Consider the following 143,738-nt stretch of genomic DNA (forward strand, 5'->3'; position numbering starts at 1 on the left):
CAAAAATTGTCACCACCATAATATGTGAGGAACAAGTGAAAAAAGCCTTTTGTCTCCCAGTAGTGGAAGGGATTCTCAGTATGGTGTTGATTATGCAGACTTAGGACATACATGTCATAAGGAACAGGGGCAAAATGACCATACAGCCAACACTGAAACCTATAAATTCAACCTCATAGATATCACTGCGCCATATTCACAAAAGAAATGGTTGATTGCATTGGGTCTGCGGAAAGTAAATTGCAACAAGAAGAGAGAGACAATGGAGAGAGAAATCCACTGATCCATGAACAAGCTGCAAGTTTGTAAGAAAATCTGTCACTCATAAAGACTGCATAATGCAATGGTTTACATATGGCTAAATACCAATCATAAGACATCACGGATAAAAGACAACATTCTGTAACTAACAAGGTACCAAAGAAAAAGAATTGGAGGAAGCAGCCAGAGAATGAGATGGTTTTGTCTCCCGTGAGGAATCTGGCTAGTATCCTGGGCAGGAGGGGGCAGGAATAGCAGGTCTCCAAGCAAGGCAAATTCCCAAGAAAGAAGTACATGGGGGGTGTGCAGATGCTGAACAGCTATGATGAGCGCAATGATGATGGTGTTCCCAACCATAGTTGCAATGTAGAGTATGAGGAACAGGAGGAAGAGAAGTATTTGCAACTGTGGAAGAATTTGAAATCCCAGGAGGATAAATTCAGTGATGGAAGCTTGATTTTCTCCTCCTGCATCTGCCATGGCACCAGAGAAATTTCATACATCTCTGCAAAATTATCTGAAACAAACAGACACCTTTGAATCCCATGAAATAAATCCATCTCAAGAGAGTAGACTAATCTTGCCTGAAACTTGCAGGAATGTGGTAGCCCCTTCTGAGGGCATAAAGCCTGCTAAGTTTCAAGGAGATAGGTCCAGGGGTCTGGGGGAAACTGCACCCCAAATTGTTGAAAGCAAAACTCATGTCATAGATGTTAGATGGTAGGGTTGGAAGGGACCTCAACAGATCATTGAGTCCAACCCCCTAATGTGTATGTGTTAAGCCACAGTGAGGTCAAAAGTTTCTTATCAAAGCAGACTGGTTCTTTAAGTTATGGGTGCCAAATTGGTGAGGAGGGGGACTCAGTCAGGCCAGTGATTGATATGTCTTCCAGATACTGAGGAATGCTGAGGACATCTGAGAAGCTTTTGGCATGGTCATACCGGCCACAGACATATTAATAGGGAACTTCCACATTCTTAAGAAGACAATGAAGTCCCTCATTGCCACCTCCAAGAGGTAGATGGACAGCATCGAGGCCATGCTCTGGCTTCTCCACCTGGCCCTTTACACCACAAGGAGAAGCCTACATAGCAGTGGTGCAACTGTCCTTTCCCCAAACTATGGCTTCTTACTCTGGTCCCAGGAGACCTCCCTAAAGCAACAAGAAGTCAAGCAGCTCTTCCTGCTCCTGTCCACCAGCCACAGCCTCCTGTCCTGTACCTAAATCCTTGCCCTGCTGGCTCAACCTCACCAAAAGCAGCATGCATGGCTTATTACTTGGTCACAGTCCCCTCCCACCTGCCCTTTTCCAGCCTACCTGACCAGCTCCACACACATGAATCAGGATCTGACATCTGAGCCCCATCATCAGCAGAGGACAACAGCATTCTCCAAAAACTCAGGGAGTCTCCTTGACTTGACAGGCTCTTGGGCATTTCCCTTCTAGGGAAAAGCAACACAGTATGGGGCTCCAGCTCCCTTAACCCTCTGCTCAACCAAATAGCTTACTAGGCCAAGAGTCAATCACTAAGGACCTCCTTTCTCTCCTGCAGGACCCCACAGCCTGTAATGGCAATGTTGGGTGCACACTCTGTTGAAGCACACAGACACACACACCTTCCCCTTTCCTCCTGCCTGAGTTACATAGCTCTCATATGCTATCCATCATTTGCATAGCACTTTGGTTGTTCTAAAAGGACTGAAAACAACATTAACTTAGGATTGTGGTCCCAGCTGGGAGTGTCTTCATGTTTGTCTCACAGAGGTTGTGAGTGATTGTGATCATCCAGGACACTCCTTCAATGCTCACCACCCTGCTTAGAAGAGTCCAATGTGTCACTTCTGTTCATAGAGCAGCTGTTCAGGTTATCATTGAATTGCTCCAGGTGTCTGCCATAAAGCTTCATGAGCCAGGGGAGAAGCACACATGTTGGGTACCCAAGAAACAGACATTTTAGGTTGGGAAACATTCATTCTTTCCACTTCTACTCTGGTACCAGCATGTGCAAACACTTTCTGTATTAGAAAAAGCGCCAACCTGGTATACCTGAAAACCTTAGTGTAACGAACCCTGCCTGAATACTATGTGGTTGCCTGGCTGAACTGTCTCCAAGGGTCCCTAGGCCCTGCAGCAGGGTGGGAATTTAATGCTTGAAGCTGATGTACTCTGAACTACAGTTCTCTGGGAACAGGATGGGAGGGTGAGTGACAGTGATGGCTCTACTTCAGATTTCCTGGAAGAAAAACAGTGCCAGACCCTTCTGACTGACATAACTCACCTCCCAGATGGCTGATCTGGGCATGGTCTTCCCTACACTTTGGTGACAGATGAGAGTCTATCAGGGATTTATCAGCAAACTTATGTTGGGGGCATGGTTTTAGTGTGATGGGACTAGCTCAGTGCAGATCTCCATGTAGGTTACCTTAATCAAGCTGAAGTTCTGGCACCACTGTCCATCACCCTAGGCCACTAGGACTATCCACTGCCACTATTGGCTCTGGATTTAGGATTCAGATACCTTGTTCTGAGGTGGGGGCACCTCCAGACCAACCACAGCCTCTCCTTTTGATAATAGGCAAATTTATTGATACACAGTGATAACAGAAAAGAAACAATATAGACTTGCTTGAATATTTGTATCTACAAAATCCTAAGGCAGTCATCAGAGTCAAAGTACATCTGGCCAGGATGCAGTTTTCACTCTGAGGCTCCATCTTAGGTGTCAGATGTCAACACGTTAGCATGGTGGAGGTAGGATACTGAGACCTACACCTTCCCTCCAGTGGAGTGGATGAGATGGGTTGGTGGTATGCCCTCTGTCCATGGTGGCCTTGGGGACACTTCCCGTTGGATGGGGATGGGGACTTCTCTTGGGGAGAAGGATGAGGAGGGAGGGATGAAGAGGAGGGATGGTGAGGAAGGACAAGGTGGGATGAGGGAGGGGAAGGAACCCTTTGTTACTCTCAAGTCTCTGCTTTTGTATTCTTCTTCCCACCTGATAACCTTTGATGACTCTTCATCCATGTCTATCACTGGTTGATTTCTTTGTGTGGTTGTCATGGTCCACTTACTGTTTTGTCAACACATTGCAAGCCCATCACATGCATACTTACTAATTTAGTCTTTCTGGGCCTTCTCTTAATTTGATATTGTCCCCCAAAACCAGGACAATCTGGCAACATGCTGAGGTGATAACTGCATCGTAATCAGGGACACTATAGCAGTTCTAATGAGAGTACAAGGTTTTTCTTATTCCTTTTCCTTGTGATTCATTTTATCCCAATATTTCATGCTACCATCTCTCTCATTCTCCCTCTCCCTCCCCCACCTTCTTTTTTTTTTGTTTTACTTGGATCTCAATATCATGGCTTTGTCTGCACAGTAATGATAAGTCATGCCCATCAGCAGAAGTGCCTGGAGCATTATCACCTTCTCACAGACGGAATAAATAACGGTTCCAGGGAGATGCAGATATTTTGTAATGCCTATTAGGTACAAATGGACAAAAACTTAGGTGTAGATCAGTAACATCAATCTGGGAATAGGCAGGTCTCTCAACTGGGAAAAACGCTGTATCTGAAATGCATCAGGATAGAGGAATGAAGGTGGGAGGGACCACAATAGATTTTCCTTAACCGTTGTAAGATAAAGCAACATTTCTCTCTGTATTTCTTCCGACAATATGCTATCAAATTTAGGGTGGGTCAGTGAGGAGGTAGGTAAATAGGTAGATAGAAAAATAGAATTAATTCATCCACTCATGAATGGAAACGCTATAATCAAACATGTTCCATAGAAATAATATTCTGAATAGCTCTTTGTGCTACAGCAGCATAGGATTTTGGTTCAATATACCACAATATAATCAATATTAAAATTTCACATAGGCATGTTTATATACATTACTTAACATATTGGAAAAGATAACTTTTTTTTTTTATATCTGGCCCATATTCCCAGACTCAGAGAAGATGGATGCACAGTGTAATTCACCTGAATATTTCAATATGAATATAGATTACTACATTCAGAAAAACTAAGGTATTTTGTGAGAGGCATTATATGAAAGTATTCATCCTTCATATTTTATTTTCTTGAAGCCTGTTTCCTAGTTTCAGAATATTTTATTCATTCATTAACTATAAAGTTAAATAATTCTTATACAGGCGTGACATTTATTAAGTTTAGAGGAATGTAAAGATAAATATGTAATCCCAAATGGTAAAAGAAATATAATTACATGATACCATTTTAAGTGTTTAGAGGAAGAAATATGACATCAAAATTTGAGTTAAGAAAACAGCAACTCAGAACAAAACCAGTCTCATGATAAAGTTAGAATAATCCTAATGATCTCCTGTTGGGCATGATGTGAGTCCCAATATTAAATTATGTCTTCTTAGGGCATCTTCAGTCCCTTAAGGTTTAGATATGTCAGACTTACAGGATTGATGATAATAGTACAAATAATTTTGATAGGTTGAATTTTGAAAAGAGCTGGCCAAAACAGCTTCTGTTTGAGCAGATTTTAAGAGAAAATAGCCTTCATAAAATTACCACTTAATTGATTTGGGCTTGTGACAGAAACACAGGATTGGAAAAGACCTCAAAAGGTGTTTGGTCCAACTGCCTTTACAAAAGCAAGAATACTACTCAAAATGTCCTACCTCTCTCTCCAAAACACACATATTAGCATTTACCCTGAAACCAAATGTACAGGTCTTGATATAACATATATTGCAGTCAATGGAAAGATTTCTGATCATTTGATTAGAGCTTGAATAGTCGTAACATTTTTAGAGTCTCTTTTGAATCCCCCTACAAGACAGGGAAAATGGGGTCAAGTGACCAGGTAAAAAGTTTGTCATTGATTCCCAAGAGGATGCTGGGCAATCAGGCACAGTCTCATAATGGGCAAAATTTGTTAAGTGGCTTTCCCTTGTACAGATACACAGGAAAGCTAAAGGAGCAATCCCATCCCAGGTGTTCCCTGAAGGATTAACTTCACTTGTGAGCTTCTGTGACAGATGATGGTGCTGCTGATATTATTTCTAGGTTAGGTGTCTTTATGCTACTATAATTACCAATCAAATCCTAGTATTCGGACCTCTTTCACCCCATCTCCAATGGAACTGCTGCCCCTGTTTCACTCTGTAACCTTCACTAATCCCCATCTACTATTTCTCTAATTTGAGAAATGGACACACAGGGAACTAGGAAACAGCAGAATGTCCCTCTAATGATATTGCAATCAATTGTAGAGACATCTTGTGACTGAGCTGGGAAGAATGCCCATAATTCTGTGGTCCCCTACTCCTGTCTTAACTCGAAACAGTTATCACTTTGCAATCATGGGGTGTTGGGATTCCTCCTGAAAGCTGGGACTTTAGAAGGCCTCAAATTAGGCAGACCTAAAATGTTCAATAGGATTTGAGAACAAAACTTAATACAGTTTGGTTAAAATCCAGCTATAAGTTTATTAGGCAAGGATACAAAATGTAAGGAAATATCACAGAGGAGATTCACCATACCTGCCAACAACCTCTTACCTATTTATAATGGATTGTTAGGCATACCACTTTTCTTATGAGGATCTCATTGCAACATGAGATAAGTCAGCTGCCTAATTTTTCCTGTTTATTCAGGAACAGCTGAAAAACCTATTACAATCGTAATATAAATACAAATGCATTTCTCAATGAACTCCCTGGGAATAAAAGCAGTACAATGACCATTAAAAGCAAAATTCAAAATGATCCACCAGGCCCCACCCCACCCAAGATCCTTTCCAACAATTATACCACCCAGCCATTTATAACCCGACTTGTATCAGTGCTTTTGATTATTCTCCCCTAGGTGCAGCAACTTGCATTTCTTTCCTTGGACTTCATCCTGTTCTTTCAAGTCCAGCTCTCCAATCTATCCAGATTCATTTGAATTCTGTTTCTATCCTCTAAAGTATTTGCACTTTCTTCCAGTTTCACATCATCTGGATACTTACCTTTATATTCTGTGATCTGAATAATTGATTACACCAATTAGCAAACATAAGCCTTCAATTCTCCATCATCTTGCAATTGATGGGATTTATTTTAGATGGCACAGACAGTAAAATTGATGCACGAAACATTACTTTCCTGCCTCAACAATGTTAACACAAAATGACCAAAGTCAAGTGTTATTGTTCTTACAAAGCTATAGAATTTACCCCCCACCTTCATTTTTTGTAAATAGGTTGCACACTAAAACAGTAGTTTTTTGAGTTAATTCTAAAATAAATGTAAGTAAAGCAAAGTCATAAAACAAAGATGTGCATATTGTTTTTGGAGAGGATCAGCCTGTGGAGCAGTTGCTTGAGGGCAGCTTGGATCTCCCTGTTCCTCATGCTGTAGATGACTGGATTAATCAACGGAGGCACCACACAATACAGAACAGTTGCCAAGAGATCCAGAAGTGATGGGGAGTCAGAGATGGGTTTTATATAGGCAATGACGGCAGTGGAAAGAAACAGGGAGACCACGATAAGGTGAGGAATGCAGGTGAAGAAGGCTTTTTGCTGGCCCTGCTCCGAGGGGATGCTCCACACTGTGGTGAAGATCTGAACATACGACACAATGATGAAAGCAAAACAGCCTAAAGATAAAAACACACTGAATACAAGAGTGGCCAGCTCCCTGTGGTATGTGTCAGAGCTGGAGAGCTTGAGCAGCTGGGGTATTTCACAGAAGAACTGGTTGATGGTATTTGAGTGGCAGAAGGGGAGACTAAAGGTGTTCCCAGTGTGCAGTGCAGAGTACATGGCACCAGCAGCCCAAGCACCGGCAGCCATCTGGACGCAAGCTCTCCTGTTCATTACTACCTCATAATGCAGTGGTTTGCAGATGGCAATGTACCGGTCATATGCCATGATAGTTAGGACTGCAAAATCAGCTGAATAAAAAAGGAAGAAGAAAAAGACCTGGAACATACATCCAGCATAGGAAATTGTCCTGGTATTTAAGAGAGAATTGGCCATGGATTTGGGGACAATGATGGAGATGGATCCAAGGTCAAGGATGGACAAATTTGCCAAAAAGTAGCACATGGGGCTGTGGAGGTGGTGGTCCGTAGTAACAACAGTGATGACAAGGAGGTTCCCCACCAGAGCTGCCAGGTACGCTAAGAGGAAGATGACAAAGTGCAAGATCTGCAGCTCCCGAGTGTCTGAGAAGCCCAGGAGGAGGAACTCGGTAACAGTGGTGCAGTTGGGCATCTTCTCTCCCAGGGCACCGTGCAAGTCCTGGGTATAATAGAAGAAGGGCAGTGGTAAGGAAGAGAGTAATAAACTCAGTGGCTTTGTTATTCCCATCAATAATGTGTCTAAATTTCATACTAAGAATGAAAATATTCCATTTTTTGCCTCATGGAAAATTTGATTTTAATAAATTATTTATCCCTGGCAATAAATACCCTACATAAAATAAAATATATTGATATTCCATTTAGAAAGTGAAGAAAATGTTATCCCTGCCACAACTCCGGATTTTAATTATTTTATTTTTATTTATTTAATTCCCAAAGTCTATAATTTATCCATCTCACCTAGAAAATGTATGCTGGAAACAAATACATACAAAATAAAAGATTTATAAAATTTGACTTCCTTAGAGGTCCTATTCCCACCCCACCTTCCACCCCACTCCCAATAAGCTGTATAACTTTATCTGAATTAACAGCAAAAACATTGAATATGTCTTCATTCACTCTTGTAGCTTTGAATCTATTATATATAAAATACAGTATGATTTGTGTAGCCAGGTTTTCCAACTTTAATGTTTTTAATTGTCCTCTGCATCTTACTAAGACAGGACACTTCACTGATGCAGAAAACTTACTGGAATTGTTTTTGTGGAAATGTCCTGATCTTCTGTCACATTCAGGCTTCCCCTGACGAGATCCTTTGCTCTTGTCCAGTTGATCTCTCAGCTCTCCTCTGCACCAACCACTAGTCTAGATCTGCAAAAGCACAGCTAACTTAAAGGTCTTTCTCTGCTCCTTATGTCACTGAACGACTGGAGTGAATCCAATCAGGTTTCTGAGTGTGCAGCTGACCTCAACCCTGCCTTGTAGAAAATGGATGAAGCAATACAGCAATTTTGCAGTTCTTTTCTTCCAAAGGCTCCTGGGACTCGTTCCTTGGAGTCCTGCACAGCTCAGAAGGAAAAGCCCAGATGTAAACAGTCCGAGCTGTACAGATGTTAGCAGAACAGCACAGCTGTGCTCTTTTTTAATCTCCCTCACAACACAAGTCATGGGATTGCCGAGAAGGCCCTGAGCTTCTCTATCTTGCTCAGTTGTCCCTGTTAGCCAGACTGGGCACCTTAGGCTGTAGGGAGGCAAGAGATTGCAATTGGGTTCGTTGCTATGCAGTTTTGCATGAGAACATAACATGAGAATAAAAGTCAGGTTGTAAGGTGCAAAAAACAAATAATTCCCCTTTGTAATGCTCCATAGCAAGGCATCATGGTGACAAAATATTAGCTCAGTAATCATTAATAGGGTCCTGGTTCTGAATCTACTGTCATGAGAGGGCCCAGAGAAGAGCCACGTGTATGATCAGAGGTCATGGAAGCAGACCCTGCGATGACAGGCTGAGAGCTATGGGGCTCTTTAGCCTGGAAAAGCGCAGGCTGAGGGGTGATCTGATGGCTACCTATAGGTTTATCAGGGGTGACCACCATGATCTGGGGAAACGATTGTTCACCAGAGCGCCCCCAGGAATGACAAAGGCAACCGGTTATAAACTACTGCAAGACAGTTTCAGGCTGGACATAAGGAAGAATTTCTTTACTGTCCAAGCCCCCAAGGTCTGGAATAGCCTGCCATCGGAGGTGGTTCAAGCACCTACATTTCATAGATTTCATAGACATTAGGGTTGGAAGGGACTCGGAAGATCATCGACTCCAGCCCCCTGCCCAAAGGGCAGGAAGTCAGCTGGGGTCATAGGATCCCAGCAAGATAAACAACCAGTTTGCTCTTGAAGGTGTTCAATGAAGGCGCTTGAACCACTGCCGGTGGCAGGCTGTTGCAGACCTTGGGGGCTCGGACAGTAAAGAAATTCTTCCTTGTGTCCAGCCTGAAACGATCTTGAAGTAGTTTGTGACCATTCGACCTAGTCGTCATCCCTAGGGGCGCTCTGGTGAACAAACCTTCCCCCAGATACTGGTGGTCACCCCTGATAAACTTGTAGGTGGCCATCAGATCACCCCTGAGCCTGCGCTTTTCCAGGCTAAAGAGCCCCAGGGCTCTCAGCCTGTCATCGTAGGGTCTGCTTCCCTGAGCTCTGATCATGCGCGTGGCTCTTCTCTGGACTCTCTTGAGCTTCTCCACATCCTTTTTGAATTGTGGAGCCCAAAACTGGACGCAGTACTCCAGCTGCGGCCTCACTAAGGCCGAGTACAGGGGGAGAATGACGTCCCGGGATTTGCTTGAGAAGCATCTATGGATGCAAGCCAGCGTTTTGGTCGCTTTACTAGCCGCAGCATCGCATTGCAGGCTCATGTTCATCTTGTGGTCAATGATGACCCCCAAGTCTCTTTCTTCCTTAGTGCTAGCCAGCGTAGCACTGCCTAGCCTATAAGGATGCTGTGGGTTTTTCTTCCCAAGGTGGAGAACCTTGCATTTATCGGCGTTGAACACAATCAGATTCTCATCTGCCCACTTGCTGAGCCTGTCCAGGTCAGCCTGGATCACCCGCCTGTCTTCTGGTGTGGATGCTTTGCCCCAAAGTTTGGTGTCATCGGCGAACTTGACCAGTCCACTTCTGACTCCAGTGTCCACATCATTAATGAAGATGTTGAACAGTATGGGTCCAAGGACAGAGCCCTGGGGGACCCCACTGGTCACAGGACACCACGATGAGTGACTTCCATCAATTACTACCCTCTGGGTCCGACCCCAGAGCCAATTTTCCAGCCAGTGGATCGTGGGGGACCCAAGGTGACAATTGGCCAGTTTCTCCAAGAGGTGATCATGGGAAACGAGATCGAAGGCTTTTTTGAAGTCAAGATATATGACATCAATCTCTTCTCCCTTGTCCAGGTGATAGATCACCTGGTCGTAGAAGGAAATGAGATTGGTCAAGAAAGACCTACCCGCAACAAACCCGTGCTGGCTATCCCTTAAGATGTTGACGTCGGCCAGTCCATTAAGGATGGCCTCTTTAATAAACTTTTCTAAGATCTTCCCCGGGATAGATGTCAGGCTGATGGGCCTATAGTTAGCCGGATCCACTTTCCTCCCTTTCTTGAAGATAGGCACCACATTGGCCTTCTTCCAGTCTTCGGGCACTACACCAGAGCGCCAAGAGTTTTCAAAGATCCGTGGTAGAGGCTGGGCTATGATGCTGTCCAGCTCCTTGAGTACCCTGTGGTGAAGATTGTCAGGGCCGGTTGACTTGAAGGTATCCAGCTTCTCAAGATGTTCCTTCACAAAGTCAGCATTAATGGAGTCATAAGTATCTGGCTCGTTGGTCTAGGGGCATGATTCCCACTTAGGGTGTGGGAGGTCCTGGGTTCCACTCCCAGACGAGCCCTGCTTAGCACTGTCCCTGCACCACCTGTCCTTGAAGCTTGGTGTGCTGAGCAGCCCCTTTTATGTAGCTCCAGAGGCAGGTGAGGCCATTTTCCCGGTGCAGCTGGTGCATGGCCCAGAGCAGGGAGATTTAGACACCTCCTTGCTCCACCCAAACCCATAGTGTTGGATGACGGTGGCCATCGAGGCATCAAGTTGAGCCGTGGGGGTTTTCAGAAGGCAGTGCCTGGCACCGGGACAGGTGAGTACTTTTGTGTGGGTGAGGGAGCTGTCGTTAGGGAAAAATGTCCTTGAGCAAAGCGTCTTCAGGGCACAGTTCGGTTGGTGCAGAACCTGTGGTGTGGAGATGTGGAAGGCGGTACCTGTGCCAGGGGCTGGAGCTCAGTTGGAGGGGCCATGTGCAAGCTCCACCACGCGGTGAAGCCGATAGAAATGCTTGGCTGCTACCATTTTCACTTGCTCGCTGGCCTGCTTGATGGCCTTGAGCCGAGAGGGATGCTCTTTCTTTCCTAGAAGCGGTGTCACTGACCTGGTGGAGCATTGACTGCCCAGTTTGAAGTTCCCTGGTTGAGGTCGTTCTTGTGGCAAGGTGTGTGGCCTTGTTACCTGGTGCGGTGTGTGAAGAGGAGAAGAGGGAAGGAGAAGAGGAGAAGCTTGTGAGTTGGGCAAGGAGGCAGGAGGTCACAGCTTCTGCAGCCTGGCTCCCTGCTGCTGCCTGCCTGCTGTGGGCTTGGGCACGGGAGGCTGGTTCTCCGTTGCTGAATGCACGCCCAGGGGGCAGGGGGAACCCGTGCCCGCCAGATCTGAGCGCAGGGCAGGTTGTGTCCTTGGGCGGGGGGGGTGGCAGCTCTCTGGCTCTGCACGCACTCCCCGGGAGGCAGGGGGGACCTGCACACCCCAGATCTATTCACATTGTGGGCACAGCCTGCGGGCTCAGGCTCCCACCCTGCTCCCCTATCCTGGGACCGCCGCAGCCCAGTGGGCACGACCCAGCATGGCAGGGAACAGTGGGGCAGCCCCAGCCCCTGCCTTCCCCAACTACCCCTATCTCCCCTTCCCTCCCTATGGGGGCTCAATACCGCCCCTTCCTACACCCCCCATCAGGACCTGCTTTCTGGGCTGCCTGCGGCCATGTGCATGTACCGCCCTCCTCCAGCTCCCTGCCAGCTCCTGGCAAATATGAACTGTGCCAGTCTGCAGGGAGCTCATGGCAAAACTGCAAAATTTACGGGCTTCCCTGGTAAAATGAGAAATCCACATTTGCCTCTGGTAAAAGGTAAAATCCACGGTTTACTCCATTTAGGTTGGTCTAATAAAAGATATCAAATTCACCCAAGGAACCTTGTCTGCCTATATCCTTAGACCAACACGGCTACAACCTAAACCCCTGCAACACAGTTTACTCCATTTTTTTCCGAGGGAAATGGAAAACCCTGATCGTCAGGCTCCTGTAGGGACACAAATAAACTAAGCTGATGTCCTGACATAAACCCTGAATGACACTGCTGAAATTCCCATGATTTTGACCCAGAAACAGGAGGCCCTGTGACTTAGTTGGCTAAAGCACCTGTCTAATAATGTAAACAGGAGGTCCTGGGTTCAAATCCCAGCAGGGCCTATGTCTCGCACTTGGCATGGTTTTGTAGCTCAGGGTGTAGAGGCCTGGGCTTTGGAGTTCAAATCTCACTATTTCCTTGCTTTAAGACAGTTACTGGGATAAATTTTGGAACTCTGGACTCTAAAACCACTCATTATTCAAACCTCGTCAGATTATTGAATTCAGTCACAAGTCGTCCCTCGGAAGTCACAGGGGCTGCCTACACATGCAGTTAATGCTATTTGAGTTTACTGCTCAGTGATGTCCTGTGCAATGAGCCAGCCCTGGGATGTTGTCTACACATGCATCCATTTGGAAGAGATTTCCTCCTTATGGGAGCAGCCTGCTCCAGGCCTCCTCTGGCCCTGCTCTGCCTCCCTGCCGTAGCTAGCAGGAGGTGGAGGCTCCAGCCACAGCTGCGTGCGTGCTAGGATCACTCTTTAAAAGGTAGTCCCACATGATGCTCCCTGGCCACCTGCTTTCCTGCTCCACAGCAGTCTGCAGCATGCTGGTGCAGCCCTCTATGACTCTGTCTGCAGATCCTGTGCCCACTGTGGGAGGGCTGCTCCACCCCCAAACCCCAGCAGTGAGGGTGGCTGCTGCTCCACCTGCACTGTCTGCTCCCCCTTCTGCAGCATGAGGCCAAGGCCAGCAGGGCCTGCCTGTGGTGCAGCTGCTGCTCAAGGGTCACATGGACTCTTGCAGGGTAAAGGTAAGCAATGATAGGTATGTGACTTGTTGGTCTAGGGGCATGATTCCTACTTAGGATGTGAGAGATCCTGGGTTTAACTCCCAGATGAGCCCTGGTTGGTGCTGTGCCTGGGCAGCCTGGCCCTGGAGCTTGGTGTGCTGAGCATCCCCTTCTATCCAGCTCCAGAGGCAGCTGGCGCCATTTCCCTGGTGCAGCCGGTGCATGTCCCAGAGCAGGGAGGTTTAGGCACCTCCTTGCCCCTGTCTCCTTGGTCCCCCAAGCCAAGGATCCTTTTCACCCTTGCTCTGTTCTCTTCTAACCGTGGCCTGCCACAGCTATCGCCTTGTCTCCGCTGCCTTTTCTCCTGACCTCTGCTACTGCTATCACCTGATTGCCACTGCCTTTTCTCCTGATCTCTGCCACTGCTATCGCCTTGTCTCCGCTGCCTTTTCTCCTGACCTCTGCTACTGCTATCACCTGATTGCCACTGCCTTTTCTCCTGATCTCTGCCACTGCTATCGCCTTGTCTCCACTGCCTTTTCTCCTGACCTCTGCCACAGCTAAAGCCTGATCTCCACTGCCTTTTCCCCTGATCTCTGCCACTGCTATCGCCTTGTCTCCACTGCCTTTTACCCTGACTTCTGCCACTGCTATCGCCTTGTCTCCACTGCCTTTTCCCCTGACCTCTGCCACCGCTATCGCCTTGTCTCCACTGCCCTTTCCCCTGACCTCTGGCACTGCTTTTACCTTGTCTCCACTGCCTTGTCTCCTGATAAGGTGATAGCTGTGGCAGAGATCAGGAGACAAGGCAGTGGAGACAAGGCGATAGCAGTGGCAGAGGTCTGGGGAAAGGCAGGGGGAACAAGGAAATAACAGTGCTTGTGGTCACCGTTCATGGTGCCGCCTGAGCAGTTCTGTCCAGAGTCCTGGGCCCTCGTGCTGTGCTGCTGGCTGCCCCGGATGTCAGTGCCAAGCCAGCATGTGTGCCCTCTCCCTTTTCCATGGACAGAGGACGGATTGGCAGCAGATTCGGGTATGGGTGAAAGACGGGGAGAAGTTGCGGCCCACAAACTTTTCTTCCCATCTGGTGAGCGAATGCAGGGCCTGTCTGCGCTGGGAGGAGAAGCAGGATCATGACACACAAGCAGGAGTCGGCTGAGGAGGCCCAAAAACCGTGTCAGCCCAGAAAGGTCAAGGAGTTTTGTCAGGGTAACATTTGGGGTGGTGCGGTTCCATTGTCAAACTAGATCTCGGGATCAGTTGTCAAGCTGTAGACCCCAGAAGGCTGGCCTGTTGGCACCTCCTTATAAGCAAGTTCATGCCTTAGCGCCTGATGTTGTCGTGCATGGGTCAGGTTTAGGTGGAGTCCTGAGGGTCCTGCAAGCCAGAGGGATGTCCTGTCCCCCTTCTTCTTCCAAGGCAGCGAGCTCTTTAGGACAGCGGGCATTTGTGAGCCTCCTGTCGCTTGGGGAAGAGCCTGGCTCCCCCACGTGCTGCTGTTATCCGGGGTTTCATTACATGCCCCACTTGAAGGACCAAGCAAAGGTTGAAGACACCCGCGCTCGAGAGGTTTGAGTTCCTTGCCAGGAAAGTGGTAGTTTCTGCCTGTTGTCCTCCAGGTGTGGGGCGGCTCGCTTTCTTGAACCGCGCCACCTGAGCAACCCTTGTGAGGCTGGCTTTCTGCCACGGAAGCCGGTGCTTGAGAGGGGCACCATCCTGTCAGTAGGATCCCAGGTGCCATCTATTGTGCCATGATACGAGTTGGGCCTGTAGGCTTGTGGCCCATGGCTTGCCATGTCCAACTGCCCCAGTCCTGGGAAGCTGAACAAGGAGAGGGCATGCTCGCCCCTCTGCTGAACAGAAGACTGGTCCTTCCCTGCAAGCCCTGGTGATCTAACAGAGTGTTAGAAATTTCTGTCTCGGTCCCTGGCTCCGTGCCTCACAGCCAGACTGTCTCCCCATATTTTTCCACGGGTGGGTTGTTATTTCTCTTCTTTTTCCTTCTTGCAGCTGCCAGAAGGACATGCGGCGGGCAAACCACGAGAGGCCAAAAGCCAGCAAAGCGGGACGCAAAGGAAAGGGACTCTGGACGGAACGGCCTGCCTGACTTTAGGACTCCATCATGTATTGGCCAAATTTTGGGCGCGTGAGCTTTTGGGCGAACTCCTTATAACCCGGAATGGGTCTCTGCCCTCGATGGTGTTGCACTCGTGCAGCAGTCAGGTGGCAGATGGTCAGCCCTGTAAGCAAGGCGTGTGCTGCTGCCACCTCGTTCGTAAAGCCGTAGATCTGGTTGGCAGTCTTGCGCAGCGCAGCTGCCCTGCAGTTGGGGTCCAGGCCAGCTGCCAGATGCGGCTGCCGACGGCGCAGGCTCCCGTAAGCAGGGTGTGTGGTGCCCGCTATCACAGGAGAAGGATGGGGGGTTTGGACATGCGTAGCGCTGGACGTCCCGTAACTGGGAGGCCAGGTCCGCTGCCATAGCCCGCCAGTCGGAGAGGTGCCCCTGTGAGCAGGGTGGACATAGCCTCCTTGCGCTGGCGTGAGCGAGCCGGAGCAGTCTGCAGCGCGGTGCCGCAGGGCGGCCTTGCAGACAGGAGCCGAGTCTCGTGGGGTGATGGCAAACTCCTTAGACCCCAGAGCTGGATGACCCTCCCGTGGCTGGGTTGAAGTCTGTGGCCTCCTCTCCGATCCCTGTGTCCAGGCACCTGTCCTCCTTCCTGCATCTATGCCTGGCACTCCGCATCCGGACGGCTGGGCCGCCCTGTAATGAGGGTGCGAGTCCCGTGCCCCTGGTGGAGGGCTGGGGTCTGCAGAGCTGTGGACCACCCTGTGAGCAGGGTCCAGGTCTCACTGTGCCTCTGCGGACACCTCTGTCCTTTGGCTGGCTATCGACTCTCCCTGTAAGCAGGCTCTGGGCATTTCCCTTTTGCCCCCCATGGGCAGTGTGACTAGTCAGGCGGGCCGGGCCCTGTAAGGAGGGTGCTGGTCTCTGCCTTCTCGCTCCCTGGGAGCGGAGGAGGATTTTCCCGCGGAAGGCTGGAGGTGAAGCGGTTTGCAGCATGGAGCTCCTTTCCAGCCTGGGAGCAGTCTTTTTACCTGTGTGAGAGTGTGGATGGCGAGAGAGAGGAGTGCCTGGGTGTGAAAGTGTTTGTTATTTTCTTTTTGTTCTTAAAGTCGCTGCAGCGTACTTTGTTTTCTTCCCAGTGCTGGAAAAGGGGCGAGATGCGTCCTCGTAGCCTTCTCCTCCCAGCTCCTCACCTAGGGGGTTAAGCACTGCTTTAATTCTTGTGCCTTCTGGCTTGGGGGTGCATTAGGCCACCCCTAATCATTTTGGAAAAAAGACCTCAGCATATTTCAGGGTAGGGGCCCCCTTTTGTTGGGTGGTTAGCATGTTCTTGTGGTCACTCGGTAGCTCGCATGAAGGGTTACTGCCGTCGTTTTTGAGAGCAGGCTATGTACTCCATCCCCAAGTCCTTGGCGAGATGAGTGCCCTGGCACTTGTCCGGACGTTTTTCGGCACCCCCACGCCTGGCCTGCAGCCTGTAAGCAGGGTGCAGGTCCCCTTGATTCTCTGCTTCTCGTTCCACTTGGACAGGCCGGCCAGAGATGATACCCATGGACTGCAGGGAAGGGTGCAGGCTTCTGGAAGATACTGAGTGTGTTGGGACCCCGAGGCTTCCTGACCTTCCTGTAACTCGGATCCAGGTCTCTGCTCCTCTGATCTGCTGCACCTGGCGCTATTGAGAAGGCCTCCCCCGGCGCCCTGTAAGCAGGGCTGCGCCCCCACCCCTTCTGGCTGTGGGGGGAAGAGACGTTGTTTAGACCTTTGGGCTCTGTTGGTTCTGTGACAGGAGCCTGAAGTTGTGGCCCTCTTATGCTCTGGACACACGGAGCAGCTTTGACCCCGATCAAGACCTCCCGATGCAGCTGTCAGCTGGCATTCGGGGCTTTGCAGGTTGTCTCCGGGCTTCATGCCCCAGCAGCCAGCTGTGTGGAGGGAGCACCGTCCTCTAAGCAGGGTTGCTGGTGCTTGTGGTCACCGTTCATGGTGCCGCCCTAGCAGTCTTCTCCAGAGTCCTCCCCCATCGCACTCTGCTCCTGGCTGGATGTCAGAGGCCGAACCTGCAGATGTCTGCTCTTCCCACTTTGCACGGACTGACGATGGGGTGGCAGCAGGTCCATTTACAGGTAAGAGAAGAAGATAAGTTGGGGCCTGTAATCTCATCCTCTGACGTGCTGACTTAGAAAACAGACAGGCATTGGATTTAAGGCCCCAGAAGGAGAAGCAGGGAAATGACAGACGAGCAGGAGTTAGCCACCAAGGAGGGAGGAGACCCACGCCAGCCCACCCCGAGGGAAGGTAAAGGAGTTTGGACACGGTGTCTGTCCTCTCTGCAAGTGGCATCCCCAAGTTGTCGACCTTGTGATGAACATGTCGTGGAAGGTTTGGAGCAGTGGGACCGCCTTATACAGAGGATTCGTGCCTGAGGTCCTCCTGTTGTCATACACGGGTGAGTGCTAGCGGGGTACTTCTCATTTAGGAAACCGGACGTATGTCACACCCCCCTTGTTTTGAAAGGACACCAAGCTTGAGAGTACAGTAGGCAGCGTGAGCTACGTTATTTTATATGCTATGGGGGGGGTGCAATTCATTGCCAGTCAGCTGGACTTCTGTCTTGTGTACTATTGCAGGTCCCTGAAGGGCGGCTGGACAAGAGCGAACGGAAGCAGGAAAAGAAGCTGGGGAACAAATAGTGTGGGTTGGGGTGGGCGGGAGGGAGGGGAATTGTTAACGCATGCTTAGACGAGTCCTGATGGAGACGGTGTGCATCTCTCCACTTTCAAACACCCATTAGGAGCAAGCAGCCCCACGCTTCAAGTTGTGCCGTGCATTCGGTCTTGGGTTGGCCTCGATTGTGCGTGACGAGGTTGAGGCATTGTGCCGGTTGTGCGTACTGATATGCGGCAGTCGAGCGTTTTCCGGGTTGTTTGGCGTTGCTAGTTAAGTGGTTGATCCAAATAGATGCGACTGAAGGCAGCGTGTAGGTTTTTCTTGTTGAGCGGGTCTCGGTGGTAGCGTAGAAATGCAGGTTTGTGCTCGGTTCTGTTCGTGGCTTGGCTGTAGCTGCTTCGGCTGGAGGTTGCGGGGCCAATTTGAGGCTGTTTGTGGTGCAGTTTGTTTGCGTCTGGAAGTGAAGGCTCCATGGGTGTTTGAAAGTGTTAATCTCTAGCTCCAATTGGGACGAAGATCTTGTCCTGTGTCCAAACGATCATAAAGTTAATTGACATCATTGTCTAACCGGTAGGAATAAGTGGGCCTAAGATTTACACAGTTGAATACTCAATGGTATAAAAAACTTTTCACCTTGTGGCTGGTGCTTGTCTACATTGAGAAGATTCAGCCATTATCCTTCCTACTGAGGCTGGCTGAAGGAATAAACTTTTTCATTCTATCTACTGATCCAGTCCATGGTCTTACTTGTTTAATGCAAATGTTTCCTGTTGTGACTTACAAGTGGTAAAAGACTGTAACAGATGGCTCCTAGTCATCAGTTCACAATTGCTAATGCACTGTAGGAAATCAGTCCCGATTCTGAGAGGAACTGAAAATAAGGTACAGTGAAGTTGTGATGCTTTGGTATGATCTGTGGAAGTCCAGCCGATCCTTGTCTAAAAAGAGAAACTGGTCCCAATAAAAGTAAAATACTTAACTAACTTCCCAGCTTCTTGGTGTTTTTTAGTTCCAGTGTTTCAGACCGTAGTCTCTGAATGGCTCTGGTACGAGTCTTGCTGCTTCTACTAGCACGGTGGGTGCTCTTTCTGTACCGGGCTGGGTCACGGCAGGGGGAAGATGCGCTTGTCCCCTTGCGAGAAGGACAATGCCTGTGTCGATCCCCAGTCGCCTCCAGGTTTTCCCGAGTCCCTGAAATCCAGCCGTGGTTTCCGCCCCTCCACATGCCTGTTCAATGTAATGTCCATGGGCTTTCAGCCATGTCTCCCGATTTTCATCCCTGAGGGGCCACTGACTTGGGAGGGAGCCAGACACATTTTCTCACTGCCATTATTTTTTTAAAATATATAATTTTTTAATTCATTTCGAATTTATTTTCAGCCATATTATTTTAATTATTGGGGAAATGGTGAGTCAGTGATGGTCAGCACATTTCCCAGCACATTTGGCTGGAGGCAGGGAATGAATATTTTTCCCCGCAGGGGAAGCTGGGGAAAGCCAACTGTGCTCAGGGCAGGGCTGAGCTGGGAGCTGCGGAGGTGGCGGGCCCGGCCTGCGGGACGTGGTGTTTGCAGGGCCGGAGAAGAGGTGCGGGGCAGAGTGAGCCGGTGCTGCTCCATGGGGGCGGTGGGGCTGGCTGGGGGATAGGCTTATATTCTGAATGCTGACGAGTTTAGTGGAGTTGGGCGCCTGGCTGCTGATCGGGTAAGATTGGGAAACTTTTCGGCCTTCACTGAGACGCAGTGGGGAAGCCTTAAGGTCCGAGATAGAGGAGGCCCTGATGTCTGGTCACCTCCAGGGTTGGGCAGCAGCTGAGTCAGGGTTTTCGAGTAACAGTATTGGATTCAGGCTCCCGGCTTGCAACCGAAGCCCCACTTTACCTGCCCAAGGTCCTTTTTTGTTGTGGCTCTGCCCTGAGTCTCAATCTGCACCCCTCTTCCACGCACTCCATGTAACAGGTCCCCGCTTCACGCGGGTGCAGTGATGATGACCCCTTGGTTAAGTAAAGCAAGGGAAGTTTGAGAGGAGTCTGAGATGGTCCTAGGGTTTGCATTAATACAGGAACACAACCCTGTATTTAACCAGCTCCCGGGGAGGGCCGGGGCGCAAGGCCTGTGGCGCACCCTTGGTCTCTCCAGCTGTCTCCCTCCTGTGTCACAGAGAGAGAGAGAGCGCAATATAGAGATAAAAAACCCTGCACTATTTCTCTCTCTCCACCTGATTTGGCTGCACTTGCACCTCTGCCCGAGCCCTAGCACTGAGAGTACTGCCGCGCGGCCAGCTTGCTGTCCCTTTAATTGCTGGGGCCGGAGGCACAGGGTCAAGAGGTGCAGCCGAGAGCATGTTTGCTAGGAGAAGTTGCTAGCCTGGTGGGGAGAATGCTACCTTAAAGGCTTGGTGTCATGGGTTCAAATCCTACCCTGGTATGGATAAGCTGGTCTCTGGGACCAGTTCTTTACTACTGGGGCCCAGACTCTTTCATTGCTGTGGCCAGAGGCACCGAGTCAAGAGGCACAGCCGAGGAGCTCTTGGGAAGGAGAGTTTGCTGGCTGTGCGGTTAAGGCACTAGTGCACCAATTTGGTGTTATGGGTTTGAATCCCACCCTGTCCCTGTGGGTGAGTAACCTTAGTAAGCTCATCTGTGGGGCCACCCCTTTACTCCCAGGGCCCCCGACTCTGTCATTGCTGCGGCCAGAGGCGCCGAGTCAAGAGGCGCACCCGACACATGTCCAGGAAGGAGAGCTTGCTGGCCTTGTGGGGAGAGTGCTGGCTTGGAGGCTGGGAGTCATGGGTTCGATTCCCACCCTGGTATGATGAGTAAGTATCCTTTGTAAGTTGGTGTCTGGGGCAAGTTCTTTATTCCTGGGGCCCCTGACTCTTTCATTGCTGCGGCCAGAGGCGCCGAGTCAAGAGGCTCAGCCGACAGGTTTCTGGGAAGGAGAGCTTGCTGGCCTTGTGGTTGAGGCACTGCCTTGAGACCCTGCTGGCGTGGGTTCTAGTCCTGTGTGTGTCTGGGCCTGGTGAGTGATCCTGAAAGAGCCAAAGACCCATGGCCTGGGTGCCCCCCTAGCTGTGCTGTTTGAGCGCACAGCAGCTGGGGTTGAGCTCCATGCTGCTTCTCAGCATGACTTAGGCTGCTGGTTACTGTTGTTACAGGACCTTTCGGAGGTCGCTGGGGGGTGGTCTGGTTTTGGCACTCCGGTGTACATGTCCAGTGTACAGTCATCCACTTCCACGTTACTGATTACGTATATGCCTTTTAATCTCAAAAAACCAGGAGTCTCAAAACCAGACTAGTAGTACTTCTACAGTCACATGGACTACTGTACACTGGACATGTACACCGGGAGTGCCAAAAATGGACGCCCCCAGACCCAGGCGACCACTCCGTGACCTCCAAAAGGTCCTGCAACAACAGTAACCAGCAGCCTAAGTCATGCTGAGAAGCAGCATGGAGCCAACCCCAGCTGCTGTGCGCTCAAACAGCACAGCTAGGGGGCACCCAGGCCATGAGTCTTGGGCTCACTGAGGATCACTCACCAGCCCAGACACACACAGGACTAGAACCCATGCCTCCAGTATCTCAAGACAGTGCCTCACCCACAAGGCCAACAAGCTCTCCTTCCTGGAAACCTGTCAGCTGCGCCTCTTGACTCGGTGCTTCTGGCCACAGCAATGAAAGAGTCGGGGGCCCCGGGAGTAAAGAAATGGCTCTACAGTCTAGCTTATGCAAGCCAGGGTGGGATTTGAACCTATGACACCAAGTCTCTAAACAAGCACTCTGCCCACCAAGCCAGGAAGGTCTGCTAAATGTGAAGTTGTTGGGTGCGCCTTTTGACCCAGTGCCTCCGGCCCCAGCAATGAAAGAGTCAGGGGCCCTGGGAGTAAAGAAATGACTCCAGAGTCCAGCTTACCCAAGCCAGGGTGGGATTTAAACTCATGACTCTAACTCTCTAGACAAGCACTCTGCCCACCAAGCTCTGCTGAAGGAAAGGATGTCGGCTGCGCCTCTTGACCCAGTGCCTCCGGCCCCAGCAATGAAAGAGTGAGGAGGCCACAACAGCAGAGAAGTCACCCAGGAAACCACCTTACCCACCAGGCTGGGATTCAAACCCATGACACTGATGTTCTAAACCAGTGCTCTCCCCACCAGGCTAGCAAGCACCTTTAGACACAGAGCTCTGCGCTGCGCCCCTTGACTAGGTGCCTCTGAGGTGGAACGAGAGCATTAAAGACAGGGGAGGTTTGGTGTCTTTGAACGGGGTCCTGTGTTAGTCGAGATGAACAGTCGCACTGCTCACACCCAAAGACCCACCTTTCCCGTATCAGGACTTGACCTCCAGTCTCGCTGATGGAGCAGCGTGGGACTTAGCCCCGAAAACACGCTGCCCCCCCAGGCTCCTGGAAACGCTGGCTAATATGTGTCTTTTGTTGAGCACGTTCCTCCTTGTAGGCACTAAGTACCCCCAGCTGAGAGCCTCAGAAAGCACAGTGGTGACAGCCCCAGCCTGACTGTTGGTTTTAGTCCTGGGTCTGAACCTCCATGTTTCACTTCCCGTCAGGGGAATAGGTCCAGCTAGGTGAGAGCAGGCAGGAGCATCTCACCCAGGAGCCCAGCAGCATGGCAGACAGGTCGGCTGCTGAAACTTAGACTGACCTAACCTGGAGCAGAGCCGCGATCCCAGGTCTCCAGTCTATCGGGTGTACATCTACCCTGACTTTGGGGAGACGTGGTGAAGTGCTACGCCCAGGTCAGGCAGCCTGGGAGGCGAGCCAGGCTCCGGTCTGGGCACAGGCACTGCCTGCCCTCGGCCTCTTGCATGAGCCCACCTCAGGCAGCTTCTGCAAGCTGCAGCCATCGCCTAGTTTACTCCCAGCACTGCCTCCCTGGCTGTGCCCAGTCTCTCTGTGCCCGTCTTACCTGGAGCACGGCAGGGCCTGTGGATGCACACGGGCACATCCATCTGCGGGGCTGTGCCTGGAGGTACGGTGCAAGGAGGCTGCAGAGGCTGCGGGTCCCGGCTGCCAGCGCCCCAGCTGTGGCACTTGGGGGGCCAGGGCCAGCTGCACTGCGTGGTCAGGAGTGCTCGCCGCGCTCACGCCAGATGTTGCATGTGAGTGCCAAGTTATGCTCCGCTCGGTTACCTTCCACCTATATTAGATGATATATGGGACGGCAGGGGCAGGGGCAGTGGCCAGGGACTTGCACCAAAGCTGCAGGGAGCTGGGAGCCGCGGGTCCCTGGGGGAGCGGTGGGACAGGTGCTGATCATGGGCAGTCCCGCCTGATGGGCGCTCGCGAGGCTCCTTCCCAGGACAAGTCACCTGTGGCTCAAGCAGCCCCTGGGTAGGGCAGGCGGCGGGGGGACTGCTGGGCCAGCCGCTCACGCTTGGGACCCAGCAGGGACTCAGAGCCGCTGCACCTCTAGAATACATTTTTATTTATATATATATGCTTATATCTGTACATTTATATCTATATATTTATGTTTATATCTCTATATATTTATATTTATACGTGTGTGTGGGTGCATGTAAGAAATTACGGTACCTCTATGGGCCCTTCCACACTTTACATTGTTAACCAGAGCTTGGGAAAACAGAACAAGGATCACTTCAGTTCATCGAGGGCACTCGGAGTAGCCAGGGTAGATCTGCACCCATGAGTATATCATCACAGCCCCCTGCCACACATTACATATCGTACACAATTTACTGGTGAAACGCACAATAAATGTAGACTGGGCACATGTGCAGAGTCAGACCGGAGACACTTGCAAACTAATTATCACTATGAATTTGTCATTCATCCAATAAACTCACGTCGGCCACCCGTGCAAAGTAATTCTAATGCCACGAAAACACGCTGCCCCCCCAGGCTCCTGGAAACGCTGGCTAATATGCTCCACCATGCCATTTATTCACACCAGCCGCACATATAAAGAAATGACCGCAATAGGAAAATAGCCGTCCAGTTACAAAAGATTTAGCGAGCTACAACGTTGGTGCTTGAAACAACTCTATAGCTGGTTTCTAGCCATCTTTCATGGGAAAGGCAAGCTGCTTGATTACTCATTGCATAGCGTACAGCTGCAACTCACGTCATTCACTGCTCAGGCATGTGCTGGCTTGGCTGCCTGTGTGGTCAGTCACTGGCCACGTCTGCAGCCTCCAGCATCTCTGTCCAAGGTGGGCTATCGCAGCTGCACGGCTTCGATGGAGATCAGGTCTGGGTTGGGGGAGAGGCCATCAGGGAGTGATGTCTCCTACTCAGCCACCCATCCGTCTGTCCAATCGTCTCATCCACGCATCCACCGATCTAATCTATCAGTCTTATCCATCCATTATCCATTGATCCAATCCATTGACCTCATCCATCCATCCATTAGTCTAATTCATTGACCTCATCCATCCATCCATCCATCCATCCATCCATTGATCTAATCCATCCATTCATCCACTGGTTTAATTCATTGATCTAATTCATCCATCCACTGATCTCATCCATCCATACACCTATCCATCCATCCTTCCCTCTAGCTACTGATCATATGCATCCATCCGTCCATCCATTGATTTAATCCACTGAATTTATGTATTCCTCATCCACCCACTGATGTAATCCACCCATTTTATCCAGCCACCCTTCCCTCCACCGTATCCATCCATTATCCATCAATCTAATCCAGGGGTGGGCAATTACTCGGGCTGCGGGAACACTTAACGAGTTTTCGTGAGCTGTTGAGGGCTGCACACACAAACGTGCCCCCCCCACCTGAAGCCAGCACCCGTTGGCTGCATCCGCAACTGGGGAAGCAGGGGCTGGAGGCTGGCCGCAGGCCTCCGCACTGTCCCACCTGCCACCAGGGCTGCTGGTACACATGCACCTCCTCCACCTTGCAGCTCCCATCCATCCCCCGACTGGCCATTTCCATCCTCCCCCACTTCCTCCCTACCCTCTTAGCCCCTTCCCCCGTCCCTGCTCTGGTCCATCCGCACCCCTGCCCGACACCCCCATGTTTCCCAGCCTCCCAGCCAGCTGACCGGGGGGGTGGGCAGAACCCCGCTGCTGTCCCTGCACCAGCCCATGCCCCGTCTTACCATGGGCCTGCCGCAGCGTCGACTCCAGGTCCTTCTTGTTGATGAGAGCCATGATGTCGGCAGCCACCTGCAAGGCGTAGGGCTCCACGAAGTGGCCACGCAGCACCCGGACGATGTCCAGCGTGTCGGCGCTCTCCAGCTCGCTCCACAGCACCGGCTGGAAGCCTCCCTGGGGCTTATACTTGTTCAGTTTGACCTTGAACTCCTTCAGCTCTGCCTTGCCCAGGTGCTTCAGGCTGGACTCCAGGTCTGCGCACCTCCTGTCCATGCTGTGGGGGAGGAGATGGGGTGAGAGGCTGCGAGGCACGGGGCCTCCTCTGCCCAACACCGCCCTCCCCTGCCCCAGCAGCTCTTGCCTGCCTTGCGCCCCGCACACCCCTGCCGGCTCCATGGGCCTAAGATGCTGGGCAGAAGCGCACTTTGACCAGGGTGGTTTGCGCAATGGCTTCACAAGCCGGGAAAAGAACAAGCTGCATCCTGTGCTGAGCTGCAAGAGGAAGTTTCGGCCCCGGGGGCCTTGCCCAGGACCAGCGGACCTGAGCACCCAGGCCCCCGCGCACCCAGGGCCTATGGGACCCTGATCTCTCACCTAGGGACCCCCAGTCACCGGGACCTCATGAATATGGAATAGCAATGGGGCCTGCCTGGGCAGCTGCCTTGTGTCCATTAATAGCTTCATGGTGGTGCAGCTCATGAATATTCATTAGATCAGGGAGCCTTTTCCATGTGCCCCCCCACCCATAGACTTAATGGTCTCTCCCACATGGCCCCTGCAATAGACCTAATGGTCTCTCCCATATTCCCTTCCAATGGTCTCTCCCATTGGTCCCCCGGCACTGGGGTAATGGTCTCTCCCAAGCCCCCCTCCCCATAGAACTAATGGTCTCAACTGCGTGCCCATCCCCCCGCACTGGAGAATGGTGTCTCCCATATCCCCTACATTTAATAGTCTCTCCCAAGTTCCCCCCGTAAAAGTCTCAACCGGATGCCCATGCCACCCCTCTAACTGTCCTTCCCATGTGCCCCCCCTGCACTGACGAATGGTCTTTCCCAAGCCCCACCACCCCATAGAACTAGCGGTCTCAATCGTGTCCTCCTCTTCCCCCATAGAGGTAATGGTCTCTCCCGCGTGCTCCCAGGGCCCCGGCACTCCGCCCCGCTCCTCTTAGGCTGCAGAGACCCCGCCCCTCCCGTGGGGCAGGGGGCAGTGCCGAGAACCCAGTTCTGCACTGCGCATGTGCACCCTCGGGCTCTTAGGGCGGGACCTGGGGGGGCGGGGCAGCTGCTCTCAGCGAGGATTGACTGAGAGGAAAGCCGGCGGGTCGAGCCTATTGGACTGATGAACCCCCTCCCCTTCCACTGAGCCCTTAAACACGCAGCGACCCTCACCAACCTCATCACCAGCAGCAAGCTTCCTGCGGCACAAAGCACGCCGACCGGATCCCGACCGCGCCGGGGCAACACACATAAAACTGTCTAGGTCCGCCTGTATCTGCACCCTGTCTTCAAGCGTGACCGCGCTCCCCCATAACTCGGTGTCGTCCGTGAACGTGGCCAGTGATCTCTTCAGCCCCACGTCCAAATCGTTAATAAAGATGTAGAAAAGCACTGGACCAAGCACCGACCCCTGCGGGACACCGCTGCCCACTTCTCACCAGGACGACACACATCTGTTCGCTGCGACGCTCTGGGTCCTGCCCCGCAGCCCGTTTCTCACCCCCGACTGTCTCGGATTGGCCGCAATCCTCCGATGCTGTCGCGAGGACGTGGTGGGATACCACAGCAAAGGCCTTTTGGCAGTCGAGGGACACAATGCCAGCCTGCTCTCTCGTGTCCAGGTGGCGAGTTACCTGGTCGCAGAAGGAGGTGAGGCTGGTAAGGCAAGACCTGCCCATGGTGAAGCCACGCTGGCTGTCGTTCTGGATCCAGCCTTGTGCAAGCTGATCGCAGACAGACTGCTTGATGGACTTTTCTAGGATTTTCCCCACACGGCCACGTCCTGGGGATGCTGCCGCAGCAGCACGGCGCTCCGGACCGCTGGGGAGAGAGAAAGGCGTGATCATGCAGGAGAGACGGCCCGCCGGGCACGGGGAGAGGGGCAGCGCAGGAGGAGCCACCCCATGAGAGGAGCTGCCTGGGCTGCAGAACCGCTCCGCCCAGGTCCGGCCTAGCGGTGCAATAGCACGGGAGGAGGGCACTTCCCCCAAGGATTTCACTCCTGCTCACTTGTGCAGACGGCGCCCAGGAGCAGGAGGAAGCAGCCCCTGTCCATCTCCGCCCCGGCCCCCGGCCCGCAGGTCCTCACTCAGTCTCTGGCCCGAGGCCCTTCCCCCGCACGAGCTGCCCGGCACTGGCGCGTCCTGGCTCACCCGGGCCGCGTGCACCGACATGAACCGCGGCGGGGCTGAGTGCGCTGTGGGCTGCGGGGACCCGGTGCTGCGCGGCTCTGCTCGGCCCGGGGGAGGCGGGTCCCAACCCTACATGGGGCTGTGGAGGTGGTGGTCCGTAGCTACAGCAGTGATAACAAGGAGGTTCCCCACCAGAGCTGCCAGGTACGCTGCCAGAAAGATGACAAAGTGCAAGATCTGCAGCTCCCGAGTGTCCGAGAAGCCCAGGAGGAGGAACTTGGTTACAGTGGTCCAGTTGGACATCTTCCTTCCCAGGGCGCCGTGCAAGTCCTGGGTATAATAGAAGAAGGGCAGTGGTAAGGAGGAGAGTAATAAACTCAGTGGCTTTGAGATTCCCATCAATAATGTGTCTAAATTTCATACTAAGAATGAAAATATTCCATTTTTTGCCTCATGGAAAATTTGATTTTAAGAAATTATTTTTCCCTGGCAATACCCTACATAAAATAAAATATATTGATATTCCATTTAGAAAGTGAAGAAAATGTTAGCCCAGCCACAACTCCGGATTTTAATTTTTTAATTTTTATTTATTTAAATCCCAAAGTCTATAATTTATCCATCTCACCTAGAAAATGTATACGGGAAACAAATACATACAAAATAAAAGATATATAAAATTTGACTTCCTTGTCCTATTCCCACCCCACCTTCCACCCCACTCCCAATAAGCTGTATAGCTTTATCTGAATTAACAGCAAAAACATTGAATGTCTTCATTCACTCTTGTAGCTTTAAATCTATTATACATAAAATGCAGTATGATTTCCGTAGCCAGGTTTTCCAACTTTTAATGTTTTATAATCTCTGCATCTTACTTCACTGATGCATCAAACTTACTGAAATTGTTTTTGTGGAAGTTTCCTCATCTCTTGTGTCACATTCAGGCTTCCCCTGCTGAGATCCTTTGCTCTTGTCCAGTTGATCTCTCAGCTCTCCTCTGCACCAACCACTAGTCTAGGTCCCCAGAAGCACAGCTAACTCAGAGGTCTTTCTCTGCTCCCTCTGTCACTGAACGGCTGGAGTGAATCCAACCAGGTTTCTGAGTGTGCAGCTGACCTCAACCCTGCCTTGTAGAAAAGGACTAAAGCAAGACGGCAATTCTGCAGTTGTTTTCTTCCAAAGGCTCCTGGGACTCGTTCCCTGTAGTCCTGCACAGCTCAGAAGGAAAAGCCCAGATGTAAACAGTCCGAGCTGTACAGATGTTAGCAGAACAGCACAGCTGTGCGCTGGTTTAATCTCCCTCACAACACAAGTCATGGGATCTCTGAGAAGGCCCTGAGCTTCTTTATCTGGCTCTGCTGTCCCAGTTAGCTAGACTGGGCACCTTAAGATGCAGGGAGGCACCAAGTTGCAATTTGGTTAGTTCCTACGTAGTGTTGCATGAGAACATAACATGAGAATAAAAGTCAGATTTGTAAGGTGCAAAATTTTTTTTTTCAATATAATGAATATATTCCATAACTCAGACAAACAAGCTCCATTGCAAGGCATCACATTGACAACACATCCTACCCACAAGAGGTCACTGGGGGTGCGTATAGCGTGTGGCATTGGCAATGCATAGGGGGTGTACGTGGGAGCATGTGCACCCCCTGAGATTGGTGGTGCCCCCCCCCGAAAGAAGCACCGCCGGTGCCTGTGGGCAGTTGCCACTTCCCAGTGCCCCCTTCCCCACCGCCCTGAATGCCAATACTGTTGACAGTATCTGCGGACAGTCACTGATTGCCTCTGGCCACTGCCAACGTCGCTGGTGGTGTCTGCGGGTGGTCGACGACCACCAGTCACCACTTGCCACTCCCCCCGCCCCCACCGCTGACACTACCACAGCTACCTGCAGGAGCTCCCCATTCGCTGCCACCACCACCACCTGCAGGCAGTTGCTGTTCCCCCCCAGCTTCCAGGGGGCACGTGGCATTCATGGCATGTGACATTTTCACCAGGCTAGGTGTGTCTATACAAGATGCTAGGTTGCTGTAGCAATGAGCTACAGCTATGTCGTTCATCTCTGTGGCAATGTAGCATTGGTGGGCACAAACCATGATGCCACCACTACTGTAGAGTAGCAATGACCTCCTGAGCATTACTTCGTTGCTACTGTGCAGTAGGGTTTGAACTGTCCCATGCACCTTCGGCACGGCACAGTCCTGGTGGGTACTGCGCATTCATTTAGTTCTTGTTAAAGCAAGTACTAAATGACTTCACAGTAAAAACTGCTCAGTGGGGCGGATGTGTAGCTGACTGCGCACACTGCATCCTGCATGCAGGGTGGGTCAATGTGCCCAATCCAGGCAATCCCCCAGTCTAGTACACAGGGCTCACCTGGCACAGGTGCCACATGAAGCATACATCCCCGTGCAGCCTCATGCCATGTAGAGCCCATGCCAGGCAGGCTCCACAAGGAGCATCAAGAGATCAGAGACTCATTCATGGACGAACATATTGTATGTTCTAGCTGCTGGACTCCAACAAACCTCTGTCGCAAGTGGGAGATGCCACTACAGTAAGTTAGCATGGAGGCTGAAGAAAAGAGACACATATTGTCAGATCAGGCTCTGGCATCTGTCAGGTTCAGATCATGAACCAGTCTCTGATCTCAAGTCATGAATCAGACTCGCAGCCCTCCCTTCTGCATCCCTTACCCCAGGGGCACTGTACTGCCTGTCCAAAGTGGGAAGCAAAATTTTCTGCCCCCATTGCGGGCAGGGGACATGCAGCTGGTGCAGGCCTCGGGGGGAAAGGCAGATGACTGGAGAGGTCTGAGCCCACAGTGAGCAGTCTGCATCTACCCCATGCACACATATGGGGGTGCATTTGCCCCCTCATGCCTCCCTTCAGGGGTGCGCACAGCACTAGGGAGCCACCTCCTCCCTTCACCTATGCACCCTGGATGAGCCACCCACAGCTCTGTCCCACTCTTCACCCTGGCCCTGGGTCCCATGCACCACCCTGACTGGGCAGCATCCCCTGCTCAATCCCCTGCCACTGCCCCACTCCCTTCTTCACCATAGGGGTCTCGATCTGCCCCCCCCCCCCTCGCCCCCTCCCAACACTTCTTCCCATCCACAGACTTACGTGAAGGGAGCTGCTCTCCAGGCTGCCCAGCTGTTTTCCTGGCTACGTGCATGTAGCTATAGGCCCCCTGCATTTTGCTGCTGGCAGTCCCGGGTAGGGTCCCTTGCAGGCTAGCATGCTGCCTGCCTAAAAGGTGAAACCTATCATTTCCTGAGGAAGCCCAGGCATGCAGGGACCCCTGGGCCCATGCCCCATGGGCTCATGTGTTAATCTGCCTCTGGAGCTGGGTCCTGCCCCATCACCTCCATATGGCAAAACTGGGACCAGTCCATGCCCCCTTCCTAACTATGTGACTAGATCAGGGCCAGGCCACCTCCCCTTCCCCTGTGGGGCACAGTCAGGGCTTTGCCTCTTCCTGATGCCCTCATATGGCTGCATCAGGTCCTGCCTTACACCCCATGTGCTTTATCAGCATTTCAGGCTGGATCTGCACTGCAGATGGACTGAACATTACCCATCCGTCCCCGGGTGAAAAAAGCTGGGAGCCAGCACTCTAGATGATGAGTGCCTGGGTCCTAGGACCTCTAGCTTCCCATAGGAGTGCACTGGTTGTTGAGCTTTGAGGGCAAAAACATGCTTTCACTCTTCAGACTAAGTTTCGCAGTTGTGGGGCTAACCAATTTTCAGTAGGTGTGGATGGGTAAAAGGACTTAAATGGACTCTTGTGCCATTCCAACCAACGTGCAAAGTTTATTGATTAATTGGAAAAGCAAGATTAATAGCTGAGAAAAAGCACAAGCAGATGGGATGGGTCTCAACTACCATGAAGCAAAGTTGGCCAGGCTCACGTTCTCCAAAGCAGGGGGTCCTCCAAACAGTCCTGCTGGCAAACAGCTCACAGGGTGTCATATAGAAGTTTCCAAATTTTCCCCTAGCCTACAACTGCTATTGATAGATGGCTGATAATCCTAATCTTAATATTCTAGTAAATGACCCCTCACTGGTTATATTGAGATATCTTTGTTTCACTGAAACTTTCCAAACTAGATTAAACAAGATCTCTTGTGGACCAGAAAATTGTCAATTCATTAAAGTTTATATCCTTGAGAAAGCAAAAAGGACCAAAAGGGAAACTTCCTTATTTCTATTTCTATAGTGTTCCCAGCTTTTAAAGATGTTAACTTAGTGTCTGCTGCTCACTTTGAAATATAAATGTATCTCCCTGCTTTCTCATGTCACAACAACCTGTTTAGCAGTGTGGTGCCCTCCCTTTCTACAGGTCTGTCAGGAGCCCCAGGCAGTTAAGGACTCACACATGTGATGACTGTGTTAGGTCTTTGGCAACATGGTTTCGGCCAACTGTTTGCAGGTGTCTTAAGCCTACTACATATATACAAGGAGGGTGTGTACGTGTCGGCAGCTAGTGATCATGCTCAACCATGTGGGTATAGTTAAGGTGCATAGCTATCCACATGGACTGGGGTACACTCTCAACAACAAGATTCTCTGGAGAAAGTGCCAAAAATGCTGTATACCTGGCCACAAAATGAACACACAGAGAACTAGGAAACAGCAGAATTTCACCCTATTTATTTTGGGATGAACTCTAGAGCAAGCTTGTTTGTGAGCTAAGAAGAATATACATAATCCTGTGGTCTCCTATTCTTCCTTAATGCAAAACAGTTCTTGCTTTCAAATCACAGGGTGTTGGGATCCTCCTTGAAAGCTGGAAGTTTTGAAAACCTCTATACTAGTAATTCTGTCATTCTTGTACCAGACCACAGTATAAATCTACACAGGGTCAGGTGTGAGTTAAGTGAAACACATTTCCAAATGAACTCTTTGTCTATGAGATAGAGATGGAGTAAAGCTCTTCTTGGCTGTGTTCATGTCATTTCTGACATTCTTCTGAGCAAATTAATTAGGTTTTTGGGGTTAGGGTTTAACCCCAAGACCAATTAGTAGAAGAGGCTAGGTTTTTACTACATTAGCCACTGCTCAATAACAGCTTGTGCACATGGGGAACACATCTACGTGTAGGAAGCCTGTGCTTGAAGAATATGTGGGTGTACTAGCTAGAGGCACGTAGGCGTCATCCTGCAAAATCCATTCACTCTTCTCATCTGGGACAATTTAAAAATGAATACTGTGGTGTCAGGACACTCCCGGCCTTAGAACAGGAATTGAAGTGTATCGTATCACTATAAAGATTCTCTTTCTTTTAAAATTCCCCAAAACAGCTGGGCCAGGAGCCATTCATTTTCCACACCTCTGATTCCTGTTATTTTGATTTTGCTTGGACCTGCAACTAGAGTTTAGAAATGGTTGTATTTTTTCCGGGCTCTGAAAACACAGACAGCTTTCTTTACAGCCTCCTTGACTTCCTTGTTTTGCAGGCTGTAAATAAAAGGGTTGGCCAATGGAGTCAGCACAGTGTAGAGAAGAGAGAATATTTTGTTCAAGGCTCTAAGAGTGTTGGTTCTTGAGAACAGGTAGACCATAGTTATAGATCCATAGAAAATTGTCACCATTGTAATATGTGAAGAACAAGTGGAAAAAGCCTTTTGTCTTCCAGTAGTGGAAGGGATTCTCACTATGGTGGTGATAATGTAGATGTAGGACATGAGAATCAAAAGGGATGGGGGAAAAAAGCACTGTACAACCCAGAATGAAAACTACAAGTTCAACCTCAAAGATGTTGCTGCAGGAGAGTTTAATCAGTGGTAAGTAGTCACAAAAGAAATGGTCAACTTGATTGGGGCCACAGAACCTTAATTGTAACAAGAAGAGATTATACAGTTGAGACAACTAGAAATCCACTCTTCCATGCGCCAGCAGCAAGATTGAAACAATCTCTCACTCATTAGGGCTGTGTAATGCAGTGGTTTACATATGGCTAAGTACCGATCATAAGACATCACGGATAAGAGACAACACACCGAAGAAAAATAATTCCATGAAGCAGCCAGAGAATGAAATGGTTCCGTCTCCAGCGAGGAAGCTGGCCAGCATCTTGGGCAGGAGGGTGCAGGTATAGCAGGTCTCCAAGCAGGAGAAGTTCCCCAGGAAGAAGTACATGGGGATGTGCAGATTCTGAACTGCTATAATAAGTGTAATGATGAGGATGTTCCCAGCCGTGGTTGCAAGGTAGAAACAGCAGGAAGAGAAGCACCCGCAATTCTGGAAGAATTTCAAAGCCCAGGAGGATAAATTCAGTGACATAAGTTTGATTTCTGACTTCTGCATCTGCCATGGCATCAGAGAGTTTCCATACAGCTCTGCAAAATAAAATGAAAAAACCAGAAAAAAAAAAAACTCTGAATGCCAAGGAATCAGTCCACCTCCTGAGTTTAAGAGACTAATCTTGCCTGAAAATGATCTATCCAAGTAGGATTTGCCCCATTCCACCTAGGACCTGAATAATCTACAAACGAGTATCCTGGACTACCTTCCACGAAGCCATTGTCCCACCTACGTCATTTTGAGAAAAGTAAGACAAAATTCTCTTTGATAGACATAGAAGAGCTGTTCTACAGGCTGTCCGAACACTTTACCATGTAGCCTTCGTCCTCACCTCCTAGACCTATAGGGCAGAACTATGGTTCTAACCAGGGCAACTTCCGTGCATAAATTAGGAAGGCTATGTTTTCATTAACACAACTGACAACATGAATACCATTCACACTCATCTTTGTGTATGAATTATTGTTATGCTGGAGAAGCTCTTTGTCCTCTAAAAGCTGGTTCTAAGAAAGGTACTCAAAGGTTAAATCGGGTTTTCAGTTTATAGTTCAGAAGCTCCAGATAACAATTCTGATTAATCCTTGCATTATTAAATGAAAGTGTATCCATTCCTGTGAGAATTAATCCTATGACCAGAGGCCTCTAAGTGTCCTGCAATCTTTCTGACTCAAGAATTGGTGCACCACGAAGAGAAGTTTCTTTGGGTCAATCTGATATCTTTAATTAGACCAACTAAAAAAAATTTGGAAAAAAATTCTTCATTGAAAGCTTTTGGGTATAAATACTTCATACAACAAAATCCATTGAGTGTCTGTGCTTTGTCAAACTGAGGAACTATCTGTAGGTGGCATGTGCTGATGTTAATGAGAGGTCTGCTGGTTTAGAAGAGAAATGAATATAGCTGGTAAAAAGGTACCTCTCCACTATTTACCAACTACATTGATTCCCCTTTCCTCCGTCTCCACCCCCCACAGACTCCCTCTCATTAACTGACTCAATTTACATTTTCACCAACTGGTTTTCTTGCATGCGTAACAGCCGCTGGCTTCTTTACTATTCATTCCATCCAGGAAGAGCACATGCCAACTGCAGATGCTTGCCTGAGGAAGGGTGTTTATATCTGAAAGCTTGCAAAGAAGAATTTTTCCAACTATTTGAGTTGGTCTAATAAAATATATCCGATTTACCCAAAGAACCTTGGGTGTCTGTGTCCTTAGACCAACATGGCTAAAGCCTATACCCCTACACCATGAAGAGAAATGAATAGATTGTAAATCAGAATTAATCCCCAGTCCCTATCCATAGGCAGATGGATGGCATGATTGTCTCCTATGCCGATTGTTAGGATGCTGAGCTATGGCACTAGAAACTGCTGCCAATCACAAGTCTCGGGAAAACTTTTGTCAGGCTCCAAAAACTATGACTTCGGGTTAACTGAAAAGGCATTTTCTGTGACAAAAGAAATAACATTTTTTCTTCTCCACAAACACATTTAAAAAAAAAATATATAAATATCTTAAATGCAAAATGTGTACACGTGTGTCACTACTGACATTCACCCCTGATACTTAGCAACAATTCTGAGAAGGGAGTGCAGAAGTTTCATTACATTGGTTCAGCACACCAGGGTGAAAAAACAGAGATGCAACTGGAAGGTTGAGCATCCTGAATGACAAAAGCCACACAAAGTGTGTTGCTTCAGTTGAGGGTTTACTGAAAGTGGGGTCCACTGCTCAGGAGAGAGGCAATTGCCCCAAAAGAACAAAAACATATGATATACGGATGGCATTGACTTGTACTAAATTACTTTTCTTTGGATTTGCTATGTAAAGATTACCTTGAAACACAGCTATTTGGTTGGACCAAAGAAGTTGGCAATGCCAGCCAAGACAACCCCTTAGCACGCATGGATAACGACCTGGTCAGGGTAATTCCCAGGGTGGTGGGACAAGAATTCCCACCACGGGTGTACAACCCACCACTGCAGAGCACCCAAAGCTGGAGGACAGAAAGAAGGGTAGATGAATTAGATATGTAACCATGGTCATCTGAAAGGTCATTTTGATTCTTTTAAAACCAGGATAATCCTTGAAATCTGAAATGGTTTTTCCATGAGGCAAACCCTCTGGGCCCCGGGGAAAGAAAACAAGCTGAGACTGCTGGGGAGCTACCTCTTACATCAGAGAGAGAAAAAATGGTTCTTTACCTTAAAATGGTGAAGAAAAGGTGGATTCTCTGACATGATTCCTCTCTTCTGTCTGGAGACCAAAGAATTGCTTCTATAGTCAATCTGCTATGCTGATGCATTTCAGATACAACATTTCTCCCAGCTGAGAGACCTGCATATTCAGAGAAAGATGCCACGGTTCTTCACCCATGCTTTTGTCCTTTCGTATGTTAGAGGCTTTACACCATGTCAGGCTCTCCCTGGAATCATTATTTATCCAGTCCTTGACCAAGTGATAAGACTCCAGACATTTCTATGGATGGCCATGTCAAATAATTTATTGTAGAGGCTAAGCCACGATAGAAATAGAAACATGTGCACAACCTGGGGGAGGGACCCCCCCCCCCCGAGATAGGGACAGATGAAAACCAACCTCTACTTGCATTAGGACCAGCATTGTGTCACTGACTATGAAGTAATTATTACCTCCACAACTTACGATCGTTTCCAGACCCAGTCAAACATCCCTTAAGGGCAGAAATCTCAAATGGGCTACTTTTAGAATTTGAGGCTTGCTCAGGAAGGACAGTGGGAGAACTAACAAGGCAAGGAATAAATATATTTTAAATATGAAAACATGCTGCATTTAGTTAAATCTGAGACATTCACTGCATTGGAAAAAACATCACAAATAATCAAGAAATAATGTTGGGTACGGACAACTGTACACATGAATCACTTTAGATCCTCCTTTAAAATGAAGTGCTTTTGTACCAAACAGTCCTGTCCTGACTGAAGTGCTTTTCCTTGTTCCAGAGGGAATACTTCTGAGGTGCTGCACAGATAGGGGTCCAAGAAGTAAATTTTCAAGCTTGCTTCAAAGCCTCTTGACCACTATTCCTCCAGAGGCTTTTAAGAACAGCTGAGTGGCAACATCAGAGCCTGTTGAATATGTGACCCCACGAGGCCCCTGCATAGTGGCCCCTGTCCTAGGATGGCATGAATAGGGATTTAAGCTTAGGCATGGCAAGTGGTGAGAGAGGACATGGCTAGACACCTGGGGTGATGGGTGGCAGTAGAAGAATTTTAACTTTATTTGGGTAACCTGTATGGAGATCTGTAGTGAGCTAGACCTATCACTTTAGAACCATGCCCCCCCAGTATAAGGATGCTGATGACACCCCAATAGATTGTCATCTGTCACCAAAGGGTGGGGTAGGCCATGACCAGCTCAGCCACTCAGGTGGTGAGTTATGTCATTCCAAAGGTGATGGCACTGCATTCCCCCCCGGGGATCATACTTGGGATTCTTCAAACGTATTTTCTGGCATAAATAGAAGCCATCAATAGCACTCGCCCTCCCATCCTGCACCCAGAGAACTGTAGCTCAGAGTACATCAGCTTCAAGCATTAATTCTCCATCCTGTCACAGGCCATTATGGACCTTTGGAAACAATTCACTAAGGCAACCTGTGACAGGGGGCCTCCTCGGGGCCAAACTCCTCGTGGCCCGCCCGCCTGTCTCTGGGCAACTGCCTGCCTATCTCACCCGCCACACTTTTGATGATAATTGATTCATATATCGATGTCAATTAAGCAGGAGGCTGCCCATTGTAATGCCCCGATGCCAGGGGGTGCTCTGCGGCTCCAACCTTCCCTAATACCACAGCCCAAGCCTCACAGATGGCATCTTGGTGTCCACATAGTTACCGGCCCCACACTGGGCCCCAGAATCATCCATACAGGACCCCTCCATGATCCTCTCCTATCCGGCGGCCTCTCCACTGTCATCCGGGCTACCTAGCCCCCCCCCGAAGCCATGTTCCCCTCTCAGGTGTGGTCCCCCCGGGACCTTCGGCCACTTGCCCTGGCCCACCTCCAGGCCAGTCGGGACCCCAGGCCCCCAGCTCTTGGGCGTCCCCCACGGTGGGCCCCTGGACCTTTTGACTACCGTAGTCCCGGCCCCAGCTTGAGCCAGTCGAGGGTACTCTCTCCTTTGGGCTGGGTCTCTCTAGCCACTCGCTGTCTCCTCAGGCCTCACCGTGCCACTACTCCCCGTCCTCTCGGGGGCAACCGCAGCACCACGCCCACATCACTCCCACTCTCAGGGTCCGCCCTCTCTGGGCCCCTCACAACACTGGCCCATCTGGGCCCCCCAACAAACACATGGGTAACCCACCCAGTGGTGGTGGAAGCTAGGGGTTAAGGCACCCCAACCTGCCTTTCACCAGGGTGGTAACTGGCCTGGCACTTCCTGGGGGCTCCCGCACCACTGAGAGCCCCACCAGACCACCCACTCCCGGCAGGGTGCAGTTTCAGGTCATGCCCAGGACCAGGAGCCTCCTTACCAACCCCTTGCAGCTTCCCCCCTTACCTCCAGGATGTTCTCAGCAGCCCTCCAGCCAGGCAATGTTACTGCCTGTCCTCCTGTAGCTGTACTGCCTTGTTTATATAGGCAGCCTAGGCCTCCAAATGGCCGCCCTCGTCAGGCACCTGGAGGCTGCCCGCTCCAGGCCCTTAAAGTGGCAGACACAGCCTGTGCTCTGCCACAACCATACAGTGTTGAGGAATGGTTCATAACACTATGGTCTTTGAGTACACCAGGTTGATCAGGGTGGGAAAATATGGCCCATGGGTCAAATGCAGCCCACCCGGTGACTGGATCTGGCCTGTGGCTGCCCCTGCAGCACTCTACATGGGGCCATGCCCTGCCCTGGTGGCAGCTGCACTGGGCACAGTTCATTCGAAGCTGTTCCTGCTCCTGCCCATGCTGCACCGTGCTGTGCCACATCACACCATTCCTCATGGGCAGGCTAGCAGCTTCAGCTGGGTGGCTTCTGTCCCAGCACCTGGGCTCCAGCTTCAGCTCCTGGAACACACCCACAAGCTTGGGGTAGTCACTGCTACCACACAGGCTCTGGTCTCTATTAGGCCTCTGTGCAGCCTGGGGTGCACAGACCCTGCACACCTTGGGCGTGTTTAGCCCCACCGTGGTATTTGGAGGTGCTTCATTTAGCTTGAAGCATTCAAAAGTAGCCTCCTGTACCAGAGCAAAGTAAAGAGCGAAGCCCACCTTGGCTAGCTGAGCAAAGGGAGTTATAAAGGCTGTCTGACCACTCTCCCCATGGGCAACTGATACCTCCTAATACTAGGGGTGGGGTACCAGCAGCTAATTGCCAGCTGGGGGTAGACGGGGGCATCCCCCAGCAGCCAATCACCAAAATGTTGGTGGCAAGACCAGAAGTGCTGGTGGCAAACCTAGAAGTGCTTCTTTCAAGGGGGCGCAGCCAATCTCAGGGGGTGCATGTGCATCTGCGTGCACCCCTATGCATTGCCAATGCCTCTCCCCTCAGGAATCCATGGCCAGCACGGTGCATGCATGTAGCTTTAAATTGTTCAGAGAGAGAGAGAGAGAGTGGGGTAAGAGGAAAACAAAAGGGGTTTCAGAGAAAACACCTTGAGCAATATAGAATACATTGAGTCTCATTCAATATTGAATTACATTATTCTTTTAACGCATGGCAAAAGTTCACTGGATGTATGACTGTACACTGTATGTGTACACTGGGAGTGCCAAAACCGGACACCCCCCAGACCCGGGCGACCTCTCCGTGACCTCCAAAAGGTCCTGCGACAACAGTACCCAGTGCACAGCATCCTAAGAAGAAGCATGGAGCCAACCCCAGCTGCTGTGCACTCAAACAGCACAGCTAGGGGGGCACCCAGGCCATGGGTCTTTGGCTCACTCACCAGGCCCAGACACACACAGGACTAGAACCCATACCCCCAAAGTCTCAAGGAAGCACCTCACCCACAAGGCCAACAAGCTCTCCTTCCTAGAAACCTGTCGGCTGAGCCTCTTGACCTGGCGCCTCTGGCCGCAGCAATGAAAGAGTCAGGGGCCCCGGGGGTAAAGAACTCGCCCCAGACACCAACTTGTTCAAGCCAAGGTGGGAATTTGAACCCATAACACCAAGAATCTATGCTAGCACTCGTCCCACAAGGCTAGCAACCTCTCCTGATTGAAATACTGTTGGCTGTGCCTCTTGACTTGGTGCCACTGGCCACAGCAATGAAAGAGTCAGGGGCCCTGGGAGTAAAGAACTGGTCCCAGAGACCAGCTTACAAAGAGCACTTGCTTATAGTACCTGGGTGGGATTTGAACCTATAACACCAACTCTCTAGATAAGCACTCTGCCCACCAGACCAGCAAGACTTGCTGAAAGACATGGTGTCAGCTGAGCCTGTTGACCTGGTGCCACCCGCCCCAGCAATGAAAGAAGGAGGAGGCCACAAGAGCAAAGAAGTAACCCAGAAAATCACCCTACCAGCCAGGCCAGGATTCAAACCCACAACACTGAGGCACCAAGAAAGCACTCTGCCCTCCAGGATAGCAAGCACCTCTAGATATAAAGGTCTGCGCTGCGCCCCTTGACTCGGTGCCTCTGAGGTGGAACAAGAGCATTAAAGATGGGGGGCTTTGGTGTCTTTGAATGGGGCCCCATGTTAGTCGAGATGAAGTCGCACTGCTTGCACCCAAACACCCACTGTTCCCGTATCAGGACTTGACCTCCAGTCTCGCTGACAGAGCAGCGTGGGACTTAGCTCCGAAAACACGCTGCCCCCCCCAGGCTCCTGAAAACGCTGGCTAATATGTGTCTTCTGTTGAGCACGCTCCTCCTTGTAGGCAGTAAGTGCCCCCGGCTGAGAGCCTCAAAAAAAGCACAGTGGTGACAGCCCCAGCCTGACTGTTGGTTTTAGTCCTGGGTCTGAACCTCCAAGTTTCACTTTACGTCAGGGGAATGGGTCCAGTTAGGTGAGAGCAGGCAGGAGCATCTCACCCAGGAGCCCAGCAGCATGGCAGACAGGTCGGCTGCTGAAACTTAGACTGACCTGACCTGGAGCAGAGCCGCGATCCCAGGTCTCCAGTCTATCGGGCGTATATCTACCCTGACTTTGGGGAGACGTGGTGAAGTGCTACGCCCAGGTCAGGCAGCCTGGGAGGCAAGCCAGGCTCCGGGGTGGGAACACGCACTGCTTGCCTCCCGCTTATATTAGATGATACGTGGGGCAACAGGGGCAGGGGCAGCGGCCAGGGACTTGCACCAAAGCTGCAGGGAGCTGGGAGCCACGGGTCCCTAGGGGAGCGGTAGGACAGGTGCTGATCATGGGAAGTCACGCCTGATGGGTGCTTGCGAGGCTCCTTCCCAGGACAAGCCACGTGTCACAGAGCTGGGAGCTGAGCCCGAGCCAGCCCCGGTTCCCTGTCTCAGCTTGGGCTGGGGTCTGACACCTCAGAGGCAAGGGCGCCCCTCCGAGGGCTCAGGCCTCTGCCTCCCCTTCCAGCCAGCCCTGTGGCTGGGCACGGCCAGGAGCTCTGACTTGGACTCATGTGCCCCGGCTGCGCAGAGCCAGGACTGCTACAAAATGGGCTGCAGAGAAAGAGCAATGGCCTCTCACAGGGTCTGGGGCTTGCACAGCAAACACAATGAGAAATAGAGATAGAAATACACCTCTATAGAAATGGAGATAGAAATATATAGTGATAGACAGAGAGATAGCTCTATGTATATGCCTACACAGAGATATACAGAGCTTTATATATATACAGAGACAGAGATAGATAGATATATAGGCACACTGCTTAAGAAACGTGGGTGACAGCATGCCTGGGCTCGTGTTGCTGCTGTAAAAGAAAAGAGAGCTGCAGTCTCACGTGACAGTCATCCTGCTACTCCGACCTACAGCCAGCACGTAGTGCAGTAGAGGTGGGACGTACCTTGCAGGAGCAGGGTGGACTCCGCTGGGTGACAAGGAGTAATGGTCACACGCTGGCAGAGGGTAGATTCAGGCTAGACATCAGGAGGCGCTACTTCACTGGCAGGGCGGCTAGGATCTGGAACCAGCTTCCAAGAGAAGTGGTGCTGGCTCCTACCCTGGGGGTCTTTAAGAGGAGGTTAGACGAACACCTAGCCGGGGTCGTTTGACCCCAGTACTCTTTCCTGCCGTGGTAGGGGGTTGGACTTGATGATCTGCTCAGGTCCCTTCTGACCCGACCAACTATGAAACTATGAAACCTTGTCTGCAAACTGAATTGGCACTTGCTTCTCCATACTCGAAGACAGACCCCCATTACTGGCTAAGTCCTCAACATGCAGCAGACCTGCCTGCGCTCACGTCTGATCCTCCACCACCGTCGTGTATCCAAAACCCACAATGTTACACAGGGATCTGCCTCTTGTAGGAATGTCCCTTCTCAACTGTGGAGATGATGCCCCACCCAGGAACCAAACCATCTGTCCTGCCAAAACCATCCCTCGCGGCACACCCTGCCCCTGGCAGTGGGGTCAAACCCTGGAGCTCAGCTCCAAAGGCATGAGCTGCTCTTGCCTTTGACAAAGTACGGCTCACTTCAAATCTGCATGGACGCCAAAGGCTCTTGGTGACTTTTATTGCCTCGGTGGAAGCAGAGAGGTGCATTGGCATGGGGTGTTCTGGGTGGGAGCATGGGGATGGGCTTCACGATGCCGGCTACCCCGATGCCAGCAGCAATCAGTGCCGACTGCTGTTTGTGTGATGGGGCCGGGGGAGCGGGCATGCAAAACTTTTGTTGAGCTTGAGTGCATCACAGGACCCCCTTATTAATCCTAAAACGCCTTTATCAGAGGGGAACGGCACACTCAGGCCTCCGCACTGGCCGAGGGTTTCACTCTCCAGACAAACACCTGTGGGCCAGATCAGCAGCAGCAGGGGAAATCAGCAGAGCTCCTGGCTGCATTCATTACAGAGAGGGTTCATTAGGGCTTATTTGTATCACCAGGCCACTGAAGGGATGGGCTCTCATTTTGGGCTGACCACTCTGCCCACATGCACCAGAGATGGTCCCTGCCCTGAAGAACTGACAGTCCAAATAGACTAGATGCTCAGCTAGGATCACTTCTCCAGGCTGTGCACCACTGGGCCAGCCTAGGTAGAGACTGGATATGAATCACGCTGCGATTTGCAGAGAGATTTCCATTAATGAAACTGCTCCCAGCCACCGCAGTGCATGGTCGAGTACTGTAGAAATGAAAGCCTTATTTATGTGTAAGATATATCTGCAGAGGGAGCCATAAACTGCAAAGCAAAGTATGAAGGTTTGCAGCAAATGTTGTAAAGTTTTATATTCCTGAAAACTAGGAATAAAAGATATAACCATTTAAAACAAAATGGATAAAAGAGGTTTCCATAGGACTGTAAAATAGCCTTATAATAGTTAATTGCTAGTTTCTTGTTACAGCAGAGAGAAATTCAAACAACAAAAAAGAACCCTTTTAAACCACCGACGGAGGGTATGAGAGAGAGCAGCAAGGAGAGGGAGCAAGACAAGGACAGAGTGAACTAGGATGCAAATCCTTTGTTTCACAATCCTGTATTGCGGGAGCAAGCAGGATCTTTTGTTCCCAGGGGAGAGGAATCCAGTGCAAGAGGTGGGACTCTGCAGGTAACACCAGAAGCCCAGCACTGCTCGAGCAAAGAGGCCAAAATGTTCACTTTTATAAACTAGACGTTGCAGTTTCACACCTGCCTTGCGCTGGAATCAGGCCTTGACTGCGGAGAAAGTTTGTGAGCCAGCAAAGATACCACAAGTTCAGGCCACCAGAGGTTTTGAGGCAAAGGAAGCCTTTTGGATAGCCACAGAGGTGTATCCACCTCTGGACCTCTGGGTCCGATTCTCGGTTACTGCTTGTGTTTTAGGTGCAGGAACAAGGCAGGGAAGAAGGGGAAGGGAGGGCAAAGCTGGCTTTAAACTCCAGAGCTATCTCAGGGGCTGGCCTCCATGAAAGCACAGGACCATCCAACCTTGCCAGCTTTCCCTCAATGCCTGGCAAGTTTTCATGACTTTGGTTTCTCCAATGTAGCCTATGGAAACATGCCCGAGCCGGCACCGCTGAGCACATCAGCGGCATAAATACCAACAGAGATTATTTAAAATGATTTAAAACCTTCCCCTTGTGCCCACCCTGCTGTCCCAGGGGCAGGACTAGAGAAAAACACAAGGACGGTGGTAGTTATCACACAACTGGGGACACGCAGATACCACGGAGATCGGTGCAGCGTAGGAGCCTCTAGAGAATTGCAGGGGATTTGTGCTGATCAGACTCTGGGACATGCAGACTGGTCTGTCTGGCCCCCGACGCGGGCAGAGCCATCTCAGGGGTTTGGAAGCAGAAATTAGCCATGGTGCCACATTTTCCCACCATTCCCCTGACCCCCAACTTGCCCACAGCCTGCCTCGGATGCACCAATTGCATTGGCAGCTGGGAGAAGAACGGATGAAGGACCCTCGTTACCTCTGTACTGGGTGAGGAGGGCCTGTGGGTATTCTCCTGGACATAAGTATGCACAGCCAAAGCGGCAGCAAGATCCCTTCATGCAACTGAGAGTAAAAGCAATAGAATAAAGGCTTCTGGTGATTTTTTTCCCCAAGAACAATTCCCTTCCCAACTGGTGCATGCACAAACCTGTTCTCCTCTTTGCAAGGTGCCTTCAAGCAGCAGCAGAATTGTCCTTGCCGCTCAGCTTCAGCTCCCTGCAGGGGGTTACAATGAGGATGGAGCTGGGCTGTTCCCAGTGGGGCAGATGACAGAACAAGGAGCAGTGGAGTTTCACATGAGCCTTTGCTGCCTCTTCGTGGCCAGAAAAGAGAAAGCACGATGAGAACTCAATAGGACGTGGCAGATTTTCCCCTCCACCTGCAAAGGGACATGCTGTGCTATCCCGGTCCAACTGGGAGTATTCAGCCATCTACCTATAGAGAGTGCCACAAGCCTGAAATGAGCCGAGATGGGAGCACTTGATTACTAAAGTGGGCCCATCCATCAGCACCTAAAATAAACCAGCCTGCAGTCTTGCCTGGAGATTGGAGTAACACCAGCCCCACAGCCAAATGGTCTTCTCTGTCCAAAAGGCTCTGTCCAAAATGGTCTTCTCTGTCCAAAATGGTCTTCTCTGCCAAAGGCTTTTGAGGACAAAGGCCCTTGGTGCTTAAAGTGCTTGCAAGCGATCCAAACTGCAAGCCTCTGGCTGCTTTACTGCTTCTTCCAGGAAGAGCACAGACCATCTGCAGACACTTCCTCAGCCCGACAAAGGGTATTATTTGTACCTGAAAGCTTGCAAAGAAGAGTTTTTCCAACTATTTGGGTTGGTCTAATAAAAAATATCAGACTTACCCCAAAAACCTTGTCTGCCTGTGTCCTTAGACTAACGTGGCTACAACCTACACCCCTAATGACAACAAAAGCATCTCGGTGCCTTCCCCAGTCTGGGAGGCTCAGGTCCCCAATACAATGCTGGTGACAGGCACAGGGCCATGTCTCAGGATGCTCTTGGTGTGTCTGTATTTCCCCCAGATATCAGGGCATGCAGCTATCGACCCCTCAGAGGACTTTGCAGGATGTGTTACCTGTCCCAAGATCTTTGTTTGGGCCCCACAGCCCCCTTCCCTCCTGATCCAAAACCAAATGGGATTTAAAAGAAGGCGGCCAGCCTCCTGCACTTCTGCACAGTCACATAAGCAAGGGCATTCACCAGTCTCTGCTGCAGCTGAGCTCAGGTCTCGCATCCCTGTAAGCTTTAAACAAATACAGGCTGCAAGGCTGGGTGTGGAGAGGGAAGCCAAGGGGAAACAAATGCATCGTACGTGCGTGTAAGTTCCAGATTTCTCTGCAGAGCTATTTACATGGCAGGGTATGATCCAAATTCAATCCAGAACATGTTAGTGCTGGAGATGATGGTAGCAGAGATAAGCCTGATAACGTTTGATTGCAAAGCTTCTCCATAAGCACCGTATTAAAAAATCAAATGCCCTCCGTCTGTTATTGTGAAGGAAATGAGCTGTTATTTCTAATGCTGTTTACATAGCTGTGAGACGGCAAATGGGAGCCCTAGCAAATCACGTTGTATTGTTTTGTTACTATCAATTACCACAAACCCAGAGACACGTAATGTAATCCAAGGGATTGTCATTAATTACAGTAATTTGTAAGGGGGATTGCATGGCTCAGGGGTGCAGTAATGGGATTAGAGTAGCTTGCGTTATGGAAAAACTAAACCTGAACACAAAATATAGGCTCACTTAAAAGCATATACTGGGGTACTGGTCAGGAATGGAAATGGGCTGAGTGCAGGGGAAAGGGACAGGTGAAACTACTAAGACCTACTAATTGGAAATGCTGAGACGACGTGTGTTTGTGCTCTGGATCCATGCTCTCCTCCTTGCAGAGGAAGAGAGATGGGAAAAGGCACAGCTCCGGAGAGGATGGCACAGCTCCATCCTGTGTTCTTGCCAGACGGAGCCAACTAACAAATGTGCAGGGAAAAAATTGATGTAGAGGTGGCGAGATGGATCAGGTCTCCTCTTGGGCAGCCCATGGGGGATCAGGGCAGAATTATATCCAGAAGTTGATTTCCTTGGTTCACCAGAGGGTAAACAGTAGAACATGGTCTGGTTAAGATTTACAAGCCCCTCACCCATGTCCTGGGGAACTACCTTCCCCTTAGGTACCTTTGGACATGAACCTGGGGATCTGGGCCGATGCTGGGTGAGGATGTCGCTCCTCTCCACAGCTGTATGAACAGCCAGCTGCAGGGAGCACGTCCTGAGCCCCGCAAGGGTCACACCTCTGGCAAGGGCAGGATGGGGACCAGCACGCCTAAATGTGTGCGCAGCCTCTTGCTCTGCATGTGCTGGAGGCTGGCAGTAACCAGGGCCTGGATCAAACGCAGAGGTGTAGCAAGTGCTGGTCCCAGGGCCAGTGGTGACACTCAGCCATTGCCCAGTCTCACTTTCTTTGGGCAGTCCCCCTTCACTTTCCTGCCACACCTTGATGGTACTACCTTTTAGAAAAAACAGAGGCTGTCCCAGGGCTTCCCAAGCCTGGTCTTACTTTTGTGACCACAGGTGTCCATGGTCATTGCCTTAAGGGCTAATTGATGTGGCTCAACTGCCCCTCACACCACGCCCATGCCTCGTAGGTGGTATCAACCATGTCCTTCATCAGCCCCTTTGGTCCATGACCTCAGTCCCTGTGACCAGGCCTCCCTCAGCTACTCTGAGGTGTGATTTCCACACTTGCCTGCTTTTCCCAGGCACTTCACCTCTCATGGCTACTCCTGAGCACAGGCACTTTGCCTATGCGGGCTATTCCTGGGCACTGTATCCTACCCTCTCAGACTCAGATCTCCAGGCTCCTTTGCCATGATCATTGGGCTTCTTGGGATCAACAGCCGTGGGGAGTCTCTCCGGCTCTTCTCACACATCAGATGAAGCACCCGAACGCCGCAGTGAGGCATTAAGAGAGCTTTTGTGCTGCTGATGTTGATCTGTGTATGAACTTGCTCTCTCTCCTTGCTGCTCTCATGTCCATGATGGAGAATTTGGCCAAGGGTCAGAAGTCCCTTGCTGTGCATATACATATACATATACATATACATATACATATACATATACATATACATATACATATACATATGCTGTGATGCTGCAGAGGGGGCAGCTAACGGAATGGCCTTGAGCCATTAACTATTCACATCACTCTGTGACTGCTGCAACCCCAGGGTGCCCTCCCCCTTCGGCTCAAAGAGCAAGTGGGGATTGTTAACAGCCGGCTGCAGCCCTAAAGTGACCCTCTGAGGTATAGACAAGCTACAAGCAGCTTTTCAGTGTCAGGGGCACAAAGGGGTTAAAAGCCTGAGTGTAGATGGGATGATACAAGCCCCAAGAAGAGACTCAGGCAAGAATAGAGCAAAGCCAGGGAAGAGCCAGGGCAGAGCAAACCCATGGCTGCCTTCACGGGAGGGGAGGTCCACAAGGCAGAGTTCGAGCCCACGGCGTACCTGGAATACTTCAAGTTTGGAGGAGGCACCTTGGGGGATGAGTTCCTCACATTTGTCCTGAAACACTACTGCAAAACCTTCACTTTGGGTAGGTCCTTCCCAAAGCCCTGGGCACTCTTGTCTTCCCTTGGCCAGACAGGGGCACGACCAGCCAGGCACTCGGAGAGGAGATGGGGTGGGAGGTTGCACTGCTCGTGCAACGTGCTTGTGGTCTGCAGTTGCTAGAGACAAGTGTCTCAGTCGTGTGACAAACAGTTCTTGGGCAGTTCACCAAGTTTGTGTTGCTGCCCACAAGCTTTTGTGCAAGTGCTTTCCCAAGGGCTTTCCAGCTACAAAGCACAGCAAAAATGCCAAGTGTTCATGCTTAGCCTCTGAACAGGGCGCAGAGCATTGGAGAGCTTCTCCCACCCTCCCCTCTCATGCACTGCCTGCAAAGAGTTGGGCACTGGACTTTTCTTAGGAAAATGATGTCCCGTGTCCACACCACCACCCTCCTGTTGGACTCTAGAGCAGTTGTGTCAGCTCTCTGTGCCCCCTGCTCGTCCTCATCCCTTAAGCAAGGTGTGATGTTGTGAACTCCTGCCCTGCCTAAAGTGCCTGGAGATCCATGAGCAGAGAGGAGAGGCTATTCAGTGCCCTCGCTGTCCTGGAGCAGATTGTTATATAGCAGATTTCCCCTTCTCCTTAGACTGTCATGAAGCCATCCCTTGAACTAAAGGGTTTTGAAGGAATCGGATATGGGGAAGTAAGTGGGAAATGCCTGTGGGATTGCAAGTGCAGCTCTGCCCAGACACACACCACTGCTTTATTAATATCAGGTGAGGCAGGCAGGGTTAACCTAGAGATTGGCCTTTCTCATAGCATTTGCAAAGGGGGTTGCAAGAGTCAGGGTGCAGCAATGGGATTGGAGGCACTTGGTTTTATGAAATAATTAACGCTGAATAAAAATGCTCACCTAGGTGCAAAAGAAATCATGTTTTTGGGTATGGTTCATGAACGGAAAGAGGCTGAGTGCAGGGGGAGCAGGGAGGAGAAACTGCTAAAACTCAAGCACTGTGGTGCCTTGTTTTGGCTCTTTATCAGTTCATTTCTGCAGCGCCTGGAAAGGAAGGAGCACCCGTAAAGCAGAGCAAGAACCAGGAAAGGCTGCAGCTTTAGGGGGGCTGCTTGTCCCCTGCCTCTGCTGGAGGGCATGCAGCATGGGGAAGAGGTGATGATCATCTTGAACCATTCCTTAACCCCAACCAGGTGCTGTGACAGGCCACAACCGACTGATATTGGCAGTGGACCCACCATTTACCAGCTGCTTTCTGCCTGCGAGTCATTTAAGGAGATCATTGCTTCAGATTACATAGACCAAAATTGCCAGGAGCTGCTGAAGCGGCTGAAGAACGAGCCCGGAGCATTTGACTGGACTCCGGTGGTGCAGCACGTGTGTGAGCTGGAGGGAGACAGGTACCGAACTGCCATCGAAATCCCGTGGCTTTAAGCCTGCCCGTGAGAATCCACCCAAATTTCAGGGAGGGTGGGGCAAAATGGCTTTCAAAGCTCCCCCCTTTATTAAATCCTTCTCCAAGGGAATGGAAATCAGAGACACAAAACCCACGTGCCCATTTCTCAGATCTGTATCCCAGGGGAGGCATTTAAAACACACCAAAATAGATAACCTCTTGCTTTCCTCTCTCTCTTTCCTCTTCTCTCTTTAGGAACAAATGGGCTGAGAAAGAGGGGAATTTATGAGGAGCCATCAAATGCATCCTAAAATGTGATGTCCACAAAAGCAACCCCTTGGATCCCGTTGTCCTGCCTCCGGCCGACTGCCTGGTCTCATCGCTGTGCTTGGAAGCTGCCTGCAAAGACCAGAGATCCTACCGCGCCGCTCTGAGGAACATCAGCTCTCTGCTAAAGCCAGGGGGGCATTTGGTGCTGAGCGGAGATTTGGGCACCAGTTTCTACATGGTCGGTCCCAAAAAGTTCTTCTGTTTGGTTCTGACAGAGGAATTATTGAGGGGGGCCCTTAGTGCAACTGGCTTTGCCATCCAGGAGTTTGACGTCCTCTCCAGGGACAACAACACCATGCAGGAAATCTGCCATTTCTCTGGGATGTACTTCATTGTCGCCCACAAAGAGAAAGCGATTTAAGTCCCTTGGAGAATAAGTGGGACACAAAAGGATCCCTCTAAAATAGAAATTAAAATTAAATTAATTAAAAAGCTACATTATGCCCAGGATGATGCATATATTCCTGCTTAAAATGTGTTTCACCCTTTCCTGTGAAAATACAAACATCTCCTTAAACAATGAGAAATTACAGCATTTGCATGCGAGTGGAAGTCCCCACTAGGCAGGAGAGGAGCGCAGACTCTCAGGTGTGATGCTAGTGTCTTCTGACCCTGAACAACAGGAGCAACGTGAAAACTGCCTTGAGAGTGGCCAGGGTGTTGCTTCCACATGTACTAATTATGTATTGCTTTCTTTTCAGGCCCTGGGTTTCTCAAGCTCTTGACAAACCTTCCACCACGTCTGGAAGGGCACTGTATATGGGCACCCAAGATGTGCCCTCTGGTTTTTGGTCCAATGCCTGGTCTGTCTGATCCCAGTCTTTGATAATAGGAGGCACCAATGCAAGGAATGGGAGAGGAAGTGGGTTGTGAGTCGGATGGTATTTGTTGTTTCTTGTGGAGAGTGATTTGCCCTCTGGTCTGCATTGAAAACAATCAAATCATCAATTAGATCATCTTCTTAGAACTAATTACACCTGCCTGAAACACAATAGTCCACTTTAACTCTTGCATAGAAAATGCTCGTATCCAGTATAACATGCAAACTACTTCTGCATGGAGTTCTCATCTATAAATCAATAAAACAGAACTGGAAACTTTTGCCAGTTTGGAGGAGTTATTTTGCAACCCTCCCTCTGCTTTTTTTTGCTGCTTTCTAACTCATCTAATACCAAGAGCCCTTTTTGGCATGAAGCAAACCCAGAGAAAGCTGCCAGCCTTTAGGTGCCTCCAGCACAGTCTGTCTGGAGCCGAGCTATAGCGCTGTTTGCTGTCCCAGCGGGCAGTTCCCATGCCACTTCACCAATGCATCTCACCCACCCAATGCAACCCATCCCATCGCACAGGGCACAGTTTCTTCTCCATCCTGTTCTGAAGCCTGTGATACATCAAGAAAAATGCCGTCACATGTTAACTACCAAGTGCCTACTTCACAGGCATCCCTAGGCAGCTCAGAGACTTCTGGATCTCCCGCCTGGTTCAGTGAGTTGCACTCACACAGCCAAAATGAATCCCTCTCCTGCTGACTTTGCTTCACTTTGCTGCCATGAAAAGTTACTCATGAGGATGATAAAACACAGGGAGCGATGCCCACAGTTACTCACAAGGATGATAAAAGCAGGGAACGATGCCCTGTCCTACAGTCCTCTGCTGCGGTGCTGGAAGAGGGATGAGTTTTGACAAGTATTCAGCAATCCCACATGTCACTGCTTTCCTGACCCACACAGGCATCTGTAGGCCACTTCCATCCTCCAACACCCCCCAGCAATAGCTCGCAGCCCCAGCACGCTGTTATAGTAACACTCGTCCCATAGCCTCTGTATCCAGTCCTTAAGAAAGTTGCTGAAGCAGTTTTACAAGGGAATCACTTGTAAATACTGTGCCCAGTTTTGGGACTCCCACTGCAGAAAGGATGTGGACAAGTTGGAGAGAGTCCAGTGATGGGCAACAAAAATGGTTGGGGGGCTGAGGAACATGATTTGTGAGGAGAGGCTAAGGGTTATTTAGTCTGAAGAAGAGAAGACCAAGAGGGGATTTGATAGCAACCTTCAGCTCCCTGCTGGGGGGTTGCAAAGAGGATGGAGCTGAACTGTTCTCATTTGGGACATATGACAGGACAAGGAGCAATGGGCTCCAGTTGCAGCAAGGGAAGTTGAGGTTGGATATTAGGAAAAACTCTCTCACTAGGAGGGTGATGAAGCACTGGAGCAGTTTACCCAGAGAGGGGGTTGAGTATCCATCCTTGGATGTGTTAAAACCCAGCTTGACAAAGCTTTGGCTGGGATGATGTAGTTGGGGAGGGTCGTGCTTTGAGCAGGGGTTGGACTGGCTGTGACCTCCTGAGCTCCCTTCCAACCCTCGGTTTCTATGACTGTATAGCTCCAAAATACACTCAGTCCATTTTCCCCCTTAAGAAAGCCCAAACTTGGAGGCAATCTATCCAGTGGGTGTATCTAGGATTGTCAGAGCAGTCACCACATCTTCGAGGGCCAAAGAAAGCCTGAGACCTCCCCAGCGCGTGCCTGGCAGCTTCAGCTCTGGATTTATCACCTTTGGTCTCTGCAAGCCTCTCAGTCTGAGAGCTCCAGCATGAGAGCAGCAGGGCGAGGACTGCATTCTGGCAGCATAGGGAAGGGTTACAATAGTGGAAGCAGAAGTTAGCAGTACAGCTGACCCAGAGGGCTGGACCCGAAATTATTGCATGTGCAAGGTGGAGGCTCCATCTAGCTTCACAGAGGGAGGAGTTTATGAGATGGATTTCAACCCCGGGATCTACCTGGAAACATACTACAGCCTCGGTGCAAGTCACTGCAAAGGAAACAAGATCCTGACACACAACCTGAGAAGCTTGTGTGAGATGTTCGCTTGAAGTGAGTGTCACACAGCACACTGCATTGTGGTGGTTCATGTTCATTAATGCGCCTTAGATACTGTGCATTTATTTTAGTACTTCCTTAATAAAGTACTAACTAAATGCACTAAAGTTACAGTGCAGTAGCACTGGCACATAGTTATTTAGTGATGCTAACTGCACATTACCTGAATAAGACCGCGCAGTAGACTAATAACACGTTTTTTGCCATGACAAGCTACCGCACAGAGTTATTAGGCTAGTGTGCAATAAGTGTCTTGTGTAGACACATTTGGGAAGTGCAAAGGCATGTCTAGGGGCCTGGAAACACCCCCCCCCCCACCCCCCATATCTTGGTAGCAACAGCTGTGGGGCCAGGACAGCTCACCGTGCATCGCACTACCCGCTCCTCTCTGCAGCCATGGCCAGTATCTCAGTCTGTTAACCCCACATGTCACTACATTGCCAGCATACTGGCTACTTACCGGGCTTCACCCATGTCCACGTGGGAGGCAGTCTCCATTCAAGAGAGGTGGGGATGGATTAGCAGATGGTGCTGGCACCAGCAATTAAACCTTTCACTCTCCCACCACCCCACCCCACAGGAAGGTACAAGTAGCCTCGGCATCCTGTTCCTAAATGATTTTCCTTGCTCTTTCCCTTCCTAAGCTGAAAAATACAGCAGGCAGCTAAGTAGGTAAAGCCTGTCCTGCATCAGTCTGGACAAAGTCCCGTGCTGAACTGCTTTAGGATAGGTAAAGACTAACCCAACCGTGGTTAGAGGCCACGGTGGGTGCTGCGCAAACACCCAGGAAGCAATTGTCCTGACCCCAGGTCTGTACAGTCAGAATAGATGGGACAGGCTCCTTGTTCCTGCTGAGCATGCCTGAAACACCCGCATCTGGGGGCAAACAATCCCCAGCAGACCTCAGGCTTGGTGGCAACAATTAGACTTGTACCACGGCCGAAAGGGACCTAGGGGTAGTGCTAGATCATCGCACGAACATGAGCTGGCAGTGCGATGTTGCAGCCCGCAGGGCAAATACCACGCTGCCACTCATAGGATCAGGGACTTGCAAGACAAGCCATACGAGGAGAGGCCGAGGGACTTGGGCCTCTTCAGCCCACAGAAGAGCAGGCTGAGAGGGGACGTGGTAGCAGCTTACCACTACATCGGGGAGTACATCAAGGGCTCAGGAAACAGCTGTTCACCAGGGCACCCCTGGGGAAGACCAGGAGCAATGGGTACAAACTCCTGGAAGCCGCGTCAGGTGCAAGTCCAAGGAAAACTCCTCCACAGTCAGGGTGTCCAGACCGTGGAATAAACTCCCCCCAGGGGTGGTGCGGTCACCTACCTTGGACATCTTCAACAGGAGACTGGACGGTCACCTCCCTGGGGTCATTTTACCCCAGCTGTCTTTTCCTGCCTAGTGCAGGGGGCTGCACACAACGATCTACCAGGTCCCTTGCAGCCCCTGACAGTCTCTGAAAACCCTAGACAACCACACACTAGATATTTTTGCAGACAACGCAACCTTTCTGGGTGAGTTTCTGTACAATTCCAGCAGAGGGCTCGTGGGCCCTTCATTCTAGCTCAGCTCTCACCAGCCTCTGTCCCTGAAGGAGAAGGCGTCCGAACAGGACCTTTATCTCTGCCGCCTTGCAAAGGGCCCTGATGTGAATGAGGCAATGCAAATGGGAAAACAGCTGCAGCTGTAGCTACATGCAGCAACTCTAGCAGTTTCTCCTGATGTGATACAGCGGGTGCTGACCAACTCACGTAGCTTTAATCGAGTCTTTCTGGTCCTGGGGTTTCCACAGCTCAATGTTTCTCATGCTGGCATCTGAGCTCCCCAGAAGCAGCTTTGGGGGTGTCTGCACAGGATGCCCTTACTCCTCCAGTTTGCAGTGCATATGCACCCAATTCTCCCTCTGGGGACCCTGAGCTCAGAGTTAGGGGCCTTTCTCTGTCTGGGAACAAGTGCGGGTGCCTGGCCATGGCCTCAATGGCTTCTTGTGGCAGTAAGGTCTACAGCCTCCTTGTGTATAATGGGGGGTGAACATCCCCTCTTCAAGGCACTGCTTTTCAGTTTCATTGAACGCCCTCCATTTTCTATCCACACAAGCTTCTAGGCAGGCAGGTGACTGAGAGGTTTCATGCATTAGTGCCCCCTACCACCTTTGCAGGGGGCTGTGTCCTGCAGCATCGGTGGGTTTAGGGGAGGAGCCAGCTTCCAGAAACAAGAGCACTTTGCTAGTGACCTTCCCTTCATTATTAAAGAAAGGGAAGGGGAGGGAGGGAAGAGGGAGCCAGCTGTGCCTCAGAGCCCTGGTCCCAGGGTGCAGTGTCCCATCACTATGCTTGCCCCTTCCCGCCAGTCTCAGCCCTGCAGGTGCCTGCGCGGGGTGCGGAGCTGGAGCCCAGCCCTGGTCCCCCCGGGAGGTCCGTGCAAGCGCGGAGCCTCAGCCGCCAGGAGACATGCGGCGACTGGCTGGGAGGAATGCCGTTCTGTGGAGCAAGCTGCTGCACGCTTCAAGTTGCACCATGGACTCGGTCTTGGGTTGGCCCTATTTGTAGGCAGTGAGGTTGAGGCATTGTGCGTATTGGGTTGGCCCTGGTTTGTAGGCAGTGAGGTTGAGGTGTTGTGCTAGTTGTGCGTATTGATATGTGGCGGTCTAGGTTTTTTCAGGTGGTTTGGCTTTGCTAGTTCAGGAGTTGATCTTAATAGATGTGACTGAAGGTAGCATGTAGGGTTTTCTGGGTCGGGTTGTCAGTGTTGGTGTAGAAATGCAGGTTTGTGCTCAGTTCGGTTAGTGGCTTGGCTGTAGCTTGCTTTAGCCGTAGGTTGTGGGGCCAGTTTGAGGCTGTTTGTGGTCCAATTTGGTTGCGTCTGTAAGTTGAAGCTTCATGGGTGTTTGAAAGGGTTCATCTCCATCCCCATACATGAAGATCTGTGTCCAAATGATCCTAGCGGTAGTTGGCGTGCTCAGCGTCAAACCGGATGTGCACAGTCGAAGAATAAACAGTATAAAAAACCTTTTCACCTTGTACCTGGTGCTCTTCTACACTGAGAGGACTTGGCCATTACCCTTTCCTGTTGTGAGCTGGCTGGAGGAATAAACTTTTTCATTTTGTCTACTGATCTGATCTGTCTTGTTGAATAAAAATCTGTCGTGTTCTGATTTAAAAATGGTAAAATAATATGACAGGTGATGCCTAGTCACCAGTTGACAACTGTTAATGCACTCTAGGAAATCAGTCCTGATTTATTTGAGAAAATAAAAAATAATGTACGGTGAAGCTGTGGTGCTTGGCTACAATCTGTTGAAGTTCAGCTGTCCCTTGTCTCAAAAGAAAAAATGGTCCCAATAAAAAGAAAATGCTCAGAAAACTTTGTGAGCTTCTTGGTGTTTTTTTAGTCCAGTTGCTTCAGACCGTCTTGTCTGAATGCCTTGAGTACACGTCCTGCTCTTTCTAATGGCATGGTGTGGGTGCTTTTTAATACAAAACAAAAGAGGCCTGAGGATGCATCTTAAGGACCGAGGGCCAAGCTCTCCCTGAGCTACCAACTCACTGGCTGGGTTTGGATTATGCTGCCGTGGGATGCTAAGGCAGAGACGCAGCTGCCAGGCAGGCACTGGGGGTGTGTAGGGCTCAGCATCCTCCACAGCTATGACCTGCACTTGGGGCACGATCAGTGCTGGTTCTGAGGGATGGGGGTAGTGCAGTATCCCTTTTGGGATGTTTCCTTAAGGACAAGAAGGGACTGAGGCAAGGAGCAGTTCAGTGCTGTTACCTTCGAAAACTGCTTCTGCAACGTGCCCCAGGACTGGATGCACAGGGTATTGAAGGGGTTATAGTTTAACAGGGTGCTGTGCCCCCTTTTAGGACCACTGGAACTGAGGACAATTGGGGCAAGGAAGTGGCCTAGAGATGCCCGGGTCTCTGCCAGTGCAGAGTTCACGACTCCCCCAAGCTCAGCCCCTCCAACACCAAGGCTGTGGGCGGCTACTAGTCCCCTCCAGCTGGGCTCAGAAAGCCTCCTGCTCTTGTCGAGGGTGAGGGGTGCAGGGCCAGGCAGGGTGCCACAGGCCGGGAGCCCCAATCCCTGCTGCAAGCATTCAGCCCAGTGCAAACCATCAATGCTGGGTGCTCTACTGGTGCCATGGGCAGGGTGCTTCCATTTGGGGGCTCAGGCCAAGCTGCGACCCAGCAGTGACTAGGTGAGACATCGACACTAGAAAGGCTCCACGTTGGGATCAGTGCTGCTGAAGCTCTGTGCGAGCCCCCCAGAACCAGGCTCAGCAGCACCCTGACATCGAGGTGAGCTTTGCCCCCGAGTGAGTCCAATCCTGTGCGCTGAGCGGGAGAAGGGCTTGCAGCAATTGCTGCTGGTTTCATATGAGCTGCACAGTTGCAGTTTGGGTCTAGGGGATACCCAGTTGGAGGAAGGGAAATGCTAGGGGCACCCAAGAGCTGGTAGCTAACTGGGTTTGTATCCGGCCAAGCAGGACACTTGTGGTCAGAGCCAAAGAGGAACAGTGGCTCTTTCAGACGCTTGTAACCCTGCTGGTTGGATACAGCTGGCTCCGGTTAGGAGCAAGGGCTTTGAGGGGCTCTCCATTTGGGCTGATGCCCTTCCCTGCCTCTCCTTTGCTGAATTCATCAGTGAAGTTACCCTCTTCCTGCAAACCCACAACAGCTCCTCTGCTGGACCCAGCAACAGCACAGGAGGCAGGAAACAAGGTAAAAAATTGGGGGAACCATGAAATAAATCCTCACAAACTAGCCAATATTTCCAGTTCCATTTTATTTAGTGCTGGAGGATGCCACTCTCCTGGAGCAAATTCCACGTGATAGCAAATAAGAGTATTTTCTGGCCTGATGTGGAGCGAACCAGTGGAGTTCAAGCAGCTGCGAGTCGTTCTGGCCTCGTAGTATGAAAGATTGGGGTGAGAGATATTGGGGAAAGCGGAGAGCATCTTCCAGAGGGTGCATGTGGCCTCTTGCCTCAGCACCTCTGGCCACAGCAATGAAAGAGTCGGGGGGGGGGGGGGGGGGGCCCACGAGTAAAGAACTGGCCCCAGAGACCCGCTCACCATGCAAGGGTGGGATTTGAACCCATGACACCCAGCTGATCATGTGCAGACTGAAAGAAAATTAAATAGGAACCAAGGAAATACAACACTCTCCACACTGAGACTTATAAATGAGTTGAAGACAGAGGTGCATATTTAATTGTGGGTACAGTGGGCTGCATCCCCACTGATAATTGTGTCTCCTACAGATCTCCTTTGGAAACTAGATATCCACATGCATCCAACCTCTGAAAAGTAAATGTAAAGCTGATTAGGAAATGGAATAGACATCTCACTGTAAATTCCAATATTTCAAACTTTGTTTCCAGGTTGATGGGAGAGGTTAAAATACTAATGAGACTTACACTTCATTCAGAAAGGTAAGACAAAATGCCAATAGAAAAAGAACTACAGAAACCAGAACTCGTGGTTTCAAAATGAAACTTATTAGACCAACTGGAAAAGGGTAAGAAAATCGTCCTTTTCTGCAGGCTTTTGGGATCAAAGTCCCTTCATCAGGCTTTGGGAAACGTGTAGATGGTACAAGAAAATGGAAAAAAAAGAAAAAAAAAAACCTTTCATCTAAAGCAACATTTCTTTCACACTTCAATGTGCTCCAACCCCCCCCCCCCCCTTTTTCTTTAACTCCATCATTTGGACTGGCCCAAATAAGCAGTTTCATCATTATCAATAAGGGATGTCTATTTTTTTATTTTGCTTTTCTGTTGAATCAGATGAATGCAAGGCGCTTGGATTCTTGCAGTCCTTCCTAGCTACTGGATGAGCTTCAACAGGAGCGATGGACATCTCCCCAGGCCTGTCCAGTGCATCACCTGGTGCTTATGGGACTTCTCCAGGCACTTGGAGTCATGGGTTCGTCTGCCCCTTCCCTGGTGGAGTCTGGGGCCAGAAGGAAGGAAATAAAGACTCCTTTCTGGAGGCTCCCGCTCCCAGGGTAACACCCTGCTCTTCAGGCTGCTCTGTACATGGTTTCATGCTTTTCTCCAAGTTCACATCAAAGTGTTCCTGCAGTCTTGAGATACATGGACGTGTTCAGCTAGACACAGAGGTTTCAAATGACATTCAATCATACATGTGCAAGGAAATAAGTGGACAATCAGAGCAATATTTATCTACTTTTTTAAAGTCACAGAAGAGTTTCAACTTTTTAATCACATAACTAAGTAATCGCATCTACATAATTATAAAAAAAAAAATGCGTTTCATTTCCTTTCATTACTAATGGACCTCCAAGCAGTTGTATAAGACTTGTTAACATGTATAGAACCGATTTCTATGCAATACACAATAAATATGGTTTTTTACAGTATGCAGGACTCGCTCGGTGGAATCATCTAATCTTCGTTAAGCAGGGAGCTGATGGTCATGGTTGCCTTGAAACATTAAAATCTACGAACAAAAGATTTATCCTTCAATCCTACTATGAGATCTGCAAGTCAAGGCATCTGAATTTCTCTGGGGCCTCTAGACATGATTCCAGCTGCAGCATTGCTTTCCCTACGCGATGGAGACATCATGCATGTGCCCGGCTACGGGTGCATCAAGCAGGCTGTCAGGAGCACCGCTGGAAGAATTATCTGGCTAACATCTTGGGCACTATACTGGCTGCATAGCAAATTTCAAGAAAAGGTAGATTTCCAAGAAAAGAAGTGCATGGGGGTGAGAAGGCTCTGGTCAGCAAAAAATGTGAGCAGGAGAAGGGCGCTCCTAGCCAGGATGGCAAGATACAAGAGCAAAAGCAATGCAAAGAACAGGAGCGGTGTCTGAGTTACATTGTCAAGAAGCACCCCTTTGTTCCCTAAAATATCCACTTTAAAAATAACATGGCGGGGTTCAATTCTAAGAGACTGCAGTGTCCATACAGATTTCAGCGCTTTTTGAAGAGAATTGTGAGCATTCATATATGACTAAATAAATATTTAAAGACATTTGCTACTTTCTTTATTGGCAGGGGGAAGGGGGGATAGTTTGAGAAAGTTCCCACAAAATAAAATAGTTTTCCCTCTATTGCACAAGCTTGCTTCCAGAAATTATTTGTTAGATGCAAGTTCTTCTTGCACAAGCAAATCCATCCCCAACATCTTCTGTGTTTCCATATCTCAACATAACATAAAATCAACACGATCCCTCTGTCAACTTGCCCTCCTACATGGATAGACATTATCCTAGTTGAAGAGTTGTAACTCCTAAGCAAGCCACATGAAAGCCATGGAAGTAGATTCAGTTTTTCCATTCATGCAAGTGAACACAAAACTTAGGCAGATTGCCAAGTAAAATCCACACTGAAACCTTGTTCAGACATCCACATGTTCAAGGCTCGACATATAATCGCACTTGCACTCGTCGTCCCCCCCCCCCCCAGCACTCTTCCACCTTCTTGGTAACAGAAGCTAAAAATTACAAAGTGAAATGTAAAGGATGGGCTCCCATCCAGAGCTCCAGGTCCCATGTGTCTGGTATCCATCAGAAAGAAAAGAAAGGTCTCACTTTCCTTTGAACTGAATCAATTATATGAAAGAGCAAGATCTCCTTGAACGCAATGCATCAGGGACATTAGAATTAGTGATCTGGAGTTTGACAATAATAGTATTGTTTTGAAAAACTGAAAGAATTAGACCTTCAGGAGAGACTAACATCACCCTAAGTGTACCAACTGGGTTGCCTACATGGGCACCCAAGGCCAAAAATGCCACTTATGTGCAAGCTGGCATGCTGTACCTGGGGTGTGTGGACGACTATGCATGACTATATACTCACAAACTGAGCATATGAACCAGCAACAAAACGTGTTTAAGAGCCCCCATCTTTTCACTTAAATACTTGAGTGGCTAGGGCACTTACAAGGGCAGCCAGAGATCTTGGGTCCTCCACAAGAAGAGGGTGTTTGGATTTGGGCATCACTGACCCCCCACAACAGTAGTCCAACCACTACACCATAGGCCAGACACTGTCCAGCCCTTTCCCCAATACTCCTTTTCAAATATGGCCCCTTGGGCAGCCATAGAGGAAATACTTCAAGTCAGAAGAAAGAGCAAGCCAGAGCGCGTGATCTGGAGAGATGGCCACAAGCCTAAGTGGGGAAGACCCTGGATTATACCCTACAACCTTGCTCCCACTGAGGTGGAAGCTTTATCCCACAATGTGCCCGCCATCCATCTTTATCAATCACTGTATTAGCAGCTCATCTTGAAAAGTAGCATTGGGAATGGCTTTTATAATAGTTACAGTAGTGCAATGAGAGACTGGTGAAGCCAGGGTCCAAATCCCCCATGACCAAGGAAGGCCTAGAAACCAGGAACTCAAGCTGCCTGGATGAGTGCCAGAGCCTCTCCTCTACGGACTCAAAGACAGACAAGTGTCTGAAGCCGTTGTGCGTGCACAAGGGGTGTGCACATAGGCCTGAGCTACTCTTGCACCTGTCCAATCTGCACCACTATTTGGCCATGCATGGAGAGCTACACATCCACGAATAAATGCCAACCTGTGCTTGAGTGGCATTTTTTGCCCTTAAACAACCCCAACTGTCATGTACATCACCAAATCAGGTTGCCTACATACCAAGAAGGGAATAGAAGTTCACCCTCAGTGACTGTAGCTGAGCTAGTCTTTTGTGCACTCTTTTTTCTACTCATCATTATTTGTCATATTAAATCACAAAAATTCCAACATCGTATTCAATGTGATTACTCCATTCATTTCCTTCTTTGTTTTTTCCTTTCCTTTTTTCTCACCATCTTTTCTATATTAAAAACTCAGGAAATCAGGAAGCATGTATAGTTTTATTAGGGACACTTCATTTAACAACTGATCAGGCTTCCTGTTAGAAAGGGCTCCTAAAAAGGTTAGCTTTCTGCCAGAAAAAGGAGGAGAAAGGAAAGGGCAACCAAGGGGCAATTACACACATGTATTCACCTGCCACAATGACACTTGCATGGTTGTTGTATGATCTCTGGGAGGGGGTAGTACACATCTTAAGGGTGCCATTCCTTTTTCACTCCTAAATTCAGTTTAATTATTTGAAATGGTTTCAAGATAACCAATCTTGTACTCAGAAAAAAGGTCTGGCGGGGGGGGGGGGGGGGGGTGTTGCGGTTCCACAATTCGCTCCTCATGCGCAGTTCAAAGACTGAAACCCTGCTCCAAATACAAGGCTCAACTCCAAAATAATTATATTGTCATGTATGACACCTCTACAATGGCTTAGTGATTGGAGAAACAGCAATCATCAGGGGATGTTTTAAATTTCCTCAAAACCAATCAGGGCATACTTGAGAAAACAAGTATTAGCATTAGAGACCAACTAAAATATTTCACTTGGTTACACACAAAAATAACCAGTTAGGCAACCCAGAAACCTTAGGTTGGCCCCATAGTGGTACCATACACAGTGTAGACCTCCTGTTCAGTTTGAATCCTTTTATCCTGCATCACAGTCATTTTAGCAGGCCTTTAATGGTGTTAAGTTAGGTTGAGTTAGCATAAGGAAGACTAACTCAGCTAGCCTTTCCCAAAACGTTCTCTCACCTGTGATTCACAGTTTTCCATACTACTTCCCTTAGTGATACTATTTTAAGGCATCAGATGGGAAAATGAAATAGCAATGTTTGGAAAAAGTTTAACTTGTATCCAGTGACCTGGGTTGGAGATGTCAGAACATGTTAGATCAATCTAAAGTGGCTACATACTGGTCCTATTCAATTTTCTCTAACCTTCTTCTAAGGGCTATTGGTAAGTACCTTAGGAGGAAAGGCTCAAGAGAACAGTTCGCCACATCCTAGGGATGCTTTAACTTTCAAACACATGCCATCTGGGCTCCATAGGCAGCCATTATGTTCCAGCACCTTACGGATCAAGTATCTGTACGCCAGAGTCATATGGCAGTGTATATAGATGTGTGGCAAAGTGGGAGTGCCTAGCTAGCCACAGGGCTAGTTTCCCACCTGCCTCTGGGCATGCTGCCCACCTGTCTCACCCCTCATGCCTTGTTGCTAATTAATTAAATCCTTAATTAAGGTGGGAGGCTGCCCTGGCCTACCCTACATTGATGCTATATGGCCCACCTGAAGGTGAAGGCTGGGGCTTAGTCACGCCTACTCACCTCCCCAGTGAAAGGCAACAAGCCTGGTATCTCCTGGGGGCTCCCACACCACTCAGAGCCCCACCAGGCCACCCACTCCCAGCAGGGTGCAGTTTAAGATCACACCCAAGGCAAGGAGCCTCCAAACCATCCCCTACAGCTCCTGGAATTAGTGGACTTCATAGGATAGGCTGCTTGTTGGAAGGGATAATAGATTGAGGGACTGGCGGCTCAAAAGCCATTTTGACTTGACATAGTTAACTCACCTTCCAAAATCCCCAGGCTCACCTATCTACTGTTTCAGGTGGTGAAATAGAAGGACAACCTAAATCCAGCTTCACGACAGTCATGATTTGTATAGAAGCTCAAGTGAGTAGACACTTAGAAGAAATCATTTCCAACCCTTCAGCATGGTGTGGAAGACCATTAGCTCCCTTGCCAAACCTGTACAAGGAAATCATGATTAAGACTCCCAGCACCAGAGTGCTCACTGACACCTATCTAAAAACTATTATCACTCCCCTTTAAACATTCTCCGACCCTCCTTCCAGATCCCAGATAGGCGAACCTCAAGAAAATATTGTAACACAGAAAGGAGAAAGATTTCATGATATTCTCCAAGAAGCAGTTTTTTGAGATATAGAAGTTATGTACAAGGTGTTGCAACAGTGCAGTAACAAATGACATTATCAGCATCAAAGCTGAATTTCAGACACCAAGACAGTAGCTAGGGCTGAGCAGCATCTTAGAGACTAACTAGTTCAGGGAGACATAAGCTTAAATTAAATACAGAGCTTATTTTAAATAGTGTAGTGCTAAAGCAACAAAATGGGAATCAGTGAAATTAATTTGTATTAATAACACAGTTGGTTGTTTCTATAAAGATGTTAAGTGGAACCACAGTCACTGGAGAATAACTGACATCTTTGTCACAATAAACCACTTCCATCTCACCAGTTTCCACAGAGATGCTTTGCTGTCCTTGTTTCTCATGCTGTAGATGACCGGATTCATCATTGGTGGGATCATGGAATAGAGAACAGACACCATGAGGTCCCGAGCTGATGGGGACCTTCTTCGGGGTTTACCACAGTACTCTGCCTTCCACAGGGGCTTGCCACATCCGTCCTGGGGCTTCTCAGTAGTACCCCTTCTCTGGGGCTTACTACACCCACACTGGGGCTTCTCAGAAGTGCAGCCCCCCTTTCTGGGGCTCACTGTGCCCAATTTGGGCTACTAAATATGGTCCCTTCTCTGGGGCTCACCACGCCCACACCTGGGCTTCTCAAAAGTGCCCCTCTCTAGGGCTGGGGTCTGTACACCCCATATGCTGCGCCTTTCTGGGCGCCGGGGTCCTCACGCTCTGCTGTGAGGCCCCTTTAAGGATACTGCACCCTCACTGGTGCCTGGGTCCCCACGCCGCTGTGGGTCCCTCCTGAGTACACTGCACCCTCCCTGGCACTGGGGTTCCCCCACCGCTGGGGGTTCCCCCTGAGGCCTCCTCCAACCCCTTATAGCCTCACCCTAGCCACCAGTGTAATACGTAACAACACCAACTCGAGCCTCCTGGCTATAACTCAAACACACGCCCTCTGGCTATAACAACAGAAGTCACCTGGCTATAACTTAGCATCATTGCTCATGCCTCCAGAGCTATCATGAGCTGTACTTGCAATCAGGCTTCTTCCCACATCCTGGCTGAGAGAGCTCCTGGCTCTCTGGCTGCTGGCAGAGAAGTGGCAACCTGGCCTCAGCCCTGGGCTTTATGAGGACCAAGCACTGCCCCCTCCGGTCAGCTGACTTCCTGGTTGCCCCGGCAACCCGCAGCTGTGCTCATTATGTCCTGGCAGGGCTCTCTCCCTGGCAGTTTCCACTCTCTAGGAGCAGAGCACCGAGGTGCCCTGCGACAGAGCTCTTGGCATAGGCTGCTTGTTGGAAAGGTGAAAATATCCGCTACCGGTCCTGAAAGGATTTAGGGACTAGCAGCGTGAACGTCATTGGGGCTTGACTTACTTAAACCTGGGGATGTTGGCAGCTCTTTTAAGTACCTACAGCTTCCCTATAGTGGAATAAAGCAACAACTGGTATCCAGCATCACTGCAGTCATGACGTGCACAGGAGCTCTAGTGTGTACACACTTACAACAAATCATTTCCATCTCTTCAGGGTTGTGTGGAGGAAAACCCTCAGTGCTCTCTTACTCTCTTACTAGCAACCCTTTTTCTTGGAACAACATCCCAGGCTTGAAAAAGCCAAAGCCCTGCATGTAGGAAGGACCAATCCCATGCACCAATACAGACTGGGGACTGACTGGCTAAGCAGCAGCTCTGCAGAAAAGGACCCAGGGTTACAGTTGACAGGGAGATGAATATGAGCCACCAGCGTGCCCTTGCTGGCAAGACAACTAATAGCACAGTGTGCTGCATTAGTAGGAACGTAGCCAGCAGGCTGAGGGAAGTGATTACTCCCCTCAGTTCAGCACTGGCAAGGCCACATCTAGAGTACTGAGTCCAGTTTTGGGCCTCCCATTACAGACAGGTGAAATACAAGGACAACTTAAACCCAGCATCACTACAGTCATGACGTGTACAGAAGCACAGGTGTGCAGACACTGACAAGAAATCATTTCCATCCCTTCAGCATTGTATGAAGGAAAACGCTCAGCTCTACTGGAAAACCCATGGGAGGAAAGCATGACTGGAAGAACAAGCACCAAAGTAATCACTGACACCTCCTATCTCAAACCCATGATCACTCCGCTTTCAAACAGGTGGCTGTCCAAGGCTATGACCGTGATAACAAGGAGATTGCCAATCAGGGCTGCCAGGTATATTGTTAGAAAAGTGGCCAAGTGCAAGATCTGCAGTCCCAGGGCATCGGAGAACCCCAGAAGCAGGAACTCAGTCACCGCGGTGCAATTGGACGTCATCATCCACAGTGCCTTTTGGGATGCCTGTGGAGGGAAAGGGAATGACTGTTGTGAGGACACAAGAAGACAAGAGAATAACCCCACCTTTCCTGTCCACAGTCATGCATGTCTTATTTTTTTTATAGTGCCACTTTATTTTCAGTTGAAAGGCAGTTTTTTTTTGGGGGGGGGGGGGTTAAATGAAAAATTAGGGCCCCTAAAGTAACAAAATTGTTGAGAAACTGTTTTTGTCACTTCAGAATATTGTGGCATTTCATCCAAAAAGTGGGCAGGAAAGGTATTTTGCCCGTGCTGTTGTGGAGACCCTGTCACTGGCACCGACTAGAGCGGACACATTTCCCATGTCTGTGAAAATGCAGAATTTGTCAGTGCACTGTCACACTGGCATAAACTGTCACACTGGCATTTGTCAGTGCACTGACACACTGTCTCCCTGGCATAAACTGGCCTAGCTCCTCCGCTGTCCAAGGAGCTGTGTCATTCCCCATCAGGTTCAGGTCCGTTCCATGAGATAGCTTCGGAAAAGAGAACAATTACAAGCCCATTTCATGAATGCTGGTGCCTGAGTCTGACCCACAAGGAGCTGCTCATGAAGGTATGAAGTCCAAAAGGACATGCCATTGTATTTTCATTTTCCTAGGCACATATAGTATGGACACAGCCAATGTCTTAAGCTCTGAGTCATCTGGAAAGATTGCACACAGCTTTGTTCACATCCTGCCAGCCACTTGGTTGCAAACTGGCTTCCAGTCTCACAAATATGTATATGCATGGGCTATCAAGACCCCAGTTTTGCTTTAAGTATTGTAACTCATCTATTTAAAAAAAAATGATCAAGATTGATCATCTGAACAGATCATCTTTTCTTTATTTGCTGAGGCTGAAATCCCTCTGTGGGCAAGAAACTAAATTATCCTTAGTACTTCTGGGATTATTGATAAAAAGGAAGACATGGTAGCAAGGCTGCTCCAAGCCCAGGGAAGTTGAGATGCAGATGAGAGCTCTAATTCTGCACCCTGCTGCAAAGGCATTGCCTGGGGCTCCTGCCCTGGTCGCTCACCTCAGTTATACTAGTGTAGAAAATGGAAAATCTGCATTTTTCTTTTTGTAAAAACATCTTTACTTGTCTGACAAACTGAAGAAATGTGATTACATGGAGAATCAAACTCTGAAACAATTCTTAATTGTAATTTATATTTCTGTTCCAAATGCTCCTCTGTCTCAATACCCAAACTTTATTGAATTGAATATTTTACTTACTGTGCTCGTCTTAATGGTTTTGCCTTCGGTTTCCTACATTAGATCCGTGAACGCCAGGACGGTTTGGTTACTGACTGTCTTCTACTGTATCTAATCCCTTGTCCCCCTATCACTGCACTATCGAGATGCCAGGGACACGGGTTTCGCAGTCATCCACCCCTCACTCCATGAGAGAACGGAGAGGGGGAGATCAACATGATTTCTCTATGAGAAAGGGCTCTGGGTGTAGCTCACATGGAGCCTTGCTGGAATAAAAGGACCAAAGCTTCAGCGCAGTGATTTCTCTATGCATCTTTCCTAAGAGCTCGTGGGACTCGGTCCCTAGAGCCTTGCACAGCTCACAAGCAGAGGCCAGGGACAAACACCCCTGGATTCACTGATTAGACATGGATTCACCGAGTCACTGGAATCGACTGCCCCCGAGGTGGTGCAAGCACCAGCTTTGAACACTTTTAAGAAACATTTGGATGCTTATCAAGCTGGGATCCTTTGCCCCTACCTTTGCCCCTTGGGCAGGGGGCTGGACCCGATGATCTGACAAGGTCCCTTCCAGCCCGAATATCTATGAAATCTGAAATTTTGAAGCCAAGAAGGACTGTCATGATTCTCTCATTTGACCTATTGCTGATCACACGTCAGAGGATTTCACTCTGGCTTCTAACTTAGGCCATGTCTATCAGTGGGCTAATGTTCCTGGGCTTTGCTAATAGCCGCATGGGTTTGGTAAGGATTTTTCCTCCCTCCCATTGCTACAAATGTCAGGCTTCACCTCACCCCACCACCCTGTTTTTCTCACAAGCAGTCAGTACTGGCTGCTAATTGGCAGTATTTAGCCACACCTAAAAGGTCTACCTTTCCTGCCCCTGGGCCACTCATAGTCATGCCAGTCACCACGTTTGGGAGCAGGAGGGAATTTTACTGCAGAGTCAGATTTGTGGAGACTTAAGGGGAGATGGGGGTCCTTGCTCTGTACTGCAGAGCATGGCTGCCTTACATGCATCTCCTGAAGGTGTTTTAAACCCCTTGCAGCAGCTGGACATGGAGAGTCTTCATCTCCCTCTTTTGCCTGTGGCAGATTTCAGTGGTTTTAGTGTCTGTGGGCAATATACCTTGTAGTGGTGTGACAGGGAGACTGCATGGTTTTAAAAACAGTTTAAATAAGGTTACATATGTGATAGTTTGGATAGGGAAGATGCTGCCTTGAGCAGGAGGCTGGACCTCCCTCCAGAGCTGCTTCCAGTCCTACATTTGTGCTACTCTGTGATTTATCACATTTGACTTGTACATGGGACCATCCCCTGGCCTACTGTCCAATGTGGACTCTAACTAAGACTTCTCCTGGGAGTGAGATGGTGTTCATCTTTCCAGTTCTCTTTGCTTTTTCTTCCTAAGGACTGCAATGGAGGGCAGCCCACAAGCCCAGGAGGATGCAGGTGTGGAAAAGGAGGGTACAATGGCATGGCAGCATGTGGTAGACGAGCAGATGAGGGTTACACGTAATGACCTGGCTGGGGAGGAAATGTGTGATGATGTCCACTTACATGTTACTATGGGAGATCTGAAGGAATGGGGGCAAGGGCTGGGGGAAGCAAGACAGAGGGGAGAAGAGAAGGGAAGAAGAGAGTGAATCCCCTTTAACACTGGTAAAGTAGGTTTAGATTGGGTATCAGAACCCTCCACTCAGGGTCAGACGAATCCCTGCATTTGGCATCCGGGAGGAATTTCAATTTATGGTCAAATGGGGAGCACCATGGCAGGGTTTCCCATCCTCCAATGGAAGGGGGTTGCCTGTGCACTATTAGTAAAAATTTAGACAGGGTTTGGCTGTAGATAGCGATGGTCCTTCTTCAAGCACAGGGTGGGAGTAGATGAGATCCAGGGGTCCCTTCTAGCTTTATTTTTCTCTGATTGTAGGGGAACTCAGGAGGGCTGATCCTTCTCCAGCTTCCAACACCTGCGGTTTGGGCGCTTTCTAAAACTACATGTTTAGGTCCACCACCTCTCCATTCAAATACCCAAGGAAGCCTGTGTCTTTGCACAGCTCTGCACATCAGCCAACCCCCTCCGCACCATCACATGCATTTGTTTCTGGCCCCATGGACTCGTACAGGTCCAGCGAACTTTTCCCAGTAGTGGCTGCTCATCTTCTCCCCAAAATGTGCTGCCAAGTGCAACAGTCTGGGAGCTGACCTTGCCTGTGAAGACTGAAGTCAAAAAAGGCATTGAGCACTTCAGCCATTTCCCCATCATTGGTCACTAAGTTGCTTCCACCACTCAAAGGGCACCAACGCTTTCCCTGATCTTCCTCTTGTTGCTGACATACTTGTCGAAAATCTTCTTGTTTCCTTCCTCATCCCTGGCTACCTGCAACTCCAACAGCACTTTGCCCTTCCTGATTTCAGCCCAGCTGGCCTGAGTAATACTCTTATCCTCCTCCCTTGCCATTTGTCCACATTTCCACTTCTTTTAAATTTCTTTTTGGGTTTTAGTCCTGGATATTTGGAAAAGGGCAAGTTAGTGCCCATCTTTAAGAAAGGGAAGAAGAAGGATCTGGGGAACTACAGAACAGTTGTCCTCACCTCATCCCTGGAGAAATCATGGAGCGGGTCCTCCAGGAATCTGTTTGTAAGCACTTGGAGGAGACAAAGGTAATGAGGAACAGTCAGCATGGAGTCACTAAGGGCAAGTCATGCCTGACCAACCTGATGGAAGAGATTACTGCCCCTATGGATGTAGGGAGAGCTCTGAATGCTCTGTACCTGGACTTCGGCAAGACTTTGGATACAGTCTCAAACAATATTGTTACAAGCAAGCCAAGGAAGTATGGGTTGAATGGACTGTGAGGTGGATTGAAAATGGCTGATTGGTTCAGCTCAGAGGGTAGTAATCAATGGGTCACTGTCTAGGTGGCAGGTGATATCCAGTGGACTGTTCCTAGGGTTGGGCCTGGGGCCTATTTCAATATTTTCATCAAAGACATGAAAGATGTGATGGAGTCACTCCTCATCAAGTTTGAAGGTGACACCAAGCTGAGGGGAGTAGTAAATATGCTGGAGGGTAGGCAAGGATTCAGAGACACCTCGACAAACTGGAGGATTGGACCAAAAGAAATATCATGAGGTTCAGTAAAGACAGGTGCATAGAAGGACAACATAGAAAATTACGCTTGGAAGGAAGTTGAGGAGGTCTTCTAGTTCAACCCCTTGCTGAAAGAAGGAGCATCTCCAATTGAATTGTGTCAGCCATGACTTTGTCCATCCAGGTGTTAAAAACCTTCAAGAATGGCAATTCCACAGTCTCTCTGCATTTCAGCTCTCGATAGGAGTTCCCTTTCTTCTATTTCTTGTATGTAAACTACTTTGCCAGAACTAGCTGCAAATTGCCCAAATTGGACGAGGGGGTGGAAAGCACGCTGTGCAAGTTTGCTGATGACACTAAGATGGGGGGTGAGGTGGACACACTCAAAGGGAGAGAGAGGCTGCAACTAGATTTAGACAGATGACAGAAGTGGGCAGACGAGAATAAGATGGGGCTCAACGGAGACAAATGCAGGGTGCTGCACCTGGGGAGAAGGACTCCACAGCTTACATACCGGCTGGGGAGCTCCCTTCTTGAAAGCACAGAGGTGGAAAGGGATCTCGGAGTCATTATTGACTCCAATATGAACATGAGTTGCCAATGCCAGACCACAGCCAGCAAGGCCAGCCATACCTTGTCATGCATCTAAAGGTGCATCTCAAGCCGGTCCAGAGAGGTGATGCTCCCCCTCTATGAGACTTTGGTCAGGCCACAGGTGGAGTACTGCTTCCAGTACTGGGCACTACACTTCAGGACAGCCTGGAGAGGTTTTAGAGGAGAGCCACCCACTTGGTGAGAGGGCAGCAGGACAGGCCCTATGAGGACAGGCTGAGGGACCTGAACCTCTTCAACTTGTTCAGCCTCGGCAAAAGGAGGATGAGGGGGGACCTGGTGGCTGCCTACAAGCTCATCACGGGGGATCAAAAGCAAATAGGTAGAGCCCTTTTCTCTCCAGCACCACCTGGCCTGATGAGGAACAATAGTAATAAGCTGATGGAAAATGGGTTTAGGTTGGAGATCAGAAGGGTGGTCACAATCTGGAGCCAACTTCCCAGGGAAGTGGTCCTCGCCCCTACCTTGGGCAAATTCAAGAGGAGTTTGGATGATCACCTGTCTGGGGTCTTGTGAACCCAGCATCCATTCCTGCCTGTGGCAGGGGGTCAGGCTAGATGATCTGTTCAGGTCCCTCCTGACCCTAGCTACTAGGAAACTGTGTGGCCATATCAGTCAAAACAATCCAATTCCTTACTCTGAAAATTACCCTTTTGAGTGTCAATTCTGGACAGTTTTCTAAATTGCTAGCAGTATTTTCTTGGAGAAGAAACTTTTTCTTCTCCTTTTTTTGTTAGAAACTCTTTTTTCACTGGGGAATGTTGATTATTTTATCTGATTTGAAAGGAAAACACAGTTCATATTTTGCAAGATTTGGGGTGGAACAGCAATCCCAATTTCCACATAGTTGTACAGTACCAGATTCTGGTCTCCACCGAGTTTGCTGCTTCATCATTTCTAAGAAAGGCCATGCTCCTGGAATTATTGGACTTCATACGATGGGCTGCTTGTTGGAAGGGATAATGGATTGAGGGACTGGTGGCTCAAAAGCCATTTTGGCTTGACATATTTAACTCACGTTCCAAAATCCCCAGACTTACCTATCTACTGTTTCAGGTGGTGAAATAGAAGGACAACCTAAATCCAGCATTACTACAGTCATGATTTGTAAAGAAGCTCAAGTGAGTAGACACTTAGAAGAAATCATTTCCAACCCTTCAGCTTGGTGTGGAAGAAACCATTAGCTCCCTTGCAAAACTTCTACAAGTTTTGCATGATGAAATCATGATTAAGACTCCCAGCACCAGAATGCTCACTGACACCTCCTATCTAAAAACTATTATCACTCCCCTTTAAACATTCTCCGACCCTCCTTCCAAATCTCAGATAGGCGAACCTCAAGAAAATATTGTAACACAGAAAGGAGAAAGATCTCACGATATTCTCTAAGAGGGATTTTTTGAGATATAGAAGGTATGTACAAGGTGTTGCAATAGTGCAGTAACAAATGACAATATCAGCATCAAAGCTGAATTTCAACAGACACCAAGACAGTAGCTAGGGCAGAGTACCATCTTAGAGAATAACTAATTCAAGGAAACATAAGCTTCAAATTAAATACAGAGATTATTTTAAATAGTGTAGTGCTAAGTACCAAATGGGAATCGGTGGAATTAATTTGTATTAATAACACAGTTGGTTGTTTCTATAAAGATGTTCAGTGGAACCACAATCACTGGAGAATAAGTGACATCTTCGTCACAATAAACCACTTCCATCTCACCAGTTTCCACAGAGCTGCTTTGATGTCCTTGTTTCTCATGCTGTAGATGACCGGATTCATCATTGGTGGGATCATGGAATAGAGAACAGACACCACGAGGTCCAGAGCTGATGGGGACCCAGACGTGGGCTTCATATGGGCAATCAGAGCAGTGCTAACCAGCAAGGTGACAACAATGAGGTGGGGAAGGCAGGTGGAAACTGCTTTATGCTGGGCCTGCTCAGAAGTGATTCTCAGTACAATAGTGAATATTTGAATATAAGACACAAATATAAACACAATGCAACCAAGACCTAAACATGCAGCAAAGATAATAATCTGAATTTCACTAGTAAACACCTCCGAGCCAGAGATCCTAAGGAGCTGGGGGATTTCACAGAAGAACTGGTTGACGATGTTGGAGTGGCAGAAGGGCAGCCTAAAGGTGTTCCCCGTGTGCAGGGCAGAGTACAGAAGAGCCGCGCTCCAGGCTATAGCTACCATTTGTGGACAAGCTCTCCTGTTCATCACTGTTGCATAGTGCAGTGGTTTGCAGATGGCGATGTATCGGTCATAAGCCATGACAGTGAGGATGGCGGGGTCTGCTGGAATGAAAAAGGCGACAAAAATCTTGGTTGACACATCCAGAATAGGAAATCACCCTGGTGTTCAGTATTGCATTGGCCATGGATTTGAGGACAATGACAGAGATAGATCCGATGTCAAGGATGGACAAATTGAAGAGGAAGAAGTACATCGGGGTGTGGAGGTGGCTGTCAAAAGCTATGAGCATGATAACAAGGAGATTGCCAATCAGGACTGCCAGGTATATTATTAGAAAAGTGGCCAAGTGCAAGATCTGCAATCCCAGGGCATTGGAGAACCCCAGGAGTAGGAACTCAGTCACAGCGGTGCAATTGGACATCCTCATTCACAGTGCCTTTTGGGATACCTGTGGAGGGAAAGGGAATGACTGTGTCAGGACAAGAGGAAGAAAGACAAAAAAAACCCATATTTCTTATCCATAGTTTTCTATGACTTGATTTTTTTAGAGGTCTGCTTTATTTTCAGTTCAAAAGGAGTTATGTGATAAAAATCAGGGTTCCCAAAGTGACAATATTTTTCATGATACTTTTAAAAAAATTGATTATAGAGGCATTGCAGCCAAAAAACAGCTAAAGTATTTTATCAGAGCTTTTGCAGACACCTTCTATGAGCACTAGTGAGTGGCAGTGACATTTCCCAAATCTGTGAAAGTGGAGGAGGTGTCAGCACACTGTCACACTGACATAAACCGCTCCAGCTCCTGTCTAGTCCAAGGGGCCATGTCCGTTCATGTGAGGTGCAGGTCCATTGCAAGTCCATGTGGCGTGGGAAAAGGGAATAATTACAACCCCAGATCCTATCATTTCATCAATGTATGTGCCTGAATCTTACCCACTGGCAGCTGAGTACTAAATTATGAAATAAAAAATGTCATCCCATAGTATTTCCATTTTCCTAGGGACATAGAGCCTAGACACAGCCAGCATCTTATGGTCTAAGTCATCTGGAAAGATTGCAATCAAATGGCTGGCAGTATGTGCACAAGGCTGTGTGTTCAAACTGGCTTCAAGTCTCAGCAATATATATAAGTGTGGGGTGTCAACATCCCTGCATGGTCTCTATATTTTGTAAGTCATGTATTTCAAAGATATTTGACCTTTTCTTTATTCATTTAGTCTGAAAATCTTCAGTGGCCAGCAAACTAGATGACTCTTGGCACTTCAGGGGTTACTGATAAAGGGGGAGACATACTAGCAGGGCAGCTCCAAGCCCAGGGCAGGTTGTGATGCACAGGGCAGCTCTGCCTGCCATGCTGCCAACCTGTGGTCATGGCTATTTCCCCCCTCCACAAAGGCAGCGCCTTGGGCTGCTGTTCTGGTTCCCAGCTCAGTTACATTACTATAATAATGGTAAACATTTCAGGACAGAAATCTGCTATTGTTCATGCGAATACTTCTATGCTTACTTTTTCTAACAACTGTAGGAATATTATTAAATGGAGAATAAAGTTCTGAAATAATTTTAATTATAATTCATTATATTTTTTCTAAAAGATCCTCTCTATTAAAACCCAAACATTATGGAATAGAATATATTACTTACTGCACTCGTTTTAGCGGTTTTGTCTTCAGTTTCCTATGTCAAATCCTTGAATGCCAGGGCAGTTTGATTGATGACCATCTACACCTGCCTTTAATCTCTTGTCCCCCTATCACTGTGCTATCTAGATGCCAGGGGTGCAGGTTTCTCGGGAGCGTGCACTCCTCACTCTGCAGAAGAACTGAGAGAAGTTGATCCAAAACGATGAGTCCCTGAAGAAGAGCTGGGTGTGCAGCTGACTTGCAGCTGTACTGCAATGGAGGGACTGAAGTTGCAGTCAGTGAGTTGTCTATGGATATGTTGGGAGGTCTTGTGGAACTGTTTCCCTAGAGCCCTGCACAGCTCAGAAGCAGAGTCTGTGGGCAAACACGCTGGATTCACAGATATTGAAGCCAGAAGGACTGTCCAGAGTCTCTCATTGGACCTACTGCTGACCAGGTGTCAGAGGATCTCGCTGTGCTTGTAACAGGCTGTGTCTATCAATGGGCCAATGTGTCTAGGCTTTGCTAGTAGCAACGTGGGACAGAAGTAATTTTCCCCCTCCTGTTGCTAAGGGTTTCAGGACCCCCATCTCCCAACAAACCTGCAAGCCACAGCAGCACTGGGGTTTGGCTGCAGCCAGGGGTAAAGGGTTTTCTCTGTTCCCCCAGGGACCTGGAAATCACCACATTTGGGAACCGGAAGGAAGTTTCCTGTACAGACACATGGGTAGAGACTTGCAGGGAAGGAGTGTCGTTTCTCTGTAACTGGGGGGGGCTAGCTGCCTTCTTTGGATATCCTGAATGTGTTTAAAAACATTTGCAGGAGCACGGCACTGACAGTCTTTGTCTCCTTCTTTTACCTGCAGCAGATTGTAGTAGATTTAGTGTTTATGGGCAATATAGCTTGGTGTAGGCAATATTGCCTGTGGGCAATATAATGTGATGGGGTGACTGCACAGTCTTAGAACCAGTTTAAACACGTTTGCATATGTGATAGTTTGGATAGGTGAGATTGTGCCCTGAGCAGGAGGTTGGACCTCCAGATGCTGCTTCCGGTCCTACTTTTTTATACAAATCCAAACTGTGCAACTTACTGGGGAACAGTCCCATGCTCAAGGCAAGTGTGATAAATGACAAACGAACTAGGACTTTCCCATGGAGCCAAATGGTGTTCCTATTTACAGTTCTGTTTGCTCTTTCTTGTACATGGGCCCATCCCCTGCTCAGCTCCCAGGTTTGGACTCTAAGACTTCCCTAGGAAGCAAGATCCTGTTCCTCTTTAGAGACCTGTCTGCTCTTTCTTCCTAAGTACTGCAATGGGGGAGAGCACACCAGCAAAGGTGGGTGCATGGGTAGAAAAAGAGGGAGCAATGACATGGTAGCATGTGGTGGATGAGCAAACGAGGCTGACACATACTGACCTTAGTTTGGGGGAAAAGTGGAATGATTTCCACATACATGTTAACATCGGAGGTCTGAAGCAATGGGGGCATGGGCCAGAGGGAAGAAGGACAGAGGGGAGTAGAGACGGGGAGAAGAGAGAAAATCCAAAACACATATAAAGTAGGTTCAGAATTCTTATCAGGAGAACGTCTTCACTGATGGACCAATGGGGCAGTGGACTAGACTGATTAGGGATGTTGTACAATCTCAATCACTGGAGGTGTTCAAGGGGATGGATAAGCATTGGTCAGGCATGATCCAGGAATAGCTACATCCATGTTCGTCTCTGGTTATTTCCAATTCCTCTGGTCTTTGCTGTTTTCTGCCCGGGATCAGGAAGGATTTTCGCCCCACTCCTCTTGCTACATGTGTCATGGGATGGAGGCTTTCTTCTACTTTTGAAAGCATTGGGTGTTAACTGAAATCAAGGTTGGGGATTTTGACTGATATGCCAAAGCTCCTGTCAGACTAAACCCCCAAGATCATGAGCTAGAGAGTCTGCCCCACCACTTTAGGTCAGATAAAACCCGATACTTGGGATCAGGAAGGAATTTCAGCTCATGGTTAGATAGGTAAGAACCAGGTTTCCCCCAACCCCCCACCCCTTCCTCCATGTCTATCTGGCAGCCAGTATCAAGTGAAGTGGCTACAGGGGTTGGGTCCAGAACCAGTTTATTTTCAATATCATTGTCGACAACTGGGAAGATGGCATACCGCGCACCCTCAGCAAGTCTGCAGATGACACCAAGCTGGGGGCAGTAATAGATATGCTTGAGGGCAGGGCTATGATTCAGAGAGACCTCAACAAATTGGAGGATTGGACCAAATGCAATCTCATGAGGTTCAGTAACAAGAAGCACAAAATCCTGCGTGTAGCATGGAACAATCCTATGCAGTGGTACAGACTGGGGACTGAGTGGCTAAGTAGCAGGACCTAGGGGTTAAAGTGGATCAGAAGGTGAATATTAGCCAATGCTGTGCCGTTGTTGCAAAGAAGACCAATGGCAATTGTACTGCATTACCAGGAGCATAACCACAAGATCAAATGAAGTGATTATTTCCCCATGATTGGCACTGGTTAGAGCACATATGTAGTACTGTGTCCAGCTTTGGGCCTCCCACTACTGAAAGGATGTAGACAGAATGCAGAGAGTCTACTGGAGGGCAGGAAAAATGGTTAAGGGGCCAGGGTTACATGAGTTATGAGGAGAAGCTGAAGGAACTGGGCTTATTTAGTTTGGTGAAGAGAAGACCAAGATGGTGTTTAATAGCAGCCTGCAACTCCCTCAGGGGTGGTTACAAAGAGGATGGAGCGCCATTGTTCTCCATGGTAGCAGATGATTGAACAAGGAGCAATGGTCTCCAGTTCGGTTTAGATATTAGGAAAAAAAATCCTATCAGAGGGTTGTAAAGCACTGGAACAGGCTAACCAGAGGGGTGGTGGAAGCTCCATCGTTGGAGGTTTTGAACACCCAGATGTAAAAAAGCGATGAGTGACATGATCAAGTTTAGAGCAGCCCTGCTTTGAGGAGTGTATTGGACAAGGTGATCTCCTGAGGTCCATTCCAACCCTAATTTTCTATGACCCTAAGATTAGTCATTGGTTTAGAGCAGCGTTAGCTATAGGGAAAACATCCCTCAGAGTTTTACAACACCACTCCTCTCATATAATAATACAAGCATAGGAAATTAGGGATGGATGGGACTTCAGGTCATCATCTAGTCCAGCATTGGGTGTTGGCTGAAATCAAGGTTGGGGATTTTGAATGATATGCCGCAGCTCCTGGTCAAACTAAAGCCCCAAGATCATGAGCTAGGGAGTCTTGCCCCACCACTCTGGGTCAGACAAATCCCTATACCTGCAGTCAAAGACAGACTGTCTCCAGTTGGGTCATGCCAACCATGGCTTGGTTGGCATGGCCCAGTCTTAAGACCTTCCAAGGAAGGAGATTGTGCCACCTCTCGGCCTTTCAGCTCGATGTAGACTTCTCCTTGCTTCTGTTTCTTGTGTGAAAACTACGTTGCCTGTACTAGCTTCAAATTGCCCAACAGTAGGAGTCACTATCACTCCAAATAATCCTATCCATTACTTTCAAAATTCGCTTTTGGGCGTCAATTCTGGACAGTTACCTAAACTCTCAAAACTAATTAAATGGAGTTGATATTTTTTTTTTTCTTTTGGAAGATGCTGTCCTCTGGGGCATTCTGGGAAATGTTTATTATTTTTTCTGATTTGCAAGAAAAACACAATTTTTACCTTACCAAATCTCCCATGGAAGAGAATTCCCAATTTCCAAGCAGTTGTACGGTAACAGATGGTGGTTTCTACTCAGTTTCCTTTCACATCCATTCTAAGCAAGGTCACACTATTTGCATTATTGAAGTTCTTGGCATAGGCTGCTTGTTGGAAAGTTGAAAGTATCTGCTACTGGTCCTGAAAGGATTTAGGGACTAGCAGTGTGAACGTCATTGGGGCTTGACTTAGTTAAACCTGGGGATGTTGGCAGCTGATTTCAGTACCTATATCTTCCCTATAGTGTAATAAAGCAACAACCCGTATCCAGCATCACTACAGTCATGATGTGTACAGAAGCACAAGTGTGTAGACACTGACAAGAAATCATTCCCATCCCTTCAGCAGTGTATAAAGGAAAACGCACAGCTCTCCTGGAAAACCCATAGGAGGAAAGCATAACTGCAAGAACGAGCACCCATGTAATCACTGACACCTCCTATATCAAACCCATAATCACTGCGCTTTCAAACAGTCTCACACGCTCGTATTTGATCAGAGCTTTTGCCGACACCCTGTTACTGCCATTCACTAGTGCTCATACATTTCCCATGTTTGTGAAAGTGCGGAAGGTGTTAGTGCACTGTCACACTGGCGTAAAGCACTCCAGCTCCTTTCTAGTCCAAGGGGCCCTGTCCGTTCACATCCAGTGCAGGTACATTGCAAGTCCATGTGATGTGTCTAAAAAGGGGATGTTGGTGTTGGAGTATTCTTTAGGGTATCCCCTTTTTATACACAACGATCAGTATCCAGAAGGGTAAAATACAGACCACAGCATACAAGAAACCCACAGACCAACATACATATCTGCACAGAACCAGGAATCACCCGAAACACACCAAAAAAGCTGCGATATACAGCCAAGCCCTCAGATACCACCGCATTTGTACTGAAGAGCACACCCGGGATTACCACTTCACCAATCTTAAAAAGGCTTTCACCCAGCAAGGACACTCATCCAGAGAGATAGATCACACGTTTGAAAGAGCCACCCGGATACCATGTGAAGAACTGCTGCAGTACAGAAAAAAATCCCCCACAAATCGCACACCGCTGGTTATGACCTATCACCCCTCCCTTGAACCTGTACGAAAAATCCTCAAACAACTGCAACCCATACTAGAAAGAGACCCTATTCTTAAAAAGATCCTCCCAGAGCCACCCATCCTAGCCTTCAGACAAGCACCGAACCTCGCCAACCTCATCACCAGAAGCAAACTTCCTCAAGCCCAGAACACACCAAAAGGATCCAGACCGTGCCATGACAAGAAATGCAAAACCTGCCCCCACATCTCCACCACCCCCACTATTACTCCACCCCACAACAGAGCCATCGGCATCCCTGGATCTTACAGCTGCACCTCCAGGAATGTAATACACCTCATCCAATGGACCAAACGCCCTGATGGAAGATATGTAAGAGAGACCAGACAACAACTGCGCACCTGAATGAACGCACACCAGAAATCTATCAAAGACAGAAACACCCAATTACCGATGGGGGCACATTTCTCACAGGAGGGCCGCTCTCTCTCCAATCTCTCAGTCCTGATCCTCAAGGGAAACTTACACATCACTTCCCAGAGACGAGCCTATGAGCTCCATTTCATCAACCTGCTGGGTACTAGAGATCAGGGACTAAACATAGACCTTGGATTTTTGATACATTACAATCTGCCTGGCAACTGACTCCCCAGCCCAGCCCAGCCCCTGGCTTCTTTACTTTTCATTCCATCCAGGAAGAGCACACACCAACTGCTGCAGCTTCCTTAGCCTGACGAAGGGTTTTTGAACCTGAAAGCTTGCTTAATAACTATTCTCCAACCATTTGGGTTGGTCTAATAAAAGATATCAAATTCACCCAAGGAACCTTGTCTGCCTATGTCCTTAGACCAACACGGCTACAACCTAAACCCCTGTAGAAATGGTAAACATTTCAGGACAGAAATCTGCTATTGTTCATGCTAATACTTCTATGCTTACTTTTTCTAACTAGAGATGTTATCAAATGGAGAATAAATTTCCGAAATAATTTTAAATATAATTCATTATAATTTTTATGAAAGATCCTCTCTATTAAAACCCAAACATTATGGAATTGAATATATTACTTACTGAGCTCGTTTTAATGGTTTTGTCTTCAGTTTCCTATGTCAAATCCTTGAATGCCAGGGCAGTTTGATTGATGACCATCTACTCTTCCCTCCCGCCTCCTGTCCCCCTATCACTGTGCTATCTAGATGCCAGGGGTGCAGGTTTCTCAGGGGCGTGCACTCCTCACTGTGCAGGAGAACTGAGAGGAGTTGATCCAAAACGATGAGTCCCTGAAGAAGAGCTGGGCGTGCAGCTGCCTTGGAGCTTTACTGCAATGAAGGTACTGAAGTTGCAGTCAGTGAGTTGTCTATGTATATGTTGGGAGGTCTTGTGGGACTGTTTCCCTAGAGCCCTGCACAGCTCAGAAGCAGGGTCTGTGAGCAAACACACGGGATTCACAGATAGTGAAGCCAGAAGGACTGTCCGTAGTCTCCCATTGGACCTACTGCTGACCACATGTCAGAGGATCTCTCTGTGGCTTGTAACAGGCTGCGTCTATCAATGGGCCAATGTGTCTAGGCTTTGCTAGTTGCAATGTCGGGATGGGAGGACTTTTTCCCTTCTCCTGTTGCTAACAATGTCAGGACCCCCCACTCCCAACAACCCTGCCTTCCTCAGCAGCACAGGGTGTGGGCTGCAGCCCCAGCTAAAGGGTTTTCCTTGTCTGCCCAGGGACCTGCCAATCACCACATTTGGGAGCCGCAAGGAAGTTTACTGTACAGACACGTGGATAGAGATTTGTGGGGGATGAGGGTCCTTTCTCTGTAAAGGGTTGGGAGTGCTGCCTTCTTGGTATATCCTGAATGTGTTTGAAAACACTTGCAGGCACAGGATGCCGACAGCCTACATCTCCTTCTTTTACCTGTAGCAAATGCTGGTAGTTTTAGTGACTGTGGGCAATATACCTTGCAGTGGTGTGACAGGGTGTCTGCATAATTTTAGAAACAGTTTAAAGAAGGTTTCATATGGGACAGCTTGTGTAGCTTGTGAAAGATAATTCAGCAGGGGCCTGGACCACCAGAGCTGCTTCCAATCCTACTTTTGTATTAGTCTGTGATTTATCACTCTTGCCTTGTACATGGGCCCATCCCCTGGTCAGCTGCCAGGTTTGGACTCTAACTAAGACTTGCTCGGGAAGTGAGACGGTGTTCATTTTTAGAGTCCTGTCTGCTCTTTCTTCCTAAGTACTGCAATGGAGGGGAGCACACTAGCCCAGGGGGATGCATAGGTAGAAAGAGAGGGTACAATGACATGGTAGCAAGTGGTAGACGAGCAGATGAGGCTGACACATACTGACCTTAGCTTGGGGAGAAAAGTGGAAAGATGTCCACATACATGTTAGCATTGGAGCTCTGAAGCAATGGGGGCAAGGGCCGGAGGGAAGCATGACAAAGGGGAGTAAAGACGGGGAGAAGAGAGAAAATCCCAAACCCCAATAAAGTAGGTTCATATTAGGTGACAGGAGCACTTCTTCACTAGTGGACCAATGGGGCAGTGGAGTAGACTAATTAAGGTGTTGTGCAATCTCCATCATTGGAGGTGTTCAAAGGGATGGATAAGTATTGGTCAGGCATGATCTAGGAATCGCTACATCCATGTTCTTCTCTGGTTATTTCCAATTCCTCTGGTCTTTGCTGTTTGCTGCACGGGATCAGGAAGGATTTTCTTTCCCCTTCCTTTTGCTACATGGGTCAGAGGGGTTGTTTTTTTTACCACCTTTAGAAGCATTGTGTGTTGGCTGAAATGAAGGTTGGGGATTTTGACTCCGTAGTAAGGGGGTTCCCTGTTTGCTTTTATGAACCTGGTAAGCATGGCTTTTAATGTGGATAGCTATGATCCTGCGTCTGGCACAGGGTTGAAAGAGTATCATAATTTCATGGTCTCTAGGGTTGGAAGGGACCTGAACACATCATCAAGTCTGACCCCCAACCCTGGGCAGAAACGAGTGCTGGGATCATAATACCCCAGCCAGATATCTATCCAACCTCCTCTTGAAGTTCCCCAGGGTAGGGGAGAGCCCCACCTCCCTTGGGAGCCCGTTCCAGAGTCTGGCAGCCTTAACCATAAAATAATGCCTCCCGATATCAAGCCTGAACCTGTTCTCAATCAATTTGTGGCCATTACTTTTTGTTACCTCAGGTGGTGCCCAGGGGAACAGAGCCTCACCTATTTTCTGCTGGCCCACCCGATGAGATTATAGATGGCCACCCGATGCCCTCTCAAGTCTTCTCTTGTGGAGGCTGAATAGATTCAGGCCCTTTAGTCTATCTTTGTAGGGCCTGCCTTGCTGCCCCCTGCCCATGTGAGTGGCCTCCTCTGGACCCTCTCCATGCTGGCCACATTGTGTCTCCTGAGCCTGTGCATAATCCTAGTGGGGAGTTGTCCCGGTCCCTGCTCGTGATGCGTCTGTGGATGCACGACAAGGTGCGGTTAAACTTACTGACCGCTTCCTTGCATTAGTGGCTCGTGTCCATCCCGGAGTCAACAAAGACTCCGAGATCCCTTTCAGCCACTGTGTTGTTGAGAAGGGTGTTCCCCAGCCTACAGGTGTGTTGCTGGCTCCTTCCCCCTAGATGCAACACCTTGCACTTGTCAGTATTGAATCCCGTCCTATTCTCATCCACCCATCTCTGTAACCTGTCTAGATCTAGCTGGATTCAGTCCCTCCCTTCCAGTGTGCCCACTTCTCCCTACATCTTTGCATCATCAGAGAATTTGGACAGTGTGCTCATACAGCCGTGTCAGGGCCCCAGCTATGACCTCCACCAGTTCCCTTTGTACCCTGGCATGAAGAGCATCCAGACCTCCCAACAAACCTGCAAACCACAGCAGCACAGGGGGTTGGCTGCAGCCCAGGGTAAAGGGTTTTCTCTCTCCCCACAAAGACCTGCCAATCACCACATTTGGGACCCGGAAGGAAGTTTACTGTACAGACACATGGGTAGAGACTTCCGGGAGAAGGAGCATCATTTCTCTGTAACTGGGGGGGCTAGCTACCTTCTTTGTATATCCTGAATGTGTTTAAAAACATTTGCAGGAGCAGGGCACTGACAGTCTTTGTCTCCTCCTTTTTTACCTGCGGCACGTTATGGAAGATTTAGTGTGTGTGGGCAATGTAGCTTGTGGGGAATATAGTGGGATGGGGGTGACTGCATACTTTTAGAACCAGTTTAAACAAGGTTGCATATGTGATAGTTTGGAGAGGTGAGATCGTGCCCTGAGCAGGAGGCTGGACCTCCAGAAGCTGCTTCCGGTCCTACTTTTCTATTCGAGTCCAAACCGAGCAACTGACTGGGGAACAGTCCCATGCTCAAGGCAAGTGTGATAAATGACAGACAACGAGGACTTTCCCATGGAGTCAAATGGTGTTCCTATTTACAGTTCTGTTTGCTCTTTCTTGTACATGGGCCCATCCCCTGCTCAGCTGCCAGGTCTGGACTCTAACTAAGACTTCCCTAGGAAGAGAGATGGTGTTCCTCTTTAGAGTCCTGTCTGCTCTTTGTTCCTAAGTACTGCAATGGAGGAAAGCACACCAGCGCAGGTGGGTGCATGGGTAGAAAGAGAGGGACCAATGACATGGTAGCATGTAGTAGACGAGCAGATGAGGCTGACACATGCTGACCTTAGCTTGGGGGAAAAGTGCAATGATTTCCACATACACGTTAACATTGGAGCTCTGAAGCAATGGGGGCAAGGGCCAGAGGGAAGAAAGACAGAGGGGAGTAGAGAAGGGGAGAAGAGAGAAAAGCCAAAACACCAATAAAATAGGTTCAGATTCCATATCAGGAGAACAATTTCACTGATAGACCAATGGGGCAGTGGACTAGACTGATTAGGGATGTTGTGCAATCTCAATCATTGGAGGTGTTCAAGGGGATGGACTAGCATTGGTCAGGGATGATCTAGGAATAGCTACATCCATGTTCGTCTTTGGTTACTTCCAATTCCTCTGGTCTTTGCTGTTTGCTGCCCAGGATAAAGAAGGATTTTCTTCCCTCTCCTTTTGCTACATGAGTCATGGGGTGGGGGGGTTTCTTCTACCTTTAAAAGCATTGGGTGTTAACTGAAATCAAGGTTGGGGATTTTGACTGATATGCCAAAGCTCCTGTCAGACTAAACCCCCAAGATCATGAGCTAGCGAGTCTTGTCCCACCACTCTAGGTCAGACAAAACCCTGTACTTGGGATCAGGAAGGAATTTCAACTAATGCTTTGATAGGTAAGAAGCAGGTTTCCCCCCACCCCGCACCCCTTCCTCCATGTCTATCTGGCAGCCAGTATCAAGTGGAGTGGCAACAGGGGTTGGGGCCAGAACCAGTTTATTTTCAATATCATTGTCGACAACTGGGAAGATGGCATAGAGTGCACCCTCAGCAAGTCTGCTGATGACACCAAGCTGGGGGAAGTAATAGATATGCTTGAGGGTAGGGCTATGATTCAGAAAGACCTCAGCAAATTGGAGGATTGGACCAAATGCAATCTCATGAGCTTCAGTTACAACAAGTACAAAATCCTGCATGTAGCGTGGAACAATCCTATGCACTGGTACAGACTGGGGACTGACTGGCTAAGTAGCAGGACCTAGGGGTTAATGTGGATCAGAAGTTGAATATGATCCAATGCTGTGCCCTTGTTGTAAAGAAGGCCAAAGGCAATTGTGCTGCATTAGCAGGAGCATAACCAGAAGATCAAAGGAAGTGATTCTTCCCCCATGTTTGGCACTGGTGAGAGCACATCTGGAGTACGGTGTCCAGCTTTGGGCCTCCCACTACTGAAAGGATGCAGACAGACTGGAGAGAGTCTACTGGAGGGCAGGAAAAATGGTTAAGGTGCCAGGTTACATGAGTTATAAGGATAGGCCGAAGGAACTGGGCTTATTTAGTTTGGTGAAGAGAAGACCAAGATGGTGTTTAATAGCAGCCTGCAACTCCCTCAAGGGTGGTTACAAGGAGGATGGAGCGCCATTGTTGTCCATGGTAGCAGATGATTGAACAAGGAGCAATGGACTCGAGTTCAGTTTAGATATTAGGGAAAAAAAATCTTACGACGAGGGTGGTAAAGCACTGGAACAGGCTACCCAGAGGAGTGGTGGAAGCTCCAGCCTTGGAGGTTTTGAACACCCAGATAGACAAAGCCTCGAGTGAGATGATCAAGTTAAGGGCAGCGCTGCTTTGAGGAGTGTGTTGGACAAGGTGATCTCCTGAGGTCCGTTCCAACCCTAATTTTCTATGACCCTCAAACTAGTTATTGTTTTAGAGCAGTGTTAGCTACAGGGAAAACATTCCTCCGAATTTTACAACACCACTCCTCTCATATAATGATAGAAGCATAGAAAATTAGGGATGGATGGGAGTTCAGGGTGTCATCTAGTCCAGCATTGGGTTTTGGCTGAAATCAAGGTTGGGGATTTTGAATGATATGCCACAGCTCCTGCTCAAACTAAAGCCCCAAGATCATGAGATAGGGAGTCTTGCCCCACCACTCTGGGTCAGACAAATCCCTATGCCTGCAGTCAAAGAAAGACTGTCTCCAATTGGATCATGCCAACCATGGCTTGGTCTAGCCCAGTCTTAAGAACATCCAAGGAAGGAGATTGTGCCACCTCTCGGCCTTTCAGCTCGATGTAGACTTCTCCTTGCTCGTTTCTTTGTTCAAAACCACGTTGCCTGAACTATCTTCAAATTGCCCAACAGTAGGACTCAGTATGAGTCAAACTAACTGATTCATACCTTTCAAAATTTGCTTTTGGGTGCCAATTCTGGACAGTTACATAAACTCTCAGAAGTAATTAACTTCAGCTATTATTTTTTTTTTCTTTTGGAGGATGGTGTCCTCCGGGACATTCTGTACAATGTTAATTATTCTTTCTTATTTGAAACCCAGAAGAGAGCAAGATCCAGTGATACTCTCCACCAAGGCATCTAATAAATATTTAAGTTAAGTAAAAGCTGTTGCAACAGTGAACTAAGAAATGACAATATCAGCATCAAAGATAAAATTAAACACATACAAAAAGATTATCGAGATCAAAGTGGTATTTTAGAGATTAACTAGTTCAGTGAGATTTAGGGTGAAAATTAGATAGAGAAGTTATTTAAAATGGTGTAAACCTAAAGAAACACAACTGACATTAGTTAACTAAATCTGTATGAATAACACAGTTAGTTGTTTCTATAAATCTCCACTACTCACACCTGTGGAGTGGACTAATATTAAAACAGCTCAGTTTCTATAAAATTGTTCACTGAAACCACAGTCACTGGAGAATAACTGAAATCTTCATCACAATAAATCACTTCCATCTCACCAGTTTCCACAAAGCTGCTTTGATGTCCTTGTTTCTCATGCTGTAGATGACCGGATTCATCACTGGTGGGATCATAGAATAAAGAACAGACAGCATGAGGTCCAGAGCTGATGGGGACCCAGATGTGGGCTTTATATGGGCAATCATCCCAGTGCTACCCAGCAAGGAGACAACAATGAGGTGGGGAAAACAGGTGGAAACTGCTTTATGCCGGCCCTGCTCAGAGGGGATTCTCAGTACAGTAGTGAATATCTGAATATAAGACACAAATATAAACGCAATGCAAACAAGACCTAAACATGCACTAGAGATAAGAATCTGAATTTCACTAGTAAACACCTCTGAGAAAGAGATCCTAAGGAGCTGCGGGATTTCACAGAAGAACTGGTTGACGATGTTAGAGTGGCAGAAGGGCAGCCTAAAGGTGTTCCCCGTGTTCACGGCAGAGAACAGAAGAGTTGTGCTCCAGGCCGTGGCTGCCATTAGCAGACAAGCTCTCCTGTTCATCACTGTCGCATAGTGCAGTGGTTTGCAGATGGCGATGTATCTGTCGTAAGCCATGATGGTGAGGATGGCGAAGTCTGCTGTAATGAAGAAGAGGAAGAAAAAAACTTGGGTGATACATCCGGAATAGGAAATCAGCCTGGTGTTCAGTATGGAACTGGCCACGGATTTGGGAACAATGACAGAGATGGATCCGATGTCGAGGATGGACAGATTGAGTAGGAAGAAGTACATCGGGGTGTGGAGGTGGCTGTCAACGGCTATGAGCATGATAACAAGGAGATTGCCAATCAGGGCTGCCAGGTATATTATTAGAAAAGTGGCCAAGTGCAAGATCTGCAATCCCAGGGCATCGGAGAACCCCAGGAGCAGGAACTCAGTCACCGCGGTGCAATTGGACATCATCATCCACGGTGCCTTTTGGGATGCCTGTGGAGGGAAAGGGAATGACTGTGTCAGGAGAAAAGCATGCAAGAGAAAAACCCCACTATTTCTGCCCACAGTAATACATGACTTGTGAAAACTGCCTTTCAATGAAAAATAAGGTGGCTCTCTAAAAAAGAAAATCATGAAAAAGCAGGGTTCCTAAAGTGATGACATTTTTTGTGAATCTTTTTTAAAAAATCAAATAGTGAGCCATTTCATCTAAAAAGCAGACAGGAAAAGTATTTTGCCAGTACTTTTCCAGAGACCTTGTTTCAATTCCTGATTATACCTTATACATTTCCCACGTCTGTGAAAATGGAGAAAGTATCAGTGCACTATCACACTGGCATAAACTGGGATAGCTCCTTTCTAGTCCAAGGGGCCCTGTCAGCTCACATGAGGTGTAGGTCCATGGCAGGTCCTTGTGACTTGGTGCCCAACACTGGACCCAATACTCCAACTGCGGCCTAACCAATGCTGCATAAAGGAAAGTATCACCTCCCTGGACCTGTTTGTCATGCATCTGCTAATGCCTGATAAAGTGCGGTTAACTTCATTGATTGCTTCGTCACATTGACAACTCATCTTCATCTTGGTATCAACAACAGCTCCAAGATCCCTTTCTGCTGCTGCAAACGTTATCCTCCAGCTGGTAAGCATGTTGGTGAATCCTTTTCCCTAGGTGCAGCACTTTGTATTTGTCCTTATTGAACTGCATCCTATTCTGTTCCACCCACTTTCCCAACTTGTCCAGATCCGCCTGCATTTGATCCCTATCCTTTCATGTGATAATTTTGTCCCACATTGGCCCTTTTCCAGTCCTCTGGGACCTGACCTGAGCACCAAGAGTGCTCAAGCAGCCATGCCAGTGGCTCTCCTATGACACTGGCAATTCCTTCAGCACCTGTCAATGAAGATCACACAGGGCTGCTGACTTAAACACATCCAGCCCTTCCAAGTGTGTCTTCACTAAGTGGGTGCTAAGAGTTGGTGGGCAGGTAGCCCTTTTGTCCCTGTCTATGATCGAATGGGGAGATTTGTCCTGCTCCGAGATGAGAAATAGAGAGGCCAAAAACTCTTTGAAGAGCTCAGTTTTGTCCCCACTTTCTGTTCCTAATTGTCCAAGTTTGTCCTGTAGAAGTCCTATGCTACCCTGACCCTTCTTTTTGCTCCCAATATACCTGAAGAAGGTATTTTATTAAATGGAAGATAAAGATCTTAAATAATTTTAATTATAATTCATTATTCTGTTCCAAATGTTCATCTTTCTTAAAACCCAAACATTATTGAATGATTGAATATATTACTTACTGCGCTCATCTTAATGGATTTGTCTTCAGTTTGCTACATTAAATCCTTGAATTCCAGGACAGTTTGATTGCTGACCATCTACTCCTGCCTCCAATCTCTTGTGCCCCCATCACTGTGCTATCTAGATGCCAGGGGTGCAGGTTTCTCTGGGGCGTGCACTTCTCACTGTTCAGGAGAACGGAGAGGAGTTGATCCAAAATGATGAGTCCCTGAAGAAGAGCTGGGCATGCAGCTGTCTTGGAGCTTTACTGCAATGAAGAGACTGAAGTCGCAGTCAGTGAGTTGTCTATGTATATGTTGGGAGGTCTTGTGGGACTGTTTCCCTAGAGCCCTGAACAGGTCCGAAGCAGAGTCCATGGGCAAACACGCTGGATTCACAGATATTGAAGCCAGAAGGACTGTCCAGAGTCTCTCATTGGACCTAGAGCTGACCACACGTCAGAGGATCTCGTTTTGGCTTGTAACAGGCTGCATCTATCAGTGGGCCAGTGTGTCTCGGCTTTGCTAATCGCAACATGGGGGTGGGAGGAATTTTTTCCCCTCCTGTTGCTAACAGTGTCAGGGCCCCCCTCTCCCGACAACCATGGATAGAGACTTGTGGGGGATGAGGGTCCTTTCTCTGTAATGGGGCTGGGGTGATGCCTTCTTTGTATATCCTGTGTTGTAGTGGTGTGACAGGGGGACTGCATACTTTTAGAAACAGTTTAGAAAAAGGTTTTATATGGGGTAGTTTGGATAGGGATAATTGTGCCTTGTACAGGGGGCTAGACCTCCAAATGCTGCTTCCAGCCCTAATTTTCTCTTAGTCTACTATTTATCACATTTGTGTTGTACAAGGGGCCATCCCCTGGTCCGTTACTGGGTTTCGATTGCCAAGCCTGTCCTGTAGGGCCCCATGTTACCCGGTGCCTTCTTCTAACTCCCTATGGACTTGAAAAGGGACTTTTCGTTATCTTTAATTCTGGTCACCAGCCCTAGCTCCATCTCTGACTTGGCCTTCCTAACTGCTTCCCTGCAATCACAAGCAACGGAGGTGTCATCCTCCTTGATCACAGCCCCTTACTTCCACTGATTGTATGCCATCTTTTCTGCCCTTAGGCCTGGAGTAGATGACATCCCAGTGTCCCTTCCAGGTCTACTTCCCCTGATTCTGTGAGAAGGGAGGAGGGCTGTCTCCTTCTCCAGCTTCTAACATTTGTGGTCTGGGTGCTTTCCACAACTACAAGTTTGGGACTTCCCCCAACTTGTTCATATACCTGAGGAAGTCTGTTCTTTTCTGCACACCTCTGGATATCAGCCAGCTCCCCTCCGCACTTCAGGTTCCTCGTGTCCAGCCCCTCGGACTTGTACACATGCAGCTTTTCTAAGTAGCTCTTAAACTGATCTCTTGCCAGTGTTGGCTGCTCACTTGCTCTCCAAACTGTGCTGCCCGGTGCAGTAGTCTGGGAGCTGACCTTCCCTGTGAAGACTGAGGTAGAAAAGGCATTGAGCACTTCAGCCATTTCCACATCATCGGTCACTATCTTGCCTCCCCCATTCAGCTAGGAACCCATACTTTCCAAAGCCTTCTTGTTACCTCTCATGTCCCGAACTAGCAGAAACTTCAGCTCTCTTTGCCCTTTCTGATTTCATCCCTACAGGTCTGAGAAATACTCTCATACTTCTCCCTAGTCATTGATCTAAGTGTACTCTTCTTGCAGCTTCCTTTGGCGGTCACTGAAGAGTTCCCTGCTGAGCCATGTTGGTCTTCTGCCATAATTGCCAGCTTCCATGTATATTGGGATGATTTGTCTCGGTGTCCTCAGTAAGGTTTCCTTAAAACAAAGACAGCTCTTTGGGGCCCCTTCCCCCTCAGACTGGCCTCCCAGGGCATCAAGCAAGGAGTTCCCTGATGGAGTCATAGTCTGTTTCCCCTATTCCTTTTCTCTCCATCTTCCTTTCCTCAGGATCCTGCCCACGATCATCTCATAGGCACTGCTGCCCCAGTTGCCATCCTCTACTAAATTCCCCACCACTTCTTCCCTGTGTCTGAGCGGCATATCAGGAAGAACACAGCCCCTAGTTGGTCTCCAACCCTTGATGCAGGAAGTTCTCAGCAACATTTTCCAAAAACTTCCTGAATTGCCTGTGTACTACTATATTGCCCTCCGAGCAGATGTGAGGGTGAAAGAAGTTGCCCATGAGAACCAGGGCTTGTGATCAGGAAACTTCTCTTAGGTGTCTGAAGAAAGCATCATGCACCTCCTGCTCATGGCCTGGTGGTTTATAGCAGACCGCGACCGTGACATCACCCTTCTTGATCCCTGCCAACCCTAACACAGAGAGTTGCAACAGGGCTGGTCTCCAGTTTCATACTGGAGCTCTGAGCAATCATGGGGCTCTTTACCATATAGCACAGCTCCTTCTCCTCTTTTCCCCTGCCTGCCCTCCCTGAACAGTTTGTACACATCCATGGCAGTGCTCCAGTCATGTGAGTTCCCACCAAGTCTCTGTTATTCCAATCATGTCATGGTGCCATGACTGAGTGAAGACTTCCAGTTGTTCCTGCTTCTTTCCCAGCCTCCATGCAGTCATGTACAGACACGTGAGATAACAAGGCCTTTAATAATGGTCTATGACAGTTCGGTATACTACTATATTCTCATAAGCAAGCCAAGCAAGTATGGGGGTGATGAATGGACTGTGAGGTAAATAGAAAACTGGCTTGACGATACAAGTGAAGGGATAGTAATTAATGGCTCGATGTCTATCTTGCAGCCAGTATCCAGTGGAGTGCTCCAGGGGTTGGGTCCGGAACAAGTTTTGTTCAATATTGTTGTCGACAACTGGGAAGATAGCATAGAGTACACCCTGAACAAGTCTGCAGGTGACACCAAGTTGGGCCAGTAATAGATATGTTTGAGGGCAGGGCTATAATTCAGAGGGACCGCAACAAATTGGAGGTTTGGACCAAACACAGTCTCATGGGGTTCAGTAACAACAAGTTTAAAATCCTGCATGTAGCATGGAACAATCCTATGCACTGGTACTTACTGGGTACTGACTCGCTTAGTAGTAGGACTTAAGGGTTAAAGTGGATCAGAAGGTGAATATGAGCCAATATTGTGCCCTTGTTACAAAGAAGGCCAATGGCAGTTGTGCTGCCTTAAGAGGAGCATAACCAGAAGATCAAAGGAAGTGATTCTTCCCCCGTGTTTGGCACTGGTGAGAGCACATCTGGAGTATTGTGTCCACCTTTGGGCCTCCTACTACTGAAAGGATGTAGACAGACTGGAGAGAGTCTACTTGAGGGTAGTAACAATGGTTAAGGGGCCAGGTTGCATGAGTTATGAGGAGAGGCTGAAGGAACTGGGCTTATTTAGTTTGGTGAAGAGAAGAGCAAGATCGTGTTTAAAAGCGGCCTTTAACTCCCTTAATGGTGGTTACAAAGGGGATGGCGCCCAGTTGTTCTCAGTGCTGGCAGATGATTGAACAAGAAGTGGTCTCTGGTTCAGTTTAGATATTAGGAAAAAAAATCTTATCAGGAGGGTAGTAATGCACTGCAAGAGGCTACCCAGAGAGGTGGTGGAAGCTCCATCCTTGGTGGTTTTTAGGATCCCGCTATACAAAGCCTTGAGTGAGATGATCAAGTTGTGAGTGGCCCTGATTTGAGGAGTGTGTTGGACATGATGATCTCCTGAGGTCCATTCCAACCCTAATTTTCTATGACCCTAAGATTAGTCATTGGTTTAGAGCAGCGTTAGCTACAGGGAAAACATTGCTCAGGTTTTTACAACACCACTCCTCTCATACAATTATAGAAGCATAGAAATTTAGGGGTGGAAGGAGCCTCAGGATGTCATCTAGTCCAACTCAGACTAAAAGCAAAACTAAAAGCAAAATCTCCAGTTGGATCATGCCAACCATGGCTTGGTCTAGCCCAGTCTTAAGAACCTCCAAGGAAGGAGATTGTGCCCCAATAGAAGTCCCAATTTTGATGCAGTTGTACGGTAACAGATTGGGGTGTTTATTGAGTTTCCTTTCACATCCATTCTAAACAAGGCCACACTATTTCCATTACTGGAGTTACCGGCATTGGCTGCTTGTTGGGAAGGTGAAAGTAGATGCTACTGGTCCTGAAAGGATTTAGGGACCAGGAGCATGAACATCATTTGGGCTTGACATACTTAAATCAGATGACAGTATCCCCAAGCTTACCTATCTAAACCTTCCCTATAGTGGAATACAAGGACAGCCAAAATCCAGCATCACTGCAGTCATGACGTGCACAGGAGCTCTAGTGTGTACACACCTACAGGAAATCATTTCCATCTCTTCAGCGCTGTGTGGAGGAAAACCCTCAGCGCTCTTTTACAACCCTTACAAGGAAAGCATGACTGAAAGCCCCAGCACCTGAGTAATGACTGACACCTACAATCTAAAAAACATTATCACTCCCGTTTAAACCTTCTCATTCCCTCCTTCCAGATCCCAAATAGTCAAACCTCAAGAAAACTTTTTAATCCAGAAAAGAGAAAGATCTAGTGATCTTCTCCATGAGGGAATCTTACAAACATTGAAGGTATGTACAAGGTGTTGCAATACCGCACTAACAAATGACAGACTCAGAATCAAAGATAAAATTGAACAGATACAAGAAGATCATCTAGGACAGAGTGATATCTTAGAGAACAACAATTTCAGGGAGACAAGCTTAAAATTAGATAAATTATTTTAAATGGTGTAAACCTACAGAAGCACAACTGACATTGGTTCACTTAATCTGTATTAATAACACAGTTGATTGTTTCTATTAAAGCTCCACTACTGACATTGGTGGAGTTAATTTGTATTAAAAACTCTGTTTCTATAAAAATGGTCAGTCAAACCAAAGTCACTGGAGAATAACTGACATTTTCTTTGGAATAAACCACTTCCATCTCACCAATTTCCATAGTGCTGCTTTGATGTCCTTGTTTCTCATGCTGTAGATGACCGGATTCATCATTGGTGGGATCATGGAATAGAGAACAGATACTATGAGGTCCAGAGCTGATGGGGATTCAGATGTGGGCTTCACATAGGCAATCAGACCAGTGCTACCGAGCAAGGAGACGACAATGAGGTGAGGAAGACAGGTGGAAACTGCTTTATGCCGGCCCTGCTCAGAAGGGACCCTCATTACAGTAGTGAATATCTGAATATAAGACACAAATATAAACGCAATGCAAACAAGACCTAAACATGCACTAGAGATAAGAATCTGAATTTCACTAGTAAACACCTCCGAGCCAGAGATCCTAAGGAGCTGGGGGACTTCACAGAAGAACTGGTTGACGATGTTGGAGTGGCAGAAGGGCAGCCTAAAGGTGTTCCCTGTGTGCAGGGCAGAGTACAGAAGAGTTGTGCTCCAGGTTGTGGCAGCCATTTGCAGACAAGCTCTCCTGTTCATCACTGTCGCGTAGTGCAGTGGTTTGCAGATGGCGATGTATCGGTCATAAGCCATGATGGTGAGAATGGCAAGGTCTGCTGTAATGAAGAAGAGGAAGAAAAAAGCTTGTGTGACACATCCAGAATAAGAAATCAGTCTGGTTTTCAGTATGGAATTGGCCATGGATTTGGGAACAATGACAGAGATGGATCCAATGTCGAGGATGGACAGATTGAGGAGGAAGAAGTACATCGGGGTGTGGAGGTGGCTGTCAACGGCTATGAGCGTGATAACAAGGAGATTGCCAATCAGGGCTGCCAGGTATATTATCAGAAAAGTGGCCAAGTGCAAGATCTGCAATCCCAGGGCATCGGAGAACCCCAGGAGTAGGAACTCAGTCACAGCGGTGCAATTGGACGTCATCATCCACAGTGCCTTTTAGGATGCCTGTAGAGGGAAAGGGAATGACTGTGTCAGGAGAAGAGCACGCAAGAGAATAACCCTACCATTTCTGTCTGCAGTTGTGCATAACTTCACTTTTAGAGACTTTTATTTTCAATTGAAAGGCAGTTTTCTGATGAAAGATAAGGGTTTCTAAAGTGACTACATTTTTCATGAAATGTTTTTCTCACTTCAGAATATCGGCACATTACATCCAAAAAGTGGGCCGGAGAAGTATTGTTCTAGTGCTTTTGCAGAGACCTTGTTATGCCCCCTGATTAAACCGTATGCATTTCCCATGTCTGTGAAAATGGGGAAGTTTTAAGTTGGTTGTCTGCTCTTTCCTTCCTAAGTACTGCAGTGGAGGAGAGCACACAAGCCCAGTTGGATGCATGTGTGGAAAGCGAGGGACCAATTACATGGTAGCAAGTGGGGATGAGGAGATGAGGCTGACACATACTGACCTTAGCTTGGGGGAAAAGTGGGATGATGTCCACATACTTGTTAACATTGGAGATCTGAAGGGATGGGGGCAAAGTCAGGAGGGAAGAAGGACAAAGGGGAGTAGAGAAGAGAGAAAATCCAAAACACCAATAAAGTAGGTTCAGATTGGGTATCAGGAGAACGTCTTCACCGATGGACCAATGGGGCAGTGGGCTAGACTGATTAGGGCTGTTGTGAAATCACCATCATTGGAGATGTTCAAATCCTATCATTTCAGCAATGTCAGTGCCTGAATCTGACCCACAAGTAGCTGAGCATGAAGTTTTGAAGTCAAAAAGGCCATGCCACTGTATTTCCATTTTACTAGGGACATATAGCATAGACACGGCAAGTATTATAGGGCATTTATGCCCGTGCTCCTAGAGAGTGGGGCTGGAGGGCACTCTAATTTGCACATCTCCTGCACGAATCAAAAGCGCCTGGAGCACCACATGTATCAGCATCCCCATGATGAAAAATGGCGCCAGGAGACTTTGAACTGAAGCTCATCGAATGGGCACCCTTCAGATGTTTTTCAGCACCAGGACGCTGATCCATGTGATGCTGGAGTCTGCTGGAGCACAGTAATTACCACGCTTCAGCAGCCTTGATTAAAGACATCTGCAAAGATTGTACACTTAGCTTTGTCATTTGCTTGTCAACTGGCCTCAAATCTCAGACACATATATGAGGAGGATATCAAGTTCCTTCAGTTCTGCTCTACATTTTGTAACCCATCTACTTCAGAAATATTGACCCAGTTTTCATTTGTTGAGGCTAAAAATTCACAGTGGCAAAGAAGCTGTATTACTCCTAGTACTTCAGGGGTTATTCAAAAAAGGATGATATGATAGCAGGGCAGCTCCAAGCCCAGGGAAGTTGTGATGCACAGGGCAGCTCTTTCTGCCACGGTGCTGACCTGTGGTCACGGCTATTTTTCCCCCCTCCACAAAGGCAGTGCCTGGGGCTGCTGCCCTGGTTGCCCCCCTCAGTTATAGTACTGTAGTAAAGGTAATAGTTTCAGGACAGATAAACGCCATTTTCCATACATGTACACATATGTTTAACTTTTCTGACCATCTGTAGAAAATGTATTAAATGGAGAATAAAGCTCCTAAATAATTTTTAACAATAATTCATAATTCTGTTCCAGATGTTCCTCTGGCTTAACACCCAAACAATATTGATTTGAATATATTACTTACTGTGCTTGTCTTAATGTTTTTGTCTTCAGTTTCCTACATTAGGGTCTTGAATGCTAGGACGGCTTGGTTACTAACCATCCTACTATATCCAGTATTTTGTTCCCCCATCACTGCACTATTTAGAAGCCAGATGTACAGGCTTCACCGAGTTGTCCACTCCTCACTCTGTGACAGAAATGAGAGGAGGAAAGCAAAACCATTCCTCCTGGAGGAAGAGCTCTGTGTGTAGCTGACTTGCAGCTTTACTGGAATAAAAGGACTGCAGCTGCAGAGCAGTGATTTGTCTATGCATCTTTTATAAGGACTTGTGGGACTCAGTCCCTAGAGCCTTGCACAGCTTAGAAGCAGAGGCTATGGGCAACCACCCCTGGATTCACAGATTGTGAAGCCAGAAGGTACCATCATGATTCATTTGATATACTGCTGACAACACGTCACAGGATACCACTCTGGCTTCTAACTCAGGCTGTGTCTATCAGTGGGCCAATGTTTCTGGACACTGATAGTTGCAAAAAGGGGCTGGGGAGGATTCCCCCCAACTCCTGTTGCTACACATGTCAGGGTACTCCTTTCCCCCTGACACCTTTCCTCAGAAGCCCTGGGTGTTGACTGCAGCCAAGGATAAAGGGTTTCCCTACCTACCCAGGGTCATGCCAATCACCAGATTTGGAGAAGGAAGGAATTTTACCACATAGTCAGATTGGTAGAGATTTGGAGCAGCATGGTGGGGTGGGGGTCCTTCCTCTGGAATAGGGGGCGTGGCTGCCTTATTCTCATCTCCTAAATGTGTTTTAAAACCTTTGCAGCAACAAGATGCTGACAGTCTTCATCTCCCAGTTTTACCTGTGGCAGATTATGGTGGTTTTAGTATCTGTGTGTAATATGTGTTGTAGTGGTGTGACCGGGTGACTACATACTTTTAGAAACAGGTTAGGAAAAGGTTTTGTATGGGGTAGTTTGGATAGGGATAATCATGCCTTGTACAGGGGGCTAGACCTCCAGACGCTGCTTCCAGCCCTAATTTTCTATTAGTCTATAATTTATCACACTTGTCTTGTACATGGGGCATCCCCTGGTTCGTTACTTGGTTTTGACTTTAACCAAGACTTCCCCAGAACGTGAGACAGGAATAAAGAGCAAACAGAATTGTAAAGATATACACTAAGTACTGCAATGGAGGAGAGCACATGAAGCCCAGGTGGATGCATGTGTGGAAAGAGAGGGAACAGTGTGGTAGATGGGCAGATAAGAGTGACACGTAATGACCACGGCTTGGGGAAAAGGTGGGATGATGTCCACATACATGTTACTGTGGGAGAACTGAAGGCATGGGGGCAAGCGCTGAGGGGAAGCAGGACAGAGGGGAGCAGAGAAGGGGAGAGGAGAGAGATCCAAAATACCAGTGAAGTAGGTTCAGATTGGGTATCCGAGGAACTTCTTCACTGATGGACCAATGAGGCAGCGGACTAGACTGCTTAGGGAAGCTGTGCAATCTCCATCACTGGAGGTTTTCAAGGGGATGGATAAGCGTTGGTCAGGGATGATCTAGGAATAGCTACATCCATGTTCTTCTCTGGTTATTTCCCATTCCTCTGGTCTTTGCTGTTTGCTGCATGGGATCAGGAAGGATTTTCATTTCTCTTCCTTTTGGCACAGGTGTTTTTTTCCTGCCAGATTTAGAAGCCTTGGGTGCTGGCTGCAGCCAAGGCTCTGGATTTTGACTGAGTGTGGTAAAGCTCCTGCTTGGACTAATATCCCAAGGTTGCTAGCTGTAGGGTCAGGATCAGACAGATCCCTATCTTTGGAATCAGGAAGGAATTTCAACTTATGATCAAATGGAAAGGACCGGGGGGAGGGGGGGGGGGGGGGCATTGCCATCCTCTGTATGGTGGGTGTTGCCTCTGCACTTTGAGTAAAAAGGTAGACAGAGATTTTCTGTGGAAAACAATGAACCTGGTCAAGCAGAGGGCTGGAGCAGATGACATCCAGAGGTCCGTTCCAGATCTATTTTTCTGAGGTCCTATGAGAACTCAGGAGGGCCGTCTCGTTCTCCAGCCTCTAACCCCTGTGGGTTGAGTGCCTTCTAGAAGTACAAGTTTGGGATTGACGCCGCCATGTTCGAATACCTAGGGAATACTGTTTCTCTGCACAGCTCTGTACATCAGCCAACTCCCTCAGCACCCTTGTTCAGTGCTGTAGCAAAGAAATTTGGCACCCCGGGCAAGCCCGCAGAGGCAGTCCACCCTCACCCCATGCACAGATCCAGGGGGCACATGCCCCCCGTACTTGCCTGGGAGCGCATACAGTGGTAGGAGCTGTCCCCCCACTTCTTGTGCTGCCCCAAATGAGACATTTGCAGCTCCACCCCATGCCTTGCCCCAGCTGGGCAGTATTTGTTATCTCCCCTTCGCTTCAGCACCCAGGGCAGTCACCCCACTCACCCCCTCCCTTGCTATGGTACTGCCCTCAGGTACATTGTTTCAGGCCCCATGGACTTGTACAAGTCCAGCTTTTCTAAAAAGTTTCTAAGCTTTACTTTTGCCACTATTGGCTGCTTTTTTCTCCCCAAACTGTCCTGCCAGGTGCCATAGTCTGGGAGCTGATCTTGCCTGTGAGCACTGAGGTTAAAAAAGGCATTGAATATTTCAGCCATTTCCACACCATCGGTCACTACGTTGCCTCCCCCATTGAGGAGTGGGCCCACACTTTCCCTGATCATCTTCTTGTTCCTGACGTACTAGTAAACCCTTCTTGTTATCCTTCATCTCCCTAGCTAGCTGCAACTCCAGTGGCATTGTGCCCTTTCTGATTTCATTCCTACAGGCCCCAGCAATGCTCTTATACTCCTCTCTAGTCATTTGTCCACATTTCCACACCTTATAAGCTTCTTTTTTGTGTCTTAGCTCACCAAATAGTCCTCTGCTAAGCCAAGCTGGTCTTCTGCCATACTTGCTAGTCTCCTTGTTCACCTGGATGGTTTGTTCCTGCACCCTCAATAAGATTTCTTTAAAATACAGCCAGCTCTCCTGGACTCCTTTTCCCCCTTGGACTGGCCTCCCAGGAGATCTGCCCATCAGTTCCCTGAGGTAGTCAAAGTCTATTTTCCTTAAGGGTAGGGTCCTTAATCTGCTGCTCTTCTCCTTTCCTTTCCGAAGGATCCTGAACTCAGCCATCTCATGGTTGCTGCTGCCCAAGTTGCCATGCACTACTACATTCCCCACCAATTCTTCCCTGTTTGTGACCAGTGGGTCAAAAAGAGCATGGCCCCTAGTTGGCCTCTCCAACTCTTGCAGTAGCAAGTTGTGCACTCTCCAAAAACTTCCTGGATTGCCTGTGCACTGCTGTATTGCCCTCCCAGCAGATGTCTGGGGGATTGAAGTCTGCCATGGGAATGTAAGGTGCTTAGAGATCTATAGAGGAAAAGTGGTGTACATTACTATGATATGCAAACAAGATAACAGACAAAAAGTACCCACTTTCCTAGGGGTATAAAGTGCCATGCTTCTCATCATCTCTTCTCATTCATGAAATGAGAATACCAGATTGACCACAAGCTAAGAAATACATTGGCCTCCTCTCTTCTATACCACTTCAACCATCACCTTGTATTCAAGGAACATAAGGGTAAGCCCATTTGGTTGGTGATAAAATTTGGGGCTGCAATTTTCGAATAGCACACAGGGTATGTCTGTACCACTTTCAGGATACTTCTGAGAATGCGACTCTTAAACACACATAAGTCACTTGCTTCTTCTCTGTATATCCTGGAAATAAAGCAATGAAATTTTCTTGGAGCCTGTTGTCCATGAAAGTCTTTGAGTCCTTGAAATGACCATAGTGACAACCCAAGAGATGTGCCATCTGGGAAGGCTACAAGCTTTTGACTAAGGCAGCATCAAAATTCATATCACTTTTGGGGATTATGCACAATCTGTCCACTGTGTGTCTGGGCATACATTATGCCATACCTGTGAGGCTGTGGGTCTGGTACACATCACCGTGCATGTAATGGAAACACAGTTGGCATGGCATGTTTTCATGAATCACTGCCTCAGTACCTGGCACTTGCAGAAACAATGAGCCCAACCATGGTTCTGTCCATGGGCTGCCATTTCTGCAGTGACCCATTCAAAGGCTGCTAGGTTTTGGTGGCTTGAATGGAGTCCATACTGGCTCTCAACCCCTTCCCAAATATCGAGGAGATCCACTGCCTCCTCCTGGCCCCAGTTGGTGTTGCTCTTGCAAATGGCACTGGACAATAATGGTGGGGCCATTGCCTATGGATCAGTGGATGAGTGGATGAATAGAGGGGTGTCCAAAGTGGACCTTGACTCAGTGGATGAACGACTGGATGGGTGGGCAGGTCCCCCAATGAGTAGATCTTCCTGGTGGGTGGATGGGTCCATGGTTGTTCAGATGAACGTGGCTCTGATGCTAAACTTAAGTGTCTGGGGAACATGAAATGGCTGGCAAATTCACCATTCAGTGCAATTAATAATTGGGTAAAACTGCCTGGGCCCTGTTACTTTTGGGCAGTCGAGTTCTAACACCAGGCCTGCAGCAGCTGCCCCAAGTTGATGATGGCTTGAGATTGGGGCAGAGGTGGTGCCTAGAGGACCAACTGGGGACTTGTCCTAGGATGATGCCCTGAGATACACTTTGCAATACCCCAGAAGGAGCTGTTACTGCCTCTTGTCCTGGATCCATTTTTTGGGCTTTGCCTTGGGACATGGGAAATGGATGGCTGTATGCATTCACGTTATCCCAGGAAATTACAGTTTCTCGTAGGACAAATACAGTCTCTGTTCATCAACTTAGATGGTGAGATACAATAAACAAGTTCTGACTTGAGAGCTTCAGAGTTCAAAGCAAAGTGGAACTAAAGTGTATTTGCTTAGCTACAAATTGATTGGACATCCTCACATTCACACAGTATTCGCAGTCACCCCAGAGATTCTTCCCCAGGGGCTCAAGGACGTATAGGAAAGAAGCACATGTTGGAGTCATGAAAGGGCCTGTCCTTATTCCAAAGATAAGTGTCAGATACTTCAGCTTATGAGATATTGGGCTGTTCAGAGAACATATCTGAGAGAGCTTCCCGAGGGTTCTCCATGTTCGTCTTTGTGACCCTGTGTTAAGATACTCGGCTTTTAACTGTCTTGCAATTAAATCTGATTTGAAAAGAGAAATCTCAGTTAACATCCACTGATTCCATCTTTCTACTTGTCTATATAACTATCTGTGTAACAAATTTCATTTCTCGCTGTCATCTTCCTTTCTGTTGTCTCTGTTCACCCACCCCCTCTTATCACTTCCTGTCATTCGCTTTTTGTTTTCTTTAGCCCTGTACAGCCCTCCCTGCCTTTCTTGTCATCTATCCCTGGCCATACCGCTCTTGTCTCTGTCTTTTTATCTTGATTTTTATCTTGGGGTGTGTGTCAGTATTCCTCTCTTTGATTCTTTGTATTTCTAGATGTGCATTTCTTTCTTTCATTCCATCTTTTCATCTATTTCTCTTCATTTCTCTCTGCCTTTTTTCTTCTAACTGGATACATCACTTCTTTCTTGGCTTTCTTTGATAATAACTAACATAAAATATGTATAAAAATTCAAAAGTAAATGTCTACAGATTACCTATCATTACCTACATCATTTTCTTTTCCTTTAAATTCTGCCAAGGGCTGGATTGTTTTAATAACTGGTAGTGATGGGTTCCACAGGGTAATTACATCATCATCATCATCATCATCATCATCATCATCATTATTATAAACAACATCATAAACATCATCATAACATAGTTTATATTATTTTTAGTTCAAACATTTTATGGGAAAGAGCAGCTATCACTAATTTATCTTCTTTGTACTATTTAATATTTTGGGTTACTTTATTTTGTCTCATTCTGTTCAATCTCTGTTGCCCACTGCATCGCCTTTTTTTGTATCCTATTCCCACAATTTCTTATTTACAAATATTACAGTAGTACTTAGACACTTCTGTTACAATAGTTTCTAGAAAGCATCATTCTGGTGCGTGCCAAATTAGTTATCTTTGTTTTGATCCTCAAGTGATGTAAATGGAGCTGCACTTTTATACATGAAAGGAATATTTGTCCCACTTGTTTCAACACAGCTACATTGATTTGTACCAACTGAATGTGCAATGTATTAATCTCAAGAGAGGTGAACTAAACTTCTATAATAATTTTTGTCATTGGGCTAAGTGTCCATTTCTATTCAGTCTAGGCTTGTCAAAAGTACTTAAGAGGTATCAAATTCTAATAAAATGTCAAAAGCATTCAGGTGCTTAACTCTCTTAGGACTCTTTGAAAGCCTCAAACTTTTAATTTCAGTTTTAATTTCTATGTTTATCTACACTAAACACATATATACGTCCCCCTTTCCCAAGTGTTTTAGTTCCATCTTGCCAACCTTAAGCAACTGTGGCTGTGTCCCAATTTTAAGTGTAAATTATTCTCTATAACCATATAAGCTTTCTGTTTCTGCAATGGTGAAAGTAGGTCACACCCATCCTACGCAGGTTTTCCCTTTTCTGAAAAACACTTTAACAAGTTTTTGCTCTTCTTCACACAGACTCCAAACCTAATTTATGAGACTGCTGTTTTCTCCTCTGTGAACCTGACCGAGTGTAAGAGAAACGGATCATATGACTATTTTTCCAAGGAAGTCCAAGGGAATTTAGCAATCATCTTCCAATGAATTTCATGTGGGTAGCAAATTCAATTAGGCTTTTTCTGAAACTGTCATCCAAGTTGGTTCTTAGTAATATAAAATCAGTTTAATGACCTTTGCTTCTACATATTTGAATGCTGTTTGCATCAATATATTACTACAGTTGCATATTCAAAAGGAGACATTTGATGCCAAAGACTCAATTCATGAGTTGGGTGCTTCAACCTCTTTGTTTCTTTTGGAAATCCTTGGCTGGAAGGGACCTCAGAAGGTCATCTAATCCAGCTCCCTGCTCAAGGCAGGATCAACCCTGACTAAACCATCACTGCTAAATGTCTGTGTAACCTGCTCCAAGGATGGAGATTCCAGTTTCTCTAGGTAGGCTGCTCTAAATGAGCACAGGCTAGTCCTAATGATTACCCAGGGAATGTATGTCATTGGTTATTGACAGCATATGAAACAAATATCTGTTCAGAATACTTTAGACTTACATGACCCTACCTTGGCACAGGGGTGGACTAAATTCCTTCTCCAGATCCATTTCTTTACAGTCCCCTGTTCTCTTGTTTTTGCTTATTGTGTGCCAAGATACACAAAGTTGAATAGGGGTTTTCAGCATGTCCCATTTTGAGTGCCAATGGGCCTTGGACCATATTCAGTTTGTGCAATTCCAAATTTGGGGATTTTGTGCTGCAATAAAGTTGGAACAATACAGAAGCAGGCACTCCCAATGAGTCTGAGCATGCAGTACTCATGCTCCACCACTATAGGGATGCTGAGCAGATATTCCAGCATGCCTTGCTCCACTGATTCCTGAGAACTGAACGAAGTGCAAATTGCCTGTCTGGCTGACAGCCTGCGTTTGGCTTGTGGGGGAAGCTGAGGTTTAGGGGTGCAGATGATGGTGGTAGGGCCCAACCCTGCTCTTCCCCTGGGTACTCTAGCAGAAGCTTAGTTCCTGTGTGCAGTGTGGGATGGGCCAAGGAGCTAGTTTGCAACTTGTTGGGACAATTAAGGGTTAATTCCCATCTCCAAAGCTGTAAATAAGGATGGGGAAGGGTGCATTCTGGGATGCTGGAAGACAACAGTATCTCTATACAGCAGGCACATGTTTGATGTGCCTGTCAAAGATGCTACGATCCCAAGATAAACCTCAACTTTGCATCTTTTCTCTTCTGCTGTCAAATGGCTTGAATGTGCCTCTCCTTACACTTCAGGATGTCGGAAATGGATTTGGAATGACAAAAATTGAATGGGTGCCAAGGGCATAAGTTGCAGCTTTTAAAGGTAGGCTTGACTTTCAGATAGCAGCATTTTTGAAAATGAGGACACTTTCTAAAGTGTATTGAACTGATTGCTCAGTATCATCATCATCATCACCATCATCATCCAAAAAAACCCCAACCCATTCAGTTCTTTTAAAACTCTCTCCCTATGATTGTTGCAGTGTTATCTGAGCCACTGGGGGAGCCCGAGTCACACTGAGTTGTGTCTAGAGGTTATAACAGAGGAGAGAACAATAGATGACAGTGTTTCATAAGCTTGTTCCAAAAGGATATATATATTTTTAATGAGTACGTTATTAAATATATTTCACAACATCCAGCAATGTATTGGGTAATATTCAGTTGTATCCCTTACTGTGTCTTGTGACTTGACAGATGGATGTTACAGCCAGTGCAGAAAGGGGGAACCAGAGCAGTTTGTAAGTTTTCATCCTCCAAGAATTCCCTGGCAATTGTTATTTTCAGGTCTCCCTCTTCATGCTCTTCCTCTTCATGTACATCCCAACAGTGACAGCAAATGTCTCCATCATACTCTTAGTGAGAACTCACCCACAGCTACACACACCCATGTACTGGTTTCTCTGCAACCTCTCTTTCCTGGAAATATGGTACACAACAGCTTGTGTCCCTAAAGCCCTGGCTGTCCTCTTGGAGAAAAGTCAGGCAATCTCCTTCCTTAGCTGCCTCCTACAGATGTACTTTGTTTTCTCCCTGGGAGTACAGAATATTTCCTCCTGGCTGTCATGGCCTATGACCGGTATTTGGCCATATGCTACCCACTGCACTATAGCTCCATTATGAATGGCACCTTGTCTGCTCAGCTGGCTCTTGGCTCTGTGGCTTTGTAGCTATTTCTGCCCCAGCATATTTGATCTCCAGGCTGTCCTTCTGTGGATGTAATATCATTAATAATTTATTTTGTGACATAGCCCCATGGATAGTTCTCTCCTGCACTGACACACAGTCAGTGGAGCTGGTGGCCTTCATCATCTCATTCATTGTCATCCTGGGATCATGCACAATAACTTTGGTATCCTACATTTACATCATCTCCACCATATTGAGCATCCCATCAGCCAAAGGTCACCAAAAGGCCTTTTCTACTTGTTCTTCTCATCTGATTGTCGTGATTATCTGGTATGGCTCCACCATTTTCCTGCACGTCAAGCCTTCCATAAAGGAGTCACTCGATTTGACCAAAACTGTCCATGTACTAAACACTATTGTCACTCCAGTGCTGAACCCCTTTATCTATGCTTTGAGGAACAAAGGGGTGAAGGATGCTTTGAGAAAAGTGGTCAGTGCGGCATGACTCACTCTCCCAAAATGTTACTGTCAGTAGATAAACAATATACTGTCTGATGGCATTTTTACTGTCCAAGTGCTGATATCCCTTATTCTCAGAAGTCACCGTGACCTCAGTGTGCTAGAAAGAGGATGTCATGGCTGGGGAGGTCAGGCCCTGTAGACCTGGGCTCCATTTACAAGCCTATCGTAGAGGAAGTCTGTGACCTGGCCAAGTTGCTCCAGTTCTCTGTGCCTGTTTTTGCCATCCACAAGCTAGTTAATGGTGCTGTCTTCATTTTCTTAAAGCTTTCTGGACTCTACTGAGGAAAAGTGTAGATTGTGTTATGATCTCACTTCAGCTCCCCTGAAAATCCGAACCATTGTCATTATTACTATCTAGGTAGCAAGTGCTCTGGTTACCCACAGCTGTCATGTTCCTATCTAATCAAAGAACTGGAAGACAGTGTAACTACTGGCTCATGTATTTAAAAGTAACAGAGGCTCCTTTCAACATTCAGTCCAACTACTGAGTAAATATCAAGCATGGTAAAAAGATAAATAAATCTGTGATTTGGAAATAATGTTGAGGGCTAAGGACAGAAGTTACACACAGACCGGTTTAAGGGATCAGAAACTGGTTTAAACCTGTAACAGAATATAAGTGCAGTGCACATAAAACCAGTTTCAAAATGGCCAAAACCAGTTTGAGATAAACCTGGTTGAATGCAGTATTGACTTAACTGATAGAGCTCAAACAGGTTTATGCAATTTCTGTCCCAGACCTCTTCCTGGTTAAGTTAAACCAGAATCCCCCAGCAACCCAGCATGCTCTCTGGGCTGAATTGCGCTGTCTGCTCCAGCCAAGAAGGGCTGGCTGTGCCCCTTTGCTCCCCAGCCAGAGCAGGGGTAGGTAGGGGCGGGGGCCTGGCTAGACGCTGGCCCTGGAAGGGAGCAGGGAAGAGTTTTATTCCACTTCTCCCTCCCCTGTCCCACCAGCATGGACCTGCCAGGCATTTCTCCCTTGCTGCTCCAGTGGGAGGGGCCTGGCCAGCCCCAGCAGTAGCCTGGAGTGACCTGGCCAGGGTGGGGGTTTAATTCCTCCCTGTCCCACCTGCATGGACCTAAGCCGGGGTCCACCAGGCGCTCCCCCTTTGCTACTGCAGCGCCAGGCGCGGGGGCATGGCCAGGCCTGTTCCAGACTTGTTCCAAAGAACAAGTAGGGCACAATCTGTTCCTTACTGTGACATAGATATCATCTCAACAGCACAAATAAACGGTGCTGGGGACAGGGGAAACCCCTGCTGTACCCCAGACTAAATACAATAAGACTTGTTCAGGTGAAAATCTAACCAGCATGTCCATTTGTACTATCAGTGGTACATGTACCACAGTTTGGAAACTACTGTATTAAGCCATAGATCTGTAGAAGCTTTTAACTTCTTTCTGCCTAGCACTCTGTGCTACCATATACCCCTGTAGCAGTGCATTAGAAAGATGAATTTTTATGGGGATCAGACATGTAGGATGCATCGATCAGTCACCTGCCTTATGCTGGTGTAGACAAGAAACCACAAGATGTACAGCCCTACATTTGTGTAACTTGTTTGAGTCTTGTGTAGGAATACTGCAGGGACAAGCAGGTCGAAATACATAGCAGTGGTAATTACACTGGTGAAGGTGTAGTGTGTCCATGTCTAGTCAGAGGTAACCATTTCCTCAAGGGAAATGGCTTGTAACAGCCACTGTGAGGCAGTGTGATAACCTTCAGGACTCAAGGCATGGATATAAATTGCAAAAGATGAGCAGCTATCAGTTTGCAGCTGCACATACACAGTAGGGGCTGAGAACCACTGGCTCACACCCATCGCACACCTAATGGAGCCACATTCTCCTCTATTTTATGTAGGAACTTATACCATAGTTATTATAATGGTGTGTATGCTCATACCACTTTCTAAGCAGTCTTAAGAGCACCTCTGAGAGACAGGACATCCCCAGAGTGGCTTTACTGTCTCATTTCTAGGCTGTCACCTCTCACAAGCAGGCCAGAGGCAGGGAGTAAGAGAGCTGCAGTGGAGGGTCCAACCCACCCCCAAATTCTGCCTAAGAGGAACAGGTGCCTCTGCTCCTTCCTCCCTACTAGAAGACCACATCTGCACACCACAAGTCCTCCCCAGTGGCAGCTCACTAGACAGGCCACCTCTATCACTGCCTGTTTCTCTAGTGGTGGGCAGCAATGGGAGTGGCAGGCCTGGCACTCTGCTGTCCCTCCCTGTGCCCAGCTACAACTCAGGTGATCTGCCTTGAGATCCTGTCTGGGAAGGCACTGTTCACATGCACGGTCGAAGTGTGCCACATCCCTGTCTTTGCTGCCTGCCCTGACTGCAGCAGAGATTGTATTAAAAATAGCCTGACATGACTTGGAGATGATGCTTAGTGACAACAAGACCAGGGTAAGTCAACACATCCTGGCACACCCTGTGCAGGGTACCCATCACCAAGAGAACCGGTGGCTTCCAGTGACAGCTGCTGCATGGGGTCTTGGCCATGGGCACCTCTGTGCACCACTTAGGTTGCAGAGTGCCTCTTCCACAGCCCAGCGTGACACAAACTAGTCCACATTTTATTATAAAGCTAAGAGTTTAGATCCAAATGTGCCCACACCAGGAAGCAAAGGACAGAAAGAAGAAGAAAGAAAGAATGATAGATAGATCTTCTGAAAAGTAACAAACCCACTTCTTGTGCAGTTCGAGTTCATTAAGCAGATACTGAAGAATTCTGTATTCTCTATATTCAAGTGGTTTCTAAACAGGTTTCAAAGTTTGGTCAAATGAGTGTTTTTATTACCGACAAGTATTTCATTCTTGGCTCCTTGGGAGGGCCATTGATTTTGTTATTAATAGTTTGCAATGATGTAAAAAAAATAAATAAATATAATTTTTTTTTTCTCTCTTTCTCTCTCTGTCTATCTGTCTCTCTCTCCGTGTCTTTACACCCAAGACTTATGAACACATTCTTTATGCACAGTGAACTTCATTGGGCAGGGGCTACAGAGTGGCTATTTTCAATGGCAGGAGCACTGCATTATTTTTTTAAACATCGTTGGTTTGTTTTGTTAGTTTTAAAGAATATTTTTCATGATGGTATAGCTAATTGTTTAGAGACAAAGCAAATGGGAAATGAACCTAGCAAGGTTTTGCAATGCAACTGTAACCACTACCTTAGCCATCCCTAGAAGAGGGTTAAAGATCAAGCAAAGACTCCTAGCCCCTCATGACTAGTCAAGGGAAGTGGCAAGAACATAATAGCCAACAGGTTGCATCTGTTTCTATCCATCTAATCAAAGATCTGGAGTGACAGACCCCTACTTGGAAAGCTTTCTCATCCATTTCATTTGAAACAAGTTAACTTTACTTTTTCATTTGGATAAAACTAATAAAATTTTCAGTTAAAAAAATAAAAAGTTCCAATAATCATTATCAACAACTCTCTCAGCAGCACACCTTCTAAAAAGAAATCTCTCTAATTAGCGTTGAAGCACCTGCTGCTCCAGAGAATTGTAGGAGCCCACATCCATCATTATAACATCATGCGCTTTAATGGGCGCTCCAAGGAATACTGTGCTGAGGTGAGGAGCCAGGACACTGCAGGGAGATCTGGCAAATCTCTGGGCATTAAGGGCTGTGACAGAAACAAAGCTATCGATTGTTCTTGATGGGTCCCACTGGGAGTTGTTAGAATAAAAAGTAATTTGGGAAATGCAGGTCTGAGGAAGTCTTCTGGGGCTGGTATGAAAAGCAAGTCAGGGAGTATAGATTAAAGTTTCAGAAGGAAGGAAATGAACAGCTCACATGTCAAGTTGCCCCCGATGGGTAAGGTAATATGGGTCAAGCCGTGATCGCCAGTTCATGGGAAGGGTGATGCCTTTATTCATTAATTCTGTGAATGAATCCCATCCATACAGTCTACAGGGAATGTGAGGGTGGGGCGCAGTGCCACCGACACACAAATGCAGCCCAGGTTCCCAGGACGTCGGCACAGGCGGGCAGGCCCAGGTGTCACATTCGAAAAACACTGCTTGGATTCCAGCCTTCAGTGGCAGATAACCACTTACCTTTAAGGTGCCACCCTGCCGGACATAAATATATGCCCAGGAGCTGCATGCATGACCTGTAGGCCCCCCTGCTACCCAACGCTGGGCTCCAAAACAATTGTGCATGCACATACACACACAGCTCTGCCAATGTGCATTAAACATAACCTACAGAGCCTGCTATAAAGCTCCTAGGCCCTCTCCCCACACAGCTCTGGAAATTTTACTTATCGCTGACCTGCAGCCCCTCTTCCTCCCCAGACCTGGGCTCTCCCATCACCAGCTCTAAAAACATCTCTTATTCCTGACTTTACCACTCTTACTCTCCCTAGCCCCAAGCATTTCCAGCCTTGACAATCCCCTTCAATCCTGCTCTGCCCACTCTGCTACCTTAGGACTGGATTTTCCCTGCCCAGTTTTTTCTGAAATCTGTGCATCCCAAATATCAGAAGCCCGGTCCTCGTTGCAGCTTGGTTAGCAGCCACCAGCAACCACCTGTCCTGGACCCGATTCCCATTTGTGTTAATCCGTTTTAGGAAGGAGTCACACATCTCTCTTATGTTTCCTGCCTTGGACACGTGACTGATAATTCACCTGGACCCAGACTGTACTCCTCACTTCCACCCTCCACATGCACTCTTTCTCTCTGCACCACTATTGTGACTTGCAGACATGCCTGCTATTCCACGCCTCACATTGCAGGCAGACACGGTAGCCCCCCTCTTGAACTGCCCCAGCACGGCACTTATTAGGCCAGACCAGAGTTGCAGCAAATACCCATAGAAGAGGGTATTCAGGAGTGAGGCTGGACTAAACTTTCTTCATCCATCATGGGTCAGGATGAATGCCTGTTCCCCACCCCCATATACATAATGAGCAGCATCATTCCCTCCAGGAAATGACAGTGCGTGCCCACACGGTGCTACAAATGCAGCATCAGTCCTTCCAGAAGGAAGCAATGCGCACTCAATCACACATTGTGAACAATATAATTGCTTCCAGAGAGAGGCAGTCACCTACATGCACATCCTGAATAGGCTCAGCATCTCTATCTTGGTGGTCACGTGACGCACCCACATGCAGCTGGACATTTTCCACTAACAGAGGGCAGCAGACACACACATGCATACACAGCACACATACAAGATCCCATTTTTCATAGCTGTTAGGGGATGGAAGGGACTTTACCAATCATCAGGCCCGGCCCCCGTGCATGTCCAGGAAAGACTTCTGGGGTCAGATAACCCCAGCAAGGTGAGCATCTAGACACTTTTTGAAGATCACCAGGATCTTCTCCTGCAGGATGCTGAAGGGATATACAATGTGCATTTGTTTCAGGGTACCCAAGAATATGCAGCTGGCCGTGTTACCCCCAGCAGAATAGAATTGGACACACATAGGAACATATGTATACACACACAGCATTATATAACCAATATAATTTATTCCAGGTGCAAGCAGCACACGTATACACATACATGCATATAGACACTGCACATGCACAGAGCATGTCTACACAAGGCATTTACTGAGGAGCAGACTAATTAGCTCTTCAGTAAACTGTCAACATCTACATGTGTTGTGCTATTAGGTCAAAGTAAACTCCTTAACTCCACTGTTGGATAGTACTGCCAGACATAAGTACTATCCTATGGAGGAGGCACTCCACTGCAATACATGTGTAGATGCTGACGGGGCTGGCTGGGGCGTGAGGGTATTACAGTGCAGGGCTGCCTATCAAATAACCTTGTCCTGGAGCACCCTTATGACCTGGCCACAACACGCTGAGCTGGGTTGCAGCCCCAGGCTGAACCCCCGAGCCCTTTGCCAGCCAGGGCTGCTCTGCCCCAGTTCAACGTGCTGTGCTCCAAGGCACATGTGTAAATGTTGTGTGCAAGAGCAAACTGTGGTAGAGTTTATTGTGTCAAATTAAGTTCATGTGTACCTGCGCCCACAGAGTATAAAGCTCAGCCTCAGAAGCACAGGGGAGTTTTTTTTTCCCTACCACACAACATAACAAGCTGATTTCTCTCCTGCATAAGGAAGACTTGAAACACATCAGTGCACATCTAAACACACATGGTCACATATATGAATACGCTAAACTCAGCTTATTTCATCCACCATGGAAACTCTGATACATGGACACACAAATCTTGCTCATTTGTGAATTGCCATTACTCCAGCAGTGACATTGTGCTCAGCTCTGGCAAATCTTGCAGACCTGCCCAGCTTGGTTCCTGGTAGGCCAGACCTGGCATTAAAGGAGCTTCACTATTGTTCTTGAGTTCCTGCTTCCTCAGACTGGCTGGACAGGCCAGGATTGGGGCAGGACTGGGTCTTCTAGTCTTGGTTACATGCTTGTAAATCCAGATTAAATAAGAGTAATAGTAGTACTCAATGGTAATAGTAATAACAACAGTTGCAAACAATAAGGAAACTACACATAGCCAGTGGAAAGGGCGGGGGCGGGGGGAGGTCTGTAGCACTGCATCACTAGAACAAATTGCAACATTAAAACTGAGATTCGCATGGACTAATAGTTCTCAAACTTTTATTTCTATTCATTCAGATTGGAGTCAGGCACCTCGCTTCAGGTGCCTCTGACCCCCATTGGCACCTTTATCTGCCTACATAACTTTAAAATCTGGTCCGAAGTCACTTTTGATAATTCAACCATAATTAAATCCTATTGTCTTGCCAATGTCACTGGTAGAAAATGTATTGGGGTTTGGTGGATCACAAACTCAGCATGACTCCGGAAAATATGCTGGAGCCACAATGGGCAACTATTGTGCGGGGTTTAATTAACAGAGGTATGGATAGATGTTCATGTAGAGATACAAATCCCACTCCAATGTAAAATACTTTAAACGTGAGTGCTTCACTGATACCCAGTTTTACAGGTTCCTCACAGCCCAAGTGCTGCAAAAGGCACTGGAGCAGGTGCCGTAGTGGACCTGTGTGGTTTAATCAACAAATGTTCCGTGGGTTTTATAGCCAGATCAGGCATCAGGAGGACTTCTCACTACACATTGCCTATTTGCATATCAGAAAAGGTTTGGCGTGTTAGATGGGGAAGAGGCGAGACTGTTTATGGAGCACAGAGTGTATAGGAAAGCAGGGCCAAATGCCTTTCAGGGGGAAAAGCATTAGGTGCATCTCCTAATGGGGACAGCTGTGCTCAACAGGTCCCAGCTGAGGAGAGAGTTGCATGCAGACTAATGCCTCTGTCCTTTTTGAGTATAATACTAATGGAAAAGACAAGTAATCTGTCATATAGATGTCTATCTGGGGAGGAAGCAAAACATCTACCAAGATAAATACGTTTTTTGAGAACCTGGATAGAGACCAAACACAGGACTTAAAAGAAGACTTTTGAAGAGAAATTTGAGTAGGAACCCTGGTGTCTAGCATGTGATTTTAGTCCCCAGCAAGTGAAGCTGGTACTGATTTGGGAAGAGCTAGCACCTGCAAACACAGACACAGTCACTGTCTAGGACAAGCTATTTCTGGTTGGTTTTTTTGGATATTTGTCTGCAGCCTCATAGTTTCAATTTTGTCATTTTTTTGTCTTCTGTTACATGCAATAAACCTTTATACTTTACCAATTGTCTTGTGCTAAGGGTGATTTCAGGGCAACTGAACACTACAGACATTCACTTTCTACAGATGTAGAGAGACCCACATATTTTGCAGCCTGGGTAATGACCAGTGAGCTTGCAAACTTTCCTCCACTGGAGCTGCAAAGACTGGGGACAAGACACTGAGATTTTTCCTCGGGATGAAAGCTCACTCCAGGTGCAAAGTCTTGTACCTATGCAGCAGGACAATGGAGAAAATATTAGGAAACGGAGAGCTCATGAAAGCGCCCAAGTTAAAGAACTGCCCCTTCTCTTTGATTTGCTATAGGGTCTGGAAGGCATGTTTCCCACGTCTCAGGCTAATGGGATTCTGCCCATGGTTTCTACCCTCTCCATGCCAAATAACTCTGTGCACAACACACTTGCCACAGGAGTTGCTTGATTCCACAATTAACCATCTTCTAAGTGATTTATTCCCTTTGGAACTGGACTCTTCTTTGGTCCTTAACAGCTTTCTTTGGTTCCTCCACTTCACTCCGGGGGATTTCTGGAGCTAGGTAATCCTGTTGTTATGGTTTGTGGGAGGATCAGAAGCAAGATAAAGGAGTGTCTTTGTGATGGTGATGGCTCTTTGCATGTCATGATAGCACAGAACATTTCTGAGACCAGACAGCCGTCATGGAGAAGCAGCGAGCCCTGAAATCACAGAGCCAGTACTGCTAAAGGGGTTGACTATTATTATTATTATTATTAATAATAATATTTAAAATGGTAGAGGACGCCATTACCTAGTCAATGGAGCTGTGGTTTAGGACTCTAGGTTTCTAAGTTCTCTATGTATCTTCTGTTCTGCCAACAGCCTGCTGCACGCGCTAGGGTAGTAATAAACTATATTAGTGCACAACTAAGTTTCTTCTTGTCGGATTAGTGATAATCTTATTTATCTATTCATCAATGGGCTTTGTAATATATTGATATAAAGTTGTGAAATAGGAGCAAAGCATGAATAGCTGAAGAAAAAATGTTCAACTTAATATTAAGGACACGTGCATTTAACTCAGTGGGGAAAATGCAGACAAATACACAGGTCTGGGAATCTCTCTTACAATAGTTTCTGCATTTGAATTATTGTATGTTTAATGGATATTTAGTTTTAAAAACCAGTAATACCACTATTAGCAAAATGGCTCAGATTCAGGCAGGACACACTAATAGCATCCTTTGAATAAGTGCAGACACATATATATGGCAATAAGGAAAAACGTTCTAGTCCAGCACAGACTTGGAGAACAGCACATTTGTTACAATTGTCAAAGCTGACCGGAGGATGTAGATGCCACATGCACTTCATTTTAATGGTATGCCTTAGACAGGGTGAACACCTCAGCTTTAATATTGCTAAAGATCAGCCTAAGAAAGACTTAGAAGCCCCCTAGCTATAGGGCCTGAGTGTTTCACAACACTTAGTGCATCTGCCCATCTGTACTCTTGTGAGATATAAAAATAAGGAAGTACTTTTCTATGTTGAAAACTAAAGGCAAACAAGTCCTGGCAACTATGTCATTAGAGTTATTGAGATTCCTAGACTGCAGATAAGTCTTTAGTAGATTTTTTTCAAAAGCTTTTAGTCACATTGAAGAACCTGACCTGTAGTCAGTAAGGACCTATAGCAGTGGGTCCTAGCTGACTTACTAAAGCTAAGCAAGATTTCTGTAGCAAAGCAGAGAATGGATCCTGTGGCACAAACCAGCTTCCTAATAGCTCACTCAGTTTTCTGTACATACATGTCTCTCACTTCAGCCAGCATAGGTGCATTTTCAGCCCCCGTCTGTTGGAAAGCTCACTAAGTCACCATTCATTGCTCCACATCAAAGTGATTGTGATGCACTGGGTTAGGGCTGGCTTGTCCAACATACGGCCCACGGGCTGTCATGAGGCCTGCCAAGCAGTTTTCTGAGGCCCGAGGTGCTGCGATGGGAAATGAAAGTTAACACTGTTTACTTTCGTTCCCACCCCTTGTCCCTCCCCCGGCCCCTCAGCAGCTTCCTAATGGCTGGACATTGCCGACGCGGTGCGTGTGGTATGAGGAGTAGCCGGCAGCGAAAGTGCAGGTCATTGGTGACTGGAGAGCGCGTCGTTGGTGCCGGGAGCCAGATCCACAAGCAAAAGGTAAGTGTGGGCACGGGGGTCCTTTGGCTGGGGTCCATTGCCTGGGGCCAGGGCCTGCCATTACTGAGGCATTTGAGCATATGATGGCAGCACCTGCACGCATGAGGATGTACCTTACATATGGGGACTTTACCATGCATATGAAGCATTAACTGGCATTAGATGGCATTACTGAGAGGCATTTGAAGCTGCATTTGGCATATGATGGCAGCACCTGCACATGTCAGCTGTACCTTACATATTATGAGTATACCTAATGGGTGGGGGTCCATATTGATACCACAGTATTATTACATAGTCATACAATGGTGATTTTGAACTGGTGAGTTGTTTTTAACTTCACCTGTCTCTGCCAAACTAGTTTTCCTATGTCTAAAATTAATTTTGGCTCTATTGGCCACAGGCCCTACCCTACGCTCAAAAGATGGCAAATCAGAGGAAATGAAACATTAATGCTGAAGGTCGAGTTGTCAAAGCTAATTGAACCAGTGATTTTTTTGCTCTTGAACAAAATGGGAACATCCTGTGTCTGATTTGCCACGAGAAAGTGGCTGTCTGCAAGGAGTACAACGTGAAGCGACATTATTCTACAAAACATGCAAAGCCATGCGACAGCCTGGTGGGTCAGGTTAGAAGTGATTGGGCGAACTCTCTAACACAGAGCGTGAACGGGCAGCCGTCTTTCTTCAAAGCTGCGAGGCAGAAGTCTGAGGCAGCGACCAAGATCGGCTTCTTGATATCCGAGGCAATAGCTAGGAGGCGGAAACCGTTGTCTGATGGAGAGTGTGTGAAAGATTGCTTGGGCACATTTGTATCTATGGTATTCCCTGAGAAACAGTCAATGGTGGAGAAAACCAGCCTTTCACATCAGACGGTTGCTAGAAGAGTAGACGACATGGCATCAAACACTGCCGATTCACTGATGAAAAGACTCAGTGTCCGTCAGTTTTACAGCGTGGGGGTTGACGAAAGCACAGATGGGAACGATACAGCTCAACTGGCAATCTTTGCACGAGGAGGAACCAAACAACCCCATGTTGCTGGGGAACTGCTTGACTTGTGTCCAACTCAAGGCAAAACGACGGGACAGGACAATTTCAATGAAGTGAAACGTGTCTTGTTGGAATTCAGTCTTCCAGAGGACAAACGCTGTGGTCTAACAACGGATGGCGCCCCTGCGAGGATAGGCAAGCACAATGGATCTGTTCGTTTACTGGTCAAGTCCGTGCCTCGGGATGTCATCACACATCCCTGCATCACTCACCAGGAACAACTGTGTGCAAAGGCCCTGGGGATGAAATGTGTGATGGAAAAGGTTGTTTCTACACTCACTTTCATAAGGTCAAAGGGGCTTAATCATAGACAGTTCCAAGCATTTCTTGTGAGATAGGATCAGACCATGATGACGTCATTTACTTCTGCCAAGTTCGTTGGCTCAGCAGGGCAGCCACACTAGCCAGACGCTGGTCACTGCTGGACGAAATCCTCTGACCGGTTGAAATCAAGAGAAACGCATGCAAGCTGTTGGTCGTTTTTAATTGTTAGTCTTTTTTTTCCACTCCTTCCTCTTTCTCATCCACTTCAAACATGTTTTTCAAGACTTTTCCCTTCTCATCAACAGCTCCAGTTGCATCTTGCTGGCTGTGGAGTGAAAGAAGCCACATGGTGTTTTCTCTTCGTCTGAGCTCCATGACACTCGGCCCCACTCCTCTCCCACCCCAAAGGAGCGGTAGACTTGTCCATGTCCTTGCTTACCAGGCCCTCTAGTACCAAGTCACCATTGGGCAGGTCTGTGAAACTCATAACTGGTGACTGCTCTGAAACTGTTCTAACTTCATGACAGCGTGTTCAATTTAATTGATTTAAATGTGTTACAGTGAACCTGTAATAGCACCTTTAGACACCGAGGGAAGTTCAGAACCTACACATTTAAGCACCATCTGAGCTGTGGTTTCATATAATCATAGAAAAATAGGGCTAAGAAGGACCTCGATAGGTCATCTAGGATCTAAATGTTGTGTTTAGGTGCCTGACCTGATAGGTGCAGAAAATGACAATGTATCATCACCTTACTGTCTTTACAGCATAATACAGAAAGCATCCTACAATGCTTTGTCTCATGATCATATAGGAGTAACACCATAGGCTTCAGAGAAAGGGGACAGTAACCCCATCACAGTCCACATTTTACTGTCCCAAGGAAGAAGTCGTTTTCCTGTGATCTGTATCAGCATTTGGTTTTAGGCTAATGGTTGTTTTCTGAGGTGGAAACAAATGTGAAGAGGAGAATTTCAAAAGAAAAGCCTTTGCTAAGGGAACGTGACAGATTAGCAGTATTTTGAGAATACAAGTGTAAAAGTACATCTTTGTCCTCATTTAATGTCCTTCCTACAGGTCTACTTTAAGAACACAGCATGAATGGGAGAACTTCACTAACACTGTGAAAGGATTTGTCTTTATGGGCGTCTGTCAGAGCCCCGAACTGCTGTGCTTCCTCTTCCCGGCCTTCCTCATAGTCTACATTGCTACCTGGTTTGGTAACCTCACTATCAGCTCTATAGTCATTTGCACCTGCCACCTCCATATGCCCATGTGCTTCTTGCTCACCAAGTTGGCCTTCCTGGACCTCTTCAAGTCCTCAGTGACTGTCCCCATGATGCTGAGGGACCTCCTGTCCTCACACAAAACCATCTCATTTCACAGGGGCTTGATATAGATATTTTTTCTTCCACTTCTCAGGAGGTACCTCAGTCTTCCTCCTCAGGAAGGTGACTGGTATGTGGCCATCTATAAACCATTATGGCACTTGACCATCATGAACCGGGGGTTGCATAGGGCTAGTGACTGGGGCATGGTTGGGTGGCTTTGTCCATTCTAGTGTCCAAATCGCACTGATCTTTCAGTCGCCCTTTTGTGGACCCACTCTACTGGATAATTTCTACTGTGATGTCCCACGGGTCATGAAACTTTCTTGCACAGAAACCAACGTGACAGACTTGCCGATCATCTCCAACAATAGGTCTGTAATCTCTGAGGCCTTCTTTGCATTACTTATTTCCTATACTATCATCTTGGGCAACATAAGAAAGCATGTTATGGAAGGGAACCACAAAGCCTTTCCACGTGTACTGCACAGATTACATTGGTGTGCTTGCATTTTGGACCTGGCATGTTGATTTTATGATAGACCCTTCCAGAAAGCCACAGCGGGTAAGGCAATCTCTGCGCTCTACACGGTGGCCATCCCCACAGTGAACCCAGTGATCTACACACTGAGGAGTGCCAAAATAAAACATGCCATTCAGAGGTTACTGTGGACAGTCCTGTTCTCAGGAAGGAAATCAGAGCCTTCATTTGTTGAATAGTTCCAGTGTTTCACACTTTGCAAAACCTTTCAGGTTAAGATATAATAACTATCACGATGATAATATCAATATTGCTAACAATAATCATTGGAATAACTGTAATACATGAGGTCAATATCTCAAAGCCTTCTTACATGGTTTGTATACATCTAGAACAACGTTCTAGTTTTTTCCAGTCATCCGAGTGGCTATTTCTTCATCCACTCAGTCACATGCCCTCCACCTTTCTCCTGGCCCCACATATTTCTTACAAAACTTCCACTATTATCTGTTCAGAGACCAGCCTCACGAAAGTGCTAGAGAAGCCCCTGGGTGGTTACTGACCCGTGATGTGATGGGTCAAGTACTTTGCTGGGCCATCAATGAGACCTACCAACCAAGTTCAACCAACTCTGGGCAAGGGGGCCTAAAACTTGCATCTTTCTACTTTGCTGGTGACTACTTAGTGACTGAGGGCAAAACATGGGAGGCTTTCCTCTCTCATACGTCCTTCCTTTGTTTCTGCGTACAGGTCCCAATAGTCATGGTTTACGGTTGATGTTTTCAGACTTCTAAGGCCACTATGGACCCATCAGGGGTTCAAGTGCCTGCCCTGGCTTTTTACCCAGGCAATGAATACTCTACTATCTGTGCCGTGTCTGCAAATGTAGGCAGTTGGAGATGCAGCTAGGAATGACATTCCTTGCCTACATGTAATTGCACAAGGTAAAAGTCTCCATTGGCTTCACTGGAGGGAAACGTCCCTCCTAGAGAACTGAAGATCTGCCTCTGACAGTAATTAAGAGCTTCCCTTTGAAATGTGTGGGAGATCTGGGTGCCCCTATAAGGAGACATAGCATGCAAGTCGTTCCTGAAATACTCAATATTATATCTATAACCTGATTTCTCTTTTCTTGCAGCTGGGTCTCTGAAAATCTGTCTCCGTCTCAATAAACTAGCATAGCCTCAAGATCGCATTGTATGATTAATACATTGGTCATCCCACCATTTCCAAGACTGCTATGTCTGTGACTGTAGAACCAGGTGCCTCCAAAAGTGTTAAAAATATTACAACAAGGTCAAATTTCAGCCATATTTGTTTCCTACCCAACAGGAAAATTAGATCTAGTTCTCAAAATCAGATAGACCCCCAAACTTTCCACTTATCTAATTTTTAACTCCAGAAGTAGCATAGGTACTAAGATTAAAGTTTCTCTAAAATCCCTTTGAGGTTTTCCTGGCTGGATCAAAAACATTGCCACTTTGGAGGTTTGAAATTCTGTCTGAAGCAACTAAATTAGAAACTTTAAGAACATCTTCCTCTTCCAATCTGAAGAGAAAAGGTTTGCTAAATGGGTTTTGGTGAAGAGCTGCCTGATATTGCAAGATGGGATATATGAAACACTTTGAAATAGTCCCCATTTTAATGGTCTCTCTAGAAGACGCACAGAACTCGGGTTGCTACAGACACTGGAAGACAAATCTGCCTGTGGGATAACAGCAGGAGAGAAAAGCAATTAGGACGTTCGGGTTTTGTATGGCAGTTGCTGATGTGGAATAGCGTGCTTTGGCTCTGCTTGGGAGCAATTGTTAATCAATTGCCCACACACATAGCCAGTCAATTTTTCAATCATTTAACATTGAAAATGAATAGAACATGAAACTATATTACATCAGAGTGAAATGTGGGGCACACATCTGAGTTGGAGCACATCTCTTCCTAAGGTTACCAAAAAGCCCAGAAATAACAGCAATGGGATCATTTTTAGTGCTTTGAATGAAATCATGTTCAAGCTTTAATTGACAGGGCACTTGTGGGGGGGAAAGCTACCTGGACTCTAAAACTAGGTCACATTTGGGTAGAAACAATTTGTAGCTGTCGACTTAGTATGGCTGGTTTCATGCCAATTTATCTACGTGGTCTTTGTGTCGGTCTGTCTATCCATCCCATATCCAAACCTCTTACCAGCATAGTTATCTAGTCTGGCTGGTCACCAGTAATACAGAAGATGATGGTAGGATTTTTGAAACCATGTGGATGCTAGGTGATCAAGTCTCACTGAGAGCTGAAAGAACTTGTCTTTCTAATTCTCTTCGGCATTTCTGAAATTTCCATTTGGAGCGACTGCTTTAAAGTTTGTTCGAAAGGCAAGGATTTCTTAGGCTGGTATCTTTTATTGGATCAATTATGTAATTGGAAAAAGGCTTTCAAATGCAAGGCTTTCAATACTTGATTGAGTAAATGACCTATCACTTAACTCTGAGGCTGCTTTTGAAACCCTGCCTGAACTGAGTGCAGGATAGTTTCTGAGGTCTATGTTAAAATCCTTTAAATGTGATTGATGAAAATACATTGTCAGCCCTTTGTGCTAGTCCAAACCCAGAGAGTGAGTTCAGACTGAGATCCAAGATTGCTATGTCTCCTTCTCTTTTTCATCATTGCCAGCAACAAAGTTTCCTGCTTATAGACTCACAAAGTCAGTACTGAGGACAAAGTCTCATCCCCACACAATCTACCTTGTTTTCTACGGGCAAACATCTTGCCTTCCTTCTCTGCAGTGGTGATTCCAGGGCAGGAATATGCATGGCCATCTCTGCTCTCAGTGACCCTTTTGCAGATTTATGTACTTCCCACTGCAGCCCCCAGTGACCCTCATGCAAACTATTTGGACCAATCTGAGTGACTGGAAAAGAATGAACAATTATTTTCATTGCATATATGCATACATGTCATATGGAGTAATGCCAGCTCCTATTCGTGCATGCTTAAAAAATGAGAAAAAAAATGAGAAAAAAATATCATTCAGTGTAGAAAAAAATTACACTCTGAATACAACATGGAGAATGGGTGAGCTGAGCAAGAAGCTATCTTTTTAAGCAGGGACGTTGGAATCAATTAACATCCTTAGCTGTATTTGCAAGTAGAAAAAGGTTATTAAAGGTAGATCAGATTTTGAAAACATCTAAAGGGTGTGTGAGTGCTAGCTGTTTGCAGGGTACTGAAAAATTAGAGAGTGCATAGAAAAGCAGGTATAAGAATTATCTGGAAATTTGCATTTGAGAGAAAAATCACTTTCATTTATAAGACTGAGAAGAGGCTTGATACCAGAATTTGAACACCATCAGTGGGAGGCAATGTTAACATAGTGAGAAAAAGCCATCTAGAAGAACTATGGCTGAAAACTGAAGTTAAATTCAGACAAACTCAAATTAAAAATAAGGCATATGTGTTTTAAGAGGATGATTGAGCACTGAAATACACTATCAAGGTAAAGGGTAGATTCCCAGCAACTGATGTCTTTGGTTCAAGGTTGGATTTTCTTCAGGAAAGGCTGCTAGATTTTTTAGTCTTACATTTGCACATTAAAGGCCATTACATTTTAGAGTTTTTCCTTCAGCAAACCCTTCCTAATGAAATCCTCTAGTGAGCTTTTACAATGTCTGGATTGATTGACATTCTTCATATGATTCGCTAAGGGGTATGCATTCAGACAGATAAAGGGTGTGCAAGCAGATAGACATGGGGTGTGCAAGCAGCAAGATATAAACCTAGGTGGGATCCTCTGGTCTTAGAAAGCAGTCCCAGTTTTGTTTCTAGTTTGGATTTGTTCAGTGGACGGGAAGCCAAGTGCAGAGAGAAGGAGAGAGAAAAAGCTAGCCATTAAAAGATATCAGGTAATCAGGGCAATTACAGCTGCTTTGAGTTATCCTTTCTTTCTCAGTCCAACCATTGCAAACCTATGTAGCTTTGCAACCTTAGTCCTTAGAGAGTTAAGGGCTAGCTTGGATAGCAGAGTGCAAGTTTGCATTCCTGTGGCATCCAAAGTCTTCATAGATGAGTTTTCTCAGCTCATAAAATCCTAATCATCTCTGCACTTTGACATACTTTTAAATGTTAAACTGAGATCAATCCAACACTATGTGTCTGTAGCTCCTTCAGGGACCTGGGAAGCAAGCTTCCTGCACTAGAAGCAATGATTAAAATCAGTCAGGTGTTGGAGCATGGAGGAGACCAATTAAGCTTTTTGAAACACCCTAAATGACTTGGAGAACAGGTTTGCACTGACTTGGAATGGAGGTGGGGAGCTAACAGCTCCAGGCTCCTCTGAAAACCACAGCCAATATCTGGAAAGCCTTTTAGAAAGGGAAACATTTTGTAGCACTAAGCATCATCTACCTAACCAAATCTCTCCTGCATCATCAAGAGGATCCCACAGTATCTTCCTCCACACTCATGAATCAACAGTGCATCTCTAGCAGAACACTGCACAATTTATGTTTAAAGACTCATTACTTCATATGACCAGCCTGGGCTGTAACTGCAAATGTAGGTGCCTCTGACTGTTAAAAATATATCCTTAGCCAGTCCCATCTCAGACCTGTTCATGGTTTTTTTGTAAGAGACAAGGAAAGTGGGCCAAATTTCAAAGAGTAAAGCCTTGGACATCTTTCCCTATTCTTCCTCTTATTTAATACGTTCCCAGTAACACAAATGCTGAAAATCCTCCCAAGGTTTACTTGATGAGATCAATAAAGCTACTGCTTCTGAAAGGTAGGTCACTCATGTAAGGATCCTGCCCTGCAGTCTGAGTCACCTCTGTAAAGCTTACAGAGGTTTCTCCCCTGCAGCCTTTTTACAGTGCAGTTGACCCAGTTACTACTAATCACAGTCAGCTGACCCCCTCTGATTGGTTATGGGGCTGCTTTTAAGAAACCTCTCCAATATCTGAGTCTCCTTAATCATTGTCCTAATCTTCAGTTTCTGAGCAGCTTTTGTCCTAACAACATCCATGCTTGTTCTGGTTCTTGATCCTATCTTTGACTTGTTTCTAGGTTTTAGTTTTTAATTTTCCATGCAGATTTGGTTCTTGATCCTGGTTTGGTTTACTGTTCATAGATTCATAGATGTTAGGGTCGGAAAAGACCTCAATAGATCATCGAGTCCGACCCCCTGCATAGGCAGGAAAGAGTGCTGGGTTCAGATGACCCCAGCTAGATGCGTATCTAACCTCCTCTTGAAGACCCCCAGGGTAGGGGAGAGCACCACCTCCCTTCGGAGCCCATTCCAGACTTTGGCCACTCGAACTGTGAAGAAGTTCTTCCTAGTGTCTAGTCTAAATCTGCTCTCTGCTAGTTTATGGCCAATATTTCTTGTAACCCCCGGGGGCGCCTTGGTGAATAAAACCTCACCAATTCCCTTCTGTGCCCCCGTGATGAACTTATAGGCAGCCACAAGGTCACCTCTCAACCTTCTCTTGCGGAGGCTAAAAAGGTCCAGGTTCTCTAGTTTCTCCATGTAGGGCTTGGCATGGAAGCCCTTAAGCATACGAGTGGCCCTTCTCTGGACCCTCTCCAGGTTATCCACATCCCTCTTGAAGTGCGGTGCCCAGAATTGCACGCAGTACTCCAACTGCGGTCTGACCAGCGCCCGATAGAGGGGAAGTATCACCTTCTTGGATCTATTCATCATGCATCTGCTGATACACAATAAAGTGCCATTAGCTTTTCTGATGACTTCGTCACACTGCCGACTCATGTTCATCTTGGAGTCCACTTCTGAGATCCCTTTCCGCTTCTGTGCCACCCAGCAGGTAATTTCCTAGGCAGTAGGTATGCTGGACATTTTTCCTACCTAGATGCAGCACTTTGCACTTCTCCTTGTTGAATTGCATTCTGTTGTTTCGTGCCCATATGTCCAACCTGTCCAGGTCTGCTTGGACTCCTCATTATTCCAGTTAAAGCTTCAATTTCATTACTTGCTCCTGGAGAACAATATTCTGCTCATTAACCTCCAGATAGCATTTTTCATCTCGGCATTTCTTAGTGTGTAAATGATTGGGTTCAACATTGGAGTGATGAGAGAGGAGGTGACAGAAACTATCTTGTCTTCCAGTAACTTCTTGAAGGGTCGGTCATAGATGAAGATTCCTGGCATAAATATTAAGCTCATGACTCTGATCTGGGCAGCACAAGTAGACAAAGCTTTGTGCTGTCCATCTGTGATGTGTTTCCTGATTTTGACTAAGATGATACTATAAGATATGAGCAAGATCAAAAAGATGTATGAAATGAGCAGTCCACTGTTGGAGACCATCAGCAGCTCAACTAGGTCAGTATTAGCACAGGCCAGTTTGATGACCTGTGGGATATCACAGTAGAAATTGTCCAGGATATTGGGTCCACAGAATGGAAGCTGGATGATCAGTGCAGTCTGAACAATAGAGTGAGTAAATCCTCCCATCCATGACCCTATCACCAGTCCTGTGCACACATCCTGATTCATGATTGTCAAGTAACGCAGTGGTTTATGAATGGCCACATACCGATCAACTGCCATCACCACCAGGAGGAAGATGCCAGCACCTTCACTAAAATGAAATAAGAATATCTGGATGATGCACCAGTTGAAGGATATGGTTCTGGTGTGAGAAGCAAGGTCCCACAACAACTTGGCTGCCATGATTGAAGAGTCACTGATGTCTGTGAAGACCAAGTTGGTCAGAAAGAAGTACAGTGGAACGTGGAGTTGGCTGTTGGTGATCACCACAATGATGAGGGTCAGGTTGCTGAGCCAGGTCATGAGATAGACTAAGAAGACCAGGAAAAGAAGACATTTCAGCTCTGGACTCTGGGTGAGACCCAAGAGGACAAATTCCGTCACTGTGGTCATGAGGTTCTCCACTTCCATTGGGTATCCTTAATGTATATTAACAAAGGAAACACTAATGATGAAAACAGTAGACTGAAGTTTTAAAGGACAGTTTCCATGGGATTGAATATGTTTTGGTCCACTTACATAAGGATCTAATGGCCATGAACGGTCACAATGACCAGCTGGAAATTTGTAATAGTAGGGCTAGAAATAAGGTGTTCTTTCTCCAGAAATAATAGTTTCTAGTCTTTCTGTTAACACTGAAAGTTAGATCCTATTTTCACTATGCAGCAGTAACCCAGCTTCATAAGTGCCTTTTTGGTACTAGTGCAGAGTTTGTAGTTCTATTTCAGCCTCTGGCAAAATAGAATTGCCTATGCATGTTCATGCATGAAACAATGAGGGGCTAGAAGCTGGATTTCCTACTTCTTGAGTGAGTACCCTAGGCACCAGGCTATTGGGCAAAACATCATGGGGGCTGTCCTCCTTAACGTTTCCTTCTAACACATGCTAGTGATCGGTTCCTTCCCACATTCAATTTTGGGCAGGTAAAAGAACAAGTGAATGTGCCTGCATAGCTGCCTGGTCAGAGTTCAGACTGCTGAGCATGCTCAGTCCCCACATGGAGATTTCTGTATCTACATTGCACTGCAAATAGAATTGCAAGCTCTGTGGCACTTACTTAGCTAGGCCGGTGCCATTTAGGTGTGTAAACTGAATAATCTAGCCTTGAAAGTCCCTTTTTATGTTAACACTATATGTGACATCCATATTTTGCCCCCACATACTCTTTCTCTCTTAGCCACACCAAGGAGTAAAAGGAAACTGTGTTGAGATGGAATTAAGTTTGAAAATGCCTAAATAAGTTAAGTGTGGGAATAGAAGATCATGCAGTATTCTATCTAGTGAATTTAGTAAATAAATCCAGTGTCTATATTTAGTCCATGATTTTTTTTGTAGCCGGCTGAATCATTCACTAAATATAGACATGGGATTTATGACACATTATAACCTGCCCGACATCCGACTCCCCAGGTAAACCCTCCACTTTTTACCAGCTATGCTCTTTCCTGACCCCTTCCCTTGTTAGGCCCCAGCTCAAGTCTGGGTTCGTGCCCAGTATGCAAAGGCCAATAAAGATACCAGGGATGAAAGTATAAAAAAGATTTATTGCTAGCAATAAAAGGTGCAAGCGGAATAATTTCACAAGTCAAGCACACACATATTCAATATTGAGCCCCTTATATACAAGAGGTTGAATCTTCATAAGCATCTTTGTTTGCTAATTGGTTATAAAGGAGTGACGCAAGGAGTTCTTTACTGAGCATGTCTCTATACCTGTGTTTTAGCTATGTATCTCATTAACATACATATATGTTTCATTAGCCTATATCTTCCCCGCCTAGGGGTGTGATTTTCAGTATTATAATGAGCTCTTTGTTCCAGTAACTCTGATTCTGTTTTTTTGTTTTCAAGCTTCTTCTATCTAAGACTGTCTGCTCCTTATCATTGCAGATGGGCATTCAACACATAACATTCACTTTTGCTTAGGCTTTGCATAGTAGTTTCTAGGTCAAACCTTATATTTCCCTCATCTGGAGCATTCATAATTATTATTAATTATGATTGCTCCATTCAATTTGACTTAACACAAATCTAGTATTCTCAGCTTTCTTTGTTTGCAAAATCATTTGATTTACCTTAGGCCTGAAAATAGATGCGATACAAACCGGTATACAGTGGATACAGAAACAAACCATAATCCCTATAAAACAAAACAGAATAACCATACAAAACAACTGTTTCAACCATCCAAAATTGGGAAACCAGGAAGTTAACCAGGAAAAGTCTAAGCCAGATGTTTCTTTCAATGTCTGTGTCAATCGTTGTAAGGCACCAATTTTGTCTTCATTTAGCACAGAATTATCAGTGAGGTTGAAGCAGCACATTGCTGGGATCCTATGACCCCAGCTGACGCCCTGCCCTTTGGGTGGGGGGCTGGACTCGATGATCTTCCGAGGTCCCTTCCAGCCCTAATGTCTATGAAATCTATGAAATCTATGAATTCCTTTTAAGGTTTCACACCCCAGATTGTGTCGCAACAAGAGATAATCAATAGCGGCTCTATTCTCTAAGACAGCGTCTCTTAGTTGTTTTTGTTCAGCATTCAAGGCTGAGAGCGCTCGAGATGTAGCATTTAGTCCTTTTGCTAAAACACAGGCCACTGCATTAAGATTTCTGCTATTACTTACAGCAAGACCCGGAACCCCCACCATAGATGCAGCTAATGCTATGTATTCTGCCTTAGATAATAGTCCAGGGGAATCATTCTCGTCACAATCAGCAGTGAGAGTAGTGTATGCTTGTTTAAACCTCCCACCAAGAGGGGTTTGTTCAGTGTGCATTAGGTCAGACTTCCTTGGAAGAGCTGCAGTTACCCGGGCAATGGTGCATAGTCCCCCAGTAGCATTTGCTGGAAGGTATGAATATATCATTCTCCCGCAGGCCAGAAACCATCCTCGAGGAAGGATGGTATGTGTGTATACATAGGATATTTGACTGGTCTTATTACAGAAGACTTTTCTACCTTGGTTCAATTCAAAGCAATTATTGGTACAATTCACTATTAAGAAACATTCAGAAGCATTAGCTGTTGCCTGAACCCGTACAGAAAACATGTCTCTGCTTTTCTCTTTTACAATAGTCCCCCACTTATATATATCCTGATATGTATTTTCCTTCTCTACATCTTTCAGCATAGTATAATTCTGTAAAATTTTCAAAGGGGTAGGTACTGCAATTAAGCATGAGGTAAAAACCAGATGAGCATTGATCCCTCCTGCCAAGCAGAAGTCTGTTCTATTTAATATTTCCCGGGCCAGATAAATCCAGACATTTTCCTGAGGGTCAAATTCTTGTGGTAAAAGATTTTCCCCTCCTATAAGTAGGAGTGGACAGATCAGGGTGCCCCACACTAAACCTTGAACAATTTCATAATAAGGCTTGTAAAACTTGATCAAAGATTGACAAATTATTCAAAGTTCCTTTCTTTTGAATAGGAATTTTAAGTCCTTTATTGGCTCCACCTTCCACTGTTCTCTGCCTCCGGTCCCAGAGTTTGCAGGAGTTTCTTCTTGTTCTGGTTCAGCCACCGGCTTTAGGCAACTGGAATGTATCCAAGTCTTGATTCCTTTGAGCTTTGCTGCCGTTGGGGTCGTTAAAAGTACTCTATATGGGCCCTTCCATCTGGCTCGAAGTGGTTCCTCGTTCCAATCTTTCACAAGAGCGTAACTTCCAGGTAATAATCGATTTTCCGGGGTAGGAGACTGGTTCTGTGTCTGCAGCATGTCCCGTACCTGCTGATGGATGGAAGACAAAACAGAAACCAAAGACCATACATATTCTCTAATCATTCCCTCTCCTAAAACATGTAATTGTTGTTCAGTACCCATGGGCAGACTCAGAGGGTAAGGCTTACCATACATTATCTCAAACGGGCTTAATCCCAATTTAGAATGTGGTGCGACCCTTACTCGTAACAGGGCCAAGGGTAGGGCCTCTGGCCATTTGAGTCGAGCTTCTTGGCAAATCTTTGCAAGGTGTCTTTTTAAGGTCTGATTCATACGTTCCACTTTTCCACTGGACTGGGGTCTCCAAGGGGTGTGTAAATGCCAGCTGATTCCCAGGAACTCAGAAACCTTCTGAGTAATTTGTGCAATTAAATGTGGGCCATTGTCTGACCCTATTCCTTTTGGAAGTCCGAAGCGAGGTATGATTTCTCGTAGGAGTGCCTTGACCACCTCTCGGGCTTGGGCAGTCCGACATGGGAAGCACTCAACCCAATTAGAGAAAGTGTCCACAAAGACAAGGAGATCTCTCATCCCCTGTTGCCGGGGTAACTCAGTAAAATCCACCTGCCATTCTTCTCCTGGCCCATTGCCTATTCTCTGATGTCCTGAAGTTTCTTTTCTCCCTCCTTTTGGGTTATTTCTCTGGCAGACCTCACATGTCTCTGATACCTTCTTGGCAGCCTCTCTTAATCGCACTCCAGTTACATAGTGACTGATCCACCTTATCAGGGCCCTGGGTCCATAGTGGGTGCCATGATGAGCTCTCTTCACTACCATATGAACCCAGGCAGCTGGGGTGATAATGCGGCCATCCTTTGCTACTAGCCACCCGTGCTCCCCCTTCTTTGCTTGAAACTCTCTTATCAATTGTTTGTCTCTTTCCCCGTACTGTGGTGTCACAGGCTGGTATAAGTCTGGGAGGAGAGGTAACAGATTACTTACTTCGGGCAGCAAGTCTGTCTGAGGTTTTTTAGCTGCTTTCTTTGCTGTAGCGTCAGCAAATCGATTACCTTTTGTGGATGAATCATCATTTTTCTTTTGATGAGCTTTGCAATGCATTATCGCTACCTCTTTTGGTTCCCAGACTGCCTTAAGGAGGGCTTTTATCTGCTTGCTATACTTAATGCCTGTTCCTTTTGAATCAAGTAGACCTCGCTCTCTCCATAGCGCTCTGTGAGCATGTAAAACAAGGAAAACATATTTAGAGTCAGTATAAATATTGACAGTTTTGTTGGCCGCCAATTGCAAAGCCCGAGTCATAGCAATGAGTTCAGCCTTTTGAGCTGAAACAGATGGGTTTAAAGGTCCTGCTTCTATCACATTCTGTGCAGTCACGATAGCGTATCCAGATTTTCGAATTCCATTCTCTATACTCGAGCTGCCATCAGTGTAGAACTCCAGGTCAGCTTTTTCAAGAGGTCTGTCTCTCAAATTTGGTCTTGAAGAATAAACAGTTTCCAATGTTTGCAAACAGTCATGCACAAGATCTGGTGTGTCACCCATAGATGGCAACAGTGTTGCTGGATTTACATTGCGAGAAATGGTCAATTTTATTTCAGGCTTATCTAGGAGGATGGCCTGATATCGAGCCATTCGTCCCGGAGTTAACCAGTTCCCTCCTTTCTGTTCCAAGACTGTAAGTACTGCATGAGGAACATATACAATCATTTCATGGCCTAGGGTTAATTTTTCAGCTTCTTGTATTAGCAGACAGGTAGCAGCAACAGCCCAGAGACAAGCAGGCCATCCACATGACACAAAGTCTAATTTTTTTGAAAAATATGCCACTGGTCGTTGCCAGCTACCCAATTTCTGTGTTAAGACTCCCACGGCTACCCCATCTCGGTCATGCACAAAAAGGGAAAAAGGCTTATTCATGTCCGGTAGTCCTAAGGCGGGTGCTTCAATGAGAACCTGCTTTAACTGGCAGAATGCTTGCTCACACTCATCAGTCCATTCGAGTACCTTTTCATCTCCGTGTGTTGCCTCATATAGAGGTTTTGCAATAACCCCAAAATTTGGAATCCAAATCCTGCAAAAACCTACTGTACCTAAAAATCCTCATAGTTGTTTCTTTGTTATTGGGGGTGCCAGCCGGCATATAGCTTCTTTTCTTTCAGGCAACAGGGCTCTCTGACCAGGCTGTAATTCAAATCCTAAGTACGTGACTTTCTGGGATATGGGCTGCATTTTTTTTCTGGAAATGCGATATCCTTGTTGACCCAGAAAATTAAGGAGGCAAATTGATCCTTCCAGGCAGCTTGCTTCAGTGGTGGTTGTTAAGAGCAAGTCATCCACATATTGCAAAAGAGCACAGGACAGTGGCAATTGTAGCCTGCGTAAATCCTTGCTTAATGCATTGCCAAATAGGGTTGGGCTGTTTTTAAATCCTTGGGGTAAAACAGTCCAGCACAACTGAGTCTTAATGCTAGTATCTGGGTCTTCCCATTCAAATGCAAATATTTCCTGAGATCCCCTCTCTACCGGTATACAGAAGAAAGCATCTTTTAAATCAATAACCGTAAACCAGTTATGATCTGGGTTCAAAGCAGATAGCAAGGTGTACGGATTAGGCACGGCCGGGTATATACTCACAACCACTTTATTTACAGCTCTCAAGTCTTGGACGAAACGATATTCATTACTCTTAGGCTTCTTCACAGGCAAGATGGGTGTGTTAAAAGCTGATGTACATTCACGGAGAAGGCCATACTCCAGGAACCGTTCAACTAACGGCTTCAGTCCTTTCCTGGCTTCCATCCGCATTGGATATTGTTTCACACATGGAGGCTGGGCCCCTGGCAAAAGTTGAATCTTCACAGGGTCAGCATTTTTAGCCTTCCCGGGTCGGTGACCTGCCCATACCCATGGAACAACAGCATCGAGCAGGGGGTTGAGGAATATCCGGTGTACTCTCCTCTTGGAGAAGGCCGAGAAGGCAAGCCTGTAAATGCCACCCCTTTTCAGGAGGCACTGTTAAAAACATTTGCCCATCCTGGAACAACAACGTAGCTTGCAGTTTACAGAGGAGGTCTCTCCCTAAAAGGGGAACGGGGCAGTTTGGCATGTACAAGAATTGATGGGTAACTTCGGCCTGCCCAAGATTACAGGTCATTGGCTGTAGGAAGGATCGTGTTACTGCCTTCCCTGTAACCCCTACCACCGGCACAGTCTTTTTATTTAAAGGTTTCAGTTTTTGAGTTAAGACAGAATGGGCAGCACCTGTATCTACGAGAAAATCTACCAATTCATCTCTGTCCCCTAGTTGCATTTTAACCAGAGGCTCGTCAGGGGACACTGGGATCTGGGTTATCTTTCCCTCCCGGGCCTCCAGTCCCCTTCAATCTGAATCCCTTCCAAAAGCGAACAATCCACTGCTCTCCTCTTTTTTCTTTTCACCTTCCCCAACTTTTCGATAAGGGCATTCCCGCTTCCAATGTCCTTTTCATTTGCAAAAGGCACATTGATCTTTCTCTAATGGACCCCGTCTCTGCGGCTGTCTCCAGGATCCCTCATCTCTAGGTTTTCTCGTGATTGCAGCTGCCACTAGGGCTGTCTGCATTTTCATCTTTCTCTCCTCTTTCTTGTCCTGTTTCTTTTCCTGAACACTTTCTCAGTTAGTAAATACTTGGTAAGCAATGTCTACTAGTTGGGAAATAGGCATACCTGTTGCTCCGTCTGCCTTCTGCAATTTCTTTCTAATGTCTGGTGCACTCTGACCTATAAAGATCATATTTACCATGCGAGCGTTCGATGTATCCTCCGGATCCTCACGAGTGTATTGCCTGAAAGTATTGTAAATTCTTTCCAAAAAAGCACTCAGGGTCTCATTAGTCTCCTGTCGAATCTCATACACCTTACTGAGACTTTGAGGTTTTTTCACAGCATCTCTCAATCCTCGGAGGATATATTCTCGATAGGCACGGATGGAGGTCATATCTTGGTCTGGTTTCCAATCTGGCTCCTGGATGGGGACATGATCGTCTCTATTTCCTTGCAGGTTCCCTGCAGTAATTTCCTTTTCCACGTACTCACGAGCTTTGTTCACTACCATTCTCCTTTCCTCTGGTGTCAACAGGATATCTAGAAGAGACTGAACATCTGCCCAAGTTGGGTTATGGGTTTTGAAAATTGTTTTAAACTGGTTCTGTACCTTTTCAGGATTCTCTCTCAAGCTGGGGTTATTGTTCTTCCAATTATACAAATCTGAGGTATTAAAAGGAACGTGCACAAAGGTTCGACGGTAGGTTGGCTCACCGTCATCTTCGAGAGGCCCGGGTACCACTTGTTCTCTTAGGGGAAATACCCCATTTCCCTTCCCATGGCCAGGATCAGATTCCCTATGATGTTTTCCCTTAACCCCAGAGTCTGCTTCTAACTGTACTCTCCATCCTCCTCCCGGGCTTATATCAGGAGAAGTCGGGGAGTTTGGAGATTGCCAAGCACCTGACGGCCATGGTTGGCACTGTTCCAGATCCCTGGGTCGGGGAATATTTACAACTTCAGCCTCAGGGGGGGAAAAAGCAGGAAGAGCAGATGCCAACGAGGAATCAGATGACTCAGGAGGAGGAGGAGGAGGAAGAGGATAAGGTAAAGGCAGCACGGGGGGGGAGCCTCCGGCTCCGGACAGTCCAGGACAGGATTTGCAGTTGGTCAAGCCACAGCCATCTCACAGATCCCAACTCCCTCCCCCAATTCACATTCCTCCAAAACTTTTTTATCTCTACAAAGAGACATAAATGCTTGTGCATACAACAATTCCTCCCATTTACCATTCTGCCGGCAGAACAAAATCAATTGTAAGATGGTATTATAATTAACACTTCCCTCCCGAGGCCAATATTCTTTATCATCTAGCTGATAGCGTGGCCACGCAGTTTCACAGAAGAATTTAGCTTTCTTCTTAGTCATAGGATCCTCACCAAACTCTGCCCAATGTCCCAATACACAAGAGAGGGGGGTACATTTCCTAACCTTACTGTTAATAATACCCATTTCAGGGCTGCCTTCCCGGTTCTGACTGTCCGACTTACCTGGGATCCAGGGATCTGTTCTTAGTCCTTGTCCTCACAGGGGAAAAAATCACTGGTCTTGGACTCGGGCCAGACAGAATACTTACAGAGATAATCCCAGGCAGACGTACTGACGGTAGGCCTTATGCCCTTTCTACCCTCTCACCCAGGTGCCTGTTACTGATACTTTCACTCTATGGCATTGCACCGTTAGGCTACTGCCGCCTCAGCGATCCAGCTCCTCCTGAAACAAAAGTCTCACCGGGAAAAGAAATCCCGGGGCGCGCTCGACTTTTGATAAGGAAAAGCAGATTAGCTGGTCGTCAGTTAGTCCGGGCAAAGCTATCTACGGCAGTCCCATCTGGGGTGCCAAAAACTGTTAGGCCCCAGCTCAAGTCTGGGTTCGTGCCCGGTATGCAAAGGCCAATAAAGATACCAGGGGTGAAAGTATAAAAAAGATTTATTGCTAGCAATAAAAGGTGCAAGCGGAATAATTTCACAAGACAAGTACACACATATTCAATACTGAGCCCCTTATATACAAGAGGTTGAATCTTCATAAGCATCCTTGTTTGCTAATTGGTTATAAAGGAGTGACGCAAGGAGTTCTTTACTGAGCATGTCTCTATACCTGTGTTTTAGCTATGTATCTCATTAACATACATATATGTTTCATTAGCCTATATCTTCCCCGCCTAGGGGTGTGATTTTTAGTATTATAATGAGCTCTTTGTTCCAGTACCTCTGATTCTGGTTTTTTTTGTTTTCAAGCTTCCTCTATCTAAGACTGTCTGCTCCTTATCATTGCAGATGGGCATTCGACACATAACATTCACTTTTGCTTAGGCTTTGCATAGTAGTTTCTAGGTCAAACCTTACACCCTCATCTTGCATCCTTTGACTACAGCTGCTTTCATTCCCCATCCACCCGACCTGTCTCTCACCTACTGCCCTCCTCAAATTACATTTTAACTGATTGGCTTTCTTGTATTTGTACTGGCCTCTGGCTGCTTTACCACACCAGCCAGACTGCTTTATCACATCTGCAGATGATTCTTCAGTCTGACAAAGGGTGTTTGTGCCCAAAAGCTTGCAAAGAAGAATTTTTCCAAGTATTTGACTTGGTCTAATAAAAGATATCGGATTTACCCAAAGAACCTTGTCTGCCTAAAAGGTAATGAGAAATTAAGAACTAAAGTGAAACTAGTACATAGTAAGTTTAAAGCAAACACAAGGAAGTATTTTTTTTCATAAAACGTGTAACTAAGGTGTAGAGCTTATTGCCACTAAGTGTTGTGGAAGCTGACAGTTCAATCAGAGTCAAAAATGGAATTGGAAAAATGCTTGGCGGAAAGGTCGGATGGTAGCTATTGAGTATTCAGAGTTAGAGGTACGGCCTCTGAACCAGAACTTCCTAGACCTTAAATGCTGGAGGCTGCAAGTGAGAGAAACAATGGGAAAAACCCTGGTCACACCCTGTTCACTCTCCCTTTCAGCATGTACCCCCTGCCGCTGTGTGACACGGGATATTGAGTAAGATGGACTTCAGGTCTGACCCAGTAAATGGCAGTTCTTATGTTCTGATATAGAAATAAGTTTAGAGAGAATTTGCTGGGTCTGTGTGTGTGTGTGTGTGTGTGTGTGTGTGTGTGTGTGTGTGTCTAATGTATATATTTAGAAGGATGACATTCATGAATTAAAAAAAAAACTTTAATGAAATTTTTCATGGGTGGGTGGTTAGTTTTGAAATGACCAAAATAAGTAATTTTCAGTTTTAAAATAAATAAATTAGAAACATGATTTTAAAGAAAGGAGCTTAAGTAACTAAATGTGGAACTGGCTTAGACCTTTTGAAGGCCAAATGCAAAAACGATGACCAAAGCTAAGGCAAAAAAAAAATCTTGTAGATGTCCTGAACCTATGCAGATGCATGAGCACCTGAAAGAGGATATTAGAAATAAGCAGAGAGCCTGCAAGGAAAGAATAAAAGTTGTGATCATCCAGAAAATCTATATATTGAAGTTCAGAAATTGTAGGGATAAAGTGAAAATACTGAGTTAGAGTATCCAGTGCAACCTTAAAACAAATTGTGCAAGGTCATTCAAACATGTAAATGAAAGGCATAATCAAGAAAGAATAAATAGGGATGGTATGGAGTACAATTGTGGTAGGGATTAAAGACAATCTAGTTATGGAACAAAAACTAAAGAAATACTTTGCCTCAGATTTTGTTAAGGCAGACAATGGCGAACAAAGGCAGGATGGAAATAAGGATACAGAAATGGCAAAAACCTCCTTGAAGGAGAAGTAAAATATTTTTATGTAGGAAATAGGGTTAGGTATTTGATTGATTAAATGTTGTTTGGTCAATTGACCAGTCAACTATTGGTCAAAAATTGTAGAAAATTGCAAATGCAGTCAAATAATACACAGACAAAGCACAAATTTGCCATTAAGAAATGTGTCAAAAACCAAAAAAAAAAAAAATATTTATGTCAAGAAAACCTCAAAAAAAATTACTCCCCATAAAATTGCCTATACTCTTTGACCCGTCAAAAACTGTGTTGTCCATTGACCAGTCAATTGACAATATATGACCTGTAAAAAGACTGATTTGGCAACCCTAATAGGAGAAAGTGTATATGAACAACTTAGCATTTTGGAAGTATTGGTACACGAAGTAAAAGGTCCCATGATACTTAATCAAGTGTTCAAGTCTGAGGTGGTATCATAGAATTAAAGACCAGCATCTCTAGTATTCATATTTAAGAAGGAAAGCAACCACAGTCCTGCTAGTATGACCTCATTGATATATAAATCACTAGAACAAATTTTGAACAAAATAACTGAAGACCTGGAGGAAAATTTAAAAAGGCAAAATAAATAAATCACCTAATCTAACTCTACTTAACAAATAGGTGGACTACAATCTGGGCCTCGATGTTAGAGGAAAGTGACAAGAGCAGTGACAACTCAGAATAAAAAGAGGAGAAGCAATGCGGTTTGGAAGTGGGGTGCAATGATACTACATGACAGAAAGAGCAAAAGGACAATGCAGATAACTAGCTCTTCTACCCAACTTTTTATCCACAAACGTCAAAGTGCTTCACGAGAGAGGCAAATAACATTATCCTCGTTTAAAAGAGGGGGAAACTGAGGTACAAAGAGATTAAATGACTTGACCGAGGTCACAAAACCATCTCATAGCAGAGCTGGGATTGAAGCCAGGTCTCCTGTTCCCCAGGCACCAGCCAAAAGGGAAGCCCACGCTACCTGTGCGAACACTCTGGCAGCTGAAATCTGAGGTCTGTTCTTGGTGCTCAGAGCAGAAGACGTGGGATTTCTGTCATCAATTCACCATTTTTTCCTGTTCCCCTTCTGTGTAGATATGGGTTACCACATCTCCAGGTCCAAAAAAGAGGACACCTTCACGCAGAGCGGGGGAAGGGGTGGAATATGATGGGGGTGGCCGTGACATGCCAGTGCCCTGCCCCTGCCTATTGTGATGCCCCTCACTGCCAAGCCACAGTACCCTGCCCTTTCTGCCATGATGGTGTCCCTCACTTATGACTTAGCCTCCCACCCACCCCCTCCCACTCCCAACCCCCTGGCACTGCCCCGACACAAAATCCCTGATACAAAAATCCCAGTCACTCTGTAAAATATGAAATCCATGTTCCCCCACAATTAAAACAAAAGACCACTAGAGAGAGAGAGAGAGACAGCGATCAGTTGGGCAATGTTTTACTGATACATCTACAGTGTTAAAGCAATTTGGAAGCCAACTAGTGTCTCTATCATAAGAATAAAGTGAACTCTAAATACCTATATGTTTTGTTGCACCCCCACATGGGTTATAGCGCCCTCCCCCCAACAAAGGCCAAATGGCTTCTGAAAGGGCTACCACCCCCGCTTGCTCCCCCATGCCCCCAGATTGCTGCCCTGCCTGGCCCCAGCCCCTGCTTGCTCCCCCAGCCCCCTGATGGCTGCCCTCCTGCCAGCCTCTAGCACTTAAAAACAAATAAATACTTTTAAAAAGTTGCTACTCACCAGCAGTAGCAGGGGCTGCGGGGGCTCTGGGTCTTAATGGCAGACCCCCCCTCCCACATGCAGCACGGGGCTGCTACAACTGTCACCCTGCCCCACGCTGTGCGGTGGGGGGAAAGGGGCATTGACCCCAACAGCAGTTGCTACTGCTGGTGACTGTGGGGAGGGGACAGAGTTGGATTTTTTTTGAATCGCTGGGATTCTGGGGCCGAGTGGGGCAGCGACCACTTCTTTCCACTGCAGGTTTTTTTAACCCCTTGATATCCAGGAGTCTAATTTTGCCTCCGCATGTGGCTTTGAGGTGCTGCAAGGTGCATGTGCACACTCATCTGGACTCGCCCACTGGGGACACAATCCACAAAAGCAAAAATTAAATCAAATCTTATCATGATACAGCAGTTACTTAGCTGGGACAAGGTGCATCTAGAGTTCTGGTTTCTTCTCCTAGGACACAAGGTTTTTAAGATCCTGCTAGACGAAGCCTTCACTAGGACAACATAGTTGGGGCTTGTCCTGCTTTGAGGAGGTGGTTGGACTGGATGACCCCCTGAGGATCCTTCCAACCCCAATTTTCTATGCTTTGTATGATTTTTATGGCAGCACAAGCATGTTGCATTAAGTCACAGAATAATACTATAAAGAACAATGTGATTAGAGGCCGGGACCCAGTGCCTGTGATGCACCAAACCCCTCCCCCCCCGATCCTTTTCAACAGTCATACCCCCCAGCCATTTATAACCCAGTCTGTATCTGTGCTTTTGATTATTCTCCCCTAGATGCAGCAACTTGCATTTATTTCCTTGAACTTCATCCTGTTCTTCCAAGCCCAGCTCCCCAATCTATGCAGATTCATCTGAATTATGTTTCTATCCTCTAAAGTGTTTGCACTGAATTCCAGTTTCACATCATCTAGATACTTGCCTGTATATTCTGTCATTCAAATAATTGATTACACCAAACAGTAAATAAAAGTCTTCCATTCATCATCTTGCAATTGATGGCATTTATTTTAGGTGGCACAGATGGTAACATTGATGCATGAAACATTGCTTTCCTGCTTCAACAGTGTTAACAAAAAATGACCCAAATCAAGTGTCATTGTAAGTACAAAGCTACAGAATTAACCCACCACCTTCATTTTTTGTAAATAGGTTGCACACGATAGTATGAAAACAAGAATTTCATGACTTAATTATAAAAGAAACATAAATAAACCAAAGTCATGAAAGAAAGATGGACATATTGTTCTTGGACAGGATCAGCCCGTGGAGCAGTTTCTTCAGGGCGGCTTGGATCTCCTTGTTCCTCATGCTGTAGATGACCGGATTCATCAATGGAGGCACCACAGAATACAAAACAGTTCCCAGGAGATCCAGAGCGGGAGGGGCGTCAGAGACGGGCTTCGTGTAGGCAATGCCACCAGTGGAAAGAAACAGGGATACCACAATCAGATGAGGAATGCAGGTGGAGAAGGCTTTCTGCCGGCCCTGCTCAGAGGGGATTCTCCACACTGCAGTGAAGATCTGAACATATGACACAATGATGAAAGCAAAACAGCCTAAAGCTAAAAACACACTGAAGGCAAGAGCTGCCAGCTCTCTGCGGTATGTGTCAGAGCAGGAGAGCTTGAGCAGCTTGGGTATTTCACAGAAGAACTGGTTGATGGTATTTGAGTGGCAGAAGGGGAGACTAAAGGTGTTCCCAGTGTGCAGTGCAGAGTAGATGACACCAACAGCCCATGCACTGGCAATCATCTGGATGCAAGCTCTTCTGTTCATAATTATCCCATAATGCAGTGGCTTGCAGATGGCAACGTACCGATCATATGCCATGATGGTGAGGAATGAAAAATTGACTGCACAAAAGGACAAGAAGAGAAAGACCTGGGACACACACCCAGCATAGGAAATTATCCTGGTGTTTAAGAGAGAATTTGCCATGGAGTTAGGGACAATGACGGAGATGGATCCAAGGTCAAGGATGGACAGATTTGCCAAAAAGTAGTACATGGGGCTGTGGAGGTGTTGGTCCATAGTTACAACAGTGATAACAAGGAGGTTCCCCACCAGAGCTGCCAGGTACGCTGCCAGAAAGATGACAAAGTGTAAGATCTGCAGCTGCCGAGTGTCAGAGAAGCCCAGGAGGAGGAACTCGGTCACAGTGGTGCAGTTGGGCATCTTCCTTCCCAAGGCACCGTGCAAGTCCTGGGTATAATAAAATAAGGGCAGTGGTAAGGAGGACAGTAACAAACTCAGTGGCTTTGATATTTCCATCAATTATGTCTCCAAATGTCATGCTAAGAATGTAGCTCTTCCATTTTTTTGCCCTATGGATAATTTGATTTTAATTAATTACTTTTCCCTAACAAGACCTTACATAAAAGGAAATATTAAGATCTGAAATTCTATAATTTATTCAGCTCACCTTGACAATGTATGCTGGAAAGAAATACATGTGAAATTAAATACATTGTATAACATTTGATTGCCTTAGAGGTCCTATTCCCAACCCACCCTCCACACTACTCACAATAAACTGTATAAGTTTATCTGAATTAATAGCAAAAACATTGAAAATGTCTTCCTTCACTCTTGCAGGGGTGTAGGTTATAGCCGTGTTGTTCTAAGGACATAGGCAGACAAGGTTCCTTGGGTGAATCTGATATCTTTTATTAGACCAACCCAAATGGTTGGAGAATAGTTATTAAGCGAGCTTTCGGGTTCAAAACCCCTTCGTCAGGCTAAGGAAGTTTCAGCAGTCAGTGTGTGCTCTTCCTGGATGGAATGACAAGTAAAGAAGCCAGCGACAAGACAGGTAGTCAGTGAAAATGCAGGTTGAGGAGTCAATGGGGGAGAGACAGGCGGTGGCGGGGGATGAAAGTTGAGAGATACCTGGGGAGTCAGATGTCAGGCAGGTTATAGTTATTACTACGCCCCACAACAGAGCATCCCTGGATCTTACAGCTGCACCTCCAGAAATGTAATATATCTCATCCAATGCACGAAATGCCCTGATGGAAAACACGTAGGAGAGACCAAACAACAACTGCGCACCAGAATGAATGCACACCGGAAATCTATCAAAGACAGAAATACCCAATTACCGGTGGGGGCACATTTCTCACAAGGAAACCACTCTCTCTCCAATCTCTCAGTCTTGATCCTCAAAGGAAACCTACACAACACTTCCCGGAGACGAGCCTATGAGCTCCACTTCATCAGCCTCCTCGATACTAAAAATCATGGACTAAATATAGACATTGGATTTATGACACATTATAACCTGCCTGACATCTGACTCCCCCTTCATCCCCCTTCTCTCTCTCCCCCCACCCCCGCCTGTCTCTCCCCCATTGATTCCTCAATCTACATTTTCACTGACTACCTGTCTTGTATGCAGCCCAGCCCAGCCCCGGCTTCTTTACTCGTCATTCCATCCAGGAAGAGCACACACCAACCGCTGACACTTCCCTAGCCTGACGAAGGGTTTTTGAACCTGAAAGCTTGCCTAATAACTATTCGCCAACCATTTGGGTTGGTCTAATAAAAGATATCAGATTCACCCAAGGAACCTTGTCTTCCTTCATCCACTGTTGTAGCTTTGAATTATCTATTATACATACAATGCAGTATGATTTCTGTAGCCAGGTTTTCCAACTTTTATATTCTTAAATCTCTTCTGCAACTTAGTAAGACCAGACACTTCACTGATGCAGAAATCTTGCTGAAATTGTTTTTGTGGAAATGTCCTGATCTTGTGTCATATTCAGGCTTCCCCTGCCGAGATCCTCTGCTCTTGTCCAGTTGATCTCTCAGATCTCCTCTGCACCAACCACTAGTCTAGATCTCCAGAAGCACAGATAACTCAGAGGTCTTTCTCTGCTCCCTCTGTCACTGAATGACTGGAGTAAATCCAGCCTGGTTTCTGAGTATGCAGCTGACCTCAACCACATCTTGTAGAAAAGGAGTGAAGCACGACAGCAATTTTTCAGCTGTTTTCTTCCAAAGGCTCCTGGGACTCGTTCCCTGGAGTCCTGCACAGCTCAGAAGGAAAAACCCAGATGTAAACAGTCTGAGCTGTACAGATGTTAGCAGAACAGCAGAGCTGTGCTCTGGTTTAATCTCCCTCACAACATAAGTCATAGGATCTCTGAGAAGGCCCTGAGCTTCTCTATCTGGCTCTGTTGTCCCAGTTAGCCAGCCTGGGCACCTTCGCATGCAGGGAGGCACCAAGTTGCAATTGGGTTAGTTCCTATGTAGTTTTGCATAAGAAAATAACATGAGAATAAAAAGTCAGGTTGTAAAATGCAAAGAAAAAAAAATAATAATAATTCTAAGTATAATTAATATATTCCATAACTCAGACAAACAAGCTCCATTGCAAGGCATCACATTGACAAAATATTAGCTCAGCAATCATTAGTAGGGTCCTGGCTCTGTATCTACTGTCATGAGTATGACAGCCCTTTAGACCACTTTCCCCTGAGTGGTTTGCATACAGGGTCCCAGCTCCCCCTCATTTCTTCCATCATCAGCTTCCCTTGAACCCAGCGGTGTCAAACACAGATGGACTCATCTGCCAGATCAGGCCCACAGGGGTGGTGTAGTAGAGGCACTGCATGCAACGTGCCTTCACTGGGACAATATAGTTGGAGCTAGTCCTGCTTTGAGGAGGGGGTTGGATTATATTACCCCCTGAGGACCCTTCCAACCCCAATTTTCTATTATTTGTATGATTTATATGGCAGCACAAGCATGTTGCATTAATAAGTCACAGAATAATACTATAAAGAGCAATGTGATCAGAGGCCAGGACCCAGTGCCCCATTTTAGTTCTCTCAATCTCTCCTCGCATGGCTTGCCTTCCAACCATTTATCACTTTTGTCGCATATCTCTGAACTTCTCTAACTTTTTCATATTCCTTAAAATGTGGAGCCCAGAAACTCACACAGTAGTCTAATAGTTACACACTTGCCTGCGTATACATAAATGCCAGGAGCTTGGGGAATAAACAGGAGGAACTTGTCCTCCTGCTAAATGAATATAACCATGATGTCATAGGGATAATGGAGACCTGGTGGGACTCCGCCCATGATTATACCCTGTACAGGAGGGATTGAGTGGACAAAAGGGGCAGAAATATAGCTCTCTACATCAAGGAAAGCTACACATCCCTGCAAGCCAACATTGGCACCCATGGTGGAAGACTTGAGACCCTGTGGCTTAAAATCCATGAGGAATACGGCAAAGGGGATACTATGGTGGGAGTCTACTACAGACCCCCTAGCCAGGGTCAAGAGCTTGACCAGGAGTTTGCCTGGGAATTGGCTGAGGCTGCATGCTCCCCGTGTATGGTTGTCATGAGAGACTTTAACTACACAGACATCCTGTGGGAAGAGCACTCAGCTGAAGCCGAGTAGTCGCAAAGCTTTCTCTCATGCGTGGATGAGCTCTATCTGATGCAGGAAGTCTATGGGCCAATAAGAGGTAAAGCGCTGCTCGACCTGGTACTGGCAACTGGGGTGACCGAATCAGCAACCTAATGATCGAAGGGACCTGGGTGAAAGTGACCACGAGCTGATCACCTTCACCATCTGCCGTAAAGCTGGCAAGTCAGTCAGTAATACAGAAGTCCTTGACTTTAGGAAAGCTGACTTTGACAAGCTCAGGAGGCTTGTCAGTGAGGCCATAAAGAGCCACAACCCAAAGGGAAGGGGAGTTCAGGACTAGTGGTTGCTCCTCGAGGGAGCAGTTCTGGATGCGCAAGCAAAGTCTATCCCGTCTCGGAGGAAAGGCAGCAAAAGGGCACAGCAGCCCTCTTGGCTCTCCAGGGAACTGGCGGACCTCCTACGGCTTAAAAGGAAGACCTACAAAGGATGGAGGACTGGATCCACCACCAAGGAGGAATACTCTGCTGTGGTCTGGACCTGCAGAGAGCAAATCAGGAAAGCCAAGGCTGCAATGTAACTCCAGCTAGCTACAAATATCAAGGACAATAAAAAGTCCTTTTTTAGATATGCAGGGAGCTGGAGGAAAAGCAAGGGCAACATTGGACCCCTGCTAAACCAGATAGGACAACTGACAACCGATGCCAATGGAAAAGCAAACTTGCTAAATGGCTA

At 47.2% G+C, this 143,738-nt stretch overlaps 4 protein-coding genes, 2 long non-coding RNA genes and 2 pseudogenes across 12 annotated transcripts; 2 read left to right on the forward strand and 6 right to left on the reverse strand.

Annotated features, from left to right (window-relative positions):
* Positions 1 to 4,654: 4,654 nt before the first annotated feature.
* Positions 4,655 to 27,070, reverse strand: LOC106739063 (olfactory receptor 14A16-like). 7 transcript variants are annotated; one of them, XM_059730615.1, is made up of 3 exons: positions 26,349 to 27,070; positions 24,956 to 25,224; positions 4,655 to 7,542 (listed from the first exon to the last, which is right to left on the reverse strand). In XM_059730615.1, exons 2-3 carry the CDS (start codon positions 24,956 to 24,958, stop codon positions 6,559 to 6,561), a joined length of 987 nt encoding a protein of 328 aa, XP_059586598.1. In that variant the 5' UTR covers positions 24,959 to 25,224; positions 26,349 to 27,070; the 3' UTR covers positions 4,655 to 6,558. The 7 variants fall into 7 exon arrangements, with proteins under 7 accessions (XP_059586598.1, XP_059586599.1, XP_059586597.1 ...); XM_059730616.1 differs by lacking the exon at positions 26,349 to 27,070 and adding an exon at positions 25,545 to 26,142; XM_059730617.1 differs by lacking the exon at positions 26,349 to 27,070 and adding an exon at positions 23,956 to 24,083 and having other exon boundaries at positions 5,354 to 7,542; positions 24,956 to 26,141.
* A 4,952-nt stretch (positions 27,071 to 32,022) lies between these two features.
* LOC132251671 (uncharacterized) lies at positions 32,023 to 38,244 on the reverse strand. Its single transcript, XR_009463638.1, has 4 exons — positions 38,163 to 38,244; positions 35,828 to 35,960; positions 35,459 to 35,619; positions 32,023 to 33,656 (listed from the first exon to the last, which is right to left on the reverse strand). It is a non-coding gene; the product is annotated as an uncharacterized LOC132251671 (long non-coding RNA).
* A 10,613-nt stretch (positions 38,245 to 48,857) lies between these two features.
* LOC132251802 (nicotinamide N-methyltransferase-like) lies at positions 48,858 to 49,807 on the forward strand (annotated as a pseudogene).
* An 8,267-nt stretch (positions 49,808 to 58,074) lies between these two features.
* Positions 58,075 to 64,196, reverse strand: LOC132251672 (uncharacterized). Its single transcript, XR_009463639.1, has 4 exons — positions 64,090 to 64,196; positions 63,429 to 63,468; positions 62,741 to 62,918; positions 58,075 to 58,433 (listed from the first exon to the last, which is right to left on the reverse strand). It is a non-coding gene; the product is annotated as an uncharacterized LOC132251672 (long non-coding RNA).
* A 29,292-nt stretch (positions 64,197 to 93,488) lies between these two features.
* LOC132251673 (olfactory receptor 14I1-like) lies at positions 93,489 to 94,364 on the reverse strand (the record flags this gene model as incomplete). The annotated part of the gene is made up of 1 exon (XM_059731622.1): positions 93,489 to 94,364. A coding segment is annotated over one exon (876 nt), but the record flags the coding sequence as incomplete, so codon positions are not given.
* Positions 94,365 to 103,148: 8,784 nt separating this feature from the next.
* Positions 103,149 to 105,390, forward strand: LOC132251803 (olfactory receptor 6F1-like; annotated as a pseudogene).
* An 18,917-nt stretch (positions 105,391 to 124,307) lies between these two features.
* On the reverse strand, positions 124,308 to 125,243 carry LOC132251674 (olfactory receptor 4D9-like). Its single transcript, XM_059731623.1, has one exon. It carries the CDS (start codon positions 125,241 to 125,243, stop codon positions 124,308 to 124,310), a length of 936 nt encoding a protein of 311 aa, XP_059587606.1.
* Positions 125,244 to 137,888: 12,645 nt separating this feature from the next.
* LOC132251804 (olfactory receptor 14C36-like) lies at positions 137,889 to 139,793 on the reverse strand. Its single transcript, XM_059731729.1, has 2 exons — positions 138,856 to 139,793; positions 137,889 to 137,958 (listed from the first exon to the last, which is right to left on the reverse strand). Exons 1-2 carry the CDS (start codon positions 139,791 to 139,793, stop codon positions 137,889 to 137,891), a joined length of 1,008 nt encoding a protein of 335 aa, XP_059587712.1.
* Between the last annotated feature and the right edge of the window lie 3,945 nt (positions 139,794 to 143,738).

The sequence above is a fragment of the Alligator mississippiensis genome, chromosome 7, assembly GCF_030867095.1.
Source record: "Alligator mississippiensis isolate rAllMis1 chromosome 7, rAllMis1, whole genome shotgun sequence".
NCBI lineage: Eukaryota > Metazoa > Chordata > Crocodylia > Alligatoridae > Alligator > Alligator mississippiensis.

Excerpts from the sequence above, each read along its gene's own strand:
- LOC132251674 (XM_059731623.1), bottom strand. The coding sequence starts at position 125,243 with ATGGAAGTGGAGAACCTCATGACCACAGTGACGGAATTTGTCCTCTTG.
- LOC132251804 (XM_059731729.1), bottom strand. The coding sequence starts at position 139,793 with ATGCCCAACTGCACCACTGTGACCGAGTTCCTCCTCCTGGGCTTCTCT. Across the intron at positions 137,959-138,855 it reads ATCCTGTCCAAGAACAATAT|TGGGCGAGTCCAGATGAGTG; the intron begins GTCCATCTTTCT and ends TTGTGTCCCCAG.